This window comes from Heterocephalus glaber, unplaced genomic scaffold, assembly GCF_053883595.1.
Source record: "Heterocephalus glaber isolate CG9 unplaced genomic scaffold, H.glaber_assembly_v1.0 deba00001509, whole genome shotgun sequence".
NCBI classification, from domain to species: Eukaryota; Metazoa; Chordata; class Mammalia; order Rodentia; family Bathyergidae; genus Heterocephalus; species Heterocephalus glaber.
The window spans coordinates 19,264,544-19,384,302 of record NW_028258325.1 but is presented as its reverse complement, the minus strand read 5'-3'; the positions used below and the strand labels follow the sequence as shown (position 1 = coordinate 19,384,302).

The window sequence follows — 119,759 nt, the reverse complement described above, 5'->3', positions numbered from 1 at the left end:
TTCTTTATATATTCTGGAGTATCTTTTTTTTTTTTTTTTTTTTTTTTTGGTACCAGGGATCGAATTCTGGTCCTTGTGCTTGCGCAGCAGGCAGCAAAACCACTGAGCTAAATCCCCGGCCCTAGTTCTTTATATATTCTGGTCATAGGTTATATGTATTATAAATATGTTCTGGTTAAGGACTACTTTTCATTTTCTTAACGATGTCTTTTAAAGTTCTAAATTTTGATGGAATCTCATTTATCAATTATTTTCTTTTATACATCTTGTTTTTTGTATCCTAGGAAATTCTTGGCTACCCTACACTCATGAACATTCTCCCTTATAATTTCTCCTTAAAGTTTGATAGTTTTAGTCTTTCATATTTAGGTTCATAGATCCTTTCAAGTTATTTTTATGTATGGGAATAAAGGGTTGAGGTTAATCTTTTACATATGGATACCAGATGTTCTAGTACCATTTGTTGAAAACATTATCTTTTCCTCTGCTCTTGAGTTGAGTTTATGTTCTATAAAATGTTAATGTTAAATAATCCTTCAAAAATCACCATATATGTGTGGTTCTATTTCTAGATTCTCTGTTTAATTCCATTGATCTATATGTCTTTCCTTAGGCCAACATTGCCTTGATTACTGTAGCTTTAGAAGTCTTAAAATTAGGTAATAAATGTCCTCCAACACTGTTTTTTTCTTTTTCTTTTTCCAGGTCCTTTCTACTCCTACATAACTTTTAAATTTCAATATCCAATTCTTCATTTATAGCAAGTATACATAGATCTGAATTTTTATATATACCTTGTGTTTTCTAATCCTGCTAAATTCAGATACAAGCTCTAGGGGCTCCTAGAGATTTCTTAGTCTTTTCTCTGTAGATGATCATTTCATCTACGTGTAAAGATTTCACTTCTACCTTGTCAGTCATATGCTATTTGTTTATTTTTATTGCCAGACTATTTTGGTTTAGGCCTATGTTTCAAAGTTTAATGGACAGATGAAGAGTAGGCATATCTGGCCTTGTTCCCCACCTTAGGGAGAAAGCATTGTATCTTTTCCATTCATATAAGGTGTTTCTGCTGGAAGTATGGAGTACATGTCTGTTATCTGTTGAGAAGTTTCTGTTCTACTTCTAGTCTCCTGATAGCTTTTACCATAATCAGCTGTAGAATTTAGTCCAATACTTTTTCTGCAACTACTGATAGGATCATATGGCTTTTTCCTTTCCTTTGTTAAAATGATGACTTCTGGGGGTGGATCTTCCAATGCTGAACCAACACTGCCATCCCTATGATAAAGCCACTTACTACATACTGCCAGATCTGTCTTCTGTTTTGTTAAGCACATTTCTATTTATGTTCATACTTTTCTCTTCTATTATCTTTATCCAGTTTTAGGATTAGCACAGTGTTGATTTCCTAAAATGAGGGGAGAAGTGTTCCTTGTTTATTCTGCTGTAAGTATTTAATATAATTTATCAGTTAAAATGTATATAAGCCTGTTGTCATATAGGTAAGTTTTCAAGCTAGGAATATACTTTCTTTAATAGGTGCTATTCAAACTTTATATTTCTTTCAGAGTCAGTTTCATTAATTTGTCTTCCAAGGTACTTCATAGAAGTTGTCAAATTTATTTAAAAAATGATTTTTGTAATATGCTTTCTATATTATTTTAAATTCTGTAAAATCTGTGGTAATCTCCTCTACATCTTGATACTGTAATTTTTTTAAATGTATAATTGATATTGTGTAATAGGAAGAAAAGGTCTAAAGGAGTAGGGGAAGTAGGACGGGTAGGGAAAAGGAAAAAAGGGAAAAAAAAATATGAGAGAAGGAAAAAAATGGAAACAAAGTCTTTGCAAATAGGGAAGGGTGGAGGGGGGTGAAGGGAGGGCAGAGGAATGGGGAAAAAATGAGAACCAAGATATGTCATGTAAAGGTACAAGATCCTAATGATGAATGTAACTGTATTGTATACCTAAAATGTACCAATAAACTTAATGGAGAAAACCCCCCAAAATCACAAATTTCTGACAACAAAACCTCTGTGTTGAAAACCTGCTCCCAAAATCTGCCTATGCAACACCACATGTGTAATGTGTTCTATTAACTCTTCAGGGTGCCTGGCATGTGCTCGGAGCTTTATCAGCAGGGTCCCTGCATGGGTGTATCACAGGCCCACTGTAGGATGTACACATTTACACTCATCTCCAGAGCCATCTCTGCTGCCCACGAGGAAGCCCCAGCTTCACGGAGGTCACCTGTGCTACTTCCTTCTAGAGGCTGCTTCTCTGCTAGCCCTTGTCACCTGGCTGGCCTCAGGGTAAAGGAAAATGATTTGTCCAAGGAAGCCCTGGAAACTGAAAATTGTCACTCTTGGCTCTGGGGAAACCCTGGAGAGTTGCTGCACTGTAGTTTCTGGACTTTTGGACTCTGGTGTGTAATAAAAACAAATAACCTCACATGTCTATACTGTTTTTTTTTTTAATTTGGCTGTTCTTTCACTTTATTTTTTAGAATTTTATTTATGTCTATACTATTTTTAATGTTTAATCTCAGAGCTGAAATTGGTGGCCAATTATGTAGATATAAAAAATCTAGAGTACAGTCACAGGCATTCCTGCTTGATAAGAAATTTTGAAACAGCACACTGCACTATGAAGTCTTGTCAACATGTACAGAACCTTCCTAAGGACTTAATCTATCCATCCTCTAACTCTCCACCCTATTGATTCTGCTTCTCAAATATCTCTTGAATCATCCACTTTTTTTCTACCAAACTCCAAAGCCATCACTTCCTTTAAAAACCTTTACCCTCAAAGTGCCTATAGTCCCCCGACTTTCCTCTTCCCTGTGAAGAAAGCATTTAAGGCTTACCAGTTTTGTTTGGATATCCTATTTTGGGGGGCTCCCATGCACATGTGCATGTTAATACACGTATAAGCCTTTTCTTTTTCTGTTAATCTGACTATTGTTGCTTTGTTTCAACAGACTGTTTTTGAACCCTCAGAGAGAAACTTTGAACTTGACTGTACTTATTCAGGCTTACACAGCCCTGGGGCCTCTAGGCACTGCCCTCCTCAGTGATTGTAAGCCAGACTCTCTGGCTCCATTTGTCTTAGAACTTGTATACATGCTCATACTTGGACTGTGCCAGTCAAGTTTCTACAAAGAAATAGGATTTGTTTTAAGGAGTTGGCTCACGTGACCATGGAGGCTGTAGGGCAGGCCTACAGGTGAGAAACTCAGGCAGAAGTTCATGCTGCTGTCTCCAGGCAGATCTTCTTTCATGTGAAACCTCTATTGTTGCTCTTTTGGCCTGTCAACTGATTGGATGAGGCCCACCCACATTGTTGATTGTAATGTAGATGGTAATCACATCTACAAATTATTTCCACAGCAACATCTAGGTTAGCTTTTGATTAAATAACTGGACATTGTAGCCTAACCAACAGTCCCATGGATGGATCAGACTTCTCATCCAGGTCTCAGCATCTTCCAGGAGAACATCTGTGAGGCCTCTTCCCCCTACCAGATGTGGTGTTCTCTTTTGGCTATAAATGAACTGTACTTCTAACACAGGCTAACACGACACAATTCTGTGGTAACTCATCTACCTGTCTGTATTACTAGCGAGATCATAAGAGCCCCAGATTGTACTTAGTTCTTGTTATGCCCTGTTAGGCAGCACAGGATGTATCATGTAGTAAGCACTCAGACTTAGCAAATAATGCTTCTTGTCCAATTCTGCTTTTGTGGTAGAAGTAGTGGGGTTAGAGATGATAAACCCTGTATCCATGACTACACTGAAAACACTGGTGGAGCCGAATAAGTGCTCACAGCTCCTGCCTCTAAATTTAGGGTCTTCTCCACCTGGCTACTCCTCTTTGTTCTGGAAGACAAGGAGCCTCTGGATTAGGTGAGGTTTACTTTTTAGAAGGGGCATGTGTGTGTGTGTCTGTGTGTGTGTATGTTTGGCTCTTTTGTGTTAAAAACAGAGAGACACACGTGCACACACAGGCTCCTAGATGTCATAGAGTTTTGTTGTTTTTAAAGAATGTCCAAAATAGCAAGGCATGGTGGCACATACCTGTAATTTCAGCACTCTGGGAGGCTGAAGCAGGAGAATCACAAGTTCAAGCCCAGCTTGAGCAAGTTAGTGACTTAGCAAGTCCTTGTCTCAAAATAAAAAATAAAAAGGTTTGAGGATGTAACCCAGAGCAAAGGCCCTCTGTTCAACTCCCAGTACAAAAATGAAAACAAACAAAATCTATGCCCATGATGATAACTAAAACAGGTAACAGCTCAGGTAACAGAAACTGCCCTGAAAGAAACCTGACCAGGCACTGTGTTCTTGCCTTGTCTCCCATCCCCTTCCCCATGCTGGTCCAGCTCTGCCTGTCTCTCTCGTTCTCTGAGACAGGGTCTCACTACGAAGTTCAGGCTGGCCTTGAATCCACTACGGAGCCCAGGCTGACCTTGACCTCATGGTGCTCCTCCTGTCTCAGCCTCCCGAGTGTTGGGATTACAGATGTGTGCCGCTCTGCATGTTTCTTGAGCTTGGGGCTGCTGCTTAATTGTAGTAAGGACTTGCTCATACCTTGTCTTTTCATGTTTTCAGCATCCCTTCCTGCTCCCCCAACTGATTCTCTCCTCATATTTTCTAGATCTGATTTCTTGACCCAGGTACTCTGGTTGGCTTCTTTCATCACTACCTTCTCTGGGTGGAAATTTTCATGCCTGGCATTTCATGGATTACCCCATAAACTGGCTATATTTTATTTATTTATTTACTTGTTGGTTTTTTGAGGCAAGGTCTCACTATGTAATTTAGGCTGGCCTCAAATTTGTGGCAATCCTCTTGCCTCAGCCCCCTGAGTGCTGGGATTATAGGTGTGTTTCTCCACATCTGGCTACAAACTGGCTATTTTTTTTTTTAAACAGCAGTTGGCTGTGAGGGGTGGCAGGGGGCCAGGAGACTACATGGGAAAGAACACACCATCTACAGAGACTGTGGAGAAGCATTGCTTTTCTTTTCTCGTGATTGAGAATGAGGGAGGTAACATCACTGACCTGTCCAGTACCACATGAAAAGATAACCATAGTTTTTGGATAAATGTCTGTTTTGGTCTGTTTTCTGTTGCTGTGACAGAATATCACAGGCTAGGATAGAGGTTTGTTTAGCTCATGGTTCTTGAGGCTGGACCATCCAAGAGCATGGTGCTGGCATCGGGCGAGGCTGCATTAGAACTGGCAGAGGGCATCACATAGCAAGACAGAGTAAGTGCGCCAGGTCAGGCCTTTGTCCTCTTATAAACCTATGAAAGCCCTCATCGAGGGCCCAACCCTCGAACCTCAATTAATACTGATTATCTTCTGGAGGCTTCTCCTTCATATTATCATATGAAGTTTGGTAGTGTACTAAGTTTCCAACACATGAACTTATTGAAGGGTATATTCATACCTCAGCATAGTCCAAAATACTATTTTATGCCAAGATACAGTAGTATTTTAAAAAGGCTCAAGTGCCCTAATTTCTGGCATAGGGTGGCTGTTGATTTTCCTTTTGATGTTAAAGGGCTGAGGGTAAGGGATGAAGAAATGGAAAAACTGGAAAATGGCAAGAAATAGAATAATGCTGAGATTATAGCAGAATTTGACTTGGACAATGACAAGTGAATTTAAATGAAGCTAGATCTCAAAAGTGATTTCTACACAAACAGACAACTAAGTTTTCTTTTGCTTTTCTTTCTTTTTAAAATGATTTTAATGTAATCTGGTAGAGTAGAAGAAAATAACTCAATGTTCTGAAAATAAATTTCCCCGAGGAGGCCATTAAAGCAGCCCTTTTGTTTCCTGTCATACTGTGAATCAGTTACAAGGACAAACTCTATTTGTTTGGGTACATTAATTTTGCTCAATGGCCTTTCTATAAAATGGGCATCAAATTGATGGGACTGGACCTCAGTAAAGAAGTTCCAATTTTCTTTGGATGGATTGTTCTGGACGTGCAGTGGAGAATTATTATTAATAGTGATTCGTGTTTACTATCCAGTGAGCACAAGAGAAAAATGGAGTTTAGAAATGCAGCTGTATCCAACTAAGTGCTGAGCACCAGGGGGCAAATTAGGGAGCAATGATCTGATCTTGACTCCTGCTTGGCCAGTCCATCTGGGCCATATTTGGCATTTTGAGCCAGAGGTGTTCTCTGTCTGTGTCTTGATTCAGAAACGCCAAGGAAGCAAGACAGGTTTGAATGAGATCGAGTCACTGAGTTATCTTCTGCAGGATCCATGTGGTGCTGATGAGCTGGATGTGTTCACATGTTTATTCCAATCTTTCTGCTGCACCTATGGGGAAGGACCAGAGAGACATGGAGCTTATATTCTGCCATGAAATCTGGCTCATACAATCTTCCTGATTCCGACATAGCCTTCAAGATCAAACCAAAACGGGTATGTGGTGGCTCTAGATTTCCCTTTGCAGGTTAAAGGGTTGAGAGCAAAACATACTAGAAGAGGGTATGCAGGATGAAACAGAGGTAAAATAACTGCATCTTCCTCAGGCTGAATCAGAACTCAGTGAGGCCGGGCAGACATGGAGTAGGGAGAGTTGCTACAATCCTCATTTCTCACAAATGTATCTGACTTTGTTGTCTGCATTCTGTATTCAACTCATTTCTAAGTCCAGTTGTTTCTCTTCTGTGGAAATAAGCAAAGATCCACCAAACTAGACCAGGCAAAGACTGTTCATTCAGAGCCACTACAACAAGGGGGTCGGCCATGGATGTTTGGCAGAAACTCAAGGCCAGGTGGAGGAGGGGGAAGGCTTCAGAGTGGAGAAAGAGAAGGCTTCAGGTGAGCCCTGAAAGGAGACTGTTGGCCTGAGAAAGCTGGAGGCAGCAAACTAGAAGGGCAGGGCACCCTTTGTGATTGGTTTAGGAACATAGTTGGCTTTCCCTGGTTGGTGCTGAGTTTGAAGCATGGACAAAAATGAGAGAAGTTGTCAGTTATTAATCAAGTCCTGGCTGTTTGCTAAAGAATTACTGCTTGCCTTCCTAAGTTGTTTGCTAGAGATAATGGGCTGGTTACTATACCTGGGGATCAGAGTTCCGTTGCTTATGTGGTCTGGCCATTGCCTCCTTGTACATTTAGTCTTTGAACTTATTTTACTTAGGTTGCTTGATCTAATTTTAACTTTTAAATCCTCTACCATATACCCATCTGTTAATAGTCATAAATTCTGCAAGTTTATGCTGTTTTCTTCTCCAAATTTTATCAAATAATGCATGTGCATGAAGTAAAAAATTTTTAAAATGGAGATGAAAGGAAAAAATAATTTCATAAACTCTCACCAGCCATGTTCTGCTTACAAATTACTGTTTTTTCTATGCATATATATCAATATAGTCTCTTAACAATTTGTGCATTAACAGCTTTCATAAATAGTTGTTGGTGTGTGTTATTCCCATTGCAGGTTTGCAGACGTGGGAAATATTTCTTATTCAACATTTAACTTCCAAAACACATGTTATGTTGGCCATAATCACTATTATGCTCATAATCACTACTAATTGAACATTTTATCTTGGATTACATGCAATTGCCTTTTCTGTGTGTCAAAAATGATCAAGTAATGGGCAATTCCTGTGATTAAACCTAGTAGATGGATGGATAGGTGGATGGATGGACAGGTCCATTTTAATGCCTTTAACCATGATCAGTTTCTACACAACTGATGACTTAAGTATCAAAGTTCTGAGTAAATGTGCTATGGCTTCTTGATAATAAAGGACACAATTTTAACTTCTCCCAATTTAGTTATTTCACCTCTTTGTTTATGACCACTATTTAGCCAATTACTAAATGGTCGTGTTGATCCTTTTCATCTGTATGTGCATTCAACTTTTTTATAAAACTGCAATCTCCCTGTCATGAGAAGATAAATCATTTTCATTTTTCAATTATTTGAGCTTTATTTTAGGACTTTGGTTGATGGCTTTTCAAGACATTGATTAGAGAAGTCTTTTTCTTTCTGGATTAAATGCATATATGATTTCTCTCTGGCTGTCTTTTATTTATATCTAGTAATTGTGAATCTAAATATATGACTAAGGTGATCTGTCACATACTATATTATGTGAATTTTAAAGGAAAATAGTTCTTTTTTAAAGAAAATCATTTCAGAAGATTGTCATTAATCAGACTAAGGATTTTGGAACTAAGTCTTGGTAAAATAAATTGTTTTTAATGAAACACTACAATTGCAAATCACTCTTGCCAATTCCTGTTCAATATTCCCCCATGATAATATTTGTGTATAGTATCTAGATTGAGGACTTGCCACATAAATTATCTCTAAGGCAGTTAACCTTATGGCTTGGTCTTTAAAAACTGCAGTTGGGGGCTGGGGACTTAGCTCAGTGGTCCCACCGCTGCCTTACAGTTTTTCCTTAGAATACCTAAGAACTGTGCAGTAGTCATTTGTGGAGGTTGTTTTTGATTTGTTTTCATTTCATTTGCAGTATTGGGGGATGAACCCAGGGCCTTTACACTGAGCTACATCCCCAGCCTATTTATCATGTTTTGTAGATCTCAGTACCTTGCAAGCAGAAGGTCCTGAGTTTGATCCCTGGTACCAACCCCCACCCCACTCACAAAACTCCCCTGCAGTTGGTAGTGTAGAATGGAGAGTAGGAATACAGAGCCAGCCATCCCAAGTTCTCTTTGCTTGATCTCAAATGTGTTATTTTCCCTGTTGAAGCTTCAGTAACTTGCTCTGTAAAACGGGGATGATATTTCCTTGAGGGAGGGAGTCCTCTGTTTCATTCAACATGCAGTTACCTGTGTCGGGCCCTCCTCTAGGCACTGCTGTTGGGTGATACAACTCCATATATACAACATTCCTGTTGCTTTTGAGGCTCTGGCCTTGCAGTGAGATAAGAGGCAGGCCAGCTTTGTTGTCTTCTGTTGTCATGACATGATTGGTGACTAAAAATATGTGCCACTTTCTGATACTTGCATGTTGTAGTTGGAGGCAGGTATATCTGGGTTCAAGTACACAATAATTTAATTTTGGGGAACTCTAAATTCTCTCCTCTCAAATATATTCCAAGGAAAATGTAAATACAGTCATGTGTTTTAAGGATGGGGATATACTCTGAGAAATGCATTGTTAGGAAGTGTGTGTCACTGTGTGAACACCATAATGTATATTCACATGAACCTAGATAGTATAGCCTGCTACACACCTAGGCGGTATGGTATATGCTTGAAATAGGCCAGGCTCTTGAGCCATGATGATTGAAATAAAGCAAGATTAGATCAACCACAAAAGAAAAGGATGTGATTAATAGATGCAGTGTAGGGACCGGGGATTTAGCTCAGTGGTTCCACTGCCTGCCCCGCAAAAGCAAAGACCTGAGTTCGATTCCTGGTACAAAAAAAAAAATAGATGCAGTAGATGCAAGATGTGTGAGGCTTCTGCCAGGGTAATAAGGCACATGATTTGATGGTAAATTCTTTGTTAAAAAGAATGAGTACACTTAAAAATAATGATTAAAAAGTGTAGTATAGAAAATACAGGGGCCAGGGATTTAGCTCAGTGGCACCGCTGCATCTGCCTCCCAAGCACAAGGTCCTGAGTTCGATCCCTGGTACTACAGGGGAAAAAAAAAGAAAATATATAAACCTGTAATTTAGTTGTTAATGACCATTATTGAGAATTATGTACCATACATGATTGTGTGCACTATGATTTATATGACTGGCAGTGCAGTAGGTTTGTTTACACCAGCATCGGCAGACACATGAGTCATGCATCCCAAATGACGTCGTGACTACTACAATGTCACTAGGTCACAGGAATTTTTCAGCCCCATTATAACCTTATGGGGTCACCATCATAGAGGTGGTCTTGTTGACTAGAATATCATTATGTGGTATGTGACTGTGATAGTTTCTGCTTCAATTCCTGTCCAGAATTGTCCAGGCACCTGTTCACACTTTACATGTATTACTTTAGTTAAATGAGATCATTAAAAGACATTATCTCCTCGGTACCCTTTGTAAACTCTTAAGTATGTAATTGGCCATTGAAATTCTCTTTTTCTTTTTCTTTTTTAACTCAGGTTGGCTTGAGGAAAGCAGTGGAAAAACAGTGTGTTTCTTGGTTAGAGAATTAAACTTTTCCCAAAGAAGTCTTGGAACTCTTCCTTGCAGCTGGCCCAGACAATTCCTCCACAGCATCCCTCTGACTCTACTCTCCATCCTGCCTAGGAGCATTAACTGGGAAGCATTTAAACAACACCATGCCTGGGCCTCATCTGAAGCAACTGCAGTGTAACATTGTGGGATGGGGTATTGAAAAGTTCTCAAGTGATTCTGTGGGGCTGCCAGGTATGCAAAGCACAGCCCCAAGAAATGCTTTTCTAACCCAGCATCTGAAGTTCTGCCAGGTGAGCATTACAGTTGCTCTGGGTAGGCAGCAGTGGAGGTTTACCCAGCTGCCCTCCTACTTGCTGGGAGGTGGTGGCCACAACCCAGCTAAGAGCTTGGGCAGGTGGATAGAAGATCTGCCTCTGCCACTATGAAAGGGCACTGACTGCATTTAATATGTTTTACAGTTGTAATAAAACTGCTTTTATAATTGAAGCCTTTGCAGATTACAGAGTGCTTTCAAGTGCACCATCTCCTTGAAATAAATTTACTCTCTGTGTTACTTTTTCTCACTGCTGAGACAAAATACCCAACACCCAAAGTTAGAGGGGAAAGGGTTTATTTATTTAGCTCACAGTTTGTAGAGGTTTCAGTACATAATCAGCTGGCTCCAAGGCAGAGTGGCACATGGCAGAGGGTGTTCCAGAGGAGAAACAGTTCATGGCACCCACAAGGTAGCAAAAGCAACAAGGGAACCTAACAGCATCTTTCTGCTCCTTTTATCTTATTCAGAATAGGGCAGTGCCAAACCAATCACTCTAGTGTAGTGGTTTAGTAAGCACATGTCCTCAGTCCTAGTATCACACACTCTAGATTCTCCCACCTCAGAAAAAGCCCCATCTACAACTGCATGAGACTTTAGGGGAACATTGGGGACATCAAGACACAAGCCATAGCATTCTGTCCCTGCCCCCCCCAAGACTTATGCACACCCCTTTATGCAAAAGGCGTTTAGTCCATCTCCAAGAGTTGCCAAAGTCCTAACAGTTTCAGCACTGCTGAAAAGCTGAAGTCCAAAGTCTCCTCTGAGAGTTAAGGCAAACTCTTAGCTGCAAGTCCATAGCTTCCACTGGCAGATCTTCTAAATTCAGATACAGAGAAACTTATGCTCATCATAGGAATCTCAGAAAACTCAGAAAACTAGGAGAAGACATAAGACAACTTCCAAATTCTATCGCCCAAAGATAGTATTGTTATTTTATTTTTTTCATTATGTAGAGAACACATTAATCAAACCTATGTAAAAAGACTTTACACCATTTAATACAGTGTGTTATCCCTGCACAAGTGGAAAATTTTTAATGTTTCTAGACTGATATTGTTGATTTCTGTACAGTTGTTGATACTTTATAAATTTCTTCCCAGTTGCTTTTAATGAATTTGTTATAATTTTTGTCAAAAATTATGTTTTCCTTAGGAGTTTATAAAGCAAAAAATGAAAGTTTCTCCTGTCCTGCAACTTGTCACTCATCTCAGCCCCTCCTTCCTCTCACTAAATTACATTTTTGGGAGATAGCTGTGGTCAGTGGCCTTTACATACAAGCCCTGTCAGGCTTTCCTTTTCTACGTACATGAATTTAAGAAGTTTTACTTTTCTCATGTGTATTCTTAGAATATGTGCAATTTCTACTGAGATTTTACTCTCCCCTCTGTCCCCAACATTATGCTGTAATCTCTCATGAGGATAATTTTAATAGCTGCCTACTATCATATCAAATCCATGTATTTTAATTTGCTTAATTATATGCTGTCAAATACGTAGGGTGCTTCCAGTTTTTTGCAGTTATAAATCCTTCAGTGACTATCTTTGCACACACAGCCCTTTCTGTTCTGCTTGGTCAATTTCTGTAGATAAATCCACACTCTAGGAGAGCATTCGTGTGTCATGCTGATGATTCTTGGGCTATGCAGCTACCTACCTGTTTTATAGTAACAGAGAAAGTAGCATAGGTTTCTGGGGTCAGACAAACCTATATTCAAACTCCAGCGTTGCCATTGCTTAGTTGTATGACCCTGGATAGTCACTTAACCTTCTTGGACACTCATATTTTGCATTTCTGGTATTGAGCTAACAAAGGCTACTTAACAGTGTTCTTAATGAACATTATTTTGAAAGGCACTTAAGTTTATACCTTCCCTGAATAAGCACTAAGTAAAAGGTATTTCTTATATCTCCTTTAAAACATTTTCTGGTCTGTAAAAAAAATTGAGGTTTGACTTACATGCTTACTATCTTTGTTACTTTCTTGTCACTGAGACCCAGTATCCGAGACCCTCAACCTAAAGGAGGAAAGGTTTATTTGGGCTCACAGTGCGTAGAGGTTCCAGTCCATAGGCTGCTGGCTCTGAAGCACAGCCGCACGACAGAGGGGCCTGGCAGAGGAGAAGATGAGGAGAAGGGCTCGGAGTGCGATGGCGGAGAGGCGGGGAGCGTGAAGGGGGAGCGGGGAGGAGAGAGACCCTCCGGCCACGCCCCCAGGGACCACCTCCTCCGCCCAGGCTTCGCCGCTCAACATCAGATTCAGCTATGAACTCATCAGTGGACTAACCCACTGGTTAGTAGCATGTCTGCATGATCTACCACCTCCCCAAAGCCCCACCTAAGAGTGCATGAGGCTTTGTGTGTGTGGGGGGGGCACATCTATGTAAACCATAGCAGTTATAAACTTCTGTGTGCACATATTTTAGGTATCCAGCTTGACAGTGTTTTTACCTATATGTAAACCAAGGCACCACAATTCAGATCTAGGGATAGACCCCAGAAGTTCCATATGTCCATTCCCACTCAGTAACCATCCCCTCCCCAGAGAGGACTGCTGACTTCTGTCACCATGGACTCATTTTTTTTTTCTTTAAACTCTGTTTAAAGGAACCAAAGCATATGTAGTCTTGTATTTATGGTGTCTTTCGCTCAATAATTATGTCTGTAAGGTTTAATCCACGTTGTGTTAATAGTTTGTCCCTTTATAATGAGTCACATTCCGGTGTATGAATATCCCCACATTTATTAATCCACCCAGGGCCAGGGATTTAGCTCACTGGTTCTGGCACATGCCTCACAAGCACAAGGTCTGAGTTCGATCCCCGTTACCAAGAAACAAAAAGCTTATTAATCCACCTTCCTGTGGGTGGGCTTTTGAGTTGTTCCTAGCTTGCAGTTGTCACAAATACTTCTGTACCTGTCTCTAGTGGATACAGAGCCCTCATTTCTCTCATGTCTCTGTCTAGGAATGAAATTTCTGGGTCATGGCGTGGGGGAATGTTTAGCTCTTCTCGATATTTCTTTTACTTTCCAGGAAGACAGATTTTGGAGTGTTAACAGTCATTGCCATGGCTCGCTCCCCACAGGTTCATGTGCTGAGAGCATGGTCCCCAGTATGGCAGCACTGGGAGGCGGTGGGGCCTAGTGACAGATAACTAGGTTACTGGGGACATCACCCTTGCAAGAGATTAAGGTGGTTTTCTCAGGACTCTTGTGAGTTTCTGAGAGAATAGGTTGTTACAAAAATAAGCCTGGCCCCTGAACTCTGTGGCTTCCTGTCTCATCATGTGAATGCTCATCGCATGCACTCCTGCCATGCTGCCACCCATTATGTGGTGAGGCCGCCAAGGGGAGCTCATCAAAGCCTGAGTATTTGGGCTGCCCAATCTTAGGCTTCCAGCCTCCAAAACAGTGAGGTAAATCAACCTTTTGTTCTTGAAAGGGTACCCAGGCTCAGGTACCTATAGCAATAGAAGACAGGCTTATGTAGTCATTTACATAGTAATTCAATAAATGTTACATGCACCAGGAACTGTGCTTTGTCCTGATTTGAGAGGCTCCAGGGTTAGTTAATTGAGAGGATCAAAGATGTCATTAAGGACCAGTTTTCCTTTTCACCATCTTTGAGTGTTTTTGAGTGCTGAACTTTCTCCTAGGTTTGTACCCTTAAGGTCTCCAGATGGCTGCTGCAGCTCCAGGTATAGCATCTTAAGACCTCATCCAAAAACAAGAAGAAGAGAGTGAATGGGTTCTTCTTGTGTGTGTGTTTTATTTTATGTATTTATTTATATGATATATAAAGGATTTATAAGGTAGGCTTGTAATGGCCACTTGCAGAGTCAGGTATGGAAGAATCCACAAGGACCACCTAGAGTGTTGGAGAGCCAGAGGGTTCAGGTGAAAGTCAAAGGGCTTGAGTTCACTGCGGAGTCTGGTGTGAGTCTGTATCAGAAAGTTGAAGAGTCTGTGCTGGAAGTCTGCAGAAGGATGTCCAAAGGCGATGGTGAAGACAGGAGCTCCTCCAAAGAAGCAGAAGTGAAACTTCCTTCTTTCCCTTTTTCTTCCCTTCAGGCTGCAAGCCTATTGGTTGGTGTCACCCACATCCAGGGTGGGTCTTCTGTCTTCAGTATGTCAGTCATCCAGATATACGGAGAACTGTGCTAAACCAATCTGCTAGGTGTTTCTTATTCAAGTTGGCACCACAATTAACTATCACAGGCCCTGTTGGCTAAGTTGGGTGATATACTCAGGCCAGAACAGCAAAGAAACCAGAGATAAAGCATATCCAGCATTTTAAACATCCTTACGGTCACAAATGTTCATCCAGTAAAGAAGGAAAATGGTCATAGATAAGCAACCACTGATACCTCCCATGGCTACTTTCTACTGGTTTAAACTCAGGTCAGTAACTTATTCTCATTGAGGATTTTTTCATCAGAAAAATGGAGGCAATTACAGTTGCTTTAAAGATTAGGGTCAGTATTAAATGAAATAAAATAACGTGATGTGATGGACACATAAGTGTCAAATGAATGTGAATACTCTTCCTTTATATTATCCTTACTTCCACAGTGCTCAGCATTTGTGAAGATTTCATCAAGAATTATTTAAATGACAAGCCATTTGAGAAAAGCAAAGAGAAGAAACAGAATTCATTGCATGTTGTGATACAAGTCTGTGTAATTTATAAATTATACGACATACAGAAATTGTAGTTTATTATTTGGGGATGCAAAAGACTATGTGGAAATCTGAATCAGCACAGGGAGATGTATTGCAGTTAACCAAATTGTGTTGCTTCACAAATACATGAAAAAATATGATCATGTGAAGGATATTGGACACCAAATGGGCTTTAGTTTTAACTGTTTGTTTTAATAGCTCATTAAAATATGTGATTGGTGGTGCTTTTTATGACAGTAATGAATTTCACCAATATGAGACTTCGTTGTGGCTCTCTAGTACTAAATCTTTTTAGTGGAGAAATAAGAGACTTAGTATGCTAGTGTCTTCCCATGCACACTAATGGCCAATTCCTCCTTCTGCTGCTATTCCTGCTTTTCTACAAATTGCAGCCTGTGAGTGTGGGTAGAAGGGGTGTAATTCTAGGCATTGGTGCTGAGGAAATTGGTGTCATCCCTCATGATCTTCAGAATTTGCCTTCCTATGGTTGATTTTCTTTTTCTTTGTTTTTTTTTTTGGTTGATTTTCATTTAAGTACAAACATTCTTCTTTCTTGTAGGGCATACGATGGCTTCTTCAGGTTTTATACTTTAAAAAAGTAAGAATATATGGATGTCTAAGACTCTTATTTCAATATTAGAAATTCAGCTTAACCTCATAATCACAAAAAAATGGATTGATTCACACGAGAAAATTCTAGATCATACTGGCTGCAGGCATGGCTGGATCCAGGAGCTCAAATGTTGTCAGAGAGTTGGTTTGCATGTCTCTTGTCTTTCTGCCCACTTCCCTTTATCACGGCTCCATTCTCAGATAGGCTAATTCCTAGAGATGACAAGCTACCTGCCAATATTTTTTCTTTTTAGCAAATGCAGCAGAAAAAAAAAAGACTCTTTTTTCAAATACTTCCAGAAAGAGTACAGTGGTAACTCAGTTCATGAACTTGACTCTTCCCATGATTCCAGTTGCAAACTGAGTTGGACAAGAACTGAATCAAATTCAATAGTTAGGTTCATTGTTGACCTTGTGGTGAAATTTGATTTGTTTTTTTCCTGTTCAGTTTGCGACCAGAATTGTGGAGAGAATTGAGTTCATGAATCAAGGCACCACTGTGGTATCCACTCTGGAAGGGAAAGGGTAGGGACAGGGCTGATGCTGAACCAAAGAGCATCACATAGCTGACACCAGATTGGGCAGTGGCTGGGCTGCAACTCCCGTTAACTCTTTTGAAGGAAGGAGCAGTGGCAAGCGAGTTATCCTACTGCTTCTTCACTTCATTCCTCTTCATCTTCATTTTTCCCTTTCCTCTTTGTTTCTCCAAAGTCTAAGGAAGTAAGTGGGTGAGAGCCAATCCTAGTTGGGGGTAATGAGGGTGATAGAGTCCCAGAGGTGGCGATTGTGTGTTTGGGAGGAATCTGGTTAATCCAGCCTCTATTTTTCCATCGCAAATCTTTTTGTCCAAGAAGAAAGGAAAAACTTCAGCTCCACTAGGGCAAGTACCTGGCATCTCATGCACTACTGTATTCCCAGCATATCCCAGCCTAGTGCCTGGGCCTTCAGAAGTATTCGCAAAATATTGTTAGATTGTAGAAAAGAAGGCATCTGAAGAAGCTGCAGGGTTTCCTCCCTTTAGTTGTCTTGAAGGGCATGGGCTACAGAGCTCTTGCGTTTAAATTCAAGCATCTCGGCTTTGCCCTTATCAGCTGTGTAATTTTGGACATGTTACTTAGCTTCTCTGTGACTTGGTTCTTTTTTCTTAAACTGGGAAATTTTTTCCAGTACTGGGGATTGAATTCAGGGCCTTTTGCAGAGCTACACATCCATTCCTTTTTAAATTTTTAACTTTTCAGACAGGGTCTTGATAAGCTGCTAAATTGCAATTTGCATTTCTCTTACCTCAGCCTCCCAGAATGCTGCAATTACAGATGTGAGCCACTATGCCCAGCTATGGCTCAGGTTCTTTATCTGAAAAATGGAGATGATAATAACAGGATTGTTGAGAGGATTAAATAAATTAATACACATAAAATACTCATGTGATGGTTCGGATCTCCGATTACCTCTATCTAACCATCTATGGGAAGAATGCACTTCCCCGACCCCGCTGAAGGCAGACTTGGCCTCATGACTTGCTTTAGCCAATGAAATGTGAAAAAAAGCAGCCGGTGTCACTTCTGCATGGAAGCACCGAAAGCCAGTGTGTATTTCAACATGATGCTGTATAGTAAAAAATCTGACCTTGCCCAGGAAAAAGGACAGGGCTTTGCCCCCAGCTTTTATGTTATACCCGATAGAAAGGTCTTTGCTGCAGGTAGGGGCTGACACCCCCAGTAACCTTAAGGCAGGGTAGTGATGTCCCAGAGACCAATCACGTGATTTAGGGTGGGGGTTGTGGGTCATGTGGATACTGAGTTCGACATGGATACTGATGCAGTAGTATCTGTACTTCACCCAACCATGCCGGAAATTGTTGGATCCATGGTGCCTCTGTGATGAAGCCCCAGTGAAAATTCTGGACATGGAGACTCAGGTGAGCAATGCTCTGTATTGTTACACATCGATGTTGGGAGAGTAATGTATCTGGAGCACGGTGGAGCTTTGGGTTTGAGACTTTCCCAGTCCTGCCCCATACCTCTCTTCCTTTAGCCATTTCTGACCAGTGTTCTATCCCTGTCATAAGTGGGACCAGGTGCATACCAACTTTCAGTGATCCCTGAGCCTTTCCAGTAAACTACAGTTTACTTTTACTGTTTAGTTTAGGAATGATGAGCTTGTAGTTAATGGTTAGTGTCAGACGTAGGGGCAATCTTGGAGGGTGGGCCCTCAAATCCTGTAGTTTAGCTACCCACTTGGGCTCTGGGTAAGTAGTTCTCACCGTTGATGCCTCAAGTTTTTTTTCTCAGGCATTTTTTCCTAGTGACAGAAAGCTAACACAGTCATGTACAGTTATTATAGTAATATAGGTATTATAGATCACCCATGAATCACACAAAATTATATGTGTAGTGTCTGTTCTTTAAATCTCAGGGTAACTGGCAGTGTCTCAGATATTGGTCACCCTGTTAAACTGGGGCTAGGAATGAAGGTGGTGATATCACCAAATTAGAGTTCCAAACAACTTGTGCAGCATGAACAAGAAACTTCTACTTATTTAAACCACTGAGATGTGGGTTTTTTCACAAACTGTCCCATTCTAACTGATTCAGTGTGGCACAGGGCCTTGCACATAGCAAGCACTCAATAAGTATCAGCTACTATAAATACTATAAAAATAAATACTGTATGATACTATACTATACTATACTATACTATACTATACTATAAATACTATATCACTGTTATAGTTTGCCTCTGGAATGTTGCCCCATGAAGCTCCTGCACTGATGTCTTGATGGCACTATTAGGAGGTGGTGGAAACTTCAGGAGGTGAGGCCAGGGTTGAGGAATAAGTCCATTTCTTGTTGCTGAGACAAAATACCTGATACCCTAAGTTAAAAGAGGAAAGTTTATTGTAGCTCACAGTTTGTAGAGATTTCAGTTCATAGTTGGCTGGCTCTAAGGCAGTGTGGTATGGCAAAGGAGAAACAGTTCATGGCAGGCAGAAGGCAGAAGGAAGCAAGGCAGCAAGTAGTGAAGTAGTAAAGCAGCAGCCAGCCTGCCTTCTTTCTGTCCTTTATATCCATCCAGACAACTTCCTTTTAGGTGGTACCACTCATACCCAGGGTGGGCCTTCCCATTATCCACACCCAAAAGTATGCCAAACAAATCAGTGGACTAATTTAGTAATCACACACCCTTAATCCCAGCATCACACATCCTAGATCCAGCTACCTCTGAAAAGCTCCACCACATGAGGCTCTGGAGGGACATCTAGACACAAGCCATAACAAGCACTGAACAATTGGATTTAAAGTATCAGGGTGGCTCCTTTCACTTTTTTTGTGTCTTGGAGTTGAGCAGAAGGATGAGCATAACCAGGACCTTCAGCTCTGGGTCTACCTGGAGTCTTTCATGAGTAGTGGTCTTGGGCAGCTTTTTACATGGAAGCTCCCAGAGAAAGGCCCAAAAACCAGGTGGAAGCTTCCAGCTTCTTAATGGTAACCTGGTAAGCAAGCACAAGTGAGCAACTGCCATGTGCTACTGGCGAAGGCAGGCATGGAGCCACCTAAACCAAAGGGAAGAGGGTGTGGACCCCATCTTTTGATGGGATGAGTGTCAAAGGATTCCTGGCCATTTAAATTATTTATTTATTTTTGGAACCGGGGATCGAGCTCAGGACCTTGCACTTGTGAGGCAGGTGTGGTGCAACTGAGCTAAATCCCCAGCCCCTTCCTGGCCATTTTAAATCCAACTAATAAATACCATAGACCAGGTATAGTAGAGCCTGAGTTTCATGTGATCAGGGCTGGAAGTATTAAATGACTAACAGTGTTAGACAGAGCAAAGATTGAGTATTCATATTCATAACTATGGCCAAATCCAGAAGCAGAAAGATTAAAATTAAACTAAATAATCATTAAAACTACTGAACAGAAAAAGTAAACAGCATGTAAAGGAAATAATAATATATTTAACCCATAAAGGGTCACCTGCATTTCTTTCTTTCTTTCTTTCTTTCTTTCTTTCTTTCTTTCTTTCTTTCTTTCTTTCTTTCTTTCTTTCTTTCTTCCCTCCCTCCTCCCTCCTTTCTTCCCTCTTCTCTCATCTCTCTATCTCTCTTGCTTTCTGTCTTTATAGTATTGTGGATTGAATCCAGGGAGCACTGAGCTATATCACTAGTACTTTTTACTTTTTTTGTGTGTGTGTGAGACAAGTTCTCCCTAAATTGCTCAGGGTAAACTTCAACTCATTATCCTCCTGCCTCAGCCTCTCAGAGTTCTGGGAATACAGGCATATATTACTGCAGTCCACTAAGATTTACATTTCCAATTTCAAAAATTACTACAGAATTATAGTAATTAAGATGTGTAGCTGGGGATTTAGCTCAGTGGTTCCACTGCTGGCCTTGCAAGTCCAAGGACCCGAGTTCGATCCCCAGTACCAAAAAACACACAAACCACCAAACAACAACAAAAAACAAATAAAGATCCATGGTGCTAGCCTGAAAGTAGATCAATAGAGTAGAACTGATAATTCAGAAATAAGCCCATTTATGGTCAATTCCTTTTTGACACAGTTGCCAAGAACTACTTGGTAGGGGAAAGATTAATCTTTTAACCAATAGTACTGGGACAACTAGATATCCACAGGCAAATAAATGAAGCTGAATTCTTATCTCAGACCATATTTTAAAAAGTAATTCAAGAATTAGCCAAAAAACCCAAATAAATGTAAGGGCTAAAACTATAAGACCTATAGAAGAAAACATGGGGGTAAATCTTTGTGACTTTGATTTAGGCAATGGTTTCTTAGATATGACACCTACAGCATAGCAATTAAAGAAAAATGGATTAATTGGTATTTATTAAAATGAAAATCATTTTCTGGGCATAGTGGTGCACACCTGTAATCCCAGCACTCTGGGAGGCTGAGGCAGGAAGGTCATGAGTTGGAGCTCAGCTTAAACAACTTAGCAAGATTGTCTCAAAATAAAAAATAAAAAGAGCTGGGGGCATAGTTCAGTGGTAGAGCTTCCCTGGGTTCAATGCCCAGTACTGAAAAACAAACTAAATAAATAATAAATAAATAAAATTTAAAACTTTAGTGCTTCAGAGGATACTTTCAAAAAGGTAAAAAACACAACCCATTGAATAGGAGAAAATATCTTCAAATCATGTATTGGATAAGAGACCAGTATGCAAAATGTATTATGAAGAACTCTTACAAGTCAACAATAAAAAGACAATCCATTAAAAAAGTGGGCAAATTACACAAGAAATGTCAACAATTAACAAATTGGATTATATCAAATTTTAAAAACTTCTGCACAGCAAAGGAAACCAACAGAGTGAAGACACAGCCTACAGAACGAGAGAACAATTTTGCCAGCTACTCCTCAGACAGAGAATTAGTATCTCGCATATATAAACAACTCAAAAAATTAGACTCCCCCTCTGAGTAAAAGACCCAGTCAGAAGTGGTCATCTGAAATGAATAGATGTGTCTCAAAGGAAGAAGCACAAGGGCCTGGGATTTAGCTCAGTGGTTCCATTGCCTGCGTCACAAGCACAAGGTCCCGAGTTCGATCCCTGGTACCAAAAAAACAAACGAAGAAGAAGCACAAGTAGCCAATACAGTAGGTCTGAAGAAACATTCATCACTGCTGGCTATTAGAGAAATCCAAATCAAAACAATACTGAGATGCCATCTCACTCCAGAAAGATTGGCCATCATCAAGAACTTAAAAAACAACAAATACTGGTAAGGTTGTGTGGGAAAAGGAGCCCTTCTTTATTGTTGGTGGGAGTGTAAACCCCACATGGTATAACCACTATCCAAATCAGAATGGGGATTCCTCAAAAAACTAAAAGTAGGGGCTGGGGATTTAGCTCAGTGGTTTCGCTGCCTGCTGTGCAAGCTCAAGGACCTGAGTTCAATCCCCGGTACCAAAAAAACCAACCCCCCCCCAAAAAACCCTAAAAATAGAACGTGCATTTGACCCAGCTATACTTCTTTTGGGCATCTTCCTGAAAGATTTAAAGGATCCTATTACAGTGAGACATTCATACCCATGTTTATAGTGGCATAATTCACAATAGCTAAACCTTGGTAGCAGCCTATACGCCTGTCAACAGTTAATGGATAAAGAAAATGTATATATACAGAATGGAGCACTACTCAGTCATAAAGAAGGTTAAATTTGACTCATTTGTAAGCAAATGGATGCCTTGAGACCATAATGCTTAGTGAAATCAGACACAGGAAGTTAGACATGGCATGGTTTCTCTTATTTGAGAAACCCCAAATACAAATAATTTAAAGAGCAAAATAAAAGACAGATGATAGGAAACAAGAAGGTAGAATTTATGGAGGTGAGAAGGGGTCCTAGGGATGGATGGAGATGGGAGGGAGTGGAGGAGAAGGTGAAGTGAAAAGGATCAAGACATGATATATATATGTACCAGTGCACCAAGATGAATATATTTATTATGTATCACAAGCACATACTAATAAAAAAAATATATAAAAAGTGCACAAATGATTTGCATAGAAATTTATAGAAATGACCAATAAGCTCATTAAAATATTCAAATCAAATGCAAATCAAAATCACAGTGAGATATGCCACACCTTCTAGCATAGCTATAATTTAAAAGATAATAACAAGTGTTGATCAATATGTGAAGAATTTTGTTTTGTTTTGTTTTTGGTACCAGGGATTGAACTCGGGTCCTTGCGCTTGCACAGCAGGCGGCGAAACCATTGAGCTAAATCCCTGGCCCAATATGTGAAGAACTTTGAACCTTTATATATTGCTGATGGGATAAGATGCAGACAGTTGCTCTGGGCAATTATCTGGAAATTACTCTAAAAATTAAACAAATGCTTACCAAATGACCCATAAGTTTTAGTCCTAGGAATAGTATACACCCCAGATAACTGAAATGATATATGTGGATACAGCATTTCTAGGGAGCAGATTGCAAATAGTTACCATAACTTTAAGTGCATACACACTTTCACCCATAAATTCCACCTCTGGTAATATATTCTAGTGAAATATATGTTATATAGTAAAATTGGAAACAACTGAAATTATCTATCAATAGTAAATAAGTTATGATACAATTTCTATTAGGAATACCCACCCAGCTCTTGTTAAACAGGATACCATGTTTCTGGGTCCACAGCCCTATTCCCCTCTGTATTTTCTCCCTTTCTCTGGATATGGCATGGACAGAACTGGACAAATATCTATTTTTCCTCCCTTGGATCCAGCTCTGCAAAGATGAACCATGTATATGAAGCAACAGAGGGGAGAAGGTGTAACTGGTCAAGAGTTCCTCTCTGTTAGAGGCTATGCTGAGTTGCTGCTATGTTTCTCTATGTCACTTGGGGAAAGAAAGATGCCCCTCGCTATCGTAAATGAGAGAAGAGAACGATGATTGGGAATGCCCGGGCTCACAATTTCACTTTCTTGGAGGAAAGTCAATAAAAGATGTAAGGACAGCACTTACTTTGGACAGGCCAGTCCCTGGGGCCTGCAGAGCCAGGTAAGTTTGAGCCTAGACTGGGCAACTTAGCAGCCTGGCAAGACTTTGTTTCAAATGAAAGTATGTAAAGAAAAACGTTGGGGATGTAGCTCAGTGGGAAGGTCCCTGGTTCAATCCCCAGTACAAAAAAAAAAAAAGAGAAAGAAAGAAAGAAAGAAAGAAAAAGAAAGAGAAAGAGACCTGCTGGAAACCAGGAGCTCCTGATATCTATTCTTAAGTCACTGAGAAAGCCTCCTTAACTTAGGGCTCAAGCTGTTTGGCAATCTGTGGACCCCACATTTAGTCAGAGGGGTGCAAACTATATGGGCTAATAGACTGTGCTTAGAATTGAGTGGTCTTTGCCTTTTTTGGTCCTGAAATTTCTACCACATTGTGATGAAGTCTAAGTAAAGTGGTTGGTGTGGAGGGGGCCTGAATCTCAGGACCTCCTAATATATCTAGGCTATGGTTTGGACATGGTGTGCCTCGCCCAGGGGTTCATGTGCTGGCAACCTGGTCCCTGGATGGCAGTATTGAGGTGGGGGCACTTCATGGAAGGGGCCCTGGTGGATGGTAAATACTGTAATTTGGGGCGGTGCTGCCCTCATGAATGGAATAGTGCTGTCTCCTAGGAATGGGTCAGGGCTCAGGGATCTGGATTAGTTCCCCAGAGAATGGGTTGTTACAAGCGAGCCTGGGACCTCTCCTCAGTCCCCCTTCTTGCATGAGTCCCTGCTATGTGATTCATCTACCAGGCAGCCCTCACCAGAGGCCCCCCATACCCCTAAGTGCTGGTGTTATGCCCTTGGGCCTCCAGCACTGTGAGAGAAATAAACCCCTTTTGTTTACATATCACCCAGCCTCAGGTAGCTTGTTATAGTGACACATAACAGACTAAGACAGTCTATCACTGAAAGGGATAGATGCCCACAATATATTAAGTGGAGGAAAAACAGCTGTCTATTTTAGGAGATGGGGGCCCTAATATGTCTGGCTGTATTACTCATTTTACTTTGTATATGTATATCAAAATATAATGTTGTTTACCTTAAACATATACTATTGGAAAGACTGAAAAATAGTATATATTGTGATTTCTTTATATTAAAATACAAATATTTACAGGGAAAAATATTTTAGTGGATGTGTATCCAGCCTGGTAGCAGCAGCTATCACTGGGTGGTATTTCTGGAAATGATGTTTATCTTCTTTCATACATTTCACTAATGTTTGATTATTTTTTTGCAGTGGGCATGTATTTTATTTTATTTTGTTTTTGAGCATGTATTTTATAAAGAGAAGAAACAAAACTAGTTTTCAGAAAATGCCTTTGTGAGAGGATCAGGTAGATAGTATCGGTCTCAGGAGGTGGACTTTGGAATCTGGGAGGCCAACAGTGACATGCCGAACAGCAAGCGCAAGGGTGATTCCAGACTTCAGGGCACAGCGGGTCACAAGATGCCGGGGTCGTGTCTCCTCCTGTGTTATATGAAGTTAAAGGAAGGCTGGGAACTGGTATGGTAGATGGAGGATTGCTATGGGCTGAGTTGTGTTTCCCCAGTTCCAGGGCTGGAGCCCTAACCCCCAGTTCTTGAGAACCTGACTCCATTTGGAGAGAGCGCCTTTGAGGAGGTGGTCAAGATGAGGCAATTAGCATGGCCCCCATTTAATCTGACTAGCGGCCTCATAAGGGGGCGTTTCGGCACATGGAGACAGCAGGGAGCACTCACATAGGGCAGGTGACCTCCTGCAAGCCAAGGAGAACAGCCTCAGCTAAACCCAAACCTATTGACACCTGGACTTCGGACTTGCAGCCTACAAAACTGTGAGAAATAAATTTCAGTTGTTCAAGCCACCCAATCTGTGACATTTTGTTATGGTGGCCTTAGGAAACTAACTCCAAGATATTCACAATTTTAGGCTTTTGAGTGGTAAAATGTGTAAAAAGTTCAACTAAATATTTTCACAAATTCTGTGGGGTTTTTTGGCCTTCATTCAGAATACAAGTATTTCATAAGCAAAACTTCTTCAAATAAGTTGTGTTTACTTATGATTTCACATAATTATAGGCCTCCTCAGTTTCATTTCATTCCAATATAGAACATAAATGCATCCAAATAGAAATAGGTGCTTCAGAAATGATTCATCTTGCAAGTTGAAATATTCTAAAATGCAATTATAGAATTGCAGCATCAATATTATATACCATCTGGGACCTCATTGTTTGATTTGTTCAGTGCCTCCTGTGCCTACGATAAGATTAATTTCAAGTTTCCCTGTTTGCAAATCATGTTTCCAATAACTGCATTTTGGCACTTCATTTCATAAATACTTGATTAAAGCTTTTCAGAGGCACACAGTAAAGTTCTCAACTCATCAGGCATCAGAAAAATATCAAAAGTCACAACAAAGTATCACTACATGCTAGAACAGATAGAGTCATAGTACTAAGTGTTGGCACGGATAAGGTGCAGTGGAAACCTGTGTTGCTGATGAGAATGCAAAAAGGTACAGTAACTGGCAAACACTGCAGCATCACCTTATAAAGTTAGATTCATTTCTAACCAACCCAGAAATTCTACTTTCGGGCTGGGGATTTAGCTCAGTGTTTCTGCCACCTGCCCTGCAAGAGCGAGGACCTGAGTTTGATCCCTGGTACTGGCCCCCCCCCCAAAAAAAAGTGCCGGTAAGAAATTCTACTTTCGAGTACTGTATTTACCCAAGGAAATAAAAATATATAGCCAAATAAAATATGTATGTGAATGTTCATAGCACTGGGAACATCTCAAATGTCCATTCCTAATGAATAGATGTAGTGTGTCTATACCATAGAAAACCTCCTAACAATAAAAAGAAAGGAAATAGTTATATAAACAACAATGTGAGTGCATCTCAAAAAATATTAAAAGAAGTCAATCACCAGAGGATCCACACTATATAAGGCCATGTGTAATATGTTTATGTAATTTCACTGTAATATGTAAAATGATAGTGATGAGAAGCAGATCAGTGGCTTCCTTGGGCCTGAGTGAGGAGCTACGATTGACCATTGTGTTAGCTTTCCATTACTGTAACAAACACCCAAGATAAATCCATTGATAAAGAGAAAAGGTTTACTTGGGCTCAGGGTTTTGCAGGTTTCAGGCCATGATTAACTGGCCTTGTGTTTTGGGTCTGGACCAGCATGTCCTGGCAGGGAATATCCGATGGGGCAAAGCTCCTTACTTCACTGGTGGGAAGTGAAAGAGAGGGAAGAGAGGAAGAGGCTAGTGCCCCATAGTTCCCTCTCCGGGCATACCCCAAGTGACCTGAAACCTCTCAAAAGGGCCCGTCTCTTAAAGGTCCCAGCCTCTCCCAGGAGCACCCCAGGCCAGGGACCAAGCTTTTAACAGATGGGGCACTCGGGAGCCAAAGTATAGCAAACACATACAGTTTGGGAAACTTTTTGGGTGGAGAATTACTCTATCTCTTGCTTGTGTTGATGGATGAATGATTGTCTACAATCACCAAAATTCTGGGGCCGGGGATTTAGCTCAGTGGTGCTGCTGCCTGCCCCGCAAGCGCAAGGTCCCGAGTTTGATCTCTGGTACAAAACAAACAAACAAACGAAAATTCACCTGGGCATTTAAAAGGCAGTATAAGAATTAACTCGATAAACAAAAAAAAGGAAGAAAAAATTTCCACCTAATTTTGAACAATACACAACCAAAATCAAGGGGATTTGTTTATAAAAAGTTTAATACAATGATAAAATGCTTATACTGGTTTACAGAATAGCTGTTCAGAAGCTCAAATGTTTTTAAGTGTCTGTCATCCAATTGATGAAAAGCAGCAAAAAAGAAAGCGCACAATGCCACGCTGAAATATGTTCTTATATTCAACATCAGCACTGTCACAAGATTTTGTAGTTCAGTTATACTATGTGAACATAAAAATACTTGTAAAATTTGTCAATTGCAGTTTTTTCCCTCTTTTTTAGGGGTGGGGGCATGATACTGGGGATTGAACCCAGGGCTTTGTGCATGCTAGACACTCTACCACTGAGCTACATCCCTAACCCTTTAAATTTTTTATTTTGAGACAGAGCCTTACCAAGTAGCCCAGGCAGGCTTTGAACTAGAGATCCTCCTATCTTTGCCTCCTAGGTATCTGGGATTACAAGTGTGTGCCACCATGCCTAGCTTTAGGCACAGATTTCTTAAAATGACTTCTAACTTTACAATCAGGTGTTGATGCATCCCCAAAATTTGTGTTTATTCACACAGCTAGTGAAATAATTACAGCCCATAGGATGATGGGAAAAATTGTCAACAAATGTTATGTCAAATGTCCTATCATCATTAACTTTGTTGGGAAACAGATGTTCAGAACTTAATCTTTCATAAAATGCATACTTTGTAGTTCTTGAAAAAGAAGGAAAAAAGGCACAGGTCATTGACCACTCCAGATTTAAAGTGGGAGCACTCATTGCTGAGTATGCATCTCATTCCTACTGGATACGGCCATGGCAGAGGCTGGCACTGTGTGGAGTCTTCTAAACTCTTCCATGTTCTTCTCTTAGATAAAGTTTGCATATGGTAAAATGCAGAGACTGCTTTCCATGTAGGTTTTAACAAATGTATATGACTATGTTACCCATGCCCAAATAAAGAAGGGACATTCCCACCATTCCTCAGTTTTCCTTCTGATTAATCCGTATGCCCATAGGTGATGTGTGTTCTATTGCCATGGATTCATTTTTAAACTTCATATAAATGGAATTATAACATGAATGCTTTTCAGTTTGGGTTCTTTACCACAACATTATGATTGTGAGATTCATCAAATTGTTACATATATTACTAGTTATTCTTTTTTCAATTTTTAAATTGCCAAGTAGTATTCTATCCCACGAATTTACCACAATTTATTTATCAGTCTTCCTACTGATGGACATTTGTGTTGTTTTTGGTTATTTACTATTATAAATAAAGTTGCAATAAATGTTTTCGTATAAGACTTGTAGATGTGTACTTTCATGTCTCTCATTTTTTAGTTTCTCTTTTTGTTGGTGTATGTTTCCAATACATAATAATTACATTCATCTTTTTTGTTTTTTTTTTGAGACAGGGTCTCACTATGTAGTTCAGGCTGGTCTTGAACTCACTATGTAGCCCAGGCTGGCTTTGAACTCACAGTGATCCTCCTGCCTTAGCCTCCCAAATGCTGGGTTTACAGACATGTACCACCAATTATTGCCCAGAAATAATTACATTCATCTTGAGGAATCGGTACATACACATATTGTATCTTTTTTTTTTTTTTTTGGTACTGGGGATCGAACTCAGATCCTTGCACTTGCGAGGCAGGCAGCGGAACCACTGAGCTAAATCCCTGGACCTACATATTGTATCTTGGTGGTTATTCTTTTTTTTTTTTTTTTTTTGGTACCGGGGATTGAACTCTGGTCCTTGTGCTTGCACAGCCGGTGGCCAAACCACTGAGCTAAATCCCTGGCCACATATTGTATCTTAATCATTTTAATCTCACCTTCTTCTTGCCTTACTCTATGCCACATCCCCAGAACCCTTCCCATCCCCACAAATTCTACCTCCCTGGTTCCTATCATCTATCTTTTATTTTACTTTTTATTTATTTTATTTTTTTGAGACAGGGTCTCACTATGATATTCAGGCTGGCCTTGAACTCATGGAAATCCTCCTGCATCAGTCTCCTGAGTGCTGGGATTATAGGCATGTGCCACCACACCTAGCTTATTTTGCTTTTTAAATTATTTATATATTAGGTTTATATAAAAAATTACGTGATACTAAACTTTCTGTGTCCGATTTATTTCATTTAGCATTATGGTCTCAAATTGCATCCATTTTCCTACAAAAGACTCAAATTTGTCCTTCTATATTACTGAGAAAAAAATAGATATCATATTTATATCATATTTTCTTTATCCATTCATCCACTGATGGGCCTATAGGCTACTTTCAAGATTTAGCTACTAAGAATTGTGCTGCTATAAGCATGAGTATGCATGTGTCACTGTAATATGATGTCTTTAACTCTTTTGGGAAGATATTCAAAAAAGGTATACACTGGGCATGGTGGCACACACTTCAGGAGGCTGAGGCAGGACGATTGCTGTGAGTTTGAGACCAGCTTGGGCTACATAGTGAGTTCAAAGTCAGCCTGAACTACACAGAGAAAACCTGGCTCAGAAACAAACAAAAAAGAGGTATAGTTGGGTCAAGTGGGATTTTTCATTTTTTTGAGGAATCCCTATATTGATTTCCATAGTGGTTGTACTGGTTTACATTTCTATCAACAATGAAAAAGTGTTCCCTTTTCTCCATAACCTCACCAGCATTTGTTGTTTTTTTGAATTCTTGATGACAGCTATTCTTTCTGGAGTTAGAATCTCAGGGTTGTTTTGATTTGCATTTCTCTAACGGCCAAAGATGTGGAACATTTCTCCATAGACCTGCTGGCCATTTGTACTTTGGTGCTACCGGGCATTGGTGGTGGCTCGCCAAGTTTTTGCCTGGGTCTTTTATTTGGGAGGATCTAATGTTTTTGAGCTCTGTATATATTCCAGATATTAGTCTTCTGTCTGAGAAGTAGTTGGCAACATTCTTTTCCCATTTTGTAGGCTGTGTCTTCACTCTATTGGTTGTTTCCTTTGCTGTCCAGAAACTTTTTAATTTGACATAATCCTGTTTGTTGATTTTCATTCAATTGGGTTTCTGTTCAGGAAGTACTTGCCTATGCCCATGTCTTCGAGAGTTTTACCTGTTTTATCTTCCAGCAGGTTCAATGTTTGTTTTAGTATCTAGATTGCTGATTTATCTTGATTTGATTCTAGTAGAAGGTGAGAGGTAGATTCATTCTTCCACATGTGGATAACAAATACCTAGGAGAAGATCTATGTGTTGGAACTTAAGTATAATTTGTAACTGCCAATAAGTTTTCTGAAGTAAGTCTAGCACTTTACATTTGGGCCTACATTTGAACTTGACAACGTATGAAAGCATAAAGGCACTGAAAAAAACTTTTCATTTGCTCCAGATTCTCACCAATGTTGGTGCTATCAGCCTTTTTTTTTTTTTTTGTACCAGGGATCAAACTCTGGACCTTGTGCTTGCAAGGTAGGCAGCACCACCACTGAGGTAAATCCCTGGCCCATCAGCCTTCTAAAAATTTTAGCTATTTGTGAAAATAATATTGCATTGTGATTTTAATTTGCATTTCTCTGAGGACTTGTAAGGTGTTCTTATATCTTGTAGCTTCTTTTGTGAAGCGTCTGTCTTTTGCTCATATGTTTGACTGTGCTTTTTATCATTTTTTATTGACATATAAGAGGTGTGTGCATATTGTGAATACAAGTCTTTTGTTAGATACACGAGTTACAAAATTTTCTCTCAGACTGTGGCTTGCCTATTCATTTTCTTAATTGTGTCCTTCAAAGAGTAGAATATTGACGAAGTCAAAGCAGGTTTTCCTTTTTTTTTTTGTACTGGGGATCAAACTCAGGACCTTGCTCTTGGGAAGCAGGTGACGGCACCACTGAGCTAAATCCCCAGCCCTTCCTTTTACAGTTAATGCTTTTTGTGTCCTCTCTACAATCATTTTTTACAAAGGCTTATTTGATGAATAGAAGATTTTAATTTTCATGAATTCTGTGTATCACTTTTTTCTTTTAAAGTTAGTGCATTTGTGTTCTGAGAGATCTTTGCCTAGGCCAACGCTGCAAAAGCACTGTCTTTTTTTTTTAATCTTATAGTTTTAGCCTTATGTTTAAAGGTATGATTCATCTCAAACTACTGTTGGTGAAATGAGGATTATGGATTAAATGTGAATTAAGGATTGGTTAATGTTATCTTTATTAGACAACTTATTTAATGTCTCTGAATCTCATTTACATATCTGCAAGTGACAGAAGCCTGTCTCAGAGAAGAGATATTGAGTTCATTAAGTTAATAGCATCTCCCACATAAAAGGTATTAAACAATAAACTTGAAGCATTTATGGGTAAATGGATGCACCTCAAGACCATAATGTTAAGTGAAATAAATCAGACATATGTTTAAATATCATATTCTCTTATATGAGAAATCCAAAATATAGATAAAGAGCAAAGTAAAAGATAGATAATAGGAAGTAGGGAGATATTTTTCAAATGGGAAGGGGAACAAGAGGTAGAGGGAGGGAAAGGAAAAGGGATTAAAAAAAGAGAATTGAAGAAAAAAATGGAAATAGATCTTTTGCAAGTAGAAAGAGGAACAAGAATTGGAGGGAGCAGGGAGGAATGAGAAAGGGAAAGGGATGAAAAAAGAATTAAGATGTGTTGTGTACATGTACAAACTCCCTCTGATAAATGTAATCTTTGTGTACTGCAAATATAGACTAATAAGAGACACAAAAAAGGCCAGGGATTTGGCTCAGTGGTGCTGCTGCCTGCCTCACAAGCACAAGGTCCTGAGTAGAAGCAAAAAAGGTGTTAAACAGTGTAGCTCAATCATGATCCTCTTAGGTATTTGTGGATGTCTTCGATGCTCTACAAAAAGTTCTCCTGCCTATTTTTTTTTTATGCTTCCATTACAGTGTAAGCCCCCCAATAGTAATACAAATACTCCTAACAACCCTTTGAGTACCACAGTGAACTTGACACTTTACATACATCCAACCAAAGCTTGGAGGGCTGTGGTCTTTATTTGGAAGTTAACGGTGGCTGAAGAACAAGAGTAACTTGCCCAGGGAAAGGGCCAGGAAGTGGTGAGACTGGTATTCCAAATTAGGTTCAAGTTCAAAGCTCACATCCTACCCACCACAAGCTTTTGATTTAATTGGCCTGACATTAGTGTTTAGTGTGTAATTTGGAGTCCTTTGAACATGTCGTGAGTAGCACTGCAAGGTAAACCTCAGTCTCAGCTGTTGGAAATGCCGTTTTCTAGCCCATGTGTACTGGGATGCTGCTGCTGTATCAGTGGTCTGCATTTGAGCCTTAGGTGCCTCCTGTCCTCCATTTATATCAGCTCTCACATTCCCTCTGGTGTCCATCAGTGGTTCACACCCAGGAAGTACTGTCCTTCAGGGAGTATTTGGAAATGTGCCTGTTGGAGGACTCCATTATGGACCCTCTGGGACTGGGTGGGCAGGGCTCAGGTATGGTAAATATCACACCATGCATAACCCATAATTCAACCATTTGGCCCCAAATGCCAGTGGTGCTTCCCCCAAATGTTGGCTGAATGCTAACTCCAATCCCAATTCAAGTCTCCTCCTCTGCGAGGCTTTCTCCGGACCCCAAGTCATCTTCTCTCCTACTGATGTGTATCGTTGACCTTGCTGCTCCTCTGTAGATGTGCTCCTGTTTTCCCTACTGTCCTCTTCTTGGTGGTGAAGTCCCCTGTCAAAGCACATTGGTGGCTTCAGGAAGCACACTCTGGCTTCAGGAAGCGAGTCTGCTATTCACTTTTACCCAGCACTCCACGAGCACAATGCTTCATTTGCTGAGCCACTCAGTCAAAAAATGATTTAAAAAGGCTTCAATCAGTAGAGCTGTCGGAATTTCTTCAGGGGTCACAGTGAGAGAGAAATGAACAGTGGCCTTTCTGCAGAATGAGCATAAATATGTGTGTTTCAGATGCCTAGGAGAGGCCTGGGGGAGGGGCAGGTGGGATGGGGGACCTCAACCACGGCTGACCTTTGCCTGGGGCTCAAGGCAGCATCAGAGACCTGTGAGCTGAAACCTCCCATCAACTCTCAATTCAGCACTCAGTTCTGCACGGAAAGTCATCGTGATTCATGCAGCAGGCCATTAATCCAGTAAGAACCCACTAAATGGACAGACGAACAAAAACAGGAAGCCCTTCTGAGAGCCATAAATTCACTCTCGTCGCAGCTTTATATACTTGAAAGTGAAGGGTGTTCCAGGAGAACCATGGAAGGTACCTGGAACCTTGGTTTCTAATAGAAACCTGGGCAATTTGATTGAACTGCTAATAAATTGAGGACTTATTTTGTACAAGTGGCTGGGCTGGCATTGAGATGAATAAAAGGACTGTAGTTAATCTTTCAGGAGTTTGAAGACAGGGAAGAATAATTCCTAAGTCCTGCTTTTCCTTGCCTGCTTCTATGTCTGGTCCTGAAAACTTGCCTGAAACTTCCCTCTCCAGACTTTCCCACCTCTTCACCCCTCTTGCTGAGGGAAACTTCTCTAAGGTCTGCTGATTTCTACAACAACCTGTTACCTGGTTTTCCTGGCTACTCATGTTTCATTCTTTTCCTCCCACAGCGGTGCTGGGAATGGAATCCAGGGCCTCGCTCACACTGGGCAATCACCCTATCACTGAACTACCCCTCTAGCTCTTCCATTCCCACTGTGGTCCAGCATCACACACCAGCAGATTCACCTTCTCCCCAAGCAGTCTGATCCTATCACTCAGAAATGGATGTGAAGCCCTGTCATAACTCTGTCATTTTAAGGATAAAAGTGTATACACCTCACCAAGGTCCTTTGAGGTCATGGGCCTGTTTGCTTCTTCAGCTTTTTCACAACCAGATTCTCCATTTCAGATATCATGACCCTCTGGCTGGTTCTCAGACTTCTGTCTTCCCACCTGCTCCTCCTATGATGTGCCTGGCCCCTAACTCTCTAACCAAATTTTCAAGGTACCCCGTCCCTGGATGGCACCTCCTATTTTTGTTTCCCACACCTGGACTTTCCCACTCATGACATGCACCTTATCAAATTCCCACTTGTCTCCATTGACTTTGACTGTCTCATCTAAACTGCAAGAACTATATTTGATTTGTCTTTGCCTGCTCAGCACCTAGAAGAGTGCCTGGCACCTGCCAGATGCACAATAAGTGCTTGCTGCCTGCATTTGAATGAGTGCCTATGCAAGGTCATAATAAATAAGACAAGAAGGGCTTATTCAGGGATGACTTTAATGTGCATTTATCTCTACGTAATCTCTGCTTTGCTTCTAATATTGCACTTGGAAAAATCGTCATGGACAATTGAATGCCTTATTGTTCCAGAATGATGGATGAGAATGGTATGATCTTAGAAAAGGGACAAGGTTTGCTAACTTTGAGGAAATCAAAATACACATCTCTAGTATAATTCTGTCTCTCAAATGATATGAACATTCGTGAACTCTCTATGCACAGAGGGTCTATGATTTAGTAAGTTGAACATTTTGGTTAAGTACTTGAGTTTGAAACTTCATGATTTTAGTAAATAATCTGCCTTACATTTGATTCAGTTTTTCTTATCTGGGCTGTGTATCAGTTTCCTAGGGGCACCATAACAAATTATCAGAAATTTGGTAGCTTAATAAATAAAACGTTAGGGCTGGGATTGTAGCTCAGTGATAGAGCACTTCATTAGCATGCATACTACAAAAAGCAAAAACAAAAAAACCCACTTTATTCCCTTATAGTTCCAGAAACCAGAAGGCCAAAATCAAGGTGTTGGCAGGCTGCACTCCTCCTGAAGGCTGCAGGGGAGAAGCCTTCCTCGCTTCTTTCAGGTTCTGGTGGCTCCACACTGTTCCTTGCCCTATGACTGCGTCACTCCACTCTAGTTATCTTCATGGGCCCTTCTGCTTTTCTGCTCACATAAAGGTGCTTGGCATCAGATATATGTAATTACGTGGGTAATCCAGAATGATCTTATCTTGGCATGCTTTGCTTAATCACATCTGCAAAGACTTTTTTCTAAGTAAAGTGATATTTATAAGTTCCAGGGATTAGGATGTGGACATGTTTTGAGGCAAAGCAACACTCACCCCTCTTCCCACAGTAATAGCCATGTTGAATACATTTGTAAAGACCATTGGGCTAGAATCCCAGGTTGCATGGTTATTTTTACCTTTAATATAAATAACTATTTTGAAATGTTTTAGAGTGGTCTTATTTGCTCATTTTGGAAGGGCCTGCTAGCAAGCAAACATTTAGTATTAACATTAAATGGGGATGCCACCTACTGGACACTAAGATTTATAGCTGGTTGAGCTCAGAGGTAACACTGAATGCAGAATAACCCGCAGCAGCACAGGTAATAAACCTGAGTATGTGGTACCTGTTGCACATTTGGAAATGTAAAGCAGCTATTTGAATACAGCTTTGTTCCCACTCTGAGCCTCAGTTTCTTCACCTGTAGAGATGTAGATTCACCAGCTCCTTCATTTATTGAAGCGCTATTACGTGACCATCCACTAGGTGGTGGCTGGGGATGCAATGAGCAAGTACGAGCGTAGTCCTTTACAGGTAATAATTCCTTTCATAGGATTGTCACATGGATTAAATGGAATAATTCAAATAAAGGATCTGGTATAGTAGTTGCTGTTATTTGCCTCAAATGCTTAATTACAGCAGCCTGGCTTTGGCTTGGTCTTACTTGTTGAAGAGCTTCAACTTTTTGGGGAGCTCCTGTTGGTTGTTACTCTCTACTGTTTTTGCCAGCCTACAAAAGTTCCACACCACTTCCCCTAGTTTGGATCTGAACATATTATTAAGTCCTTGAGATTTCAAGGCAAAAAGAAGGGAAGGGGCCTGGAGGCATACTTTCTTTCTTCTGCCACTTAATTCTGGATTCCCCTTGGTTGATGCTCTACAAGAGACCTTTTTTCATTCTTTGGCATTACTGAATGTCTTTTACATATTGGAAAATGTACTAAATGCTGAATATACAGAAATGATCAACTATGGCCCTGGAGAAGCTAAGAAGAGCCCTAAACCAAACTCTAATAATGGACCAGGCAGACCTCAGTGTCTCCAAGAATATAAGAAGACATGCTTCAGGGAATGTTTGGGACACTGTCAAAATCTAGGTCTTATGCTTTTTATAAATTCAAATCAGTTCTTGGCCTTTTGGTTAAGATAAAGTGTAGTGTCTGGTCTTATCAATTTAATGTTTGATATACCCTCTATCCAAGGACAATATATTTGATGAGATAGAAATGCTTACCTTTATTTAAAAATTATACAATGTTTTCATGTATCTAAGTGCAGGGTACCCAGTCAATATGCACACATTTGAATTTTCTACTAAAAATATAAAAACTAAAAATCAAATGCAACTCAGTGTCACAAGGGAATGGGATTTTCCTTGTCCTCATCCTGTGGCCACTGGCTTCTCGCTTCCATCTGTGTTCACTAGTATTTCAACTGGACTTCTAATATGCCGAGGAGGAAATGTTTTTAAGCTATGAGAAATTGGAATATATTTTTCAAAACTACCTTTTTTAATATTCAAGGGATTTCAAGAAGTGTACCATTTGCCTCAGGGCAGATGATTTAAATGATCTGTCTTGTGATAAGTTGGTGATTGCAAAGCTCATACATGAGTCTAGGGTATTATTTTTCTACGCTGATGCTTCAGAGGAGGAAGCTAGTTAAGGGAATATTTTCCTGCCAAACATTTTATCCCTGCTGAAATAAGTCAAAATACCCAGTGTTCTTTGTATTCAAAAGTGACACTGGTGCCAGCACGACCGTCGGCTGCTGTCAGTCCCCAGCTTTCGAAGCAATGTCATGGTGCTTTAACTTAGTTTTCAGTTTGCTCAGCATGTCTTTGAAGCATTGCCTCAACCCATCTCTTCCATAGCTCCCTGTTCAGCCAAATTGCACTATTTCAGCAGGAAATCAGCGAAATGCTTAAAAGCTAGTGGGTCAGTCTTCTCCTTGTTGAGGATTTAAGCCTGTCCTTTTCAAAGAGTGGTTCTCAGAGAGACAGCATCCACATCCCCTGGTGTGCATGTTACACCACAGATTTCTGTAGCTCATCCTCACAGCACTGGATTCAGAAACTCCGGAAATAGACCAGCTAATCTGCATTTGAAACAACTATCTCTGGTGATTCCTTGGCACTGATGGTTAAGACCTCTGATTGAGGGCTTTTGCACTCACCGGCTATGCTTTGGTTGAGCCCTGTGTCTTAATTTATACATCAATCTTCTTCAGACGCTCATTCCCAGGAAAACAGTTGGACAGCTCCAGAGAGGGGAGGCATAAGTCTTCTCAGAAAACTCTGTGTCCGTTAAACATGCTAGAGCTTACATTTGGAAAATGTTCCATTTGCAATCAAGTGACACCTTCCCAAATGGCTAGGTAGATCCAGAGCAAAGAAAACAAATTAAATTCAAAATACAGCTACAAACTCTTTCTAGTGCATGTTAAAAAAATAAAAATACAGGTGCCACTCAGAGCATGAGTCTCAGGAGGGGGATTCTGGGCCTGCTCAGGGCAGGCTGCCCTTGCTCCCCTAGCTGCCTGTCCGTAGTCCACTGGCTCAGAGCTTCATCTCCAGGTGTATGGTTTCTACCATTGCAGCCAGCACTTCTGCCCTATTTTTTTTTTTTTTTTGCTTTCAATTTTGAAATAATTATAGACTTGCATTAATGGCAAGAAAAAAAATGTAAAGAGAGGTCTCCTATCCCCAAATTCATAGTTTCTTCAATGATGACATTTGGTACAACTCTGAGACTATTTCAAAGCCAGGAAATTGACATTGGTCATTGGAACAATCCATAGTTTATTCAGGATTCACCAGCTTTATGTGCGCGTTGTGTATGTAGTCCTATGCAGTGTTATCCCATGTATAGAGAGGAGCATAACCACCACAACTAAGCCACAGCACTGGCCTACTCCCACAGGGGCCCTTCACAGCCATGCTTAGCCCTTTCCATCCCTATCTCTGCCCCTAGCAGTGACTAATCTGTCCTCCTTCCAGTGATTTCATGCTATCATTTCAACTCACATTTTAATAGCCTTGAGGCAACCTCCAACCATACCATGCTTCCTGCCTGGACGGTCCAAGTTATCTCTCAAGATACCAATTACTGTTTTTGTTAGTGTGCTAGTTACAAAATTGCATAAATTTTTAGTGGTCTGACTATAATCCTAATACTCCTAAAAGCATTCTTTGTAGTATATGATTTTGCTGAGTGTGTAGTTGTTCAGCAATATCTATTCCTTTTTTAAAAAATTAATTTTACTGGTACATTTAAGGTATACAATATAATGACATTCATCATTGGAGCAATATCTCTTCTGTGTCACTGGAGAAATATTTGCATAATGCATGAAACATAATAGAAGTTTACTTATTTGTTAGTTTTCTATTACTAACAGAAGAGTCCAAGGAAGATGTTCTCTCTAGCAAGCACTTTTATTTTTGTTGTTGTTGTTGCTCTTCTTGCTTATAAACTTTCAAACATGTTCTTTGTTATTGGCTTAGTCCATGTTTTGTTACTAAAATAGAATACCTGGGACCGGGTGCTGTATAAAGGAAAGAGGTTTGTTTTGGTTTATGGTTCTGGAGGCTGGCAGGTCCAAGGTTGAGGCATTACATCTAGGGGGGCTGGTGGGATTCACTGTAAAGTCCAGAGGTGGCAGACAGCATCACATGCAAAGAGGGATGATAGGAGAGACAGCCAAATTGGTTTTATTACTGACTCCTCTTGAAATAACCCATCAACTCATTAGTCCATAAATCCCTGGATGGCTTAGAACATCCCTTAACAGTTCTACTTCTTCATACCTCACAATGGGCATTAAGCTTCAACATGAATTCTGGGGACATTCAAACCACAGCAGTTACTAACTTTGAACCTCAACTCTAATCTCATTTTTAAAAATCACAGATTGCATCCTGTATTTTTTCATTTTAACAGAGAGCACAGACCATGAATCAGTCATCATTCCAGAACATTTCTTTTTTTTGGTACCGGGGATTGAACTCAGGACCTTGTGTTTTTGAGGGAGGCACCAGAATCACTGAGCTAAATCCCCAGCTCCAGAGCATTTCTAAACACTTGGGCAAGCCACTAGGACAACTACATTGTATCCAACCCATCCTTCTCATCACCACTGCTCATATGCTTTTGTACATCTTGGGGTGTTCTTGGTTGTTGGTGGTGTTCCGTGGTGCTGGGGATTGAACTCAGGACCTCAAGGATGCTTAGCATGGGATACCACTAAGATTCTCCCACAGCCTCTAGTAGTTCCTTTTATGTAGCAGCAACTCTCCTGGCTCCCTCCAGCCCCTCACTTACTCCTGTCCCTCCCCTCAGGCAAGTCTTTCTTCTCTCCTCCTCTCGGGGAAGGCAACTGCTCTGCCAATGAGAAGGGGCAAGGCTGCTTGCTCATCATCCTGGGCCTGCACTGACTGTGCACAATTCTAATTCTAAATACTGCATTGGAAGTCCACTTGGCAATGTCTCTAATTTAGACTCTATCTGTGATGAAGATGAGATCTTTATCTACCTTATCTTTTGTCATATTCTTAGTTGGCTCAAAATCTGCATGGAAAAGCAATTTTATTCATTGGGTCCTACTCAAAGTTACTAAGAAGACAAATGCATGTGGGCACACAAGCACACACACACACACAGAAAGAGAAGGAGAGGAGGGACTTTTTCAATATTTAAAGGATGAAGGTGACTTTTTAATTTGTCTGTTCACTAAAGATATGGTAGGAAGCAGGTAAGAAAGAGGGAATATTGAAACATCTAAAATAAAGAAATTTTATCAGAATAGGAAGGACAAAGTGAGTGCAGCGTGAATCAGTTTGTACTTTTAGGATAGGAGAGTGCTTCTCACATTGTGATAGTGCCAAAGAAATACCTGGGGATCCAGTTGAAACTCTCAGTCGGGCGTCTAGCTTTAGGGTGGGACCCAACTTCCATATTCCCAATAAGCTCCAAGTAATGCTGATGCCTATTATCCACTGACGTCCCTTGGTGACAAGGTTATAAGATATGGTTAATTATTACCCTTTGCTCTCAATAATAACTCCCCAGTTTATTTTGAAGCAAATTTATGCTAATAATTATTTTGCTCAATCTAATATTTATGATCTGTCTCCAGTTTCCCAAGAACACATCCACCTGGATAGCATTTCTGACTTGCTCACATGGCCCATCCACCCCCACATTTTAATACCTCTCCATTACTAGCAAACTTTGGATTCTTTCACAAGCCACTCTAAAATGCAGTGTCTTAAAACACTGCATGGTTATCTTAGTCACTGTTTATATTGGTTATAGTTCCATAGCTTACAATTTGGTTGGGCTCAGTTGGGCAATTTTGCTGATCTTCATAGGGCTTGTCTATGTACCTGTGGCCAGCTGCAGGGACTTTACTAGGTGCCTCTGGCAGTGTTGGCTGTTTACTGGGGCCTTGCAGAGACTGAAGCACATATTTCCCATCATCCAACTAGCTAGAGCAGGTTTGTTCCTTTGGTGACAGAAAGGCTCCAAGTAAAGCATTAGGGTCAGCCTTACCATGCAAGCTCTTTGTACAATGCTACCTGAATCACATTTGTTAACTTCCATCTCATTGGTCAAGGCCAGTGCCAAGATCAAGATCAGAGCCAGGGCGGGACAGAATTGCCTAATGGTATGAGTGCTTGAAGCCGAAGCTTAAGCTTTTGCAGCTGTTTTTGAACTCTGACTATTTAGATTCAGTTTCCAGAAAGGCTTATCAGGCTGGATTGTATCTTGCAAGATTGCTTTTTTACTTCTGTCTTCTTGGAAACTTTTCTACCTATCTTTGGATAGGGTCCAGTTCTACTTTCAAATGCTACCTCCTTCATAAGCTTGATAACTAATTTGGATGAGGTCTTTAACCACATCTCATTCAGACTATTGTAGTTACTTATGTGCAGCTTACATCCTTGTATGCTCCAGCAGATATTTCTAAAGGGCTTTCCTCATTTTTGCTTTCCTGTAACACCCAGCAAATATCAGTTGCTACTACTTATTTATGCTGGTTACTCATAAGCTTTTGACCCTATATGTGTAGGTATTCCTATTGACTCCTTTTTACAGAACAGGAAACTGAAGTACAGAGAGGTAAAGTTACTTGTCCAAGATCACAAAGCTAAGAAGGGGCAGAGCCAGGATTTGAACTCCCATCTCTAGAACCTAAGAACCTGTTCTTTACAACTCACATTCTAACTGAATACAAATAACAGTTTATGAATAAACCCATGCAGATAATTAAAGATGGACCAGGGAGCATATGTTTTGTCCTCTTGTTGGGACTGCAAGTCAGGAAGATCTCAGGGTTAATGAGGGTCACAAATTTTTCTCAGTTCTCTTACAGATCATCAGGTTCTGTGGAACTGAATCATCATAACCAGTGTCACAAGAAGCTGAATAAAAAGATTAGGATGTTAATTTATCAGTGTCCAGGGAGAGAGAGAAATGACATCCATTCCAGCACAAGTGTCATATGGTCATAATTATCTTTCATCTAAAGGGAAACTGAGTTAAGATGAGAAAGTTGGAGAGTGAGTTTATTTCCCAATTCTGCCAAACAGGCTTTGAGCCCTTTGCAAAGGGAGCTGCTATTTTTAAACAGTATAGTTCCCGGTGAGGCACGGTGAGTCACCCCAATTAAAAGGCTGATTTGGCCAAGCTGACAGGAGACTCGTGTTGAATCATCAATATCTACCTCTCCATTTTCAGTATTCCCTACAACATCATTACTAGGCATCCCTTTTTCACTTTGTTGGTTTGGGGTTGTGGAGTCTGCTCTCTTGACTCTGATTATTCCTTTCCCAGCATTACTGTGCAGTTTGGGGAGCCAGCCCCAGGGAGTGGTAATGCTTTGCCTTAGTTATATAAGGATGGGGCGGTTGGTCAGGCTTCTTTATGGTGTAAGGACTGATTAGAAGGGAACAGGCAAAAACAAACAAACGCAGGGCAAGATCCAATGACCGACATTACAAAGTCAGCACATGCTTATCTGTGACTGAGAGTTGTAAACTCATCACACGCTTATCTGTGTACCATGTACCTGAGAAACGTACTGCTTGTGAGTGTGTTACTCACATTTACTGCATGCTTAAGGAATCCCCAACTGACCTTGTCCTCTTCCCAGAAACAAAGGCTAAGACCCTGACCAACCTAGATTGCACCAATCAGTTATTTTACGAATAGTTGTTTTTAGAAACCATCTTACCCCTATATGTATGAAATGCACCTCAGACTCGCTGGGAATCCCCAGCGCGATGGCCCCTGTCTTGCAGCACCACTCTGCTGTTAAGACAGCTTTTCTTCTGCTTTCCCTGCATTTGCCACACTTTAAGTAAACTTTCATTTTGCACTGTATCAGTCTTGACTCCCCCATTTTCCATTAAAAGCCCCACTTCTTCATTCTTCACTGGAGTAAGGGCAAGGACCCGAGGGGGACCCCAGGCCTCCCCCTTCACAAATCCCCCACTGGATGCAACAATGGTGTCAGTAACTCAGGAAAATAATAACATAAGCAGGTGAAGTGAATATGCTTTTAAAATATATATTTTTCACTTATAAAATATAGTGTACAGTTGAGATTGTGAGAGAAACCAAAGTGACCATTTATTGGAAGAGTCAAGATTAGCACAATCACTATGAAAATCAGTACGGAGATTCTGCAAAACCTAAAAATAGAAGTTCTGTTTGACCTAGTTCTTCCCCTTCTAGATTTCTTCCTAAAAGAGTTGAAGCCATCTGTCAGGCATGGTGGCACATGCCTGTAGTCCCAGCACTCAGGAGGCTGAGGCAGGAGGACTGCTGCGAGTCCAAGGCCAGCATATACAAGGCCAGCAATATATAGTGAATTCAAGGCTCAAAAACAACTACAAAACAAAACAAAAAAGAACTAAAAAGAAGAGTTAAAAACATCCTACTGTACTGATACATGTATACTCATGTTTATAGTAGAACAATCCATAATGACTAAATCTTAGAAGCAGCCTATATGTCTACAAACAGATGAATGGATAAAGAAAATATGGTATTTATACACAGTGAAGAACTACTCTCTCATAAGGAAGGATAAATTTGAGTCATTTGTAGGAAAATGGATATACCTTGAGACCATAATTCTAAGTGAAATAAATCAGATACAGAAAGTTAAATATTGCATAGTTTTTCTTATATAAGAAACCAAAACTATAAATAAATTAAAGGATAAAATAAGAGACAGATAATAGGAAATGGGGAGAGAGATCTTTTGCAAATGAGAAAGGGACTAAGAGAGATAGGAAGGAGGGAAGGCAGGAGAAAGGGATGTAAAAAGCATTAAGATGTGTTATGTGCATGTACCAACTCCTTACAATGTAATCATTAAGTACTGCAGACATGTACTAATAAAAGTAAAATTAAATTAAAAAGATTGAGTGCAGCAAACAGAAACGACTTTAGATATTTTAACTTTGAACCTGAATACAGGGAATGAAATATTTAAAAAATAACTGAAAGTCTCAGCGTGGGGGTTCTAGACTAGGTTTCTAGAAATGACTCCTAGAATCCTGCAGAACTGACTTGGGGAGCTATCCCCTTGGAGGCCACTGTGAAGGCTCCTGAGACCCTAGTTCTGGTGTCAGGAAGACACATGCCCACTTCACACTCCCCCACCAGACACCCCGGAGGCTGCAGAACATACACTGCACACCAAAAAGCCTCCTGTTTCTACTCTCTTGTTTGCAGGTTGTAACCATTAATGTTGATATGTCAACTTCACTGAATTAAGAAATGCCTAGCGGGGCCAGGGATGTAGCTCAGTGGTTCTGCCGCCTGCCTCGCAAGTGGAAGGTCCTGAGTTGGATCCCCGGTACCAAAACAAAAGAAAGAAAGAAATGCCTAGCAGATTAGTAGAGCAGCCTCCTGGGTGTGTCTGGGTAGGTCATGGAAGTGTGGCCTTGGGTACTATATATGCTTCCTCACTGGTGCTGTTTCCCTAATCTGTTCCCTGGACCTCATGCCTTAAGTAGCTTTGTTCTGCCACAACCTTCCACCATGATATGCCTGCCTCGGAACCAGCTATGATCGAATTCCTCAAAACCATGAGCCAAATTAAACTTGTGTTAGCTGTTGTGTCCAGCAGTGGGAAATAACACTGATGACAACAAAGGATTGAACAGACTGGGAGAGTTGACCTCCACTGGCTCTACCTCCCAAATCTCAGGGGAGTACAGTCATCTATGGATATCCACAGGGGACTGAATGTAGGACTCCTACAGATACCAAAACACATGGGTGCTCAAGTCCTTTACACAAATGGAGTATTTGGATAGAATCTATTTACATCATACTATATACTCTACGTCATACCTAGGTTACTTAAAATACCCCCTATCATGTAAATGCTACATGAATAGTTATATTGTTCAGAGAGTAATGAGAAAAATAGATCAGGAAACAATGACAATGAAAAAAGTCTGCTCAGTACAAACACAATCTTTCCCTGAATACTTTTGTTTCATGGGTAGTTGAGTTTGTGGATGTGGAACCTGTGGATATGGAGGGCTGACTGTACAATCCCGTTGGCAAACTTAATCTGCCTGTGGATTGCGAGCTGGGAGAGTGTGCACAGAATGAAGTTCATTGTTGTCTTGGTAAGCAGGCTGAGGGAGCCAATCCTCACCCTCCACTTCCCTACCTAATGTACTCACTACCAGGGCTATGACTACCTGTGACATCTGTGATCATGCTTATCATTTCTCATCATTACTGCCTTCTTTCACAGAAGAATGAGCTGATGCCTCGCAGGTTCATGTGATGTGCAGCAATAGGAAATTTCGCTAGAAAAAGAAATGGAGTCAGTCTCTAAATTCCACCTGCCAGATTCTAGAGATATACTCCCAGTAGTCCACTGACTTGCCACCTGCCATCACAATGGAGTCTGGGATGCAGAGACCCTTCAAGTGTTAGCAGGTCCTGCTGCAGTCCTGTTCAAAAGCTCCTGACAGGCCGCCTGTAGCTTTTCTCTTTCTCCTGCTTTTATGGAGAATTGTAACTGTCTGTGCCATTCTAATGCTGGAAGGAAGCGTTCTCTACCTGCCTCTCTTCCCTCTGGAGAGAGAATTGCTTTGCTTACCCTGGGGGTGGTCTTAAATGGCCTTCTGCGATAGCCAGATCTTCTTTTATTTCATCCCTTTCCATCAGAAATAGAAAAGATGAAGGCATGGCCCTATTTTCTGAATTCTCTCAGTCTTAACAGAATGTAATTACTACACTCTTTTTTCTTTTTCTAATCACAGGAGACTTTTTCCCAGCAACCTACTTACTGATTCTTCTACTTCCTTACTTCCCTTTCCCTTTTGCTTGGCTTTGGTATGGAAGTTATTTTGCTTCAAACTACTTAAGAGGTCTCATTAATGAGGTTGACAACATCCAGATCCTGCCTCTTAAGAGATTTGTCATTTCCCCTAGCCCAAACATTTAAAAACATATGTGAGCAGAATGGGAAAGCAGTGTGATCATAATTGGTCTATTTGCATCTGCCACTGGAAAACATCTCCTCAATATAAAATACTCTCATAACATAAGGCATCACCTATTCCTGTCTGGTCCCTGCTTGCTGTCTTCTCTCCACATTTGTGTTCATTCAGTAACCAAATGATCAGCAATTCTTGGACCCAGTCTTGTCATTTACTGATTCAAAAATATTTATGAGTCCTTATTTTGTGCTGGCACTGTGCTAAGTGCTCAGAAAAGCAGGTGAATAAATAGTCATGGTTCTTGTCTTCCAGAAGTTCCCAACCTAGACATTATGAACAAGTGATTCTTCAAAACCAGGGTCTTACTTGGATAAAGTGGTCATGGGAGGTTCTCAGGGGAGGGGACATTCATACTGAAGGAAAAACAGGAGGCAGCCATACAAAAGGAGGAAGGGATGAACATCTAGAGCGGGGGGTACAGCATGTGGGAAGGTCCAAAGGTGGGAAAAGAAAAACATGGTGTGTGGCAGGGTCTGCAAAGAGGTCAGCAGGGTGGGAGCCCACCCACCAGAGGAGGATTTGTGCTCACTGTCAGTGGGGCCAGACTTTGCAGGGCCTCAAAGGTCAAGGTAAGGAATTGGCATTGTATGCTCAGTGTGATGGGAAAAGGTTGAAGGGTTTCAAGTAGAGGAGGATGTGATGTGTACTAAGGGATCATTCTCACAACTAAATGGGACTTGGACTGGGACAAGGAGAAGATGAGCCGGGTGAAGACAGAGTGGCTTCTGAACTCGCCCAGCCTGGGCTAGGTGGTGGGAGAGGTGGATATGAGGGGTCAGGGTGAGAAATGACAACATATGAGTGGTAGGGAAGCAGAGGAGTCAATGACGCTTCCTTATTTTTCCAATGATGTTGCAGCTCAGCATTAAGAAATCCTGGCACCAATATGGCTGGATGTACTTTTCTGCCTATGGGAAGGGGTAATAGATTTTTTTGACTGAGTGATACAGCTCTTGGCAACATATCTTTTCTTCCCTTCTGACCATATTCTTGTTATTTTATCCATATCCCAGTGGATGGAAGCCCAAGGCTGCATAATGCCTGAACCATGAATTTTTTCTTGGCTCCGACAGCATCAGGATGATGGGTAAGAGAATACTCCCTGGAGCCAGACAGGCTGGTCCAAATCCTAACTATTTCTCATAACTCATGGTGGGATTTCACCTGGTTTCTCTGGGGCTTGGCATCTTCTGGTGTAAAATGAAGTGAGGATAATAGCACTTATCTCACAGGGTTGCTGGAAGGATTGGATGAATGATTGCAGGTAAAATCTTTAGAGAGTGTCTGGCACACAGACTTGTGTCAGCTCATATTAGTGTATCAGTGGGGACTAGGTACTTTTGGGTTGACTTTATTTCACTCTGTACCCACCCAAAAAAGCAGGATTCGATGCCTCAGGGGACCCTCCAAACAGACCTAACCCCACAGTGGATTAACAACAAAAGACCACTTTCTTAAGTATTTCACTGGGAGATGGAAGATGGGGCTTCCTCTGGAGTGCCCAGTGTTGTACCTCAAAATCCCTCTGAAGAGAGCCAGGGATTTAGCTCAGTGGTCAAGTGCAAGGACCCCAGTTCGATCCCTGGCACCAAAAAAAAATATCCCTCTGAAGATCTGGCCCCTTCTCCCTCTCTGTCCATTAGCTGCTACACTTCCGCCCCTACATTTCCCTCTTACAGTTTCTTTGGCCTCTGTAATTGGACTTCCATTTAGTCTTTTGCTAATCCTGTGTTTTCTGCTATAGACTAAATGCTCATATCCCCTAACCCCTGAAGCTAATATATTGAAGTCCTACCATTCAAGGTGATGGTATTAGGAAGTAGGACCTTTGCGAGGTGATTAGGTCCTGAGGGCAGAGCTCTCACAAGTGGGATTAGGTCCCTTGAAGAGACCTTCCAGAGAGATTCATCACCCTTTTTTGGCATGGGAGGACACAAGGAGAAGATAGTCATCCATCTGTGAACCAGAAGGCAGCCCCTCACCAGGTGTTGAATCTGCCAGTATTTTGATTTTGGACTTTCCAGCCTCCAGAACTGTGAGAAATAAATTTCTGTTGTTTATAAGTCACTTAGTTTATGGTATATTGTTATAATAGCCGAATAGACTAAGATGTAGTCTATTTCCCCAATTGTTGGTCTTGTATATTCAGTCCCTGAATCCCTTTTTTTTTTTGGTACCAGGGATCAAACTTGGGTCCTTGCGCTTGCGCAGCAGGCGGCAAAACCACTGAGCTAAATCCCCAACCCTGAATCCCATATTTTGTCATTCTCTTAGTTGTAAGAGGTTGACCAATTTAGAGGAGACTAGCGATCCAGATCTTCACCTCTTGGGGTTTGTTCCATTGTCTCCATAATCAAGTTTATTGTGACATCTTTTTGACATTTTTGTTTAACATAATGATGATAATCTAATGACAGAATGGTTGCACAGAATTTAAGACTCTCAGGGTTCGGGATACAGAAGAGAGGTACAGTGCTTGCCTCTTACAGTTCCCTCTCCAGCACCCCCCCCATCAGATTTTCTGATTATAAATAGAATGTAAACAAAGAACCAGCATCATAAGAGTTATGACAAAAAACAGGTAATAGTTCATTTAAGATGCTTCAGAACCAAGAAACCAATTGACCAACTCAGGCCCAGAGAATAAATATCACAGGCCATGAGGATCAACTTAAGACAGCCAAATAGCTTTTTCCTTAAGGCTGCACAGCACCCTTTCTACCTTGCCTTTTTCATTGATCCAAGTACAGCAAGATGTTTTAGTAATAGCATAGATGCCACTGTGGCTGGCCAAGAAAAAATCTAGAGCAATGTGACTGTGCGTCCCTGCTCATGAAAATGAACTACAACCAATCTGTGTTCCATCTAGTGCAGGGTTAGCATCACTGACAGCTCTTGCTTGAGATAATAAGTTTCTTGCAGTCTTTTCTACTAACATTATTCTTACCAGCATGAACAATGAATCAGTAATCCCCGCAGCCTGAGTGCCTGAGTAATTATGAATGGCCTGGTTTTGGAGTTTATGTATAATTAAGACTTTTAGTGATTTATACAACTACAGTCTATGTACAGACAAGTCTTGGGAATACCATTCTTCCAGTACATGAAGTGTTAGTATGAGGCAAACAGGATTAGATGTCTTGGCTAAGAGAAAGTTTTATTCAGTAGGGACACATGATGCTGCAGAGAAAAAGAGACTTATTCATCACATAAGGTTGGAACTAAAGGTTTCCATTGGCTGGTATACATATTTGGATTTCAGTTAGTCTCTTCTAGTGGCAAGTATCTGGTTCATCACCTTTCTAAGATTGTTGAATTCAAATTTAGATATATCTATGGTTTGATCAATACTATAATGACAGTTCTTTTTCAAGGAGAGAGGGACAGTAGCAAAATTAGTCGATTCATTTAAGAGCATTTGCCCATGTAATTGCAAGTGTGAATATCATTGGTTGTATTTCCCTATGGTCTTGTGTAATGAGATTGGAATTGCTCAGAGATTTTTATCATGGGGGTCTGGTGATGGATTGTATATCTAGCAGTAAGACTGAAGGAAGTGACTGAAGGAATAACTAAGAATGGTATTATACATAATAAGTATGTTCTGGCCTAACAATTTTTATAGGAATAAAAATAAAAGAGGCAAATATGGGAAGACAGAAGCCAGGGATCTATATAAAATGAGAAGAATGATTATTAACAAGCAGATTAACAACAATGCGACAGGGACCGTGGCCTAATATCTTGGAAGGAATATGTCTACTATTCAAAGTCACCAACTTATTCTGAAGGTTTTGGGTCTGCTGATGACTTCAGAAGATTGGTAACTTCTGGAAGATTTTTGAGAATTTTTAACTTGAAGTACCCTGTTAGGTTAGTTTTTCCATTGAATAGAATTCTGAATTGATTCTTTCATTGTGAAATGTGAGCCCAAGTATTGACTTCCTGGAGTTACACCATTGAGCTTATTGATAATATACCAGATAAATTTCCTTCCTGTGCTGTTCAAGAACAACTTCTCTTTTAGCTCTTCCAATAGATATAACTTCTTTGTTGAAGATCATGAAAAGTCTGTTTAGGAGGATGTTGTGGGAATAACGGCATAGTGATCTTGGTGATAGCACTGGTATAATACATGAATCCTTTGCAATATTTTGACATGTTTACATGCAATAGGACAGAGTCTAGGATCAGAGTGAAATCTCTAAATGCATGTGCTTTCCAGTTGACAATTTATGTGGAGGGAGATGATGTGTCCCCATGGGAATGGACCAACATGCATGTTAAAGCTAGTGGCAGTAGGGATATCTTTTTTCTTTTTTTGGTACCGGGGATCGAACTCTGGTCCTTGCACTTGCGCAGCAGGCGGAGAAACCACTGAGCTAAATCCCCGGCCCGGGGATATCTTTTTTCAAGGAGTTCAGTGATTTCTCAAAGTTTGGCTAATCTAAATTTAAGGATGCTTTTGTTTTTTTTAACCCCTCCAGAAGATTGTGGGTGGTAAGGATGGTGTCATTTTGGTAAAAATTACAGATTTTTATAATTTTGTATTTGACTACAGGGTAATGCCTTGCAGTGCTTGCATGAAATGTGTGTCTTGATCACTTGTTATAAAATTTTTGTTTTGCTTCAGGTTGAAAATATAAAATGTGACTGTAAGGGCTAGGCTAGAAATTTTGGCAAGGAAATGCTGCAGACAACCCAGAAAATAGATATACAATAACCAAAACATTTTTTGAAGAGTCAATTTCAGCCAGGCATGGTGGTGCATGGTTGTAATCCCAAGACTCCAGAAGCGGGAAGCAGGATTGGCACAAGTTTGAGGCCAGCCTGGGCTACAAGGTGGGTCAAAGTGAGTGCTATGGAATACATAGCAAGACCCTGTCGCAAAAAAAAAAAAAAAAAAGTCCACTTCAAAGTGGAGAAAAAGTCACTGAGTTTTTGCTTCTGAGCCATGTCCCACTGTAGATTTCCAGTATTATGTTGTTGACAACACATGACCTCAATGTAAACCCAAATGCCTTTTTAAAAATTTCCCAACCAATGTTGATTTAATTTGTGTATACCATGATGAGGGGTTTTATGGAGAATTTCAATTTTCATTTGAAGTCATCTGATGCACCAAGCAAATGTTTTAGGAGTTTCAGAGATGATCTAAGTAAAAAGTACAACCAGATTTCCCCCATTCTTTCTTTTCAAGGTCTGGGACCAAACATTGCTATTTTGTATCAGTTTCTCTTTTTAGTTTTGTTTCATTGTATTTTTTTTACTACATGTTTGCAGTATATGATGATTACATCTGACAAGGGGAGTTGGTACGTGTACACACATGGTAATTCCTTTTTTATGGCCCCTCTCCCTGTTATCTCTCAGAGATCTAACCTTGGTACCTTTGTATGGTTAAAATTTATTATTGGTTAAGGCTGCTTGTTTGGCACAATGAACTGTCATATTTTTTGGCTTCCATTTCATCTCTTTCTGCATGAGCCTTTACCTTTATATGTCCACCAACCTAAGAGATAGGATTGCACCTTTACTTGATCTTAGCTAAAGGGCCCAGAAGCAATAGGAGTGCATTTAAAAGTTCCTTAATTTCTTGTTCATTTTAGATGTGAGTACTGGTAGAGATGAGAAGCCACCCCCACCCCAAAACATCTTGAAGTCATTCTCAGAACATATTTTCTGAATACTGTTCTCCGAGCCTACTTGCCCTCTGAATATGTTTACTCTCTGGTCTTCCACTACCTAACAAGCTCTAGCAAGTGCAATGTCTTCTGGAAATGGGATTATTATTACCTCAGGTAGAGTACAACATTTCAGTGGTTTTTTTTGTTTTTGTTTTTTCATTTTTAAGGTCGGTCTCACTATGTTGCCCAGGCTGGTCTGGAACTCCTAGGCTCAAATGATCCTTCTACATCAGCCTCCCCAGCAGTTGGGACTACAGCCTGTGCCACTATGGCCAGGTGAAGGCTGACATTCTAAAAGACAGCTTCAATTTCTGCTAGAATATCCTGTTTAAGAACTTCCAAGTTCAATTTTGAGACATGAATCAGTGACAGATAATATTAGGTCAGGCTTCTTAAGGGATTCTCCAGGTCTGACCGAGGTACAGAAAGTTGCTGAGCTGAGTTAAGATCCTTATGAGGCTCCTTTTCTAGGACTCGGCATTGTAGTGGTGAATGTAATTTCAGAGGAAAAGTAACAATATCATAAGAAGTAAATCTACTGGCTGAAAAGTGTTGTGTATTCTCAGTCAGTAGTGATGTCCGTATTGGGGACCTTGAAATCAAGCAGGAAAACTAGATCTGGCTCAGCTGAAGGTCTTCTTTCTTTCTTTCTTTTTTGGGACTCAGGATTGAACTTGGGTCCTTGAGCTTGCACAGCAGGTGGCGAAACCACTGAGCTAAATCCCCAGCCCTCTCTCTCTTTTTTTTAATTAGCAGCAGCTATTACCACAGGACAAGGGGTATAACCCTTTGCAACCAGCTCAAGAGTAAGGCTATGTATAGTAAGACATAGGTTGTTTTTTTGTTTCTTGGCTAATGAAGTGAAATGATGGCCATGGAGAAAAAAAGGGAAGAAATCTATTACTGTATTTTGCAATAATTGTAGTCGATTGGTTATAAACACCACTACATTTGGATCAGCCAGCTGTAGGTTTTTTGTGGTTCCCATGAAGTTAAAACCTTGAGGACTTATCCAGATCACTTCTGCACAAATAGACAACAGGGGTTTTGTAGTTGTAGTGCCCAGTGAAGGAAGTGGTTGAAGAACTTTATTTGACATACAGAAGGCTTGTCCCATGACTAGATCCCCAAAGAGAAGGTCTCTTCCCGAGGACTTTGTCAATTCATAAAGAGATGTTGCAATCTCAGAAAAATTTGTCTGCAATATCCAGTTAAACCTAGAAATCCTGTCAATTGCCATTTTGTGGGAGGTCTAGGATTAGTGTGATGGTCTGTAGTCTATCAGGAATGGCTATATTTTTCTGTCTTTAAATATGCCTTGTCCAAAATAATGGATTATGCTTTAGAAAAGTTATAATTTATTAAACTTTATGTCAGGGATAGGAGTGTAGTTGGTTTCCATCCCCAGCAATATAAACAAAAACCAAAACAACCCCACACAACACAAAGCAAGACAACACACATACACAACCCTTTACCCTTTATGTCCCTTTTGTAAGGCCAAAAGCAAGTAAATGGAATTACTTATTTGCCAAACTTCTTGTTCTATGAGTAAAGTAGGGAATCATCTACATATTGTAACCAATCTGAATCATAAGAGAAACTTCTATCTTTCAGGACTTGCTTGAGGAACTGGGAAAAGTTGACAGGGCATCCATAAACCCCTGAAATATGGCTGTCCAGATAAATTATTATCCTGTCCAGCAGTTCGAAAGATATCAATGGACCTGGATGCAGTAGAGAAATACATTGAAAAGGGCAGTGCAAAGATATACTACAGTGAAGCAAGTCGCTTTGAGCAGAATTGATGGCAAGATGGTATTTGGGTTAGGTACTACATGAAGCAAGAAGCAAAAGTTTGTTGCTTGTCCTGAAGCTTTGAAAAATATCCTCATCCATTTGGTTTCTTCACTGGTAAGACAGGAGTGTTCAAACATTTTGACTATAAGGCCTTCAATTACACTTGTAGCTTTGAGTGTTTCCTTTGCTCTGTCTTTAAGGATATTTGGATGTTTGAGTATGTCTACTTCTCAGGCTCTGATCATTTTTTCTATGCTAGTAAAGTGTTAAGGCCATGGCATATCAGGTCTGGTGTCAAGACCCTTACCTAGGGTACATGTAAAAAATAATGGAGAAAGTAAAGGCATATATCCAGAGCAGACACAACTTGATTCTGAACGAAGAGTGCTCTCGAACTTCAATAAATAACCTCTTTGTTGTGCACTTGTGCTTTATAGCATTTGCTGATTTCTGTGATGAAAACACTCTCATCAAGGTTAATTTCAAGCTACCAATGTAGTATCACTAAAAGGGATTTGAGTTGGGAAGACATATGCAGAAGTACACCATGCATTTCCACCAGACAGACACAATGGATTAAAAAAAAAATCCAGAGCATAGATACTAGTAAAATGTACTAAAAAAGAAGCGATGGATTTTGAGTATTACTTTTGCTTTTAACATTGTGTAAGTTTATGCAATTTAAATTTAAAGAGTATCTGTATTTAAAAACTAGCTCACAAATCTACCAAACATTTAATCAGCTCTTGTAATCAAGTGTGAAATATTGCAAAGGGCCTCCAGCACAGCACCTGGTGAGGGCAATGCCAGGGATTGGTGTAGGCTCACCTAAGGTGAAGACTGCAAGAAAACTGAAGGCGGGATCCTTACTTATTTCTCTATCTCCAACACTTATCGCCAGGTTGTGCAATGGTCAAAGTAATTCATTAATTCGATATTCAATATTTTTCGCTTCCGCTGTCTTCTGGGTAGTTTTAGGTGTTTCGAAGTTCTGCAACACAAATCAAAGCTCTACCTTCAGAAGAGTTTTTTAATTGTTGTGAGTGTGTGTATGTGTGTGTGTGATGTTAAGTGGTTGGTGATGAGTGTTATGGCTAAAAGTTCTGTAGCGCAAAGGAGAAAAGGAATAGGGTGTAGTAAATGTTGAAATGTATGAAGGTAAAGATGGCACGTTCTGGAATCTGACAGACTGAGAAAGGCTGAAGCGCAGATTCTGCATAGATCTCTGCCAACCAACGGCACTAGAACACAGAGCAACTCAGGACATTTCCTTACTTGAGAAACTCGTGCACTTCGGTCTCCTCACTTCTTCCACACAAGGGCATAGTCCTTGAAGTCTCAGTCTAGTCTCAGAAACCCTGGTTTAAGGAGACCAATCAGTTGTAGCGAGGCAGGGTTAACTTCAGTACCGCCTTTTCCTCGGTCTGAAGCCGGCTAAACGCACAGACTCACTGCGCATGCTCAAATACTGAGGCTTCTTCCTGGAGCCCGAGCGAATGTAGTCTGCGCATGTGCAAGAGTGGGACGCGTTGGTTTCTGCTTTTACGTGTTTTGACCTTAGGTCCTGCCGTACCGTCCAGGTGGCGAGTTACTTTGTGGTTCCGTTGTGTGTGTGCGGTGAGCTGACTGTGCTCCACTTTATCCGCGGGCGCTAGAGCCACCATGAACCGCTACACCTTCGCGGCGGGCGAGCGGCTGGTGTCGCCAGCTTACGTGCGACAGGGCTGTGAGGCCCGCCGCACGCATGAGCACCTCGTACTGCAACTTCTGGAGAAGGTACCGAGGTGTTCCCTCCCCAGCCGCCGCGGCCCCGAGGCTCCGCCCAGCACCCCGGCTTAGCCCTGGGTCCTCGGGCGCTTCTGTGTGCTGTTTGAGACTGTGGCTCCAGACAGTCGCACCTGGGCTCGTATTTCTTTCGCAGATTCGCCAAAGCTGGGGAAACCCAGAGGGTGTTCTTAGGGGTTGGGGTTTGGAGTCTCCTCTCCATCTTTGGATTGTAGAAATGAGGTGAAGTTCACTGCTGGCTTACTTTAGTTTGCTGAAAGGTTAAGGTTCCTATCTTCACAGCTCCCCGGTAGTCAAGGAACTCGAGACGTAAACCACGGTGAATCAACCTGAACCCTTGTTTCCTCCGAACTTCACAGGTCTTCCTCCTGCCAGCCCTCCTGTTAATTTCACTGCCGTTTGACCACCCCTGGTTAGAACACCTTGAATCTTCACCTTGGCTGTGGTGTTTCTCTCACTTAATGAAATTTAAAAATCCAAGTAAACCTTAGCGAATGCTTTTATTCCCATGCCTCGCAATTTGCAGCTAGTTATAATCAAAGGTAATGAGAATGTCTCAGTTTCTTCATAGTGCTGAATTTGTGTGCGACTTTTAAAAAACAAGGAGCATGGCAGGATACACATTTTAATAGTTTTTAAATATATCGACGTAGGATTTTCTTGTATATAATTATAAACTTTTGTTTTTTCCTTTAAAGGGCAAGTGTCCAGAGGATGGTTGGGATGAAAGTACGCTTGAGCTCTTTTTACATGAACTTGCAATCATGGATAGCAACAATTTCTTGGGCAATTGTGGTGTGGGAGAAAGGGAAGGGAGAGTGGCATCTGCATTAGTTGCTCGACGTCATTACAGGTATTTTTTTTTCAAGGAAACGTGAAAACATTTTTTTTTTCCTTTGGGGGTAAAATAATGGTGACATTCATCTTGCTGATAAAATTGTCTGTTTACATGGGCATGTAAACCAAATACAGGTGCTTTTCAGATACAATAGAGTACAAGGTCTACTACGTGCTGATAACCCTGTGAGCTTCTGGGAGGTTAACAGCGCAGGCTGTATGTTCTGTTAAGAATAAGGACCAAAATGTATGATAGATATTGTGAAATAGGAAGAAAATGTTCAAATGAGGAGGGAAACAAGGGAAGGGGGAGTGGGAAAGGAAGGAAGGGAAAAGAAAAAAAATGAGAAAAGAAAGATAAAGTGGAAGCAAAGTTCTTGTAAATAAAGGACAGAAGGTAAGGGGGAGGGGAATGGAAGAAAATAAGAATCAAGATATATCATGTACAGGTACAAATTTCATACGATGAAGGTTATCATTATATCTAAATTGTACCAATAAACTTAGTTAATGATGAAAAATAAAGTTGAATGAAATAAAGGGCAATACAAATATTGGGGGTAAGATTATAAGCCAAGTGTTCAAGACTACAATAAAATATAGAGACTTGGAAAAAAACCCCAGAATGTTTAACCTAAAAAACCTGTTTGGTTGAAAAAGTTTAAAATACACATATTTTTTTTTTGTTAAATTTATTGGTACATTTTAGGTATACAATACAGTTACATTCATCATTGTACCTTTACATGATGTTTCTTGGTTCTTATTTTTTCCCCATTCCCCTGCCCTCCCTTCCCTATTTACAAAGACTTTGTTTCCATTTTTTCCTTTCTCACGTCTTTTTCTTTTCCCTTCTTTCCTTTCCCCTACTCTTCCTGCTTCCCCTACTCCTTTAGACTTTAAAAAAATATATTATTGTTGCTTATAGTTTTTGATATATTTTTTCTAATATTACAAACCCCCTCCCCCCTTTCTCCTCTGTACTAGAGATTGAACCCAGGGCCTCATGCATACTAACAAGTACTCTACTTATGCCCCAGCCCACATTGAAGTTTTTCTTGGAGAATGATTTATAGTTAAAATTTTAATAAAACACTGTTCATCTGTATCTAAGCAGAGTCCTGTTTTATATGTACCTCTTTTTCTTGTGATAGATATAGGAAACATATTGTTAAGTCACATTTTTCTTTTGCGTTATTTCAGAAAGCTTTCCATCAATTCTACTAACATTTTAGTTACAGTAGACATAGGAAAGGTGTATTAGATTATTAAGTCACTTTTTTCTTTTATATTAGAAAGCTTTTTATCAATTCTGATTACCATTTACTTATTCATTGATAATAGTTCTAAATATGATCATTTATTTCTTTGTCTTCTGGTGAGATATAAATTTCTTAAATACTCTTAAATTTCTGAAATTTTCCTAGGCATAATTGAAACCACTGCAGTCAAAACTAATGATAATGAATGTATAAATTGGTTAAAGATTCAGTGTTTAACAATAGGCTGGTATCATAGTTGATAACTTTTTTTTTGGTACTGGGGATCGAACTCAGGTCCTTGAGCTTGTGAGGCAGGTGGCGGCACCACTGAGCTAAATCTCCGGCAATAATATGTTTTAAAAATGGTTTGTTCATGAGGTTTTAGTGGTAAGGAAGTGTAACCTAGTGTTCTGTGATAATCCCATTATATAGAATTTCAGGTTTATTTTACTATAAATAAATTATAGATTATTTCAGATTACAAAGGGCTTTTTGGTTTGAAACAGTTAAGGTATACTTAGGTAATGTATAACACTGTTACTTTAAAGTGAGTGAATTTGCACATTAATTTTCATGAAGTATATAGTTCTTTAAATATTAGTGCATTTTTTTTTTTTTTGGTACCGGGGATCGAACTCAGGACCTTGCACTTGTGAGGCAGGCAGCAGAACCACTGAGCTAGATCCTCAGCCCTAGTGCATTTTTTAAAACATCAGCTCATCCTCATGGGAATTTAGCCCACTGCCCTGGTCAGGGGAAAAAGAAAGAACAAAATTTAATGTTGTCTATATTTCAATTTTCTATTGTTGCATAGCAAACCTCCCCAGAACTTAATGGCTTAAAAAATAATTTATGAGATATTGAAAAATACAGTGAATGTATAAATTTTTAAAAAATGTATTACAGTAAAAGATACATTCCCATTAACTTCCCTCAAAATCCCCCCCTTTGCTTCAAACCCACTTAGCCCATTGTTCTTCCACCGAACAGTGTTGGAAGTACTCTTTTTTTTTTTTTTGGTACTGGGGATCGAACTCGGGACCTTGTGCTTGCAAGGCAGGTGCTGGAACCAGAGCTAAATTCTTGGCCCTGGAAGTCTTCTTTTATAAGTGTCTTTAGTTGTGTTGTCATGGCTGTCTCGATGTCCTGAATTGATTGAAAACATTTACCTTTCATTGTCACTTTGCTTTTGGGCAAGATCTAGAGAATAAGGTGAAGACGCACCATAATATGTTTATGAGCCTGCCTTTCACTTGGGTTATACTCAGCAGCAACATTCACTGTATTTTTGGTCATACTGTATAAAGACACTCACAAAAAAGGACTTCTAGAACAGCTCTAGAAAGGGGCAAAAATGATGGAATAAGTGTGTTAAAAGCAAGAAGGAATACTTTGAGGGGTATTAATGGCAATGTGTCTTTTACTCTAATAATTTTTAAAAATTTAAGCATTCTGTGTTTTGATCACGGCTTGTATTACTGTTTCTCATGGTTGTGTGTGTTAAGTGGGCTCAGCAGGGTGTATTGTTTTGGGTTTCTGGTGTAATTGTGGTCACATTTAGTCACATGCAGGTTCAAGTGGGCAGTTTATTCAAGATGACCAACTAACATGCCCAGCAGCTTAGAGGGCCTTGCTCTTTGGCATGGGCCTTTGAAGAGCTTGTGAAAACTTTAGGGCTTCTTGGGACCTAGCGTAGAGGTTCTAGACAGTCGCTTTGTTACGTTCTTCTTGGCCAAGCAAGTCACTAAGGCCAGCCCAGATTCAGTTGGAGAGGAATTAGACTGCAACTCATGGTGTGGGCCTAGAGGAAAAAAAGGAATTGAAGGCTGCTGTCTCTGGACCACGGCATAATTGATGATGCCATTTGAATTTAAATAGGATATTTTCACATTATTAATAGTTGAAGAAGTATATATAAAACAGCCAAATAGCGTCTCTGGTGTTATTTTGGTAGTTGTGTTTGCATAGTTGTATGTTTTGATTACTTACAACACTGAATGCATTTGCTAGTTTTTGGCCCTTTTTTTGCTTAGGCTCATTCATGGCATTGGACGGTCTGGTGATATTTCTGCTGTGCAGCCGAAAGCCGCAGGCTCGAGCCTTTTGAACAAAATTACCAATTCTTTGGTCCTGGACATCATAAAGTTGGCTGGTATGTTCCATATTAATCATAATATGTAATATTTGGTGACCATACAACACATCTTTGCCCAATTTCTTCTTTCTCTCTTTTCTTTTTGCTTTTGTTTTCTTGAGACAGGATTATGCTATGTAGTCCAGGATGGGCTTGAACTCATGGCAGTCTTCCTGGCTCAGCCTCCCGAGTGCTAGGATTATAGGCATGTGCCATCATGCCCGAAGCTCTAATTTCTATTAATGCTTCTTTCTAAGAAGATGAGTGGCTCTTTTAAAGGACACACATATAGAATAATTAGAGCAAAACAGGATGTAGTAAAATGAATACACATAAGCCACAAGCCCAGAGTGAATCTCTTGAGAATGAGTACAGAAAAAGAAATGTTTGGGCTGTAACTTTTATTATTTGATAAAATCTTTTATCATTTCTCCAAGAATGGTGATTTTTTAAATGGGATTACTAATTTATATTTTCTTATTCATAGGTGTTCCTGCAGTGGCAAATTGCTTTGTAGTTCCTATGGCGACTGGTATGAGTCTAACCCTGTGTTTTTTAACGTTAAGACACAAAAGACCAAAAGCAAAGTATATCATATGGCCACGAATAGACCAGAAGTCCTGCTTTAAATCCATGATCACTGCAGGTAAAAGAAGACAAGTACCACATGTAGTATTTTTGATATCCCAGTATGAGAAAATTCAAATTTTTTATAGAGATAGCTAAATCTGTTTCTTATTCATTTTTTAAAAAATTGTGGTAAAGCATATATGATATAAAATTCAGTGCATGTATTGTTTTATCCAACTTTTAAGTTTATAGGTATTTAAATATTTATTGTTAAAGGTTACAAAATTATTACATGTGGGGAGATACTTAACTACGAGCTAGTTAAGTGTACTACTTCAGTTGGAGACAAGTAATCCTCAGGCTACTGAAATTAAAGATTTCTTCAGAGGTAAAACATTAAGTTCATGATTGTGATTTGTTTCAATATTTGAATTATATTATTGTTTATAATCATCTCTGAAATAAAGCGAGCTCTAAGATAAAACTGAAATATTGCCAGAAAATGAGCAAACTTAAATTTCTGTGGACTGAAAGTGAAATGGATTCGTCATCCTTTTTGTTATCAATGTCTGTATTATCTCTGTAGATAATCTATTTAATTTCTGTTTTCCTTACTTTCCAGATTTTTTGTCATATTGCAGTATTAAAAAGAGCTGTGGTCTGAGTCTTCAAGTTGTCCTTCACATTGTTTTGACTGCCTTGACTAATGCGAGTACACTGAGCTGGGTCTTCTTTACTAGAGGAAGGCTCATCCCAACAAATGTTTAAAGTTCTCGTGTGGAATAGCACCGCTTCCTAGAATTCCCTGATTTTCCCTTATTTTGGTTCCCTTCTTTTAGTGACATTTAAATTTCTGCTTGGCTTGACTAGGTTTTGAACCCGTGGTGATAGAAAACTTTTTAGAAGGGGATGAGCTGCGCACAGATCTGAAAGCAGTGGAGGCCAAAGTTCAGGAACTGGGGCCTGACTCCATTCTGTGTGTTCACTCTACTACATCCTGCATCGCTCCACGAGTGCCTGATAAGTAAGTGATTTGTGAATAGTGAATCATCACTAGGGTTCATCGGTCTTTTAAATAAAATGTGATACACTAATTCCCAGATATGCTTACATAGTATTTGGTAGTAAATAGTGAGTGCACTGCTCTAAGAGAGCAGACTGGCCTTGTGGAGAAATGGCATAGTGGGAAAATAAATATTTGGTGGAGAAGAAGGGAAAATAACCTACAGGGAGGTGGTGATCCCATTACAGCTGAATAGATGCAAACTGTTTTCTTGCTCTTTATCCTGTTTCCAGTCTCTGAGCATCTTTTTCATTTAATGGAAAATTTCTTTTCTCAGTTAAATACTGGGCTTAGTTGTTTTCCATTGATTACTGTCTTCACTGTAATTTTTCATATGTAGGAATCATCAGTATTGGCAGGTTTTAAATAGAAATCTTTAGGATTATTTACTTTCCTTTGAATTTCATTTAAATAGAAGATTAACTCAGATGTTTACAGTGGTTTTCTGCATTTTGAAGATAATATAAATATTTAAGAAAATAAAAATAAAAGGGGAAAAAAAGCCAATGTTTGCTTTTCTAAAGGATAGGCATAGATTTTTATTCTGAAAATATAATAGGGCCTAAGTCTCTTAAAGCAATTTCTGTATTTGACAGCAACACTGATTTTCTTTTAACATTTTGAATATATTGGATTTATAGTTTTCTCGTGTCAATTATGTTTTGGTTTTCATAGAATTGTATTGTTTGGCAATAATGAATCCATATTAACTTTTATTACAGGCAGATTTTAAGAGGTAATTTAAAAATCATGCTCTTGAAAATTTTAACTTGCTACATTTATAAGTCTGTAAATTCTGTAAAATTTAGGATTTTATTTCTTTTATTTTGTATATTTTATATATGATTTTTTCATTACTTACCAGTCATTTACAATTTGTATTAAATATGTTTCTTCTTTGATTTTGATATATAGAAAAATTTTAACATACTAGAAATAAATCACATTTCCAGTAACAGTGTGGTTATTTGTATTAGTTGGATTATTTATCCTTGGGAAAGTTTTATTTTGACTAATTTTTTCAGTGTTTATAGTATGTTTGGTATATGTACTGTCTCCATTAGAAAATAACCAGGCTTTCTTTTTTCTTCTTTTGAGATGGGTTCTCATTATGCAGTTCAGGCTGACCTTGAGCTCTCCATTAAGCCTAGGCTAGCCTCAACTCACATCCTCTTGCCTCAGCCTCCTGAGTGCTGGGATCATAGGTGTGTGCCATCATGCTCAGCCTAAATAGGCTTTTTATCAGTCAGCAGAATTCTTATTTTTCACTTTTTTTTTTGGTACTGGGGATCGAACTCGGGACCTCACGCTTGCGAGGCAGGCGGCTGCACCACTGAGCTAAATCCCCAGCCCATCATTTTTCACTTTTTAGCAGTGCTAGGTAATGGATGTTTTTGATAAGAGTGAAGTTTAGGAAACTGGTGATGCACTGTTAGTAATAAGTTTCATTTTCTGACTTTCTTAAATTTAAAAACTACATTTGTTTTCTTGGCACCAGTAATTCCTTCATAATCTTTATTTTAGTGAACATAGTACATATTTTGTCTTTATTAGATAATTAGTTGTACAGAGAGGAGAACTCTCCTTGAATGTTAAGAGTGTCATTTTTTCTAAATGATACCTTAAGTTAGCTTCTAAATTAGAATATAATTTAATTCACATGGAAAATAATTTTCTGCTTGTCTTTTGCTTTTTAATATCTTTTTAAACATTCTATTAACATAATTGGTCAATTCAAATTATTTAAAACTACTCACAAGTGATTTTTTAAAAAATGAACTTTAACATTATTATGGTACCTTATTTTTTAAAGTAGTTCTTTTTTAAGGAATAATGTCATTAGGTCACACACGTGAAAGTGCCTTTTAGGAAGAAAATGTGTTTGTGTGTGTGTGTATCCCAGATTAATTTTGCTGCAGACATCATCTGATTATTGACAAAAGAAATTTCTGTATTGATTTGTAAGGCTGAATGATAAAACGAGTTTTTAAATCCATAAAACTTCAAGGAAATGGATTAAAAACTTCTGACAGATGAACACAATAATCCAATTTCCCATTTATAGTTTGAAAACATTAATTCACATCTACTGAAAAATAAACTGTATCTTGCCTAATTTGGCAATAAAAACATAAAGTGTATTTGAAATACATCCTTTTGGAGAAGAACTTTCATCATATAAAAATTATTTCCTGGGCTGGGGATTTAGCTCAGTGGTTCAGGTGCCTGCCTCGCAAGCGCAAGGTCCCGAGTTCGATCCCCGGTACCAAAAAAATAAAAAATTATTTCCTTCCAGGTTTTATATTGTAAAGAAAACTTTTAAGAAGTTATTAAACCATTGGATTTAGTTTTAGTTTCATAGCGTGAAGACATTTCTATTACAGTCACTCAGTCATAAGGAGTATTTTGTTTCATGCAGGAACCTTTATTTATGTATTATGTTGTACCTGAGATTTATTACCTTACTTTGCATAATGTTAAGACTCAAATTGTCTTAATAGGAGAGGTATAAAGTGAAGAAATAATAGTGAATAAGTGTAGATTTAAAACTAGCAGCTGTTTAAGATTCTTTAGTATCCAGGTTGTTGTAAAATGTGTTACTTTGATACTGAAGCATTTTAATGTTTTGTGTTTTTAGTACATTAGTCTATTTGAAACTACGTTTTTTAATTTTATGAGGTGTTTAATGTTAGATTTAAGATCTCCAGATACACTAATTGTTTTGAAGCTACTAGCTTCAGTATGATAAGCAACCAAAGGCGTTAAAAAAAGAGCATCCCAGTCACACACAAGTTTAAATATTGCATTGTTTCTCTTGTGTGAGAAACCCAAAGGGTAAATATGAAGCAAAATGGAAGAAATCGAGGAGCGGGAAGAACATGTTCAAATGGAAAGGAGAACAAAGGAAGGGGAAGGACTAGGGAGAAAGGAAGGAAGGGAAAAGGAATTTTAAAAAAAGAAAATGGAGGGCCAGGATTTAGCTCAGTGGTTCCACCACCTGCCTCGCAAGGGCAAGATCTCGAGTTCTGTCCCCGGTACCCAAAAAAAAGAGAATGGAAGGGAAAAAAGGGAAACAGAGCTTTTGTAAATGAGAGGAATAATGGTTGAAGGGAGGGAGGGAAATGAGAAAAAAAGAATTAGGACATGTTATGTACAGGTACAAATTCCCTATGATGAATGTGATCATTATGTATGGTAAACATATACTAATAAAAATTTTAAAAAATAAATTGATTCAGTTCCAAAAAAAAAAAAAAAAAAAAAGAGCATCCCACCCTGTGAGGAGTCATTATAAATAATCTCCTTCTGGCTTTGATAATAGGTTTTGAAATAGTTTAAGTTACTATATACAATTTTATAAATAAAAATGTGTTTTTTCATTTATTGGTAATATTAATTTATAAGCTTTTTAGATTTCCCTCAGGTGCTTGCTATATAGTTCCGAGCTGATGAATTATATGCTAAGATCCTACAGACAACTAAACTAAAATTTTAGTTTGTCATGTCTGTCCCCCCACGTACATTACGGTTGACTCTTACATTTCTTAAAAACAGTTCTCACATTGTAATTTGCAAAGCACAGCATGAGTGTGTCTTTCTGTTGAATATTTATGTTTATAGAATAGAAGAACTGGCTGTGATTTGTGCTAATTATGGCATTCCACATATAGTCAACAATGCTTACGGAGTACAGTCTTCAAAGTGCATGCACCTCATTCAGCAGGTAAGAGTTTAAAAAGATGCCAAAAAAAGTAGATTTTAACATATTTTGAGATTACTTTTCTCACAGCCTAATGTGGTAAAAATAGTTATCCAGCATTTTCTATTTCAGGGAGTGTTAGAAACTTGCATCCAATGCTCTCACAGTAAAAGTCATTAATGACTCCTTGGAATTATGGAGATATTGGTAATAGTTTTGGTAGACCAGAATCAACATAGTAATATTTCAGTAGATTTTAATTTTCTGAGACTGTTTCATTAGCAGGATCGTCACCTTTATAAAGTAGATTATAGTATTTTTAAAACTGTATTATTTTATTCTGTATTTAAGAAATTATTTTACCTTATCCTAGACTGGAAAGGACTTTATAAACATTGTAACATCTGACTATGGAGTTGGCAAGCTTTTTTCTGTTCTGTAAGCATCAGCTAGGTCCTGGTCATTTCTTCTAGGTCTAATTTTGAAAATTTGCTGTGGCCTGCAAGGCATTGTGTGCTGAGATCACTGCTGCTTCTCTGGGTTTCTTTCCCACCGTATCATCTGCTCTGCTCCAGCCTCTCTCGCTGCCTTTTCTGTGTCTCTGTCACCCACAGCTGCGCAGACCTCCAGGCCTTTGCTCTCAGTGTCTTTGCTCACCTTTCCTGCTGTTTTGTTCTTGTGGAGCGTGGCGTGGCTTCTTCCCTGACTGAGACTTTCCCAGACACCTTGTCTAGAGTAACCCCCCTCTTCTCGCTAGTCTTTCCTTTTGGGTTTTACCATATTGGGTCTTAGGGGACCCCATTTTTCACATTATGACATCACTGAAATTCGAATGTCTTACAATAGGTGATGTCTTACATTGTTAACTGGCAGTATTTTTCCTTACCTGCAGATAATGATGCTTCTTAATATTTATGGCCCCTTGCTCCCCGCCCCCCCCCCCCCCCGCCCTGGTCAAACTCAGGACCTTGTGCTTGCTAGGAATACTTGGTGCTGCTGAGCTATACCCCCGGCCCTGACCCCTTGCTTTTTATCTCCATGGTATTTAGTTATTGACAGTCGGTAGGGTTAAGGTTCTATTAGAGCTAGAGCTTTTTATTTATTCACTGTTAGCCTCTCAATACTTAGGACAGTACCTAAGACATAATTGACACTTAATAAACTGGTTACTGAATGAAATGAGTAAATAAGTGAAATATTATATTTATTTACCTGTGTATGATATAGGCATTGTGTACACATTGATGTTAATATATACATTCAGTTTGGGCATATGTAATTTTTGTTATGTGGACTTAAGTTATTCAGAGATCATCTGTGAACATACTGAAGCCTAGTAGAACCTATTTAGTGAGTGTTACTTGTATCATTTTCCGTGTAATAATTTCATCTTTGATATGTGTGGTTATATGACATTAACAGCTGATATACTTAATTTTTTTCTCAGAATTTGTATCAGTCAGGATGTTATTGACTGCAAGTGACAGAAATTTAACTCAGATTGATTTAACCAATAGGAAAATTGATTAATTTATGTAACCTAAGTCCAGAGATGGAGTGGGTTATAGGCCTGGTATGTTGGAATTTCTTAAAATCTCTAAAGACTGCTCACCATTTCCTTGGTATCCTTTTCATTATTCCTTAACTTTTTAAGGCTTCCTCACAATTTGAGACTAGATTATACCTAATTTGTATGGTAGCCAAGGAAGAGTGTACAGTTTTATACTGGAAATCTTAAAAATTTTCATTTCAGTTTTTTTTTATTGTTTCTTCACCTTGCTCTTCTCTTCCTCTTTAATTTTTAGTAGTCTTAGCTCTTTTGAAATGCAAGTATATTAGCATTACTGAAAGTTTAAAAAAGTAAAGATGAAGATTATTACCCTACCAGATGCCTTTAATGATTTATGTAGCCACATTTTCTTTTTTTAACATATTCCCCCTGGCTTGAACCACTGGTGGTACATGCATGACGCACCATCAAGCAGCTTGCACCTTTGGTGGTGCAAACGGCTCTGATTACTTTCATCACTCTTTTTACTAAAAAAATTAATAAAAAGCCACTCAATGGGACAGTCATGCATGTACCACTAGTGGTTCAAGCCACCCAGCAGCGAAACACAAGTTACAGCCCCCATTGTGAACGTGTTAAATGCATGCATTATTTTTACATAGTTACAGTGACTGTATACAGTTAACATTAAATGTTTTAAACTCTCGCACTCGCTTCGGCAGCCCATATACTAAAACATTTTAAACTCTCTGCATGCCTATAAAGTCTTCATAATGATCTTTTTAATATTTGTTGACAATTACTGAGCCATCACTTAATCTAGAAGTTCCCAGTATTTGGATGCTCACGACATATTTTGGAATACTAGACAATTCGGTGGCATAGTTGAAGACATTAAGACTGAACCAGAAGAGCTCCAGCATATGATACAAAAGGTGCCCTTAGATTTGCGATGATAGTATCTCGCTTCATCATCACCTCTCTATGTCCATGAGGTGTTTTACTAACATTTTAACTAGAAAAATAAAACTGTAGGGTGAGTGAATGAATTTTTAAAGGCCTATTTTGCTACATATATTCTGTTACCTTCTAAAACTGGCATGTCTGAAAAAGGAAAAGAAGCAATATAAAAACATTGTTTTCCTCACATTGGCCTTCATGAAAAGAAGATATGGCACGGTTGCTTTAAACCAAATAAATACATTGGTCTTGTTGAATGCCGGTTGCTGTTTCTAAGTAATTAAAGTCACCCTAACTTATGGTGTAGTTCTTACTGGTAATAGGTAGCGTTTACTGAGTACCAACCATGTGTGGTAGGCATCCTGCTAGGCTTTTAAAGTTTCTTAACTTAGATCACCCCGCTGCAGACAGGCAGGTCTGCCCATGCCCTACCAAGGTCCTGAGTCGTGCGGAAGACACCGAGTCACCCCGCTGCAGACAGGCAGGTTTCCCCACGCCCAACCTAGGTCCTGAGTTGCACGGAACATGCCGAATCAGCCCTCTGCAGACAGGCAGGTCTGCCCACGCCCTACCAAGGTCCTGAGTCGTGCGGAAGACGCCGAATCACCCTGCTGCAGACAGGCAGGTCTGTCCACGCACTACGGAGGTCCCCAGTCACGCAGAATAAGCCAAATCAGCCCTCTGCAGACAGACAGGTCTGTGCATGCCCTACCGAGGTCCCGAGTCGCGCGGAAGATCCCGAATCACCCCGCTGCCGACAGGCAGCCACCTGGTTCCACAGTACAAAGATGCAGAGGACACCAGACCACCAGACCAAGGTACTGAGTCCCGCTGCTCCCGGCCCAGAGGTAGGGGGTTCTGAGCCGCCGTCCTACTGCTCCCGGTCCAGAGGAAGGGGCTTCCCGGCCACCAACCCTCCCACTGCTCCCGGCCCCTGTCCTACCTCTCCCAGCTCAGAGGAGGTAATCCGGGCAGGCGCTAACAGGCCCCCGCCCCAGTCGAAATGAGAAAACAAGTAAATAAGTCTCAAAACCAGGCTTCCAGATCACCTACAGCAACCCCAAAGGGAAATGAGATGGAACACTCTGGTACTCAACCACCTGGACCCACTGAACTGGCAACAAAAGGGGATCTGGAAAAAATGAAATCAGAAATAATTTCTCAGATGACAGGAGAAATTGTGCCCCTAGTGCAAGACATGATTAATAAATCTAGAGAGGAGCTCAGGAACGTGGTGGAATCCCAACATAAGAAACAAATGGAATCCATAAAACAGATGCAAATAGATTTCCAGGACATGAAAAACTCCATTGAAAGTCTACACAGAAGAATGAGCCAATGTGAGGACAGAATTTCAGATAGAGAAGATAAGATTGCAATTAATGACTAGGAGAAGAAAAATTGCTTCAAAATTATAAGGGAACATGAGAAATCAATCCAGCAGCTGCTAGATGATGCAAAAAAGAATAACATAAGACTGCTTGGGCTCGATGAAGAAACAGGATAGAGTGGAGATGACATAAAACATCTCTTCACAGAAATAATGGCAGAAAACTTCCCAAGCAGGGGAAAAGAGCTTGACATACAGTTAAGTGAGGCATATAGGACTCCAAATAGCCTTGACCAAAAATATCTACACATAGGCATATAATTGTTAAGATTCCAGAAACACAACAGAAAAACAAAGTTCTACAAGCAGTCAGAGAAAAGAAACAAATCACATACAAAGGAAAGCGCATCAAAATCACAGCAGACTTCTCAACACAAACCATCAAGGCAAGAAGAGCTTGGAGTGACATATTCCAAGCCCTAAAAGAAAACAGCTTCCAACCCAGATTGATGTACCCTGCAAAACTATCTTTCAAAATGGATGGAGAAATAAGATACTTTCATGACAAAGAGCACCTTAGGAACTTCGTGAATACCAAACCAGCACTCCAAAGAATTTTACACAATATCCTAGGAACAGACATTGAGGATCACAATTCCAGGAAGCAAAGCAGAATGAACCCATCTGGCATGACAAGAAATCAAATGTAAAGGGGGAGAACCCAACAAAAAAAAAAGTCATGGCAATGACAAGTCAATACGTTTCAGTTATAACCATGAATGTCAGTGGTCTCAATTCATCAATCAAAAGAAATAGACTGGCAGAATGGGTCAAGAAGCAAAATCCAACCATATGCTGCATACAACAAACACACTTAATTCAAAAGGAAACTCAGACTGAAAGTTAAAGGGTGGAAAACAATACTCCATGTGATAGGAACCAAAAACAAAGCAGGAGTAGCTATCCTCTTTGCAGATCAAGTAGATTTCAAACCAACACTGATTAAGAGAGATGAAGAAGGACACTACATCCTTGTAAAGGGAACAATCCAACAGGAAGAGATGACAATCATAAATATCTATGCACCAAACACTAGTGCGCCCAACTATATAAAACAAATACTAACAGACATGAAAAATCATATATGCACTAATACAATTGTAGTGGGGGACCTCAACACTCCACTGTCACAAATAGATAGATCAACTAGACTGAAAATAAGTAATGAAATACTAGAACTCAGTTGAACTCTTGAACAAATGAACTTAACAGATGTTTACAGAGTCTTCCACCCCACAAAATCAGAATACACATTCTTCTCAGCTGCACATGGGTCATTCTCCAAAATAGACCACGTACTCATACATAGAACATGTTTAAGTAAGTGCAAAGGAATTGAAGTTATCCCCTGTATATTATCAGACTGTAGTGCGATGAAATTGGAGATCCATAGCAAAAGAAACAAAAAATTTCATAAACGTGGAAATTGAACAACATACTTCTGAATAACCAATGGGTCACAGAGGAAATTAAAGAAATCAGACAGTTCCTTCAATTAAATGACAGTGACAGTACAACATCGAAATCTATGGGACACAATGAAAGCAGTCTTACGAGGGAAATTCATAGCAGTGAATACACATATTAGGAAAACAGAAGGAGCCCAATTAAACAACCTGATGCTGAACCTGAAGCTTCTAGAAAAAGAAGAGCAGGATAACCGCAAAGCTCATACAAGGGAGGAAATTATAAAGATCAGAGGAGAAATCAATGCAATGGAGACTAAGAGAACGATACAAAAATTTAATGAAGCCAAGAGTTGGTTCTTTGAAAGAATCAACAAAATTGACAAACCCTTAGCCAACCTTGTCTGAAAAAGGAAAGAAAAGGCCCAAATCCATGCAATTAGGAATGAAAAGGGTGAAATTACAACAGACCCAGCAGAAATCCAGAGGATCATAAATACCTACTTCCAGAACCTATACGCCAATAAGATGGACAACACAGAAGAAATGGACAGATTCCTAGATACATATGAATTACCAAAGTTGAACGAAGAAGACCTAAAAATTCTGAACAACCCAATATCAACCAATGAAATTGAAAATGTAATTGAAAACTTATCAACTAAGAAAAGCTTGGGCCCTGATGGCTTCACTGCTGAATTCTACAAGACATTTAGAGAGGAACTACTGCCACTACTGTTTAAACTCTTCAATGAAATTGAAAGGGAAGCAATACTCCCAAATTCATTCCTGGAAGCAAGCATCACCTTGATCCCCAAAGCAGAGAAAGACCCAACCGAAAAAGAGAACTATAGGCCAATCTCACTAATGAACATAGATGCAAAAATCCTTCATAAGATACTGGCAAACAGAATGCAGAAGATCATCAAGAAGATCATACACCCTGATCAAGTGGGATTCATCCCAGGGATACAGGGATGGTTCAATATACGAAAATCAATCAATGTAATACACTATATCAATAGAGCCAAGGACAAAAATCATATGATTATCTTGATAGATGCAGAAAACGCATTTGACAAAATCGAACATGCATTTATGATAAAAACCCTCCAAAAAATTGGAATAGATGGTCTCTACCTCAAACTGATAGACGCCATCTATGAAAAACCAACAGCCAATATCATACTAAATGGTCAAAATCTGAAATCCTTCACACTAAAATCAGGAACAAGACAAGGATGTCCACTGTCATCACTCTTGTTCCGTATAGTTCTGGAAACATTAGCCACGGCAATTAGACAAGAGAAAGAAATAAAAGAAAGATAGGTAATGAAGAAGTCAAATTGTCATTATTTGCAGATGACATGATACTCTATATAGAAGACCCCAAGAACTCCACCAAAAGTCTTCTAGACTTAATAACCAAATTCAGTCAAGTAGCTGGTTACAAGGTTAACACACAAAAATCAATAGCTTTCCTCTACACCAATGACATACTCACTGAGAGAGAAATTGGGCAAATAATTCCTTTCACAATAGCATCCAAAAAATGGAAATACCTAGGAATCATCCTAACGAAAGAAATCAAAGACCTCTTCTCTGAAAACTATGGCACTCTGAAAAGAGAGATTGAAGATGATATCAGAAAATGGACAGACATCCCCTGCTCCTGGGTAGGAAGGATTAATATAGTGAAAATGGCCATACTTCCCAAACTGCTATATAGATTTAATGCAATTCCAATTGCGATCCCAGCAGCATATTTCACGGACCTTGAGAAAACAATCCAAAAATTCATTTGGAGCAAGAAGAGACCCAGAATAACAAAAGCAATTCTAGGTAACAGAGACATGGCAGGGGGTATCATAATCCCCAACCTGCAACTCTACTACAAAGCTACTGTGATAAAAACAGCATGGTAGTGGCAAAGAAACAGACTTGAGGGCTAGTGGAACAGATTAGAAGATGCAGAAACAATGCCAGACACACTCAGCCATCTCATCTTCGATAAAGGAGCCAAACACCCTCATTGGAGGAAAGATAGCCTCTTTAAGAAATGGTGCTGGAAAAATTGGGCTTCAACTTGCCAAAGATTAAAACTAGACCTGTATCTCTCACCATACACTAAACTGAAATCAAAATGGATTAAAGATCTAAATATTAAAATAGAAACTCTGAACCAGTTGGAACAGAGGTTAGGTAGAACTCCTGAAGACATCGGTGTAGGAAAAGATTTTATGAACAAAACCTCAGTTGCCTGTGAACTAGCACAAACAATCAACAAGTGGGATCTCTTCTTATGAAAAGGCTTCTGCACAGCAAGAGAAACCACCAGCATTGTGAAGAGACAACCCACAATGTGGGAAAAAATCTTCACCTGCTCTTCCTCAGACAAAGGTCTGCTATCTCGAATCTATGAAGAACTTAAAAACATCAGACCTCCCAAATTTAAAGACCCAATCTGTAAATGGGCATCTGAAATGAACAGACATTTCTCAGACAAAGAAGTAGAAATAGCAAATAATACATGAAAAAATGTTCAACATCACTGGTCATTTGAGAGATGCAAATGAAAACAATGCTGAGATTCCACTTCACTCCAGAAAGAATGGCTGCTGTCGTGAAATCAACCAATAATAAATGCAGGTGGTGCTGTGGGGAAAGAGGAACCCTGCTCCACTGCTGGTGGGAGTGTAGACTGGTGCAACCACTGTGGAAATCAGTATGGAGATACTTCAAAGAACTAGGACTGGAAGTCCCATTTGACCCCGCTATTCCACTGCTGGGGATCTTCCCCAAAGAATTAAAAGAATCATACCACAGTGATATATGTGCACCCATGTTCATAGCAGCACAGTTTGTGATAGCTAAAACTTGGAAACAGCCCAAATGCCCATCAAATGGAGACTGGATAAAGAAAATGTGTTTTTTTTTAATAAAATGGAGTACTACTCAGCCATAAAACATGAGAAATTAGAGACATTTATAGCTAAGTGGATGCACATTGAGGCAATACTCTTAAGTGAAATAAATAGGACACACATGAATAAATACCGAATAGTTTCTCTGGTGTGAGAAACTGAAAGTGTAAATAAGGACTAAATGTAAAATAGGTAATGTGAAATAGGAAGAAAAGGGGCAAAGGGGAAGGAAGTGGGAGGGCTAGAGGAAAGGATAGAAGGGAATGGGATTAATATGAGAAAATGGAAAAATAGGAACAAAATCTTTGTAAATAGGGAGGAATGGAGCGGTTGAAGGGAGGGCTGGGCAAGGGTGAAAAATAAGAACCAAGAGAGACTATGTAAAGGTGCTAATTTCCAATGATGAATGTCATTATATTGTATACCTAAAATGTACCAATGATTAGAATGAATAATCGATAATGCAAAATAGGAAGAAAAGGTCCAAAGGGGTAGGGGTAGTGGGAGGGGCAGGGGAAAGGAAAGAAGGGAAAGGAAAAATGATGAGAAATGGAAAAAATGGAAATAAAGTCTTTGTAAATAGGGAAGGGTGGAGGGGTTAAAGGGAGGGCTAGGAATGGGGAAAAAATAAGAACTAAGATGCATTATGTAAAGGTACAATTCCCAATGAGAAATGTAATTGTGTTGTATACCTACAATGTACCAATAAAAGAATTTAATTTAAAAAAAAGTTTCTTAACTTAATTCTAATAATTCTAGGAGTATCTTTTACTCTTCTCATTCTACACATGAAGAAACAAACTCAATGGGGCTAAGTGACTTGCTCAAGGTTGTGTAGCTACATAATAGCCCATCCAGCTGAGTGTGACCCCAGAGTCCCATATTTTCCTTAAAAAAAAAAGTATTAAAAATGCAAGTTTTTTGTTGCGAAAATTTTATTGCAATAGTCAGGCAATCAATACAGAAAAAACTGTAACTAAAATTTTCCAGAATTTAAAAAAGTTTCTTAGAGAATGACCCCAAATGACTTAAATCTGGGCAGATGGGCTATTCTGCTGTTTGTATTTACTAAAACAACTAATTTGGGAGACTCGTGGAATAAGGGCATTAGAACACATTAATTGAGAGAGAAGCAGTAGAGTTATAAAAACAGGTATATAGGATTAGTTAGTCAGAGTGGATGGTAAAGCTCTAAAAGTATGGGAAGCAGTAACTTTGCTTATTAAGAATTGGGCCGGGGATTTAGCTCAGTGGTTTCGCTGCCTGCTTCACAAGCCCAAGGACCTGAGTTCGATCCCTGGTACCAAAAAAAAAAAAAGAATTTGAGAAAATTCAGTGTTATGAGTACTTATTCTTAGAGCTAATTATCAGTTCATTCAGCAAATATTGCTGGATTCCCACTGGTGTGCCTGATAGTGGGATATGTGGTGGGCATGCTGTTGTGAATACATCACAGCCCTTCCCTCATAGCATTCTATTTTTGGAAGCAGACAGTGAGCAGTAAATATGGCAGGTCTTTACATGAACACCCTGGTGTTTAGGAGGGAGAGGTGTCAGATTAGATAGCGTAATCCAGGAAAGCCTCTTCAAAAAGTACTTTATGTAGATTTTTGGTCCCTTCTGTGTCATTGATTGCTCGGGTAATCCTCAGCAAGGAGCTTTAACTGCCTGGTTTGAATTCCAGCTCATCTTGGGCATGGGACTTTAATTTCACTATACTTCAGTTTTGTCATCTATAAATTAGGTATTTTGGTAGCATTTACTTCATATCATTATTGTGAAATTTAAATGTGTTTTGGATATAAAATGGTTAGAACACTGCCTAGCACATGCTAAGTACTCAGTAAATTCTGGCTGTAATAATATGAACAATTACAGTGGTACCTCATTTCATGAACACTTTTGTTTGCAAACAGTTTGGTTCACAAAATTTGGCAAAATTTTGGTTTTGTTTGCAAACTTTGCATCCAGCAACAAACACGACTACAGCCATCTTTCCCACACAAATACAAATGTAGCCATCTTCCAAAATCATAGAACAAATTAAGTTTGTGAAGTAAGGTTCCACTGTATTTGTTTTATACTGTCGCTGTTCCCTAGAACAGTGTCAGGCATATGACAGGTTCTCACCTATTTGCTCTATGAATAAAAGAGTAAATGAATGAACTGATAAAATGGCATTCCTTTGCCTTTAAACCATGCTCCTGTGCCTCTTGTCTACTTCAGCTCTTCCATCCATTAATGTGGGGGATGAGATCCTTGTACTATTCCTGAGATTAGATCTGGCCTGCTAGTTCTTTCATAGTCATATTCATATTCTCCCCCCACCCTGGGCCTTTGAGCTGAGTTACATCCCAACCCTTTTTATTTTGAGACACTGAGTTGCCCAGGTGGAACTTGAACTTGCAGCCTCCCAAGTACTGACATTACAGCTGTGTGCCACCATTGGCTAGACCTGCTTGTTTTCTTGCCCAGGGTGTGCTAACTTTTGAATCATCCTGCGTTCTAGTGATGAAAGGGTTCTAGCCAACGTTGGCACACTGATTCTTCTCTTAGCACTCCGGCTCCCAGCTTAGGCTTGTGCTTCTGGTGGGAGGCCTTGGACAGTACTTGCATGCCAGTAACAAGGCAGCTCTGACTACAGTGCCACTTTCTTTTTACATGCTCTGTGAATTTTGGTTATTTATTTGACTTAGGTGTTCTTTTCTGTTTTCTTGTAATATGGTGGGGTTTTCTGATCAGAGTTTATTAGGAAATAGGGAGAGTAACACAGAAGGTTAAGATTTAAATAGTCCCACGATGGGCTCTGAGTAGTTGCACCCCTTCCCTGCTTTTGCTGCCACTACCTGTTGCCTGGATCTGGTCTCTTAGATTAGACCAGCTATCTGCACCTTCCATTCTCCCTGAGATACAGAGGCAGAAAGGAAGTGTGAAAATGAAGGTCAAATGTGGTTATAATATTAATAGGAATGTAGATTGTGAATACAGATTGAAAATCTGTGGCTGCAGATAAAGAAAAAAACTATCTTAGTTGAAATTTAGATAGTATCTCCGTTTTTAAGAGGAGAAAATTGAAGCACATTAGCCAGAAGGTCACAGACTGTGTTGGATGGGGACCAGAACTTAGTTATACATTTCCAGTAGGTAAAAGTATTCAATTTTTCACCAGAGTATTAGATTTGCATTTGAAATTCATTTGTAGTGGAATGAGATCATCTAAGACTATAATATTAGGGAACATGAGGTATGTAGAAACATTGCTTTTGGAATTGCCAAGAATATACAAATAAAATTTTCGTTCGTTGATGTTGAAAATAAAATTTTGATTTTCCCTTTTTCTATCTAAGCAGTAGTTGGAGCAGAGCTAGTTGCTGAAAGTGGTCATAAATTAGTAGATTGTGCAAGCATCAAAGAGAGGCACTTAGTGTCTAACTAGCTATTTGGCAGCTTGGGTGGACATAGTCCATTAGATTGCACTGGCCACTGTCAAGCTCACAGAGGGGATTTAACACTGCTCCGTGGTCGTAGGACCCATTGTCGACATTTATCGTACAGGGTCGCAGATAAGCAGCACGAGAGAAGTTCATTCTCTTTATCAAGTTTTAAGGTGTAAAGTTCTGTTTCTGTATAATTTCCACTGGAACGGATAAAGAAAACCCTTCTGCTTCCCAGGATTGTTGTGAGGATTGAATGATTCATGTTGCAATCTATGAAGTGCTATATTCTGCTTATAGGGAACCCCATTTAAAAACTTGGTTTAATACTTAAAGCACGATCACAAAGACAGTAAAAACGAGAGGACTTTTTAAATTTCCATGCATTGTTTCAGTAGTATTTGCTCATTTTAAAAATTATGATTGTATATATTTACATTGTACAATATGATGTTTTGAAATGTGTATGTGTTGTGAAATGGTTAAGTCACACTAACACAGCCATCATCTCATATACTTATCATTTTTAATTTGTGCTTGTTAATAGCAGTTATTGTGTCTCCTTCTGGGAACTAATATGTACTATTACGTGTCATTTGATTCTAGGGGGCTCGAGTTGGTAGAATAGATGCTTTTGTTCAGAGTTTGGACAAAAATTTTATGGTTCCAGTAGGTGGCGCTATAATTGCTGGCTTTAATGATTCCTTCATTCAGGAAATCAGCAAAATGTATCCAGGTAAATAAATTATTTTTCAGAAAAAAATAACAAAGACCCATTTGTACACAGGCTACCATGATGAATTGCAATTTCTAAAGCTTCCTCTACACCCTCCTCAGTGTAACCTGCCTCCTTATTTCAGGAAGAGCATCGGCCTCCCCTTCTTTAGATGTCCTTATTACCTTGCTATCACTTGGATCAAATGGTTATAAGAAACTGTTAAAAGAAAGAAAGGTAAGCATTCTCCTTCTTTTAGAATAATACTTCTGACTAGAACAGTGTTCCAAAAGACTGGTATTTTTGCCTCTTAGTTCGTCACAATGGGATTTTAGTTATCTGGTATGATCTAGGAAACTTTCTCAGATTTAAAATCACTGTAGGTGATTTATTTTCTTTCCTCCCTCCCTCCCTTCCTTTCATGCTGGGGATTAAACCCAGGGCCTTCACACTGAACTACATTCCCAGGCCTTTTTTAGTTTTTGTTTTGAGATGGTCTCACTAAGTTGCTAGGTTGCCCAGGCTGGGTTTAAACTTGTGATCCCTCTGCGTTAGCTTCCCTGAGTCCTGGGGTTAACAGGTGTGTGCTACCATACCTGACCTCTGTAGGTGATTTTTGACTCGTTGTCACTTTAAGGACTCATGAAAGACAGACAGATGGGTCTTCTTTTTAGTTTTCGGAAGCCTGAAGGTAAGTTGTTTAGGTGTGGGATATCAGTCACAGGAAGAGGAACCAGGCCAGAAGCTGGCCACCTTCTCATACTCATCTAATACATTACTACCTGGCCATCGTTAGAATCTAAACTCATTGTTTATGTTGACTCCGAAAAGAAAAGTTATGTTTAAAAACTTTGTCTCTAACACTGAAAACTAGCTTAATTCAAGACAATTCCAAAATTATGCCAGTTTTGTCAGGTCAGATTAATGTGTTTTGTTCTTATCTTAGAAAGCTAGAGACTTCTGTATGTATATAACTTTCTAACACTTATTAGCAGTTATAGGCCCTTTAATAGTACTTTACATATTTTAAACCATATATATCCTCTGGCAGATGTATGAGTAATACATAACAGAAATTTAAAATGTTTGTGCCTTTTGCTACCCCAACCATCTTTCTCCTACTAATTCAGTCCATGGGCAACTAGTTGTTTACTTTTTCTCACAGGGACATTTCTTGAGATTTATGTGATAGAGGAAAAGATACTCAATAGTTGTTAGGGAGATACAAATTAAAACCACTGTGAGATACACTACACACCTGTTAGAATGGCTAGTGTAAAATAAACCTGACAATACTCAATGCTAGCAAAGATCTCAAGTGAGTAAAACTTAGACCTTGCCGGTAGGAATGCAAAATGGTTCAGCAACTTTGGAAAACACTTTGGCAGTTCTCGTTAAGTTCAGCATATACTAATCATATAAATCAGCCATCCTACTCTTAGCTATTTACTCAAGAGAAATGGAAGTTTTTGTCTATATGAAAATCTATGCATGAATGTTTGTAGTGATTCTGTTCATAATTGCCTAAACCTGGAAACAACCCAGATATCTTTCATTTGATGAACAGATAAACAAGCTGTGGTATATCCATAGTCAGCAATAAAAAGGAATGCACTATTGACATATGCAACAAAATAATGACTCTGAAATACCTTACGATAAAAGGACAAAGCCAGACTCAAAAGACTGTGTATTACGGTTTTATTTATATGCTGTCCCAGAGAAGGCAAAAAATAGAGGCCAGAGAATGGACCAGTGTTGCCAGAAACTAGGGGTGTGGGAAGGGACTTTTGGGTATGATGAAGTATCTTGTATATTAAGAGTAAAAGTCGGGCCAGGGATATAGCTCAGTGGTTCTGCAGCCTGCCTTGCAAGCGCAAGGACTCGAGTTCGATCCCCTGTACCAAAAAAAAAAAAAAAGAGTGAAAGTGATTTCATGGCCAAATATGTGTGCCAAAATTCATAGACATGGACCTGAAAAGGGCACACCTGAAATTTTATTTTGTGCAAATTATACCTCAGGAAACTAAGAAAACTAGTCTTGAAAACTAAAAAGTAACATCGTGGCCACAGATTGTAGCCAAAGGAAGCAGACCTTTCAGGGAGTTTCAGCCGTGTCAGATGGTGACTGTTTGTGTGGACCACCTGTCATCTGTCTGGCTCAGTCAGTGGGTCTTAGCTCTACTGTGACTTCACCTCGGAAAGTTACTTGAACTTGCAGATTTGATTTCACTATCCATGAAAGAAACAACTTCTATCTGATTCTACTTCTGTTTCTAAAAGACTCTAGAATATTTATTAAAATTCTAGACTATTGGGCCAGAGATTTAGCTTAGTGGTGCCATTACCTGCCTCGTAAGTGCAAGATCCTGAGTTCGATCCCTGGTACCCCCCCCTCCCAAAAAATTCTAGAATATTTATCTAAATATTTATTAAAAGAGTTACTTTCTGGGCTTTGGTCATTAAAATCATAGGAATTGGTTTGTACTTTTTAGTAAGCCATATTGGTAATTTGGAGATCTTTTAAGATAATGGCCTTTGCAGTTTCACAGAGCCCCTCATCCGTAACTGACCCTGTCAGAGTTTGCTTGAGGGTAAAGAGAGTTGTGGAAACGAGAGAAAAGGGGGTCGGAGATGATGTGGAGGTAGTGATGTGGGAATCACTCTGTGAACACAGTAGGTAGGAGCCTTGCTGGGGGATAGTTGAATTGACTTGAAGAAGGCCAAGGGCGCGTACACCATGATGGTAAAAAGCTTTCAGGCAGAAAGCTGGAGACAGGACCTACGACAGATGTGTGCCCTGTGAGGAGCAGCGAGGAGACCCATATGGCTGGAGCAGGTGAGCAAGGAGAGCTGTGGGAGTTGAGGTCAGGAGGGTCCTGCGGGTGGGCAGATCGTTAGAACCTTCTAGGCCATAATACGATCTTTGCTTCATAGTCTTAGTAAAGTGGGGCCTTTGAAGGATTGCTTTTTATTTATTTATTTATTTAGTGGTACTGAGGGATTGCTTTTCATTTGTTTGTTTGTTTCCAGTGCTGGGGTGAAACCCAGGGCTTTGCATATGCCAGGCAAGAGCTCTACCCCTAAGCCACACCCCCACTCCATTGAGGGGTTTTGAATTGAGTAACATTATTGGACATATTTTCAAGGGTCACTCTGGTCGCTGGTTTGAGAATAAATTAGGGTGGCAAGGGTAACAACTGGGATACTCCTTGGGAGGCTGTCACAGTAGTTCAGAAGTGAGTTTTAGCTTGGAGCTGGGTGGTGGCAATGATGATGAGAAATGGTTAGATTCTAGGTGTTTCTTTTTTTAAAGATTAAGCCAACAAGAGTTCCTGATGGGTATGTTCTGTAAGAGAAGAAGAGAAGGCAGGAGGATGGAAGAGCCATTAACTATGAGGGAAGCCTGTGGACTTCAGGGAGCACCAGGAGTCCAGTGGTGGGTAAAAGTGAATTTGAGATAGCCCTGGAGAGCAAGATGGTGAGGTCAGGTAGAGAGTGCATCTGTGCTTGCGTGTTGTCTGAAGACGCTGTGCTGGGCTGGAGGTGAAATTTTGGGAGTTGGCCAGAGACTAGGTTTGATTGCAAAAGAGTGAATCTGCCCAGAACAGAACCACAAGGACTGAGCTCCAGGGTGCTGTAATATTAAGAGGTGTGGGAAGAGAAGAAGGGCCAGCAAAGGAGACTGAGAGGGAGTGGTTAAGCAGCAGGAAAACCAGGTGTGGAGTTCTGGAAGCCAGGTGAAGAATTATACTGAGGAGGAGCGGATGCTCAACATACCCAGCGGCACTCATAGATCAAAGAGGGCAGGATTAAGGTTTGACCATTAGTTAGAAAAGTTTGTGAGAACTCATTCTCAATGTAGCCTTTAAGTGAGGTTTGTTTTTTCTACAGAAATACCTGTATGAGCATATACATTTATGTACATACTAAATATTCCTAATACTGAGCATTAAAAGGGTAGACAGTGAATGTTTAAGTTTTTAAAAAATTATTACAATAAAAGACACATTGCCACTAATCCCCCTCAGAATATCCCCTCTTGTTTCTAACACACTTATGCCATCATTATTGTCACTTTCTGAAGCAGTTCTGGAAGCCCTCTTTTGTGAGTGTCTTTACTGGGGCTGATCAGAAATTTAGTGAATGCTGCTGCCCAGTGCCTTCTAAAGGAAAGGCAGGCTTGTAAAAACATGGTGTGTCCTCAACCACTTTATTCACTGGATCTGGCACCATGCAATTGCTGGCTCTTCCCCACAGTCAAAATGATCATGAAAGATAAACGTTTTGAATAGGTCAGGACATTGAAGTAGCTGTGATGGCACAACTAACCAGTTAGGTATTTTTGTGTCACACCACATATGTGGTCATCATTTTTCTAACCACATTGTCATGTATTCATTTAGTCCTTATAACATCCCTGTGAGGTTTTATTGTCATCCTCATTTTCACAGGAAATGGAGGGACAGAGAGGTAACATATAAAGTACGTTGTGGAGCATAGGTTGAAATCTAGGTAATTTGGCCTCTCACCCCTGGCTTAACCTCTAGACTCTACTACCTTTTTCTAGTATAATTAAGTAGTCTAGCCCGGTAGCTGTGTAGCTATAACTCTGAAGACTTAAGTCTCCCAATATCTAGAGGAGGCAAAAACAATGAATAAATTTAGCTACTCCCATCAAAAAGTCAGTTATATTTTAGAATGTTCTTTGTGCAGAGTCCTCATTGTCTCCAGATTGTCCTGGGGGAATCTGTCAGTCACAGTGTCCCTTTTCCTCTTTTTGTCTGGCTTATTTTTTTGAGACAGGGTTTCTCTGTGCAGTTCAGGCTGGCCTTGAATTCACTATGTAGCAAGGTGGCCTCGAATTCACAACAATCCCGCTGTCTCAGCCTCTTGAGTGCTGTGATTACAGGCATGTGCCACCAGGCCCAGCTCCCCGTCCCTCATAGGTTTGGGGGTATGGCGTGGCTACCCTGGTTCACAGGTAGGCATGTGGAAGTAAAGGCCTTCTAGTAGTTTTTCTAGATCTTTTAAAGACAGAGGGCCTTTCGCTTTGAAGATAGTAAGATGTAAAGGTGGAATCTTATGACCATCAGATGTCTTATTCCTGGCTGTGCAGAGAGACTTCCTGAGACTAGGGAATATTGGAAGGAAAACAGACTGAGTATTTGAAACTCTGGATCCACCCATACTTACTCGTAGACAGAGCTGTTAGCTGAACCAATAGACTACCTTTCTGTCTTAGACTAGACATCTAACACTGATAGTTTGATTTCTCTTACATCCCTAAGTTCTTGAACCATTAGATCCTTTGTAATGTTTCTGATATTTTGTCTTCTTTTCTGCTGGCATCACTCCCTAGCATAAGCCTGTACAGCATTATGCCTGGATGGTTACAGACTTACTAACTCTTCTCCTGATTCCCAGTTGTGGTCTACTCTAATATGTCATATTTAGAGCAGTGCCAGATAAATATTTTTAAAATACAGCTTGAGATTATTTTACTTTGGTTCCTGTTGTCTACAAGACAAAGTCCAAACTCCTTAGCCTAGCCTTTATAAGCTGATACCACATTTCTTTACCAGTATTGATGCTGTTCATTCCCCTACTCAGTCAAATGAACATTTATGTGTGGGCCCTACAGTTAAATTTCCAAATAGAGTTTGGGAGAAACCTGGATATCAAATAAATAATTACAAATCTGATGAGAATTATGAAAAGAAAAGCAGAGTATATGAGAACATTCATTGTGGAACCCAGCTGGGGAAGATCTTGCTAAAGAAGTGACATGTATTCCTTGAATGCACAACCTGTGTATTCATTCACTGACCTTCACAACCCACTCAGACGCTCATATTGATGGCTAGCATAACTATAGAATGCCAACAGGGTATTGTAAACCAAGGCTCGAAAACAAAGTACTGTGCCATCATCAGAGTCCCTGTTCTGGATCACGGTGTTCAATTGGCTTTCTGTTAGGATGGATTCAGATCCACTAGGTTTGGAGTGGGCTCGGCAACCTGCATTTTTAGCAGATTTCCCTGACATATACCGAAGTTTGAGAGCCACTGCTTTAGAATGCACAGGTCACTTTTACCTAGGGGCAGCAGACACTTGAAGAGGGAACGTGCAATGCTATGGCATTTTAACACTGACGTAGATAATAGTTGATGGCACCTGGAACAGAGTGCATACAGGTCCCTTGAGTCAATCCTTGGAAATGGAATTTGTTAGTTGAAATTTTTTATGTTTTCTTCAGCCTTTTCTCTTAGCTACTTTTTGTTTTATGTTGAATACCCTACAGGTTTTGCTAAAGTTTATTTTTAAACCAAAGAAGTAGAACATATTATATCTGACAGTAAGACCATTGCGCTTTTAAGTTAGTCATTTTAAAAGTACACTTTATGTGTAGATCAAAACTTTATAAAGATTTGCATGGTGTTATTTTATAATGCCAAATATGCATGCTATTTAGTATTCCTTTTGTTCTTGAAATATTAGTTAATAATGTGAAATAAGTCTTATGTAATTTTGTAGTTAATCTTATTAGCACATTAAACGGATAGTCTGAGTGTGTGCTTCTTAAAAATTGCCATTAGGTGTCTGAAATGAAATTTGGTCATTGATGAGTAATCCGGTAGACTACTGCCCCCTTAGAGTTTGCTATTTGTCCCTTTGTTCTTAGCATCCTTTGCTGGGTATGTTGTAGAGTTCCCGAAATGTTTATAAATGAACAAAGGGTACTTGGGACACATGGTCAAATGTTGTTTAGTTACCTCTTGTTTTACACGAATAAACATCTTTCTGGAAAGTTAGAAAGCAAGTAACATTTTGATACTGACTTTTAGTATGAATTCTATATTCTTCAAATCCTTTTCTTTCTTTTTTATTTTTTTGGTAATGTGGATCAAACTCACCAAGGCAGGCATGGTGCCACTAAGCTAAATCCCCAGCCCAGAATTCTGTATTCTTATAGAACACTGCCTATATGGATATAGTTGAAAACTTGTGGAAGGAAATGAATTATAATGGTGATTATCGGTTGTATATAACAGGTATTATTATACCTGTGGGAGTGTTACTTTCTGCCTACTTTTCTTACCTCAGGATTTTGGAATTGTTGATGTTAATCGTGTTCTGTCATCTTTTGCAAATCTTAAGAATTTCTGTTGTGTCTTGGTTCTTTGTCTTTTGGCCTTTAGGGTTTGACTTTAGAGATGAATCCAGTTGCTGGTGCTTGTGGACATTTTGTTTCACATGAGTAAACACCTGCCTGCATTGATGCTGACCTGCAGGAATATGTAACTCACCTAGTGAATGCATCCAGCAGGTAGCACAGCTCTGCTGTTCATGGGGACTTTGTCCTTTATTATCATCAAAAAAATATACTGATAGGAGAGATTTTATGTTCAGGTGGTATTCATGAGTCAGATGGCACCATCTCAGGTGTCAAGAGGTAACTAACTCTCTTTGTAACATCCAGAGCCTTGTTCTTTCCCTTCTATCTAGATACATATAGTAGAGTGGAAAGAACAGTATTACAGCTACTATGTATTAGCACATGTCTGTATGAGTCCTGCTAGTTATTGGTTTTATTTTTTGGTGCTAAGGTTTGAACCCAGGTCCTCTTGCATGCTGAGCACATGCTCTACCATTGAGCTATGCCCTCAGGCCCAATTGTTTTTTGTTCTTATCCTGAAAACTTTTTAGATTAAAGTTGACGGGGAACTAACATTTTTATGAATGTGTGCTGTATGCCAGAAACTGTGCTAGTTTCCCTATATTCATTGTTTCATGTGATACTCATAGCAAGTTTATGAGTTAAGAATTATCCCCACTTTACAGATGAAACTGTGACCCTGAGAAATTCATTGCTTGCCCCAGTTCTGACCACATACACATCAGTACCAGGGCTGCTGTTGAAGCCGAGGTCATTGTGGCATGGAAGCCTCAGCACTTCCTGCCTGCTCTCTGCCTGGAGTTGCTCATCCAGTGAGAGCAATCATTCTGTGTTGGGCATGTGAGCTATAAAAATTATGATCGATCTTGTGACCCTCCCACTCTGTCTAGTGGAGGTATTTAAAATCCCAATGCTCTCTAATGTACTAATAGGTTTTATTTAAAATTCTATAGAGAATTTACTCAGAACAGAATATCATAGGAGTAATTTTCAAAGTGTTAAAATTCTCATTTGAGAACTCTGTCATTGTAAGTAAATAAGCTTTGGTCTGTAACAACTTCATTCAGTGGTATATCTTTCTGTTGAAAAATGTGAATGTCTTTCATAAACCATAATTGCATATATGTAGCATAAATATTGTTTCTTTATTGGATTTTTTTTGCAGAAGTAAAGCCTCTTGTTTAAATGGACTTGCGTTTGAACTGTGAAAATTTAATCGTGATAGTTTATTGGTTCATCTCTGGAGAAGCTGAGGCAGAGCTAATTTGCTCCAGCCAGAGCTATTTATATACCATCACTGAGAGCTCCTTTTTCTATTATTAGTGTTATGTGTACTAAAAAAAGGAATGCTAAAGGAAACTTCGGATTTCTTTTTATTCTGTGCCCTTATTCACTACACTGATATTTTTAGAGGTTATTTCATCTAGCTATCTCTCTTCAGAAAAGGCTTTATCTTTTTCACAGCAGAGGCAGACAAGAACTCAGCTTGAAGCCATTCCTTCCCAAGTCTTCCTTTCTGAGGGGTGAAGGGATCAGAGAGAGTGGAACTTTGTGTGTGAATTGAGCCTCTTTGCCCTTAGCAGCTTCCTGATCAGTGCATCTGCTTCATGGAGGGGAAAGAGGAGCATGAGTTTAACCAAGAAAAGATTTGAAAATGTACGAGACCTTATTTTTGAGTTTTTCTATGCAGAAGGAAATATCAGTGTTAGATGTTTGTCCTCACTTCTGTTTTGCTTCCAGAGTCCATTATTCTGCTTAGCTTTCCTTTTAGAAGAGTGCTTTGCTAAACAGGGCCGGCAGGTAATCATTTCTAATTGGAAATATCTGCTAAATTGGACAAGTGGAGAAGGGAATGACAGCAGACGGGCTGTTCTAACAGCTAGAATTTGTGAGCTGAAGCTTGGAGGACAAACTTAAGTTCTAAAAGAGCAGCAGACACACAACTTCAGCGTTCTTAACAGAGTTAGGTTGGTCGATTTGCAGCCAGTTTTAGTTGAATCTCTCGAAATCATCAAATTGTAGGCCTGGATGTGGGGCCTCAGCAGGGTCAGCATGTTGTTTTGCCGCTGAGACAAAGTGCTGAGTCTGCATGGTTCAGTTTGCTAAGTCATGGACGGCAGTAAATTGCATTTAGTACTGTTCTCCTCGAGTGTGTGTGTGAATACGTACGTACACACAGTGTCATCCATTCATCCATTCGTATTTTCGTTGAAGCATTACATTACTTGTGTTTCTCTTGAGAGAAACTAGGAGATCATAGTAATATGCGAAGTACTGTTTTCCTCTTATCCTATAACATGAAACAATATGTTTCAAAAGACAAGAAAGTCTTATTCACCTAAGACTTTCAAAAAGTGAATTATGCACTTTTTGAATTTAGAGGAGAGGTAGTATAGCAGTTAAGTTTCATGACTGCAAATCAACTTTAAAGAGCCCCTATGAAGGATAATGCTTAACATTATTCAACTTCTTTTCCATTAACATCTTGAACTATGGTGTAAAGTTTTGTATTTTTATTCTAGAAATATAGCTGACAGTAGCATTCAGGTATGTAGTTCAGTTTATTTCTAGTGAAAGTCTTTTAAAACTAAGTTAAATACAGCACAGAGGACATAGAAAATCAATAATATTTCATTTCTTTTAAGTAAGATCTTTCTATATACATTTGCTTGGGCTGCTTATAAATTTTTTCCTGTACTGAAGTATTTTATAATAAATGTCAGTTATAGATTTAACTGTAGCAAAAAAATAGTGCAAGTTCTGAAGTACCTTTAATATATCAGGTTAAAAAAAACTGCTTAGCTAAGTATTAGTATAGGATAGTAGTGCAGTATAAAAAAGTTATTTTAAAAATGCAGTGATATCAGTTGGAGAGCATGGGGACCTTGGTACTTGGAATATTACAGAATTCAGTATATTGTACTTTAAGACACTTAAAGCTTCTTTGCTTATTGATTTTCCTGTTATAACCCTTCACACAGAGTAGAGCTACTAAACGTATTTGCTGGTGAATGTGAACTTGATTTTAATCTAATTACTCTCATACTAGTGATATATGAGGTTTAGTTGCCTTATTATTATCTCTTTTTTTGGTCCTGGGGATTGAACTCAGGACCTTGTGCCTGTGAGGCAGGCAGCGGCACCACTGAGCTAAATCCCCAGCCCATTATTATCTTTATAGTCTAAAGATTTCCATCCTAATATAGCTACAGTTCAAACTGAATCCTGATGGCATTACCAAGTAATTGATAGGATTGGTTAAAGCTGATTTATTAAAGTAGTAGAAATTTAACATTGGGCAAATTCATTTTTTGATAACCATGTAAGCATCAGTAAGTTTAAAAGGAAACATTTTCTCTTTTTTCAGAAATAGAGAACTTAATTAAGTGCAAATTAAGTACTTATCAGGTTGTTCTTCTTCTAAATGTGACCACATTGGTGTTTAATGTGGCAGCCAAACTAGATAGAACAATATTTTAATTTGGTTTTTGCCATTGAGATATATGGAGAAAACTTTGCTTCATTAATATATGCTTAAGGATAAATGAAGGTTGGGTATGTTTTTGTTATTAGGGAGAAGGTGTGGAGGTCTATAGAAAGCATTTTCTGGCTATCAGATTTGTTTTTGCTAATTAGAGGTTGATGAATTTGAGAGTAAGGGAGAATTGTGTAGACAGATATAGGATAAGACTTTAATGAATAACGTACATGAGGGAAAATCAATATTTGATATCTAAATGAAAATATGTAGCTTTTAAAAAATAAAGAATATTTAAATTAGTGACCTAGATACATAGTAGTAGTTGAAAATACATAAAGGAAACACAAGAATTCTATGCTTTATTAACACTGGTGTGGTGCTAAAACATTTTGAATTATTCTAACTGCTGTGAAAACTGTTAATTTATTGATTCCATTTTTTATATTTCATCTTCTGAAGGAGTATTGGAATATTGGAAAATTGAAATATTAACTTAAAGAGGAGCCAGAAGTCTTTTTTTTTGGTTTTCTTTTTTTTTTTGGTACCAAGGATTGAACTCAGGTCCTTGCACTTGCAAGGCAGGCGGCGGAATCACTGAGCTAAATCCCCGGCCAGGAAGTCTTTTTATATCTAAGAAAATATTCCTGTAACAGCTTATTTTTTCCATTTCTGAACATGATGACCCTTGCCTCCTTTATTTCTCTATACTTTTTTAATGACAAAAGGGAAAGTCTTATCACATGTAATACTTACTGGTGCTTGGTTTAAGTATGACAATTGTGGATGTTAACTTTTTGAATATAAAAAGAACCAATTAATTTTAGTGATCTAACATTTCATTATTCTGATGTACTGAGAATTAATCTTGTAAACTATGCCAAAGTTTAATAATGACTATTTGGAAAAAAATTTAGGCGAGAATATAAAATATATACTGTATTGTGCTGAAAACAGTATTTGTGGTCATAAGTAGATTTATTAATAATTTGTAAACCTGGAAGGAATTGTCCTTGTCTTAACCTTTACTGAATTTGAACAAAAATGGAGTCAGTCATCTGTGCGTTTGGTGGGAAAAAGTTACTCAGGACCCAGTGCGGTATCAGAGTATCTAACCCTTACTTTAGGGAGAAAAACAGAAGCTGCTTTTGTGGCTCTTGAAGTTGGAGAAGTGTCGTTTCCTGCTGCCTCCACTCTATACGCTGTTCGCCCTTGGCTGTTGGTTTATCTTTAGAGCTTATGTGTTTCACCTGTCGATGGAGGAGGTTAATGCAAATAGGTTCGTTCTGCTGCAGATGTCCTTGGGCAGGTTTTCGTTTTAACACCCTTTTAAAGGCCTTATGAAGAGAAGAAAGTAAAAGTTTAGTTTAAATAACTGCCAACTTAACATTTGTTTGTAACTTTATTAAACTGCCACTTACATAGGACATTTTATACTTATAAAACATATTTTATTGTATTTTCTGTTACTGGATATATATTACTTTTCAGAGTAGGACAATTGTTAGTTTAGTTGATGTATTAAGGGAATCATTAATTTACCTTTATGTGACTTAAAGGAAATATATTTTGGGCTGGGAATGTAGCTTAGAGGTAGGGTACTTGTCTGGCATTTGCAAGACCCTGGATTTGATCCTCCGTACTGGGAGGAAAAGGAAATTCATTTTTAAGCTACCACTTAATGTGCAACGGACATACCAATATCTGACACATTTTTCTTGGTACTGGGAGAAGACAGAGCTCCTGCCTTCAAGGAGTTTTTCCATTCTGGTAGTTAATAGTAGGCAAGATTCATCTAAGCAAATAAATGAGACAGTTTCAGATTGTGGTAAATCTAGTGGAAAAGACCAAACTAGGTAATGGAGGTGTTGGAGGGAGGTAGGGAGGCTGGGGATGGGTAGAGTTATAGAGGTGTATTAGTGGGTACTTAACGAAGTAAGATCTCCTAAGAATGTGCCAGAAGAGGCCAGGAATTGATGCAGGGAAGCCAGGGGAAGCAAGTGCAAAGGTACAAACACTAGCATGGCTGAAAAGAAGACAGATGTGGCTGGTGGCTGGGAGTGGAGGAGTGACAGTCGCTGGACTGGGAGTTTGACTGGGGTACATCATATGTGCCCTTAGAGTCGAGGAATGGCTGTTTTAAAGTTATAGGAGGATGTCATCCGAGGAGAAGCAGGATGCTCTTGAATTTATGCTTTTGAAAGACCATTCTGGCCTCTGTGTGTAGCACAGATTGTAGCAGGCAGAAGAGTACACAAAGAAATACTTAAAAATTTACTTCTGTGTCCAGGGGAGAAGTTGATGGCTACTTAGACTAGAGTGGTAGTTCTAGAGGTTCTAAGGTTAAAGTGGATTTGTGATGGATACACCATAGCCCCAGAGCAAGAAATGGCCTGGTCTTCTGCCTTTACCTAAATCCTGTGGTTTCTGATAGCTGTTGCAGCTTTGAATCTCACTACCTGTGGCAAATGAGGGCACGTGGATGAGACAGTCCATGGCACAGGCTTCATCCCAGTCAGATTTTGCATTATTAAATCTGATAAATTGCAGTATCTATTTAATTTCTTTCCAATGTGACATTTTATATTGCAGGAAATGTTTTCATATTTGTCTGACCAACTAAAGAAATTGTCGGAAGCCTACTGTGAAAGACTGTTGCAGACACCTCACAATCCCATATCATTAGGTAATTTTTTTTTTTTTTTGGTACTGGGGATCGAACTCGGGTCCTTGTGGTTGCAAGACAGGCGGTGGAATCACTGCACTAAATCCCCAGCCCCATTAGGTAATTTTTAACCTAAAAAAAGGAAATTAGTACTTGTGATCTATTCTTAGGAGAAAGTTGATATTTATAGGAAAAAGGAAACTTTTTGATTATAATATTTATAAATTCATTTTAATATTAATAAGTATATTGAACAAATTTGGTTGGCCTTTAGAAGTATTTTAATATATTTCCAAGATACCTATCCACTAAAACATCAGACTCCTTTAGTAAATTAACTATTGCTTCTAAGTAGCTTGGTCTCTAGTAAGAACTCAGTACAGTGGACCCTTGACTTGATCAGTTCCTGAGGGCTGGTTGTAATTCAAGTTGGTTGTAAGTCAATCCAGCTGAGATCTGGATGTTTACCTGGGTACACGCTATGGACAATAAGAGGCAGATGAATCTTCCATTAACCTAATTAACCCAAGTTGTTCCTGTCTCAGGCCGGTTGTAACCTGAGGGTCCACTGTAGTCAGAACTTTTTCCAGTTAACAAAGTACCAACAGGCCAGATATTAAAACTCTTTCTACATTGTTTTAAATGTTGTTATTGCTTATTTTCTTTAGCTTCTGCATTTTAAAGAAGTCTGTATTTATTATAATTTCATTTGTTTGACTATGTATTTCTGTCCTGTAGTATAAGGGCTGCTTAAAAATGATAAAGTGAATATTGACCTTAATACATTTAACTTAAAAGCTTCATAATTACCCCCTTTTAATTTGGAATATGTATAGTGTAATATGTTTCAAATTTCTCATACATCTGAGGAAAATAAGGAAAGTGAATCATTAGTAACTGACGCCTTTCAGCAGTGGGTTTCTATGGTAAATCATTTGGGTACCGACATCTAATACAAACCACCCCAATCCTTTGCTGTTATGTGGAAGGTGATAGTGGGTAGAGTATCAGTTCTTCCGGGTACTCTCCTCTCACCTCCTTTTCCTTGTCTGTAAAGTAGAGGTAGTGATCTCTCAATGCAGATTTATTAAAAGATTGCTTGATATTATGTCTGCCAAGTGTCTGGCATGGTAAGTCAGTCTTCAGTAAACAGTAGTATAGCAGTGATGGTGTGTATGGAACACACTTGGCGTGATCATTCCATTTTTGTGTGCAGAAGCTGATTTTACTTTGTGTTACATATACTGAGATATATCCCAACTTCTCATTTTATAAGTTCTTAAAACTTGATTTAATTCAAGTAAATAGCCACGTTGAGCATGTCATTTTCCGTCTGTTTAGCTGGAAACATTGACTTTCTGGGGGGCTGGTTATAAGGAATTTTGTTCCTTATTCTAAATATGTTAATTTATATGAAAATACATTTGATATGCAAGCAAATTCCTGCTGTAATTAAGTACATTAAAATGGTATTACTCCACTTGACGGTGAATTAAAAGTACAGTCATTTCTCCATCAAGGTTTGTTTTGAGTGATTTTTGTGCTGGTAAACTGAAACTTCTTTTGGAATATTTTTTTCTTTTTCAGCTGTGACACTTAAGACACTAGATGCACAGCATGACAAAGCTGTCACTCAGCTTGGCTCAATGCTTTTTACCAGACAGGTTTCTGGTGCCAGGTGAGTATGTTTAAAAGAGAGTCGGGTCAGTTGGCTTTTCCAAGTTAGCTCTAGTAAAGTACCTTTCCTCAACAGTTGTCCCCCAAGTGTCTAACAGTTCAGGGTGTGGTGAGGTGGAGAATCTGTAAGGCTATTATCTGTCTTCCAGTACCTGCAATAGTCACAGAAAGATACGAATCTTATTTTTTTAATAGATATGTAGAAACAAAGTTTCCTTGGCTCTCTGTACAGGTTTTAGCCTTTATTTCCTTTGTTAGATGATCTTCAGCGATATGTTATGGAATTAGAAATAAATTGTGTCCCTTACTAAATTCAAGTGGAAAAGTTGTCAAGGAAATGCCTGCTTCCTAAATTAAAAGGGTGCTGTAATTCTTAACTATTGCTTTAGAAACGTACTTTTCCCTCTTTTATACTCATGGTATGAAAATCAGTGTTATTTTACATTGTCTATTTGATGAGATAGAGAAAAATAACTTGAAATCCTTTTCTTCACATACTTCTATAAAGGATTTCACTCTACCAGGGTAGAAACTTCAGCTTAAAGGACAGCTTTTCAGAAGAAGAAAAATCTTAGGTTAATTCACTTTTTATCTCAATGAATTCTTTATATGGTATAGTTTTGACATTTCCAAAATGGTTTTCCTGATTTTTCTTTTAGTATTGCCACTATTTATGTTTAGGTTGATCTTAATTGACTTCTTTTTTAAAAAAAAAAAAAGTAAAAGATTTGAAATGTAAATATGCCCTGAAATCCAGCTTGGGAAATGCATGTGCCAGTGCAGAATGCTGCAGTTTGCTGGCCACCACTCTGCTGTGCACAGTGACGTATTTTCTTTTTTTTGGGTACCGGGGATCGAACTCAGGACCTTGCACTTGCAAGGCAGGCTGCGGAACCACTGAGCTAAATCCCCGGCCCAGTGTATTTTCTTTTGGGTGTTTGCTCTAAAACCTTCTGTTACACAGCACTGATCAGATACTTGGAATTTAACCTGGTGATTGAGGTGACACAGGGCAATCAATCAAATCCAAGTGATTTGACTTAAAGCGTACATCTATATAAAGTCTGGTTCCAGATATGGCACAAAAACAAGTAATTTTCTTTTTCCTTTTTTGGACACGTGAAAATGTTTGAGATTCCTAGTGCTTGGTGCTTTTTCCTAGAAAATAAATAAATGATAATCATCAGGCAGGACTTTTCCACATAAAAGAGTAGCGTATTGTATAATTTCATTTTAAGGCTGATGCAGTCTGTTTGCGTAGGCCATGATTTATTGCTGTTTTTAAACTTCTTAGTAAGTGGGTGTACGGCTTAGTAGTGGATATATTTTATCTATGGGTGACATTCTGTTAATATCACCAGACATACTAAGTTGATAAATCTTCTCCCTTCCAGGGTTGTGCCTCTTGGGTTTGTGCAAACTATGAGTGGCCACACTTTTAGAGGCTTCATGTCCCATGCAAACGACTACCCCTGTGCTTACCTCAACGCTGCAGCAGCTATCGGAATGAAGACGCAGGATGTAGACTTGTTCATAAAGAGACTTGACAAGTGTTTAAAGACAGTAAGAAAAGAACAAAATAAAGAGAGTGACGTACCTGGAGTTGACAAAAACAATAAAACTGAAAATGTGGATATTGAAGAAATGGCTTTAAAACTAGATAATGTGCTTCTTGACACATACCAAGATACTTCTTCATGACCTGTGAAGGACTTCCTTTTGTAATTTGAAAAAAATGATGCAGCTACAGTACAGGCAGGCAGTTTTAAGGTAGGACTTGAGATTGTTGAATTGAGAATTTTGTGGAGACTATTTAATCGAAGTAGGCTGTGGTCTGAGCCCTTGATGATTGTTATGTGTTTTAGTGTTGGACTCCCTAAATCCTTATGACCCGTAACGAGTTATAATATACAGTTAGATTTTCTTCTGATTGTGAGAATATTTGTCAACTAAGCACCATGAGTCAAATAATTCATACTAATACAATGACTGTAAATTTACCCCTAATTCTCTTTGTGCAGTGCTTCTTCCTAACCATTTCCCAACATTCACAAATTACTTATGTTCCTGAGCACACAGAATTTGGAAAGATCTCTGATGCTGCTAATTATTGGATATTTCCTTATATGTCACATTATGTCTATAGAGAGAACATTCCCCGGGGAAGCAGAGTCATGGTATAAACTTTAATTTAGGCTAAGGAGCAATAGTTCCCAGCTGGGGATAATTTGCTTGTGTCTCAGTAAGACCTAGGGAAGTTTTTGGTTGTCACAGCTAGGGGGATGTAATTGATATTTGGTGGGCAGAGGTCAGGGGTGCTATTCAGCACCCTACAGTGCACAAGACACGCTTCCATAGTATAAAAGTATCCATCCCTGCATGTGTCGGTATGCTGAGATTGAGAAACACCGCTCAGAATTAAATGAACTCCTCACATACAGAGAAGTTTTCCATCGCAGCTTTAGTTATTCAGTAGCACAGTCATGTCAACAATGGACAGGTGAAATGGTGGTCCCATGAGATTCTATCATTAGTGACATCATGGCTATCTTGGTTTGGGTAAGTACATGCTGTGCTGTTCAGAGGTGCTGAAATCAGCTAACCTGTGTTTCTCAGACCACGTCCCTGTCATTAAGTGACAAGTGGCTATACTTGAAAGAAGATATAGCTCTATAAATGTCATCCAACTATGCTGCATAGAGAATCTTTAGTGATAATTGGTATCGCTAGTTCTCAAAAGGTCATATGTTGTTTTCTATGGCACTTACACACTTTTCCACTTGGGCAAGTGAAAACTGTTCCACTTACTGTGTTTGCCTTAAGCAGCCTTTGTAGATTGATTAGTTTGCACAGGTGTTGTTCATAGCCACCAAGACTGGCTGACAGGGGTGGTTTTTTTTAACATTTTTGCTGGGGAGGTGAAAATGGTGCAGATGATAAATAGGTGTATTCCTCTCTGCCCATAAGCTCTTTTTCTGAGCAAAATTCTAGACTTCTGGGGTCTAACAGTGATTTTTGTTAATTTTAAGAGATGGTCTAGTATCTCATAGCTTGAGGAGTTAACGAAGTCTCCAAAATGCAACACTATGCCAAGGGTGTATCCCATAATGTGCTCAGTGGAGTAAACTAAAAGGGATTCATGGGGTCTGGGGGCCAGTGGATAAGAACAAATAATTTTGGAAAGTGCTTTTGCAGATCTGCTTATAGCATATTAAAAACTACTGAGAATTCCTTTAGTAAAGACTAATCCAGTTTGAATATATCCTTATCCAAAGAGGAACCCATTTTTAAAAGATGAAATATTTAACTCATCTTGAATATACTTTGATAAACACTGCAATGACGGATGCTGTGTTTGACTTCTGGATTGAATTTCCTTACTGATTTAGCAGTGTAAACTATACAAGAAAGCTATTTTCTGGGGTGCCGGTGACATTGTGCATTGTCTTAGACCGTTTGTAAACATGAGCTCAGACAGATGTATTTCCTCCTGAGAAGGGAGTGAATGTGTTAGACTACTCTAGACACTGGTTCAGCAACCTTGGAAATCAAAACTGAGTTGAACTAAAGTATTTAATAAATACTTATTTTTAAATAAGTTAGTTTAAAATGTATTATCTCCACAGTCCAAACATTTAAACATTAAAAATTGCCACAGTCACTCAATTCACATGAGTAAATCCTGGATTAAAAAGTTGTATGATGTTTTCTGTGTGAATTTGGGGCCACTCTGTAGACCCAGGGTAGCCTAAAAGGTGCAGCTGAACCCCTAGAGTCCAAGACGGGAAGGGAATGCTCTTGGAGCTGTAAATGCTGGCAGCTCAGCTTACTCTGGATGTGAGCCACAAGTTGTCCACATTGTGTCATCGTCACTTAGCTTGACAAAGGCCAGAGCCAGAAGACTAGCAAGTGCCTCCTACTCTGAAATGTGTCAGCAGTTCTCGGGCTGTAGCTGCTGTGTAAATAGTGATTCTGGTGGAAGGTAAATGACATAAAACCACATGTGAGTGAGGGGCATGTTATAACACTGCTCCGGATGCAAAAACTCAGTTGAAGTTTTTGTGATTAACCCTTTCTTTTCCTGTGGTTTTGAAATTCTAGCTCTGTTGTGCCTGGCTTCAAGTTTGGTCCTGAGGTCAGAGAATTTGCAGTTTTCAAAGGGATGTTGCAGCTTGTGAACATTCAGGCTTTTCTTTGCCCCCACTCCAGTGTCATTTTCCCTCACTCTCTCCCATTTCCACATACAGTGCAAGTACTAAAGAATGTGAACCTAAGGTTGTTCACCATAAATGGCCAGTACTGCTTGGTAGGCCCCTGATGGGTCTCTTACCTGGAACTGGGGCAGGGCCAATGGGGGACACACTTCCATTCCTCACTTAGGATGATCTGTTTCTGTGCTTTAACTGTTTCTATTAATGAGGCTATTGGGAAAGATTTTCAGATTTCGTTTTTAAGGTCATTGCACTGCAATAGTCTGCCTAGACAATAAAATTTGAATAACATCAAACACTCTTGGTCAGCACACGGCATGTTACTTATTCGCGCAGCAGGGAGAGATGGTCTAAATCAGACTGTTTGGCTCGCAGGTCCTCTGCTGATGAAGTCTCACTCTGTCAGGGAATGATAGATGCTACCAGCCTTTGGAACCCAATGTCCAACTGTAAATGCTTCCATGTAGCATTTGTGTTAGTTGGAATAAGTTATAGAATGTGAATTACTGGATACAATTCTGTTTAGCCAATAGGGACTTGATATACAGAATAATAAATTTGAATATAAATTAGGTTTTTTTCTAACAGCTTGACCCAGTATTTAATTTTGCTGTTTGTTTCTTTAACCACCACCCCATAATAAAGGGGATGGAAGGGGACTGGAGCTATGGTGGAGTCTTGCCAGAAGGCCTAATGGGGATGGAAGGTGGAGGCCATTTTCAAAGCAGTTTTCACGGGAAAAGGGAGGCAGGAAGTCCTCTTCCCCCACCTCAGTGGAGGAAGTGAGATGCCTCTGGGGGAGGAGTCTCTGGTGATGGGTCTCCTGTGTCACGTTAAATACAGGAGGCTTTATATATTTTATTCACTTACTGAGACAGGGTCTTGCCAGGCAGTTCAGGCTGTCCTTGAACTCACCGTGTAGCCCAGGCAGCAATCCCGACTCAGCCTCCCAAGTGCTGGGATTATAGGCCTGCGCCACCACACCCGGCCAGTAGAGGAGCCTTTAGGAGGAACTTGGAGCCCCTGGCCGGATAAAAAGCTGAGAGGGAGAGTTGTTCCTCACTCCTGTCTCCAGAACACTTGATCATGGGTAATAAACGGGTCCTTTATGCCATTAGAGCAAAAATGCATTCAGCAGGAAAGCTAGCAAAAGGAAACCCCGCTCACCTGGAGACGTGGTTGTCAGGAGTCCTTTGGTCTCCACCGCTGTGCTGAAAGGTGAAGCCCTCCCGGGAAGAACAGAGCCCCAGCACAGGGCAGGGCTGCTCGGGAACAGCACTGAGGCAGCGCTTGAAGGCTGGAGTCACCTGTGGGTGAGTGGCAGGGGCAGGGGCAGGGCCAGGTCTGAGGGAAGTGGACCTTTTGCAAGACAAAAGTTGGCGCAGAAGATATTTTCAGGGCCTGGGGATGGCCTTGCTTTCATTGCCCTGTAGAATGCATCCATTTCTCTTTGTTCCCTCGTTGACATGCTACTTGCTGTTCATTGCCCACAGCCTGGTGACCCCAGGCTTCCTGGGAGGACCAGCCAGGCTAGGGGCGGGCAGGAGCCTTTCATGGTAACCGTTGCTGCCTTCTTGAAGGCCAGTAAACATGGTCGTCAGTTTTTATCTACTAGTTTGGAAGCAAATGGACCTTTTAACACTGGGGAACTGTGCATTTTTTGGTTCACATTTATGATCATTGTCTATTTTCTATTTATTCCCATCTATTTGCTATAAGTATACTTTGAGGCCAACTCAGTTTATGCTGTTCCCAGAGGTGGGGAGAGAAAACCAAAAACAACCAAAAATTTAAAAAGGGAAAAAAGATACAAGCCCTAACCAGGCAGCTTCCAGTGCCATCACAAGCCCAGTGAGAGCTTCGGGCGTGAGAGTGAGGCATGCGGGGGCAGCAGGTGCAGGGCCGCGTGCCACTTGCTGCCTTTTTCTTTTTTTAAGCGTGTGTTTATAATCAGTAAATGGCTGTGGACACTTAAATGGTTGTGTAATGCCCATGGAGAGTGGATGCCATTATAGCTTGAACCCATGTTGCCGCGCAGATGGTAGAAACAAACATCCAATTCTGCACAGTTTTGTTGGTCTCACTTTTAACAGATAGCTGAGTGTCAGGCACCCTCAGAGCCATTGTGGGGCGAGGGGAGGAGGGAGTGGAGAGCCAGGGCTGCCGTGGCTTCCAGGCTGGCTTTTGTGCAGAGCCCGAGGCTCCCCTGTAGGTGGGAGGGGGTTCGCTGCACCACAGACCCCACCTGGAGTTACAGGGAGCACTTCCCAACGTCCCTTCATGTGATCAAAATGTTCTGCACATGTGGAGCTCTCAGGAGCTAATGCCTCTCACCCTACTGCAAAGCGACCCCAACCCTTACCACACAGAACCCGGAAACACGCTGGGGGCTCACGGTGCAGCCCACGCCCTCCGATTGCTGCCTTTTTGGGGCCCAGCTCCACTACACTTTGTGGGACCTTAGCAAATATTGGTTGAACAAACAGTTGACTAAATTTGTTCATGCTGTTGAAATAACCAATAAGGTTTAAGGTGATCTTAGAATGGAAATATTTGTCTTAGCAGGTTTGAAGTAATAGAAATGAATCTCTGTGATGTTTGGGGTCTTGGATGGCTTGGCTGCGTCACTGCCAGCATAAGCAGGGCCTGTGTCTTGGTTTTCCATTGCTGTCACAGAATACCCGGGACTGATCGGCAGAAAAAGAGCTGATTCACAGAGCTGGAGCAGGAGATGGTCAAGAGCCCAGAGGCAGCACCTGTCCGGCTTCTGGTGAGGGCCCCATGCTGCTTTGATCCACGATGCAAAGTGGAAGGTGTACTTGCAAAAGAAACAAAACACCAGGGGCAGCCTTGATTTTTTTGTTCTTCCAATACTGGGGATCGAACCCAGGCCTTCACACTGAGCTACATCTCCAGCCATTTTTTCATGTTTTATTTTGAGACAGGGTCTCACTATGTTGCTAAGTTGTCCATGTCCAGGATGGGCTTGAACTTGAGAGGCTCCTGCCTCAGCCTCCAAGAGTATTGGGGTCACAGGAGTGCTGCCTCACTTTTTAACAACGGGCCCTTGCAGTGACTAATCCAGTCCCAAGAGAGCAAGAACTCACTCCTAGCAGAAAGACCATCATCCCTCCCTGGGACCCTCAAAGGGCCTCCCACCCAACACCGCCACAGTGGCTTTCAAGTGTCAACGTTCATCTCTGAGGGGACAAACCAGATTCAGCCTGCAGCAGTCTGGAGCCTTGGGCTCAGGGCTCTGACACCAGCTTCATGGAAACTCGGGTGGGGTGAAGGCCTGGGCTTTCGGGTCAGACAGGAGAGTGACTGTGTCTCCAAGTGACTGGGCGTAGATCAGAGGCTTGTTGGCCACACTTCTGCTGCAACCCAATCTGCAAGCAAAAGCAGTGATCCAATAAAGCTTTATTTACTCACACTGAAGTGTGAATTGCATGTAACTTTCGGGAGTCATGAAATATCCCTCTTCTTTTGTTGTTCCCTTTTCATCATTTAAAAGTGTCAAATCTGTGCTTAGCTCGTGGGCTCCTCTTGGGAGCCAGCTCTTGCTTGAGGTTTGCCGACTCCTGAGAGCTCTGTCCTGTGTCCCATGTGTGGGCTTTGGTAGACTCTCGGGGGACCCTCAGTGTCTCCACCTACAGGCCAGAGGACAAAGTGCAGTGACTGTTAGACAGCCCTGGGTAGGTGGGAGGGGTCACAGCTGGACACTCAGTCTCCTGAAGGTACCGAGGGGGGACTGTGGCTCCGTTATAACCACCTCAGCCCTTTTCGCATCTGGTGCTAATGAGGAGGTGCAGGAAAGTCCAAACATCCCCACAGGACAGAAATACCTTTCTTTAAAAACCAAAGTAAGCCTTTTATAAATAACTTAGGAGGCGCGAGAGAGGCCCAGGCTAAATGAGAACAGGCTGCAGGTAGGACCTGCTGACACAGAGCTGGGCAAGCAGCTTCTCCATGCCAGCCTCAGTTTCCCCATCTGTGAAGTGAGGATTGGACTCTGTCCTCTCCCGGGACACCTGTGACGCCAGCCACTGAGAGATCGAGAGCCTGAGTTCACACCTGCAGGGCTCTTGCCAGGGTAGCGAGGCCCCTGCCACTGCAACAAGGTGGCACTTTGTCTAGATGTCCTTTGACCCTGTGTCCCTGTGGTATGTCCTTGGCCGAGGCAATCTCTCCATACCTCAGTTTCCTCATCTGGACAATGGGGATAATAACAATGAGCTTTGCAGTGGAGGACTGAGGAGAAGTGCATGGGGCAGGAAGGTTGAGGACATTTCCACACCTGGCTGCTGAGGAATGCAGTGCCCTGGGCCCCATCCACCCACCCTGTGGTTTGGTGTCTGTGACAGCTCAGGTAGGGGTGAATCATCTCTCTCAGAGCCACTGCACACTCAGCATCCTGACCCCTCAGGTGTCTGTCACCCCTCCAGGCCCAGGGCTGCTCTTCCTGGGGACTTCCAGCCCTGCTTGTGGGAGGAAGAGGAGTGGCTGCTTCCAGAAATTCTCACACCCCTCAGGCAGGCAAGCAAGCAAAGCTGCTCAAATCCCAGGTCAACTGTAACCTGACCTACAGCACAGCGGGGACCCGCAGGGCCTGACTGGAAAGGGATGGGTGGACCATTTATCTACCTGGCTGAGATCTACAGGCTGGCCAGGACTGTTAGTTTCTTCTCAGTATCCTCCTCTCTCCCTTAGAATTCCAGCTTTGCCTGGAAACAACGCCACACTTCCAAAGCATGAAATTCCTCAGCTGGTATAGCCCTATGGTAAGGTCAGGTCAATGAGATATAAATTGAATTACTGAATAGGACTGCTGGAAAGTTTTCTTCTAAGCGAAGCAGTATACCTTTTTGTGTCTCCTTGTGCCTAACAAAGAAGATACATGTGATGACTGGAGCTCACGCAACCATCCTGGATCACGAAGTGGACACACACAACCTGGTGGAGTAGCAAGGTTGAAGGCATCTGGGCCTCTGATGATGATAGTGGCACAGAACTTTCCCTGGGTCGTGCGTGCAGATGTTGTCCATGACAGATAAACTCTTGTCTTTTAAAACTGCTATTGTTTTGAGTTTGCCTGTTACCTACAGTCAGACCTGATCTAAACTGATTTGAGTCACTCTCCCAGCTGGTGACACAGAGTGAGGATCATGCACCTGGTGCCTGCCTTGTACACTCGCATTCTAGTGGAGAGATCACTGTCCATGAGTAAACACAGTGAACTCATGAAATAACTAGTGGTATGGAGTAAAGAAAGGAAACCTAGGGCCGGGGATTTAGCTCAGTAGTTTCGCTGCCTGCTGCACAAGCGCAAGGACCCGAGTTCAATCCCTGGTGCCAAAAAAAAAAAAAAAAAAGAAAGGAAACCTCATTTGTTGTAAGGCTGATATATGTGGGAAGCAAGCAGAGCATAGACATGATGGCTGGAGCTCAGGCAACCATCTTGAACCATGAAGACTCCACAGATAGACACCAGGAGCCAACAGTGTGGTACAGATCATAGAGCCATGCATAGTCAGCCTTTGTAGATCTAACAATACAGATGAACTCTGGCACCTGGAAAGCTCAGGAGGCCTGAGTGTTCCTGGGCATCAACATCAGGGGTCACTGCTGGCTGGGTCCCCTCCCTGCCTGGCGGTGCTGTGAGCTGCATCTGCTGACTTGGGAAGAAGTGAGAGGTTTCCCCAGTGCAGAAGTCCCAGGCCCAAGGAGGTGTGCAGGCCGGGCCCAGCCTGGATGTTTACCATCCACAGGGAGGAAAGGCCACTCATACACATGCTTCCAACGTGACCAGCTTGGAAGGGGAAGTGTGGACATCAACTTACCTTTCCAGGAACCAGCCTGATATAGGACAAGGACAACCTGGGGGGGGGGGGTGCCTGGAGCCCCAGAGCTGTGGCACTGCCTGAGGTCATAGGAACATGGACCCTGCAGGCAAAGCTCAGGCCTGGCTCCCGGGCTCCCAAGCATCCCCTTCACTGTCCCCTCACCCGGCACATCTGGCCCAGGAAACAGGAAGACATGTCCCCAGGAAGGGCTGCAAGTCTTCAAGGAACTGCAAACAGGAGCACTTGCCATGTACTAAGGGCCTGGGCGTTTCGGCTGGAATCCACATGCTCTCATTTAATCTTCATGACAGCTTTGCAGGAGGAGCTCTGCATTCCCATCCACAGCAGCAGAGATGGCAATTCAGAAAGCAGTGAGTCCTATGCCCCGGGTCACAGGATGGGTGCCAGGACTGAGAGGGAAGCAGGCCTGGTTCTTTTCTCGGTTCTGTCCTGACCCTCATCTCTGCACAAGAAGGGGCATCGGGCTCATCATGCTCCAGGATCTTTGAGTGACAGCAGAAATATCTCTGCAGCTGCTTGCCATTTTAAGAACAAGCTCAGCAGTTCAAGCTCAAGTTCAAGTCCCACAGGCAGGGAGCTCTCAGTGCATAGGGGTTCTCGAAGCTGCTGGGCCAGCTGGCTTGGGGCGGCTGGGAAGAGGTACAGAACTGTCCCAGGAAAAGGACAGCCATGGGAAGCGTGGCCTTCTGGGGGAAAGGTGGGAGGGCAGGAACTAAACAGGACCTGGTTCGCATAAGGCGCCTCTCCCTGTCTCTCTTCAGCTCACTTTGAGACCAAAGCACTGTGTATTTTCAAGGCTGAATGGATGCTTTGTTTTCAATGGTTTCTTGGGCACAAGGACAGGCTCTCTGCCCTGAGCGTGACCCCTGCGTAGATGTGAGCAGGATGGGCAGAGACTCTGGGCCAACTTCCCTTTGCCCCTGAGGCCCTGGTACTGAGCTTCAGTGCATTTCCTTCTCCTGAGCCCAGGCCCCTGCAAACCCAAGATGAAAGACGTCTGAGCACCTTGGACCTGTGAGGCTCTCCTGGCCTTTGCTGGCCACCGGGGTAAACATCCGGGCCTCTGCCGCGGGAACATCAGCGTGTTTGCACTGAGGATGCTCCTCCCATGCAGACTGGACCCTGAGTTCCTTTTCTTAGTTTCAAAATTCTGAGTACGGAAAACAGCTTGTTCCATAAATATCAGATCATGGACTGTGGACCTGTAGGAGAAAAGTGGCTGAGCACTGGTCATCTTACCCTTCTCTCATTTTTTCTGGTCTTTCTCTTTTCTCTCCCTTTTCACTTACCCTCTTTTTTTTTTTTTCCCTGAAAAAATACACTATTCTGTTCTTTCTTTTCTTTCCCTGTCTACTTTTCCCTTATCTCAGCTCTTTGGTTCTTCTTTTACCACCATGTACACATCCATCCATCTACCCACCTATCCATCCGTCCATCCAGCCAGCCAGCCAGCTGGCATGTGTCCGGTCTGCCAGGCATGTGGCTGGGTCACAGGTGCATAAGTGGCTGAGCCATGTGTCTTGATCTCATTCATGTCCTGAGAGTCAGTCTCTGTGGTTGGAGTCAGTGAGTGAAAAGAGGGTCCTCAGGCCATGCAATGGAAGGGTGAGAGGACGCCTGTGGGTCAGTAGGAGCCCCTTCCTTTGTACAGGGGCCCCTCACCTGTGGGACCACGGCCAGGGAAAGGTGGAAGAGGGAAGGGAGGAGTTGGGGGATTTCCTCACCTGGGGTATCCTTCTTTCCTCTTTATTCTTGACATTCAGTGGTATTTGCTTCATCAGGTTGTGTAACAAAGCATGACAAACTGGGTGGGGTAAGCGGCAGAACTGAGCTGGGTGCCAGTCCCAAAGGCCGGAAGTCCAAGATGAAGGTGGGAGGGAGATGCCGCACCAGGCCTCTCCAGGCTTCCGGTGACTCCTGGCTGCCTTTGAGGTTCCTGGCAAGTAGGTGCATCAACCCACCTCTGCCTTCATCTTCCATGTGTCCTCTGAGTCTCTGTGTCCAAGTTTCCCCTTCTTACAAGGACACTAGTCATGCTGGATTGGGCCTTCCCTCCTCCACTACAACTTCCTCTAATGACTCTGCAATGGTGGGTTTCCAGTCAGTGACAGTCTGCAGGCCTGGGAGTTAGGGCTTCCATGTCAGAAGTATAGGAGGACCTAATTCTCCCAGGACAAAGTCCTTCCCTGTGGACGAGGCTTCTGGGGAAGAGACCTTGGGTCGCTGCTAGGACGGATGGGCTGGGGCAGAGGGCAGATCCGGGGACCTGCTCAGGTTTCCTGTGCCGAAGGAGAGTGGTGGAGCTGCTTCAGTGAGCTGAGGAGGGAGATCAGGGGAGGCTCCTTCACAGCTTGGGCCTCATTCATGCTTCTGGCGACACTCCATCCCTGTGAAGTCCATCTTTCTACTGAAGAAGGAAGTCATTTGGCCAATGGGCATTCTTTTATGCGCTTGTACTTAAAAATTTTTTTTGATTAATACCAGCTACGTGCCAGACACTGTGCAAGAAACTCAGAATCAGAAAATTGGAAGGAGCCTAAATCAGTGCGTGGATGCAGAAGGCATTTTCCTGATAACACAGGACTTGCAGAGAGCATTTTAATGCGAGCTCTGGCTGTACAGCCCGCTTCAAAAGGTTTGTGAGCTGCCTTACCCTTTGTGCTAGAGTTTTCCTTTTGAAATAAAAGCTGATCTCCCAGGAGAGGCCATAAAGGAAAAATTACAGTCCAAGCATTTTTTTTTTTTTTTAAAAGCAAAGAAGAATGTTCAGAAAGAAACTCCTGAACGATTACATTTGGCCAACCTCTGGGAAAAGAAACCAAACCAAAGTCTTGCCCTCCCTGGACCCCTAAAGGCCAGTCCCCGGGGAGGGCGGCTGTCGTCCCAGCCAGGTCCCCTCTGGCCGGGCAGGGTGTGTGCCCGGTGACACAGCTGTGTTCCTCGTCCCCAGGACATCACAGGGAGAGGTGTTTGTGTATGCGGAGTGGAGCCGAGCGCGGATCGCAGCTGTGACAGGCCAGGGGCCCACAGCGCAGTCAGTCCCAGCGCCGTAAAGCTCGCTTCCCGCGCGTGACGCGGGCACCACGGAGGAAAGCTCTCTTCTCGCAGCCCGGCCGTCGCCTGCCTTTCCCTGTGCGCCGAGGCCTTCTAAACCGGCCTTCACATCTACCGGCCAGGATGGCTGGGCCGGTGTCGTGACCCACGTGGGGTGTTTATTGAGAGGTGGGAGCTTGGAAGGGCAGTGTCACCTGGCTTTTGCTTAAGTGGCTGAAACTTCTTTACAGAAATCAGAACAACTCGCATGACCTTGTGCCCTGAGTCTTGATACTGGCTTCCTGTTAGGAAGACCATGGGAGCTTTGAAAAAGAACCGACACCTACCTGGGTCCCGGCCTTGACTGAGTGCTCAGGTCTCCAGGGGTTGTTGGCTGGTGGGTCTCTGTAATTTAAAAAAATCTTTCTAGAGTTTTCTGGACCACTGAGTGGGCAGGAACTAAGGGGTCCAGATTGGAGCCTGGTATATAAAACTTTGTGTTTGTAATGCTGACATTTGGGGAGCCCTTCAGGATGTTCCTTAAATTCTTTGAGACTGTTTCTCAGGTATAAAGGATGGGGGATAATAGAAGCTACCTTTCAATGGTGAGAGATTAAGTAAGACAAAATATGTTAGAGTGCAGGACCCAGTAGATGCTCATTAAAGTGATGTTACTATTATAACTGGGTTTGCTCATTGTAAGATGCCTCTTCCATGCACCTGAGCATCCTGCATGGGGAGGGGGCATTCACTGTCCTCTTCTTTTTCATGAAGTATGGGATGACAGGAGCGGAGAGAAGCAGTCTTTTATGCCAGGGGAGCGGGTGGCCGGAGAAAGCCAATTCTCCAACGAGTGACAAGCCCCAGTGGGGAAATCACCCCGATTTACTGCGAGTCCAAACAGCTCGGCTCCACCAGCAGAGCTGGCTGCACATCTGAAGAACAGCTGTGAGATCAATTTGGGTTTGGGTTTATCAGTCATGAGTTGGGCTTTGAAGGGCAGCTTTGGGGAAAAGGGGTCTTGGGCGGGCACTGGGCCTATAGTGACTAATCCTGACAGCCACGTGCAGCCCCAGGAAGGTTTAACTGCCTCAGCTGTGCTCGTCAGCAGCCAGCTCTATGGAGCCTCAGCAGATAAGAAGCGGTGACCAGGCCAGGGCCAGCTGGCCAAGGCCCAGCCCAACCATGCGCTGGATTGAGTTAGGTGGTGGCTGGGTGCCAGCCCCTCTTCGCATGTCAGAGCGGGGAAGGAAACATGAAGTTCATGCAGCACTGCAGGGGTCAGGCAGAGGAAGCCTGGGAGTCTGCCTGGAGAGACAGTTTCCTTCAGAACACAGCAGGAGGACAAAAACGACCCGAATTCCTGGGCACCTGTCCTGTGCCAGCCAGTTCCCTCCTCTCCGTGAGCTCAAGTGCTCGGGGAAGCCATGTGACTCGGCCCAGGGGTTGGGTTTTGGTGCTGTTTTGGTCTTTCTGTGTTTTTACATTCCTTCATGCATCCTGCACGCAAAGACAACATCTGTACTCTCACCCTGCTCTTGTATAAAATTGCAATGCAGAAACGTGGAAAGAAGGTAAAAATCTCCATCAAGCAGAAACAAGCCCTTTAAATCTGCTGACAATTTTCAGTGATGTCAGGGACACCTCTCTCCATGTAGATACTCGTACAGGCATTTATGTGCAACTCTACATAATGAGGATTTCCCTGTTTCCTAATTTGCATTGTTTCACTCAGCAATGTAGTACAGAATGTCCTCCAACAATGACTATAGATATGAATCAACATTTTTGGTGATGGCTTGATATTCTGTCACCTGCTGCATAACCATGTATTGACTAGTCACCCACAGACAGACAGGTTTCAGATGGCTTTTTGCTTTTATAGACCCCACCAAAGTGATCCTTTTCAGACTTGTCCACTCTTTGACATCCTCCTGCCCGTTTGATTTGTATTCCGTGCCCAGTACCCAGCACCATGCCCTGAGTATAGAAGGTTCTCTGTAATGTAGATGTTTGGGGAATGTATTGGTCAGTGTCTGTTGCTGGGACAAAATACCTGGCATACACAGGAGAAAAGGTTTATTTTGGCTCACGGTTCAGAGGATTCAGTCCATGGTCACCTGGCTCCAAGGCAGAAACATCATGGTGGAAAAGTGTTGTGAAGGAAGGCTGCTCAACTCATAGCATCCTCGAAACAGAGAGAGCAGGAAGGGAGCCAGAGAGGAAAAGGCCCAAGATACAGTACCTAAGGTCACACACCCATGACACACTCCCTGACACACTCGGAAGTGTGCTTTACTAATCTCCTAGGTGCGTCTCAAGCCAGTCAAGTTAACAATCAAGATTAAATGTCACAGAGAATGATCCTAATGAACAGCTTTATATCCTTGTTCCATTATTGCTTTAGGAAAAGTTTCAGAAACTAAGACTTTAGGATCACAAGAAATGAATGTTTTGATGTCAGTCACATATTGCCAGCTTGGCTTCTAGAAAGTCCTACCAATTTATAATCCTGCACATACTGTTGGCATTTTCCCTCACCTCTGCCAAGCTGGGTATTTTCCTTTTTTATTTTTTGATCTTTGCCAATTGAATAGGTTAAATGCTTAATACTTTAAGCTCCATTGATCCATTTGGTGTACAATTATTTGTCTACTTTGTTTCTTTGCTTCATCAGCAGTTAGCTCTGGGTCTGAAGCAAGGTAGTTATTTAGGAAATATGGAGTGCAGTTGCACCAGCAGGTGCTGTCCAAGTGAAGGGGATAGTTACTTGCCCCAGCCCTCAGGGCGAGATTCAGGGGAGGAGGAAGCAATTATGTACCAGCCACATCTCTTAAAGTAGTGCTGAGACCATAAAGAATGAGAAACTAGAGATATTTGTAGCTAAATGGATGCATATTGAGGCCACACTCTTAAGTGAAATAAATAGGACACACATGTGTAAATACCGAATAGTTTCTCTAGTGTGAGAAACTGAAAGTGTAAATAAGGATGAAAATGATTAAAGTGAATGATTGATAATTTGAAATAAGAAAAGGTCCAAGGGTTTGGGGATGGTGGAAGGGAAAGGGGAAAGGGAAGAAGGGAAAGAAAAAAATTATGAGGAAAAAAAAAAGGAATCAAACTCTGTGTAGATAGGGAAGGATGGAGGGGGTGAAGGGTGCACAGGTAATGGGAGAAAAAATAAAAACTAAGATTCATCATGTTCTGGTACAAACACCCAATGATAAATGTAAATATATTTTATACCTAAAATGTACCAATAAATATATATATTTAAAAAAAAAAGTGGTGCTGAGAATCCTCTAGTGCTTGTTAAAAAAATACATGTTTCCTAATGCCAGTACTCAGGAGGCTGAGGCAGGAGGATTGCAAGTTGGAGGCCAACCTGGTCTACATAGGGAAGCCCTGTCTAAAAAAAAGTGTTTCTGGTTTCACCTCAAAGCAACTAAAGCAGAATCTCTGGAGGCTGGACATGTCCTAACACCTCCATCAGGAGGCCCTGTGGCTCGGGGTGACACCCACCTCCACCTCCTACCATTAGAGCGGAAGAGAGAAAGGATTTGGGCTTTGCACAGAGACAAATAACCAGTTTGGCTGGCACCTTGCCTCCCGCTCTGTGTCCCGTTAGTCCCCTTGTTCTGGGATGTCTCTCCCCTCCTGCTCCATGCAGCCTGGCTGTGGAGACACCCCAGAAGCACCGAACACAGCCCACTGACACCCTGGGGAGCCTTCGTGTGCCCAAGCGGCCTGTGAAATTCGAGACTGTCTCAGGACTTCCTTGGCCTCCTCAGGGAGCACCTTGACAGTTGCTTCAGCGGCTACAGGACTGCATGCTCTTATGCCCTCTGTCCCAGAGTGGCCTTTCCTGGCTTGGGAAGGGCTGGGTACCCCCAGGAGATGATCAGGACAGAGGTGGGGCCTTGGCATCAGTAGGAACTGTCCCAGGAGTTGCCCACAGACCTGAGGAATGAGCCCCCGAATGAGCACATGGAAACATTCAATTTCTGCTTGTCGCTTCGCTGGCTGCCACCACCCAGGAGAGCCATGGGAACGTCAGAAAGCAGTTGTCACAGCCGAGCTAGGCTGTCAGCACCTGGGCACCACAAGTCCCAGTCTTGCTCTCTGACAGTTCTGGCTGGGACCTGCTGTTGATAGCAGCCAGCTGGGGGCTGAGGAACTTCGACTTCAGAGGGTTTCGTGGGCATCACCTCCTGGGACCAGGCCTACCTGGTCCTAGTGCAGGAGGCCCTGTGTATGCTCTCTAGGTGCTTTGGGTTGTTCTGCAGAACGCCTATGTAAATTTGGAATTCCATTTATAATAAATTTGGAATTTATTTTTCTGTTTCAAGGGTCCAGGCCCAGCAAAATCCAGAGGTTCCGTATGAAGACTTGACAGAGACAGTGAGCAATAGCAGAACTTCCCAGGTCCTCACCTTCCGGCGATCACAAATCAGGGTCCCTGGCTCAGCCCGAGCCATCCTTCTGGGAACTGCTGCAAGCAGATCTTCTCGTCCCCCACCCCCACCCCACCCTGGTGTAACTAAAGAAGGCAGCTGCATGGGGCTGAGCAGGTGCGGAGCTGGATGGATGTTGATGACACTACAATTTGAGTAACACGGGTCTAGACAAGGAGAGACAGATGAGTTGGGGAAAACAAGGATGAGACAGCTGCTTCCTGCCCCTGGGTCAGATGGGTCAGGTGGAGGGGCCGTGGTTATCTGCAGGTAGGTTTGCAGGGGAGGCGAAGGGAGGGGAGCAGAATGCATGCAGTTTCCATGGCAGGGCCAGGAAACGAGGAGACCCCAGAGGCAGTGGCTGAAGGCCAGATCCAGACGTCCTGAGACAGCCTCACCAGGCCACCTGTGTTCCTAGAGTTGACATTCCCACGTCTGCGACCTGCTCTTTGTAAGCCCTCTCCTTCCTTCTGAGGGCCACAGGACTCAAAGCCTCAGCCATGTGGGTCTCCACTCATCATCTCCAGACAACCCGGAAGGCAGAGTCTCTCAGCCCCTTGTCTTCTTCTGCCTGCTATTTTTATTTACTGATTGGTTGTGGTACTGGTGATTGAATCCTTTGCACCGAACTACAGCCTTAGCCTTTTGCTTATTTTTTACTTTTGAGGCAAGGTCTCCTCAGGTCACTAAGTTGCCTGGGCTGGACTCAAACTTTGTATCTTCCTATCTCAAGTCTCCCAAAGTGCTGGGATCACAGGCGTATGCCACCTGATCCAGCTTGCTTGTTTTTATTATTATTTTTTTTAACAAAATTGGATAGGGGGAAGGTTTTTATAATCAAATGTAGGGTAACTTGGGGATGCTCCTCGAATCTTGAGACCTATATGCTGGGAAGCCGAGTGATATCCACTGACACCCTGGGTTACTCTTCCTCTTTCTGGGCACAAATGTAATAACATCTCCCAGTCTGTGGGCTGCTAGGCCCTTGCCCTGTGCTTCACCATTTCACCCTCTCTGCAGACACATGAGAGGTGCTATCCACCCCACCCCCCTTTAGCAAGTGAAGAAACAGCTGCCCAAGGGTTAGTGAACTTGCTGGGGCTCCCACAGCCAGGGTGTGGGGGTCTGCACCAGACCCCAAGTCTCTCATCCTCAGGGTCTGCACTGTCAGCTGTCAGCTGTCAGCCAGCTGTCCAACTGCCAACCTCATCATTATTTGGAAACTCATTTCACGTTTTTCTTAAAGAAACAGCAAAATGCTAATCTCTGCACAGAAATGCACAGTGCCCTGTGTGGGCTCTGCAGGTGGAGGGTGAGTCACAGGCTTGAGGGCAGCTGCCAGGCTCAGCTGGGGTCTCAGCACTCTCTCTCTCTCCCCCTCTCTCTCTCTCTCCCTCTCTCTCTCTCTCTCTCCCTCTCTCTCTCTCTCTCTCTCTCTCTCTCTCTCTCTCTCTCTCTCTCTCTCTCTCTCTCTCTCTCTCTCTCTCTCTCTCTCCCCTCTCGGCTGAGGGTGAGGCCCCAGGGATAAACAGGAGGATCTAGCAATGCATCTCCCCGAGTTTATTTACTAAAACAACATCTTTTATTACCAGGACATGTTCCCAGTGAAAACATGACAGCCTACATTTTATGTCGCCATTGATCTTTAATCCGAGCCTGCCTCCAGGTTTCCCATAGAATCAGGGCTTCCTGGCCCCAAATGTGATTCCAGCACCAAATGAATGAAGGCGGGGGCTGCTCTTTTCTCATCTGAAGAGGCTGAAATTGCTTCGTGTAAGTGGGTGGAAAATGCTGATATTTGGATTCTATAAATAGCTCGCTTCCCGAGTTCGCAGCACCGGCTTCATCTGCAAGGTCTCCTTGGGGTGTTGGGGCCTTATCACTTTGATCCAGGGTGCACTGCAGAGGTGCCCCTGGCAGGCGCCGATCCGCAGCGTTTGGGCGCCTCTGGGGTTAATGCGGGAAGGAGGAGGCCGCGGAGGCGCCCAGCCGCGTCCCGCTCCCGCGTCCGCGTCCGTGTGCAGCCCGCGCCGCCGCCCGCGTGGGAGCAGCTTCTATCTATAGCGCGCTATTTTTAGCCGCATCATCTGAGGAAGCTGACAGCCAGTTAATGACTGGGACCAGCGCGGCGTGTCTGCCGCCTATGGAACTCGCTCACCGGGAACAGCTGTGCAGGCTCAAGGTTGCTGCGTCCGAAAATGCCCTTCCCGCCTCGGGAATCAGGGCAGGTTGGGGAGCCGGGGATGGGGGGGCCCGCACCCCGCTTTCTGAGGAAGCTCCTGTGGCCGAAGGGGCTGCAGTGGTCGAATGCACAGTCCGAACGCACCACTGTTACCAGGGCCTGGAATGAGTCGGGGTCGGGGAGGCTGGGAGGCCTCCGAGCTGCCTGTGCACATCAGAAACCTGGGGACCAGGCCAGGAACAGCCACCCCGGCTCCGGGCCGGTGCCTTTCCCCAAGGAGGGAAAATCCTGCTTCAGAGATGCGATACCCTTCAGAGGCTGTCTCTGGGTTCTCTGCAGCCCCGTGATCAGAGAGGCTGCTCTGCCCGCCCGGGATCACACAGCCTGCCTCCTTCCTCCATACGCTCTGCAGCTGCTGCACCAGGACCGGTTTCCCAGTCCCAGGGCTGGTTCCGCTTGGTGAACAGGCATAGGATAGTGCTCAGTGTACGTGTGTGTTCATTCATTCTCTCCGGGGCCCTGCACGGGGGCCAGGGTGGGCTGGCTGAGCTCTGGGAAATCGGAGTCTCCGAGAGGGGTTCCTGGAAACCGGGGAATGAGGGCTCGTTGGGAAGCCTAGGGCAGTCTCCCAGAGCCAAGGGCTAACGCTGCAGAGGTGCCAGGGAGGCCCCTCTGTCAGGTTTCCTGCATTGCTGCTGACTGCTCAGCATCCTCGTCGCAAGCCCAGGAGAGGGGGAGCTGCCATCACCAAATTACAGCTGGGAGGAGGGGCTAAGGACCGCTTCCCCATCATGCAGCTAGGGAGTGGGGACCTGGGACTGAAACTTGCGTTCCTGGACCCTGGCTTTTCATGCCCTAACCACCCTTCTACATCCAGGTCTGGTCCAGCTGCATCACCTCACTCAGCCCAGCCAGACACGAGGGGCTGGAAGCGCAGCGCAGGTCCCCCTCCTGTCAGGTCCCTCTGGAACAGTGCCGAGCAGTCAGAGCCTGACTACGAGGACGGAAACCTTCTAGAGCCACACTGTCCAGCTGGTCCTGAAATGTGGCAAGTGTGCCAGAGAAACTGAAGTTTTAGCTCGGTTTAACTTTAATTAATTTCCACTTCTGTACACACATGGGTGTAGTGGCCACCACACTGGACGGTGTCTAGAAGACCAGCTGCACAGAGCTTTAAACAGAACCAGGCTGAAACCTGTTCCTCCTAGGGATTCTGACTCAGGTGGGCTTGGGTAGCGCCCGACATCATTATTTTACAAGATTTCCGAGTGATTCCAATTTGCAACCAAGTGCTGAAATTTACCAGGCTCCATGATATTCTGAATCATTCTACCCTGTAACAAGCAGTGCCCTGTGCATATGGTAGCAGGTATTGTAGGTGCCTCATTCAACACCCCCCCATTCTCTTTATCCCTCACTTTCTTCTACTGTACAGACCAGAAAGCTAAGTACTTGATTTCTCTAATGGCTATGCAACCAGAAATGGTCAGGGGTTACTGTTCTGGCCAAAAAAATAGAAGAATTCTATTAGTAGCTTTCCATTGTCCTTCTTCTTGCCTGGAGTGAAAGTAGATGTCTAGAGCTATGGCAACCATTGTACACCATGAGGTAAGATAGGAGATTACACCAGGAGATTTGGGAACATCCTTGCTACCATTGTGATACTGAGTCAAACCCAGCAGTTACCTACTTCTGGACTTTTTGTCCTGGGAAAAAAATAGAACTTATTTGCCTAAATTATTCTAGTTCTGTTTTCTGTCTTTTATACTCTAAAGGATTTCTAATGCAGCTATCTTATAATTTTCTTGAGATTACTGTAAAGATTAAACATGTTAATGTATGTGAAACTACTTTGCAAACCTTAAAGCATTCAGCAAATAGATCATGTTTGGATTTGTCTTGGAAATGTTGTCAATCTCCACTTTAGGCAAGGCATCCAAAGCATGCTATTCCAGGTCAAGCTGAGGGCAGTTTGGGTGAGGGGAGAGAGAGGGAGAGTTCTTAGAATAAGGTGACTTCTCCTAGCTTGCCCAGGACATTCCTGGCTTTAGCACTGAAAGTCTGTGTCCCAGGAAACCTGTCAGTCAGTCCTGGGAAAGCCAGGGTAGTTTGTCACCCTGCCTGGAAGCCTGGGGCCAGGAGACCTACCTTCCCCACAGGATATCAGCTCTCGGAGCAGGGTGCTAGCTGACCCCACAAGGCCTGGCCACGTCTCACTGAACAATCTATCAGCTGAAACACTCCGAGCCAGAACATGCTCCCCTCAGCATTTCAGCCGTGGTTGCTGGTGATAAATTCCTGGCTCTGAGCAAAGCTCACACTCTTCCCTCTGAGCCTCCACTCTTTCTTCCTCAGAAGGAGGTAGTGTGGGGGAACTGGCCCTCAGGGGAGGCACAGCTGGCCTGGACAGGTGCCCAGCGGCTCACACAGTGCCTGCCCAGATCCAGCTTTCCCCACCCTAGTGTCCCTCACCCCAGGTGAAATACATGTGGCTGGCCTTTGGTATCATTCCTGTTCTCTAGAACTGACTGCTTTGTTCACATTTGGGTTGCCCTTCCTCTGCCTCCTCAATTTCATTCCAGCTGGATATTTCCCTGCCAGCAAGCAGAGTAGTCTTCTCTTGTCTGTGGTTTTACGTTCCAAAGTTTCAGTTATCTGTGGTCAACTGAGATCTGAAAATGTTAAATGAAAAATTCCAGAAATAAACAATTCATGAGTTTTTAAATCATGTTCTGTTCTGAGTAGTACGATGAAATCTCACAGTCTCCCTCTTCATCCTGCCTGGGTCATGAATCATTACTGTCCAGTGTATCCACATGGGGTATATTACCTTCCCATCAGTCATAGTAACCACCTTGGTTATCAGATCGACTGTCACAGTTCCAGGTGACCTGTTTTGGCTTGCCCAGGACATTTCTGGTGTTAGCACTGAAAGTCCTGTGTCTCAGGAAACCTCTCAGTCAGTCCTGGGAAAATGAGGGTAGTTTGTCACCCTGCCTGGAAGCATGGAGCACAGAGCCCTACCTTCCCCAAAGGCTCTTACAGCAGGGTTCTAGCTGACAACAAAAGGCCTAGCCGCTTCTGGCTGTTCAAACTCACCCTCATTGTACTTAATAATCAGCCCAAAGTACAAGAATAGTGAGGCTGGCTGTTGTAGTTTATATCTAGATGTTCCCCTAAAGCCTCTTGTCCTCATAGGTGGGGCTTTGGGGAGGTGATTGGATCATGGATCAGCATGTTAGTCCACTGATGAGTTTATAGCTAAATGTGTTGCTGGGAGGTGAAGGCTGGCTGGAGGAGGTGGGTCAGTGGGGGTATGTCCTGGAAGGGTTTATCTCCTTTCTTCCTCCTTGGTCTCCCTCTCTGCTTTCTGCCTGCCGTGCAATGAACTGTTTCCTCTCAGCGTTGCCCCTCTGCCGTGCTGCCATACCCTGGAGCCAGCTGACTACGGACTGAATCCTCTACAAACTATGAGCCTAAATAAACCTTTCCTCCTTTAAATTGTGAGTGTCTGGTGTTGTATTCCAGTGACAAGAAAGTAACTAAGACACTGGCCATTCAGACAAATCAAAAAGATCCCAAATGGTGTTTCCTTTAAGTGAAAAGGTGAAAGTTCTCTATTTAATAAGGAAAGGAAAACATGTGCTGAGGCCACTGCAATCTATGGTAAGAACAAGTCTTCTATCTGGGAAATTGTGGAGCAGGAAAAAGAAATGTGTGCTAGTTTTGCTGTCACACTTCAAACTGCAGTAGTTACAGGCTCAGTGCATGATAAGTGATTAATTAAGATGAGAAAAGCATTAAATTTGTGTATTAGAAAAAACAGTATATGTAGGGTTTAGTGCTATCTGGTTTCAGGCATCCACTGGGGTCTTGGAATGGGTCCCCTGTGACTAAGGGGAAGGGGACTACTGCATGCCACTTGTCATTTGAGTAGCAGTGTTTGGTTTCTAGAGAGATCTCATTTAGGAGTGATCAAAATATACAGTGAATATTTAAATTATTATGGTAAGAGACAATGCCATTAATCCCACCTCAAAGTACTCCTCCTTACTTTGAAGACACTTATCCTGTCTTTTTGCCACTTTCTGAAGCATTCTGGAAATCCGCTTCCATATCTTTAAAGGTGTGATAAAAAATATAGTGAATTCTGCTATGAGCGCCATCCAGCAGAAAGGCAGATTCATAAGTACATGACTCCATGTCTTCATCCACCTTCTACACCACATCTGGCACCATGAGACTTCTGGCTCTTCCCCAAAGTCAAAATGGCCATGAAAGGCAAATGTTTTTTGTAGATTCAGGACATCAAGGCAGCCATGGCAGTGCAACTAAAGACAGGTGCAAAAAAAGACTTCTAGAACTGCTTCAGAGAGTGGCAAGAATGATGGGATAAGTGTGTTTGAAGCAAGAGGTGGTATTTTGGGGGGATTCATGGCAATGTGTCTTTTACTGTAATACAATTTTTAAACTTAAGCCTTCGTTGTATTTTCCAATCATATCTTATATCTCTTGATTCCTCCAACAGTCCAAGGAGGTGGTTATTAGTCACCTTGGCTCCATTTTTTAGGTGAGAAAACCGAGGTGCCAAAACCGACTAACTCGGTAGGGTCCCTGCAATTTCTGCCTGACGGGGTTCTGCAAAAAGCTTTGTGGGTTGGAATCTTTCCCTTCTCCTTTCCCTTTGGGCAACCTTGGACATTTTATCCTTCCAGCCTTCCCTTGTGATCTCTTGGCCCTTGAGGCCTGTGCTATTTTCACTTCCATCCACAGATGAGGAAACTGAGGCACAGGGAGGCTAAGCAACTTGTTTGTGGTCTCATTGCTTCTAAGTCACAGAGCTGGGGTACAGTCACAGGCTACCAGCCCCAGATAGCGCGTTTACACCCCAGGGGCATCTGCCGGAGCTGGCAGAGCAGGTGAGGTGGGGACCTTCCGGATCCTACAAGACTCCTCGGCTGCTCCCATCTAGTTGAGTTAAATAACAGACTCCTTGTACAGGGCCGTGGCAGACTTTTTATGGCAAGCATCGATTTCCTGTGGCCACCAGAACAAATGACCGCATACATAGATTTATCATCTTAGTATCTGGAGGATGGAAGTCCTAAGCAGGTCCAGGCAGTGTAACAGTGAGGCATTGACAGGGCTGTGTTTCTTCTGCACTCTTCTTTGCCTCTGTCAGCTTTAGAGGCTGCCTACATTCTTTGCCTTGTGGCCCCTTCATCTTCAAAGTCAGCCCCACCTTCAAATCTCCAACTCAACTTTCTCTTTCTAAGGATCCTGTGACTGGGCCCACCTGGATCTTTCAGGACCCGCTTTCTTAAATTAACTACCGCTGCAAGATCCCCTTTGTCCTGCAAGGTAACACGTCCAGAGTTTCCTGTTATTAGGATAAGGATGCCTTCAAGACTCCGTTATTCTGTACCTGGAAGAAGGCTGTGGATCGCAGCTCTAGCTCTTATAGCCTGTGTGCCTCAACTCCCTTCTCTATAAAGTAGGAGCATGGCGAAGCTGGTGGAAGTGAGTTCCGGGAATTCGGAACTTTGTCTTATTCGGTCAAATGGTGCCGAAGGAGGAGAACTGGTCAGTCCCATGCAGGGCCAGTTAGCAGTTCTCACCTTGAACAGCCCAGAAACCCACTTCGAGGTAACCCACGAAGCTCTTGCTCCCGGCAGCAGGCCCAAGGTGTGGGCTGAGCCCTCTTGTCCATTGCCTGTCACGCAACCGCTGTTCCTGTTCCCAGCAATGGTGTTCTCTTCCTCCTTTGTGAAGGATGTGACTCTGCCTGTGACATCTGCCCCTCACCTCCTCACACCCTCTGCCTCCCCAGCAGTGATGTGGTTGGATCAGTGAGGGACTGGGGGACGGAGGAGAACAAGGGTCCGTGGGACACACCCTTGAAGGCCCTCCAGAGAATGAGCATCCAGTGTGGAGCGTTGTCGGTGCACTGCCCATGACTGAACGCACGCTCGGACCTCTCTTCCATAAGACAGTTCACTGAATCTCAGAATAGGGGGCTACTAGTCCCATTTTGTAGGTGGCAAAACTGAGATGCAGGAAGGCTAACTGCTCACCTATGGTCACACAGCTTGGAGATAGCAATGCAGATGTCCAGAGAGGCCTTCACCACTACTCTTTACTCCCTCTGTGGTCTGGTCTTTCTTCTTTCCAGCCAAGGACACTTATATTTTAACAAGATTCCTAAGCCTGGCAACAACTGCTTAATATGACTGAGGCGTGGATGATGCATGAGGCCCAAGAGCAGAACTTTCTGAGAGACCCATGGTGCTGGTAGTGGGACTGAGAGATTCTGAGTGGGGCTTTGCAGGGGGAGGGGGCTGTGCAGAGTTAAGAACTCAGGTGCCCATCAGTCCACTTGGCTGCACTTTGTCGTCACCTGGTGGGAGGCTTAACAATGTCAACACTTGCCTGGGTTCCGCCTGACTGGTGAGCATTGTGTGCCACTGCGGTGGAGCCTGGTCACCGGGATTTTGAGAGCTCTCATGTACATATTCGAAAGTAGGTCTGTCACTTACAAGCTGTGCGACCACCAGAAAGTCACTTAATCTCTCTGAGATGCTTTTTCATATCTATAAGATAGGTATAACAATATGCCTACCGTATCTGGTGGTCTTGAAGATCTAATGATTTCATCCACGATGAGCACATAGAGTAGTGCAGGGCAAATAGGAGTTCTCAACTAATTGTTAGCCATTCTTGAATTACTTTTATTCAAACTCTTATTATTTTGATCTTTGGAAAAGTACCCATGGGATGATGATGGGATGTAGCTGCCCTCCTGCAGAATCCACAGGGTCCTCTAGAATTAGCTGGCTGAGACCTGTTGCTAGGATATTTGCCTCAAGTGAAACTTTCCTAAGTGACCTTGTAGGAAGAGCTAGAGTCGGAACTCAATCTTGTGTCCAGAACCAGTTGTAGCGACTGTTTTAGTGTTAGCTTGCTAATAAACGTCTGTGTAGGTGGCAGAGGTCAGGCTGAAATTTGCTTTCAATGAAACCTGGTGGGAGGTTTGTGGGGCAGTGACCTTTGACCCCTCCCTACTTGTGGTTCCGGTGTTCTAATTCCTTTTCCAGGGCACGGTGGATCCCATTAGCAGTGTGATGCAGCCTATAGATCTCTTTGTGGAATAATGACTCTAACGCATGAAGTAAAATTCTAATTCTTACAAAGGAAACTATGTTTTTTTTTTTTTTTTGGTGCCAGGGATTGAACTCGGGTCCTTGCACTTGCAAAGCAGGTGGTGGAACCACTGAGCTAAATCCCCAGCCCCAAAGGAAACTATTACTAGGAAGCATAGCTCTAAAATTATTACATTTGTTATATGATATATGCATGTATTCATTCACGTCTTAAGGTCAACTATAGTATGATATAAAAAGTCTACTTGATCTCTATTAGTGACAAAATCACAGGTACTCTCATACTACTGTCATTTTTTGCTTCATTCATAATAAAAGACAAAGCTAAATTTTACTTAGTGATTAATGCAAATGAAGATGTTACCCTTTTCCTCCTCCAAGTTCACAGCTTCTCATGCCAGGTGTTGTGGTACAGGCCTGTAATCCTAGCGATCAGGAGGCTGAGGGCAGAAGGTTCACTATGAGATAAGGGCCAACCTGGGCCACACAGTGCGTTCAAAGTCAGCCTGAACTGCATAGTAAGACCCTGTATCAAACAAACAAACAAACAAAAAGTTCACAGCTTCTTGAAGTTCATGACCATCTGGATAAAAGACCCTGTTTGGCGCCTGCCAACACCTGTCCTACTAATCATCAGTGAGGCCAAAGAGCATAGTCACTGAGATTGCAAGGCCATGTGATGGGGAAAAAAAAGGTACCATAAGGAAGACTTTTCCCAGTTACTGCTGCTGTGTAACAAAAGACTCAGTGGTGCAGAGGATGGTTTATTATTTCCTCATGATCCTGTAGGTCAAGAAACTGGCCAGGGTACAGCAGGGTGAAGCCTGGGAATTGCTCTCACTGGGGCTTCACAGGTTTTTGTCCACTCGGGCCCTTGGTGAGACCCTCCAGGTGTCCCTCCTCCCTCTGATCTCATAGCCATCTCACCTGGATTCCTTACAGCATGGCATCTGGCTAAGGAGAGAGAATTTAGCATCTGCTAGTCCTCTTGAGGCCCAGGCTTAGAAGTCCCACAGAGATGCTTCTACAACCTTCTACCAGTCAAAACAAGCCCTAGGCCCAGCCTATCGTGTGTGTGTTAGTCAGCTTTCTGTTACTGAGACAAAATACCTG

At 41.5% G+C, this 119,759-nt stretch overlaps 1 protein-coding gene, 1 long non-coding RNA gene and 1 pseudogene across 4 annotated transcripts; 2 read left to right on the top strand and 1 right to left on the bottom strand.

The window, feature by feature from the left end:
• Positions 1 to 5,410: 5,410 nt before the first annotated feature.
• On the bottom strand, positions 5,411 to 54,516 carry LOC147825081 (uncharacterized). Of its 2 annotated transcripts, XR_015441300.1 has the most exons (4): positions 54,325 to 54,516; positions 39,916 to 54,040; positions 17,051 to 17,119; positions 5,411 to 6,342 (listed from the first exon to the last, which is right to left on the bottom strand). It is a non-coding gene; the product is annotated as an uncharacterized LOC147825081 (long non-coding RNA). The 2 variants fall into 2 exon arrangements; XR_015441301.1 differs by lacking the exons at positions 5,411 to 6,342; positions 17,051 to 17,119 and adding an exon at positions 35,203 to 38,663.
• On the top strand, positions 36,144 to 36,261 carry LOC147825082 (U2 spliceosomal RNA; annotated as a pseudogene).
• A 30-nt stretch (positions 54,517 to 54,546) lies between the features above and the next one.
• Sepsecs (Sep (O-phosphoserine) tRNA:Sec (selenocysteine) tRNA synthase) lies at positions 54,547 to 93,739 on the top strand. 2 transcript variants are annotated; one of them, XM_004847199.4, is made up of 11 exons: positions 54,547 to 54,825; positions 55,533 to 55,687; positions 58,967 to 59,085; positions 59,555 to 59,599; positions 60,508 to 60,661; positions 64,322 to 64,424; positions 76,631 to 76,760; positions 76,885 to 76,976; positions 89,990 to 90,083; positions 91,650 to 91,740; positions 93,134 to 93,739. In XM_004847199.4, the coding sequence occupies exons 1-11, from the start codon at positions 54,712 to 54,714 to the stop codon at positions 93,438 to 93,440; spliced, it is 1,404 nt and encodes a 467-aa protein (XP_004847256.1). In that variant the 5' UTR covers positions 54,547 to 54,711; the 3' UTR covers positions 93,441 to 93,739. The 2 variants fall into 2 exon arrangements, with proteins under 2 accessions (XP_004847256.1, XP_004847255.1); XM_004847198.4 differs by having other exon boundaries at positions 59,555 to 59,713.
• Positions 93,740 to 119,759: the final 26,020 nt, after the last annotated feature.

Bases quoted from the DNA above. Each gene is read 5' to 3' on its own strand.
- Sepsecs (XM_004847198.4), top strand. From the start codon at position 54,712: ATGAACCGCTACACCTTCGCGGCGGGCGAGCGGCTGGTGTCGCCAGCT. The intron at 59,086-59,554 runs GTATGTTCCATA...TCTTATTCATAG, and splicing joins GGACATCATAAAGTTGGCTG to GTGTTCCTGCAGTGGCAAAT. The intron at 90,084-91,649 runs GTAATTTTTTTT...TTTCTTTTTCAG, and splicing joins TCACAATCCCATATCATTAG to CTGTGACACTTAAGACACTA.